Source organism: Sciurus carolinensis, chromosome 1, assembly GCF_902686445.1.
Source record: "Sciurus carolinensis chromosome 1, mSciCar1.2, whole genome shotgun sequence".
In the NCBI taxonomy this organism is placed as follows: Eukaryota; Metazoa; Chordata; class Mammalia; order Rodentia; family Sciuridae; genus Sciurus; species Sciurus carolinensis.
In genome coordinates this window covers 193,935,128-194,040,400 of record NC_062213.1, presented here as the reverse complement: position 1 = coordinate 194,040,400, position 105,273 = coordinate 193,935,128, and the positions used below count along the sequence as shown (strand labels likewise).

The window sequence follows — 105,273 nt, the reverse complement described above, 5'->3', positions numbered from 1 at the left end:
TTTTTTTTTTTTTTTTTCTTTTGGCACTGAGGATGGATCCCGGGCCACTTTACCACTGAGCAACCTCCCCAGCCCCGTTCAACTTTTTAATTTTGATACAGTTTGTCTCACTCAGTTGCTCAGGGCCTTGCTAAACTGCTGAGGCTGGTCTTGAACTTGCGATCCTTCAGCCTCAGCCTCGCTGGGATTACTGGTGTGCACCACTGTGCCCGGCTGTATTTTGCTTTTTAAGTTTTACCTCTCTGGGTGCCAAGACATTCTCCCATTATGCCAGCTCATAGAATCCCGTGCACGCCCTCCGCTGGTTTTCTGTCTACCGGCCGCATGTTTATTAGGCATGGCTTGTTTTCTACTCTGAGTACCAAGTTGTCAGGTCCCAGACTACTGCTCCTGGATCAGAATTCCAGGTGGCTTCAGGATGTCTCTTCTGTGACGTATGATTTATTGGCAGTTGTATTGATTTACTCTCATCACGCTGGACTGACTTGCCTGTGCCCCCACCTGCCGGCGTTTCCACGTGGCACGAGGCTCTGCTTCCTACTCGCTCGATCCCTATAGTGCCAGCGGGCACTCCCCACCGAAGCAGGCTCAGCAAGGGTGCCCCTGCGGCAGCCGCTGTCTCCAGGGTGTCGGGCGAGGCACTGCCTCTCCTCTCCTGCTTTTATTTTATTGATTTATTTATATGTACTGCTGAGGATGGAACCCAGTGCCTCACACATGCTAGGCAAGCGCTCTCCCACTGAGCTACAAGCCCAGCCCCATTATTTCATTCTTGATTTTTTTTTTTTTTTTTTTTTTTGTATTGAGAATTGAACCAGGGGCACGCTACCCCTGAACCACATCCCCAGCCCTTTTTATTTTATAGTTTGAGACAAGGCCTCACTAAATTGCCCAGCTTGGCCTTGAACTTATGATCCTCTGCCTCTGCCTCCCAAGTAGCTAGAATTATGGGTGTGGACCATTGTGCCCAGCCATTCTTGAATTTTGTGTTGGGGGCATTAACAACTTCTGCCAATAGGTGGGTAACAGAGGGGAAAGAACTGTCTCCCCACATATTGAGAAAACTTGCTTAATATCATGGAAAGAGCTTATATTTGGAAATCAGATGGATCCTGAGTTCAGATCCAGGCTCTGCTACTTCCACTGGGAACTGAACCCAAGCACCACGCCTGGCCTGTGTGTGACGTGTATGAGCCCGCTGAGGCCAGGAGGGGGCGCTTTCTCCCACGTCTGGTAAAAACTGTCAAAGGTGGGCTCTCCCAGCCTCCCAGCCCTGTGCCCACTCCTCGGGCCTGGAACACTGTCGACCTTCGCTCGCAGTGCTGGGTTCTCTCCAGACTTCAGATTTCAGCCCGACAGTTCCTCCGCTGGGACCAGACTGCGCCCACTTCCTAGTCATGACCATCTCTCTACTCCACAGCTTCGTGCCTCAGCTTCTTCCTCTGTAGCGTGAGACTGAGAGTACCTACCCCATGCACTGTTATGCAAACTCCCTGCCAAACAGAAAGCACTCAGTGACCTGATCTATCATCAACCATCGCTGGCTATTAGGTACTAATGTAATTATTTGTTTTGTTAACACGTGTTCAGTTGATTATTCCTTGACTTCTCTTTCCAGATGATGGGGAGGCCCCCCTCCCTGGTCCCATAGCCCTGGTTCTTACAGTGCCAAACCTACAGTTTCTTTTTTCTTCTTCTTCTTTCTGTTTTGCAGTACAGGGGATTGAACCCAGGGCTTCCTGCATGCAAGGCAAGTGCTCTACCACTGAGCCACGTCCATAGCTGTGTGCTTCACGGAAGAACTGGGCAGAGGACACGATATCCTCAATGCCCCAGCCATGCCCAAGACTTGCCGCCCTGTTTTACAGATACTAAGGGCGCGGGGTGAGCGAGGGCAGCTGTTCTCTACAGTGACCTGGGATGGCAGGGAGAGGCGGAACCTGGGCTGCGGAGCCTGGACGCCTGCAGGGTTCCCCACTCACCCCGCGATCTTCCACTGCCCCCTAGAGGGCATTTTTCTCTAGCACCAAGGATGCCAAAGTCCACAGAGAACGCCCACCTTCTCTCCTGGGCTCAGTCTCTGTTCTTCGCTTGGCTTTACACCCCCTCAATGTGCAGACCACCCCAAAACAGTATCCCCAGTCGACTCCTCCCTCCCCTGCAGCCCCAGACTCAGGACCCAATCCCGACTCGCCCCTCTTCGACACTCCATTCCTGCCCTTCCGTTCCTCACTGGACTGTCTCATAGGCACTCAGTCCCCAACTCACCCAAACCGAGTCCATCCTGCCTCAGCCCTGCTGTCCGCACCCCGTCCCAGTTATGCAACTCCATCCCCCGGCTGCCTGGCGGGACCGGCGTGGTATGCACCCCTGTAACCCCAGCTATGTGGGAGGATGAGGCAGGAGGATTACAAGTTTGAGGCCAGCCTGGGAAACTTAGCGAGACCTTGTCTGAAAATGAAAAATGAGTAGGGCTGGGATGTGGCTCAGAGGTAGAGCACCCTGGGTTCGACCACCACGGTGCCTGAAGCTGACCACTTGTCACTGCCCCGGTCCACACAGGACCACTTCCAGGCTTGTTCTCACGTGGCATCTGCCTTGCCTGGTTCACATTCGCTTTGCAGAAAAAGGCATGATTCTTACGGTGACCTCTGGGGCTCGGCGTAGGCTGCCTGGTTCAGCTCTTCCCGTCCCCGCCTGTGCTCCACACTGCTGCCCTCGTGCCAGGTGAGCTCCTCCGCAGGGCCTCTGCACCTAGCTGTTCCCTCTGCCTGGAACCTTCTTCCTCCACGTAACCGCGGGGCTGGCTCCCTGGCGCTGTCCAGGCACTTGCTCCCCCGTCCCCTCTCCGCGAGGCTTTCTTTGGACACCCCATCAGGACGTCCACACCCCTCTGACATGTCAAGTCTGCCTACCTCACTTTCTGTCTTTCTCTGTTTAGTATTTATCACTATTTAACATATAATACATTTTGCTTATTTATTCCTCACTGGAATGGTAAGTTTTATAAGGTTAGAGATTTTTGTTTATTTTATTCCCTCAAGTTACTCCAAGGCCTAAAACAGAGGTTAGCAATATTTGAAAAATGAACTTACATGTTTTTTAAAAAAATTCAATCTTCCCAACAACTCATTAAAATACTATAGTATTGTCCCCATTTTGTAGATGAGAAAACTGATGCACAGAGATGTTGAGTCATTGGCCCCAAGATCATCTAGCTACTTTACAAACCTAGTTCATTATTATCACCTGTACTCAGATTTTCTCTCTCTCTTTCCCCAGTACTAGAGATTGAACCCAAGGGTACTCTGTCACTAAGTCACATCCCCAACCCTTTTTATCTTTTATTTTGAGACTGGGTCTAGCCAAACTGCTGAGGCTGATCTTGATTTTGCAATCCTCCTGCCTCAGCCTCCAGAGTCACTGAGATTTCAGGCGTGCGCCACCAGCCCAGCAGATCTCTCATTATTTAAATGAGGCTCATAGGAGAACTGTTTTTGCAGGATCATTGTGATAATTATGTATGATAAAGCATGTTCCAAACTTGTAGCCAATGCCTGGCATATTGTAATTCAAGAAGTCAGTGAGACAAACATTATTACCCTATTTACATGTATGAAAATAATTTTAAAAAAAATTAGGACTGGGAATATAGCTCAGTTGGTAGAGAGCATGCCTTGCATGCACAACACCCTGGGTTCAGTCCCCAGCACCACAAAAACAAAATAAAACAACATTTATCACTGTCAAAAAAAAAGTTAATGAAAAAAATAAAATAAATAAAAGTTAAAAAAAAAAAAAAAAGTCATGGGCCAGATGCAGGGGTGCATACCTGTAATCCTAGAGGTTCCAGAGGCTGAGGCAGGAGGATCATAAGATGGAGACCAGCCTCAGCAACTTAGTGAGACCCTGTCTCAAAATAAACAGGACTGGGCTGGGGCTATAACTTAGTGGCAGAGCGCTTGCCTAGCATGTGAGAGGCACTGGGTTCGATCCTCAGCACCACATAAAGAATAAAGACATTCTGTTCATCTACAACTACAAAAATAAAAATAAAAAAATAAACAGGGCTGGTGTTATGGTTTAGATATAAGGTGTCCCCTGAAAACTCACGTGTAGACAATGCAAGAAAGTTTAGAGGTGAAATAACAGTAAGGAGAGCCTTAACCTGATCGGTACATTAATCCACTCAAACAGATCGACTGGGCGGCAGCTGTGGGCAGCTGTGGCTGGAGGAGGGGTCCCTGGGGGCCTGCCCTGGGGTTTGTATTCTGATCCTGGTGAGCAGAGCCTCTGCCTCCTGTGGAGGCCCGGGTGGCTCCTCTGCCACACCTTCCGCCATGATGCTTTGCTCCTCAGGCAGAGCAGGGGGCTGGTCCCCTGTGGACTGAGACCTCTGAAACCCTGAGGACCAAGTACACTCCTCCTCCTCCAAAATCGCTCCGTCGGGGCTTTTGGTCACAGTGGCAAAAAGACTGACTAAGACATGGGCTGTGGCCCGTGGTAGAGGCCCTGGCACTCAGAACAGTAAGGAGAACAGTGAGGATGACAATGGTTCCAGAGGACACCGAGCGCACTGCAGGAGGTGAGACGGAGTGACAGAGGGAGAACTGAACTGAGAAGTGGTCAGGGCAGGTGGTCTGAGGAGGTGACGGAGCCACCTGCAGACCAGCCGTGGACAGGGGAGGCCTGAGGCAGGAGCCCTGGTGAGCGACGGGGCGGCTTGGGCCAGGCTGTTCTGCACTTGCTGCTTCTCTGGACCTGAGAGGTGACGCAGGCTCATCTAGCAAGGCCACAGCCCTCTCAGCCTGGGGTCCCCTTTCCGGAAGCCCCATGACTAGGCCGGATCTGAGTTTCCTGGTTCCTGTCTGGCAAGGGACGAGGGACATCCTCCCAGCCTCCTCTCCCCGGTTCTAGCTCTGGCCCCCAATCCCCATGGCAACCCCTAGACACAATCCTGCCCCACAGGAGTGGGGTCTGAAGGGGAGCACAGAGATTGCAGGGGGACGTGCCTCCCTGTCCTGAGTCCTGCCAGCTTCCCACTAGCTGGCCAGGGCCACCCCTCATCTCCCCAAGGATCCCCGACAGAAGGGTCTTCGGGTCGTCCTCTGCTGGGCACAGATGGGGCCTTGTCGGCTGCAGCTGCCCCTAAGGCTGCTCCTGCTGGGGGCGGCCGCCCTGGCTGCGTCTGCTCTGGAGACAGGTGAGTGTAGGGCCCCGGCCAGGGCCCAGGAGACTGGTCACCACGGCCGGCACTCAGCCCAATGGACGGGCCCCCCGAGTGGAAGGGGCTGGGAAACCCTGTGCCTGGTCTTGCTTGGTATCCCCAAGTGCACCCCAAATGCTTGCAGAAGGCTGGAGCTCCAAGTCACCTGGGGCAGGAGGGACAGTCCCAGGTCTGGAGAAGGAAAATGTGGTGGGCTTGGGCATCCGAGGCCCTGTTGGCTCGCGCTTCCTGCCCGGCTCCACTTCTGCCTCGGCTGCTCACTCGAGGTCTCAGTGACGGGCCGGTTCCATACCCAGCCCCCAAACAAGGCGAGACAAAACAGCGACCGAGGCCCGCCTTGCCTCCTAAGGGACCGTCCTCGTGTGAGTGGGACGAGGCGGGACGAGGCAGGCCGTGCCAGCTCCTCCTGCCTGGTGCATTTAGTGGCCCAATCCACTCACTCCTCCCTCTCTCTCCCTTCCTGGTAGGAGCCCAGGGCCTCCCACGTGCTCGGTCAGCACCGCTCCACTGAGCCAGACCCCGGGCGCCTTTAACGTTTCCTTTCATTTTTATTTATATCTTCCGGTTCTGGGCACTGAACCCAGGGCTGCTCTGTCACTGAGCTGCTTCCCCAGCCCTTTTTATTCTATTTTGAGACAGGGTTTTGGTAAGCTGCCATCCTCCTGCCTCAGCCTCCCCAGTCGCTGGGTTTACAGGCTGTGCTGCCACCCTGGCTCCTGTTTCTTCACTCTTAAACTCCCCTCCTTCCCAGGCAGGCTCTGGCCTTAGTAGGTCTACGCACATACCGGAGTGCGCTTCCACGCCCTGAGCCCCAGTGAAAGATTTCTTCCATGAAGACCTACGTCCTGGCTGGTCCCGGAATGCCCACGGGGCTCCGGCCTTGCCCCGGGAACCCACCTCCTCCTCTATCTCTGCCTTTACAAAAACCATAGCTAGCTTGGGTGCTTACGCATGTCCTCATCTGACCTGCACAATTAGAGGAGGATGTTTGGGTCAGTAGATAACGTATACCAAACTAGACGGAGCTGAAGCTGGCTGCGGGTGCGCGCCTGTGGTCTTGGCAATTAGGGAGGCTCATGCAGGAGGATCAAAAGTTCAAGATCAGCCTCAGCCACTTAATGAGACTCTGTCTCAAAATAAAAAATAAAGAAGACTGGGGATGTAGCTTGGTGGTAAACCAACACTGGGTTCAATCCCCAGTATTAAAGAAAAAAGAAAAAAAAAAAGGAAAAGGAAAAGGCAGTAGGTGATTCCAGAGGTGACTAAGTTAGCAGGTCAACTGTGTCAGTGTTTCCCTGGATTCTCACCACCTCGCCCTGTAAGATGACTGCTGCAGCTCCAGACATCACATCCTCAATCAACAGCTTTCAGAAGCACGAGGAAAAAGGAACTCCTCATCACACAGCGCTCCCTCTTTTTTTTATGGGGAGGAAAACCTAGGCGACCTAGGATCTCCTAGCAGAGCTTCCTTCAGTCTTTGTTCAGAATCGGGCTACATGCCCATCCCCGAACCTGGCAAAAAAGATCAGGTGTACAAAACTTGGCTCCTTTAGCACCCTAATGCGTCCACCCCATCCTTGAATAAGATAGTAGGAACTGACACTGAACTAACTCTCATTAAGTGCAGGTACTGTCCTAAGCCCTGGCAAGTCCAGGTCCACAATCCTTTGGTTGCAATTCCAATATTCAAAAATGATCCCCGGCCTGGCCCGGCAGGAGGCTGCTTCCTGTCTTTTCTTGCCCCACGGGGGTGAATGTGCACACGGGCCAGAGATGGTGCTTGATCTTGGAGCGCTGCCACCTGCATTTGACTGCAACCTAGTAGAACGTACACTGCATTTTCTCTCTGTATGTGGACAATTCTGAAGCACCTCCTCGGGCTGTGGATTAAGGGAATGTGGGTCTGAACTCAGTTAAATGGTGCAATCCTCACTAAAATTCTGAGGCTGCTCAATCATCCCCATTTTCCTGATGAGGAAACAGGCTCAGAGAGCTGGGCGACTTGCCGGGTCACTGCGCGGGCCGCCTGACCCCGGCTTTGCGCTTTCCCGCAGCGGACCTGGTAGAGCTGTGCGGGCGGACCTGGCAGGGGGCCGCGCTGCGCCTGCGCTCCCACCCCGCCTCGCGCAGGGTCTACTTCGTGGCTCCCGACACCGACTGCGGGCTCTGGCTGCAGGCAGCAGCCCCGGGCGACAGGATCCGCTTCCAGTTCCACTTCTTCCTGGTCTACAGCCTGACCTCGGGGCGCCCGGGGCCCAGCGCCTCCGCCCCCACGCCCGCAGACCCCTGCACGCCCGGCTCCTACCTGCAGTTCTACGAGGGCCCACCGGAGGCGCCCCGGCCCCTGGGAGCCCCTCTCTGCGGCCTGATCATCCCCGCCCCGGTGGCATCCTCAGGACCCTCCCTAGGCCTGCGCCTGGTCACCAGAGGCCGCCAGCCCCGCGTGGACTTCGTGGGCGAAGTCACCTCTTTCCGGCTGGGTGGGTGCAACTGAAGACGGGAGAGGGTCCAGCACTCTGCTGCAGAGAGCAGGGCCACCGTGGGGACACAGGGGACACAGAAGGGGGAGGGCACTGGGCCTTGGCAGAGGGAGGGAGGCGGTGACCAGGTGACAGAGTGGGGGTGTCACAGGGAGGGACATTCCAGACCTCAAAGTCCCATAAATCTGGCTTCCCCAGGAGTGTGCCCTATCGGCTGCGCGCGCACACACACACACACACACACACACACACACACACACACACACGGTGCACACACACTGTGCACATCCTGCACACCTTGTGCCTGAGTCCCACGTGCACTGCTGAGCGTGGTCCTGGTTAGTCCCAGGTAAGCACACTCTGTCCACAGATGGCCAGCCGGGCGTGCTGGCCTGGCTGCTGGATCCTGCACGGAGTCATGCTGTTCTTGTGCACATGAGCGTTAGCTGAGCACCTGCTACATGCCCAGGGCTGCCCCTGCTCTGGCAGCTGACCTTCTGGTGGGGGACAGAGCACAACAAATCAGCCAGCGGGTCTGTGTTCTGCAGATGGGGCAAGTGCCACAGAGGACCCCAAATCAGAAGGCCGGGAGGAGTCCGGGTGAGGGGATGCAGGCTTTCCAAGGAGGCTGGGAAGGCTGGCGGAGAAGGTTACACTCAGGTGATGCCCAGGGGAGAGCATTCCAGCATGAGCAGATGGCGAGCACAAGGCCATGAGCAGCGTTTATTGGGTGTCCAGGTTCACCGGGATACTATACAGTGTGTGCACACGCAAGCGTGCACGGTGTTCATTTACGAGCACAGAACTTAAAGCCAGCTTGCCTCAGACTTACTTATAAGCTGTGTGACCTCGGTCAGGTGACTTAACCTCTCTGCGCTTCCGTCTTATCTCTACATGGGGTCAACAGCAGTATGACTCCATGGGGTTGTTGTGGGGACTAAGGAAGCTGGGATGTTTAGAACCGTGCTGGGCACAAAGTAGAAACGCAGTGCCAGCTGCCACCACCTTCGTCCTCATCCTCCTGACCTTCTGGCCCTTCCTCCCCTCTCCTGTCTGCGAGCGCCGGATGGCGGCCCTCTGCTCACACCTCCCGCTCGCTCTCCCCACCGGGTCACTCACCCTGTTGTGTCACGGGCCGCACCCAGGACTCATCCAAGCCTTCCCCTCTCTACCCCAGCACCCTGCGGAGACTACTTCCGCTGTCAGAATGGCAGGTGCGTCCCACCGGGCCTGGTGTGTGACCACTGGGGCATGGACAACTGTGGCGATGGCAGTGACCAGGGCTCCTGGCCACCAGCCAACTGCAGAGGTCAGTGAAGGGCGTGGCCGGGGGCAGGAGCTGGGGAGGCTGGAGGCAGGGGAGCATCGGGAGGGCTGAGGAAGGACGGCAGCAGCGGGGAGGAGTCTGGACGAAGAGCTGAAGGCCAGAGCAGGAGGCGCTGGAGAGGATGCAGCCCAGAGCTGCCAAGTGACGGCCGGCGGTGGAGCCGTCCTCAGGGGCCCTGGCGCCGGGCCCAGGACAGCAAAAGGAGAGATGCTGTGTGATTGGAACCAGAACCAGAGGGTCCTGAGTTGATCACTCTCAAGACACTTTCAGATCCCCAAGGCCATCTGACCCTCACATTTTGCAGGTGGAGAAACAGGTCCAGAAAGAAACTTGCTGAAGGTCACAAAGCCAGAGAAAACACAAGGAAGCCTTTTCTTGAGAGCTCCCAAGCTCATTTCTTGGTCTCCAGGCAGGTCTGGGCTTAACCCTTCTTTTTTTTTTGTACCAGGGATGGAACCCAGAAGCGCTTACATACTGAGCCAAGTCCCCAGCCTTTTTTTTTGTTGTTGTTTAATTTGGAGACAGGATCTCGCTAAATTTCTTAGGGCTTTGCTAAGTTGCTGATGCTGGCTTTGAATTCACGATCCTCTTGCCTTAGCCTCCCGAGCTGCTGGGATTATAGGCATGCACCCTGGGCCCAGCCTCTACTTAACCACGTTATTTCCTGACCCCTTTATGTCAGCAACGGCAATTTGTGAACCGCCTACAGATGAATGCGTAAGTGAAATACAGATCCAGACAGTGGAATATTAATCTCCCTACAGAGGAACACGATTCCGACCTGGGCTACAGCATGGATGAGCCTGATGCTAAGCGAGATAAGCCAGTTCCAAGAGGGCGAACATCATATGTTCCACTTCTACGAGGAATCTAGAGAACTCAGATTCACAGACAGAAAGTAGAAAGAACAATCCAGAAAGTGTGATCGTGTTGGCTGTATGCACCTGTGGTGGGCCAGAGGTGGCTGCCAGGGTGGGGAGTCAGTGTTTAATGGGTAGTGAGTTTCAGTTTGGGAAGATGCAGCCATTTCTGGGGTTGGAAGGGAGTGATAGTTGCAAAATGTGAAAGTCACTTAATGCCGCTGAATGGTGCACTTCAAATGGGCCAGGTGTGGTGAAGCACACCTGTAACTCAGCGGCTCAGGAGGCTGAGGCAGGAGGATTGCAAGTTCAAGGACAGCCTCAGCAACTAAGCAAGGCCCTAAGCAACATTAGTGAGGCCCTGTCTCCAAATTAAACAACAAAAAAGGCTGGGGATGTGGCTCAATGGTTAAGCACCCCTGGGTTCAATCTCTAGTACCAAAATAAAGAAATAAAGAAATAAAAATAAAAAGAGGTTAAAATGGGAAATGTCATGTACGCCTCCCCACAACAAAAAAACAGTCCCCTGCCCCCAGCCAAGACGCCCTGTGCCTCGCTGGGCATACTTTCTCCTCGTAGCGTTGACCCCATTGATAAATGCTGATTTTTTTTTTGTACCAGGATTTAACCTGGGGGCTTAACCACTGAGCCACATCCCCAGCCCTTTTTTTAATTTTGAGCCAGGGTCTCCCTAAGTTGCCGGGGCTGGCTGTGAACTTGTGATTCCCCTGCCTCAGCCTCTCCAGACGCTGGGGTCACGGGTTGTTGTCTGGTTTGTTCACTCTCTGTCCCCAGTCCCTGGAGCAACATCTGGGCTATGGTGGCTGCTTGGTACACCCTGTGCAAATGAGTGGAAGAATCAGACGCTCCCTGCCTCCGGGTGCTTCTCTGTGAAAGGGGGACGACAGACCCAGCCACTCAGAGTTGGCCTCAACTGGGGTGAAGCACCGTGGGAAAGGGCCCAGCTCAGAGCGTGGAGCTCAGCACCGGGGAGCTCAGTACCCCTGCGCACGCTCCCCTCCTGAGCAGCTCGGGAGGGAGCCCTGCTTCTGCCTGTGTGACCTCACCCTCCATATCTGTAAAATGCAAGCACTCAGAGTGACCTGGGAGAGGTGTCACGAGGATTGGGTGGAACTGAACCTGCCCAGAGGGCGGTCCCCATGCACTGGCTGTAATCCCCACTGCAGGTCCCTCTCCGGCACCCAGATGGACCAGGAACACAAATGACACCTCCGAGCCCCCGACGCGGTCCCCAGCTCTCAGGTCTGCAGAACCCCTCCCCATCACAGCCGAGAGGAGCCCCCCAGGAGGCGGGCACCCTGCCCAGCAGGATGCAGCTTTGGAAGGTAGAGGTGTTGGTGACCGGGCATTCCTACTCTCCACACCTGTTCCTGTCTGGGTGACGGGGACAGGGGCTGTGGGCTCAGACCGTGGCTAAGCGGACTCCCTTCTCCCCGGCAGGCCCCTGGTTCCAGGGGATGGCGCAGGCCTCCACATTGCTGCTGGCCTCTGCAGGCCTCCTCGTGGGCCTCCTCTGGTGCTGCTGCTCCCTGGGCTGGCTGACCTGGAAACCTGGTACCCACGGCCTCCGCCTGCGGTGCAGTGCACCCTGGAACATCTGCTACACCTGTCCTGGCCGGGTCGCCCCCGGGGGGCTGCGGCAGAGAGGGCTGGCCTTCCAGGATCAGGAGGCCATCCCTAGAGAGGCCGTGGGGATCCCTGGAGGAGAGTGGGCTCTGGGGTCAGACACACTCTGAGCTCAGTCCTGGCTGGCTGGCTGACCTGGGCAGGTCACTTGTCCCTCTGAGACTCAGTCTACCCTCTGGAAACAGTACAGGTCCTGCTGCCCAGGCCGTGCGGGTCACAGGAGGTAAAGCACACACAGGAACTGGTCCTGTGGCTGGGGGGGGGGCTGCGACGCGGCACCTACGTTGTGGGGTCACGGGAGGGTGCAACCTCCGTGCCCAGGGCCACCCCGCTTCACTCCAGGGCCTCTGTGGCCAGCTCTGTGTCCCCTGGCACGCCCTCAGGTGTGGCTGAGTTGGGCCCTAGTCAAAGACACAGGAGACCCCTGGCGGGGGTAGCACCGTTTATTAAGAAAAATCAAGACAAAGACCACGGCAGGGTCCCTTGCAGGACCCTGAGGCCAGGTGTCCAATACCACAGTCTAGGGCCCGCTTGCCCCGCTGGGTCCTCGGCTCCCAGGTGGGCAGGGTGGTCACCTCCCCTCCTCTCCCTCCCAGTCAGGAGTCTCGTTCTGCCGCCCAAGGCACTGGCTCTTCCTGGCCAAAGGCTCCCCACGTCCCCTGGGCCTTCACCTCCAGACGGGCGGGGGGAGGGCGGCCTGGTGCGGCAGGAGGCCTCTCAGTGTGGCCTCTGCCTTGGTGCTCCCGAGGGAGGCCCTGGGCTGTGTGCTGGGGAGGGAGTGCGGCCGGGCGCTTGGTGGGAGGAGGCTGCGGCAGGCGGCCCTGCTGGCCAGGCGAGGCGCAGGGGCTGGTGGGGTCGGGCCCAGCTGCCTGTCCACAGGGGCACGGTGGGGCTTCCCGCCTTCCTCTCTGAAGAGAGGGGTGGCCACGGCCACTTCGATGGCCCTCTTTAGGCGCCTGGTTCCAGGGTAACTGAGGTCTGCTCTCCGTAGAATGAGGAGTGGGCCGGGCGGCCCCGCCGCGGGAAGCCACACGCGGGCTGCAGAGTGCGGCAGTTCCACCCAGCCAGCGGGTCCCGGTGGCCCTGGGAGGCGACCTGGTCCTGCCCCATCTGCCCCCTCCAGCCCGCGGCCTTGTCCACGTGTGAGGGGGTGGCGTGCGCCCCTCCAGTCCAGCCCAGGGCGGTAGCAGCAAAGCGTGGCATTGCCTCGTTTCTTATAAAAAAATCCACCTTAATAATATTAATAATAATAGACTCGACATTGTCGGGCAGGGGGCGCTGCCGGAGTCCGTGTGGGGCCGCCGGAGCCTACGAGGGGCACGGGCGAGTGTTGGCCCCGGCCTGGGCGCGGTGCTGCAGGTCCAGGGGCTGCGGGGGCGGCGCGCCAGGCCCGGCTGAGTGCAGCACCAGATTCTTGATACAGCCTGTGATGCCCGAGGAGAACCTGCCCCCGGTCAGCGCCGCCACGTCAGGGGCTCCGCCTGTGGGGTGCGGAGAATGGGGACCTGTTGGCTCCAGAAGCCAGGAGCCGAGCAGGCCAGGGGACCCCCACACTGCAGGGGTGGGTCCTTCCCCTGCCCAGCACAGGACTCACCGACGTAGACGCTGCCCTTGGTGTTGACCGCCACGTTAGGGCCTGGGGACTGGCCGCTGACCAGCTCCTCGCCATCGACCTGGACGGAGCCCTCGCCGGCCCTCTCTGCAGTGGACCTGGGTCAGGCCCCTCACCCCGCATTCCCATCCTCCTGCCCCCCACAGAAACCCGGCCTCCGGCACAGACTCCACACAGACCAGCCCACGCTCTGCTGCAGTCCCTTCCTCCCGGCGGGAGATGCGGCCCACAAAGCCAGCTCCGAGCCGTTCCAGGTCCTCCCCGTCCCCAGGGACCCTCCCCAGGGGTCCCCTGCCACCTGGAGCTTGCCCTGCCCGGGGAGCGTCCCCGGCTCTGGCTCCACCTTCTGTCCCCGGAGGTCAGGAGCCATCATGGGCATCCTGTCCCCGGGCAGGACGAGGGCCCTATCTCTAGTGCCCGCTGCCCCATCCTCACCGCAGTGCCGACACTCGGTGCCACTCGCCGTCGTTGATGGGGTCCTCGGAGACCAGGCGGGCCTCCCCGCTGCCTAGCTGGTAGCTGTGGGGGCAGGCGGAGGAGGTGTGAGCTGGGGCGGGACTGGAGGTTGCGGCTCTGGGAGTGGCAGCTGCCCGTGGGAGGGGCGGGCAAGGGGAGGAAGGCAGGACCCACCCTGAAGACGAGGTGCCCGTTCTGCAGCCCGAGGCTGATGAAGTCCTTGCTCCGGCCGGCCTCTCCCGTGTCCTGCCAAGGAAGCACAGGTCTCTGGGTCCCCAGCCTCGAATGCCGAGGTCCCCTATGGCCGTGGCCTCCCGCTTTCTCTCTCCCCACTGCCCCGGCCACCAGGAGGCCAGCCTCTGCCCACTCACCACGCCCTGCCAGAGCAGGGGGCCACTGGCCGTGCTGGTCCGAACCTCCAGCTCCACAGTCTCCGGGGCTTCGGGCAGGCTGCGGGGGAGGAGAGGGTGAGGGGACAGAAATCTCTCTGTCCTCTCCCTGAGGCCTGACTCTCCCAACCCTTGCCTCTTACCTCCTGGAGAAGACTCGGCCCGGGAGGGAGAGGAAGCCGCCATCGTGGAAGTAGGCCCCGTACTGCCCAGGAGCATCTGCAGGGGTGGAGTGGGGGCGGGCGGTGAGGCCCCCCACTCCCATTGGTCCCCAGTGGCTCCCTGACCCCCAACTCCACCCAACTGCCAGGGCTCGGAACCTGCAGTCCCCAGACCCCAGACCCCCGGATAGGCAGAGGGCCCATCAACACAGTTCAGGGGTCTGAGAACTTGGATGGGAAACTGCATCTGTTCTCACGTGCTTCTCCCTGACACTCAGCACTTCTTCAACCAACGCAGCAGCAGGGGGGCCTGTGACTGTCACTAATATTTGCTTATCACCTTAGAGTAGCCATTTTTTTTTTTTTTTAGCTGCAAATGTTTTGAAATCTTGTTTCTGTTCATGACTGTTCTGAAAATGGTGGAAGCTCTTCAGACCACACGAGATCTTGTTATTGAATGTGCTAATAAAGAAGCGTGTGTGTCACAAATCTAAGAAACTGATAACTTTATTTCAGTCTAGCCAGTTTCTTCCGAAATCCTGGGTATCTTATTTTATGCAGTAGACAGGGTCCATGCCCTGTTTAACGGGGTCTGACTTCAGCCTTCAAAGTCCTATAACTCCTGAAACCCTCAGTCCTCAGCAAACTGTGACAGCTGATCGCCTCAGTCCCTGGCAACTGGTTGTTCAGAGTCCCTGTGACTCTTGTCTTACAGGTGGGACACCAGGTCCAGGGCAGGTAACATGCCGAGCAGTGGGAAGCCCACAACCTGGACCCTCTAGCTCCAGGGCCACAGCATCCACAACGCTACCAGGTCAGACCCACCCCGCAGGCCCACAGGCCACTATAGGCCTGGTAGCTGCAAGGACAGACACTCTGCGACTCTCCACCAAGCAATCAGGATAACTGCTGAACCTGTGAGCCTCCTGCCTCAGCCTCCAGAGCCACTGGGATCACAGGCATGTGCCACCACGCTGGCTTTGCGTCTGCTTTTAATTAGATGATCCTCGAGATGAGGGTCCTGCTTACTCATCTTCTACGTGTCGCTCCCAGGGCAATGGGGGCATACACCTGACGTTTGCTGGTTGCACGATTACAGAGGAGAAAACTTGAGCTCAGAGTGGTCCGAAGGCTTGCCTAAGGTCACCCTGCCAAAATGAGTGGGGCAGGACCCTGGTCTGTGTGGCTACTCTATTCTACCAGTCTGTGCCCAGTGAGCCCTGCAAGGGTCTGTTTGGCTTAGAGGTGGAATTGAGGATGTGGGAACTGGAAGACTGGGGTCGAAGGGACAACGGCTTCCCTGGATGGCCACAGCAAGGACATACCGTACCCCCGCTGCCTTCGAGATGCCACTCGGATCCTGCTGCGTCATGTCCAGAGCCTGTGGGCAAGGGTGGGGTCCAGCTGGTGGGCACAGACACCTGGCACTGAGTCCAGCCCCAGGGCCCCCGAGGGAGGTGGACAGAAGCCAGGCCTGGTACCTTGTTGGCAGCGTGGGCCAGAGAAGCCAGGGAGACAGAGGCAGCGGGTGCCCTGGCAGGTGCCCCCGTGCAGACAGGGCTCGCGGAGCTGGCAGGGGTGCTCCTCGAGCTCGCAGAGGTCCCCTGCGGGCCAGGGCGGAGGTGGGTGGGCGGGCGAGGGCCGGGGTGCCGCCTGTGCCCACGCCCCACGCCCCAGCCAGCTCCTCACCCTTGAAGCCGTCTGGACACAAGCACTGGAACTCGTACTCGCCGGCGGGCATGCACGTGGCGCCACTGCGGCAGGGCTGGCGCTCACACGGGAGCTTGTCGTAGCACTGCCCAACGCCCTGGCTGCCCAGGAAGCTGTAGGTGAGGTCCAGCCGCTTGCCATTCACTGACACCTGCGGGCACAGGGACGCTGAGGGACTAAAGGGATGCAGGAGGCCGGTGGACGGGCACAGCAGAGGGCACCGGGAGCAGGTCCAGGCAGCGGTCCTCAGCAGGTCCTTCCAAGTGGGCGCTACCACTCCCAACGCATGGGGGGAATGCAGGCCGGGAAGGGTGGCCCTGCTGGCCCCCCGCCCTCCCGCAGTCCTCGGGACGCTCACCTCGCCCACGCAGCCGCGGAAGTGGGCGCTCACATGGCGGCCGGAGAGAGTGGCACGGAGGGCTCCACGCCGCCCAGGTAGAGGGGCGTGTGCAGGTTGAGGCCCTGGCTCTTGCCCGGCGAGGAGCGCAGCACGGTGCGCCCTCCGTTCACCCGCAGGCTGCCGTCCTTGTTGAGGCGCTCCGCGGACACGCGGTGCCAGCGGCCCAGGGCCAGAGGCTCCGTGCTTCGCAGGACGGCCAGCCCTGGGGAGAGTGCCAGGTGGGGTCGGGCCGGGGGCCTGGTCCCCCCACAGACAGGGAACTTCTGGCCTCGGGCTTCCACTGAGGGACGAGGGGCTGCGGGACATCACACACGGGCAACATGCAGGAACGGCGGCATCGGGTGCTTTGGTGCCTGGATTTGCTCTTTAGCGCCTCCTCCGGCAGGAGAGCCAGAGGGCATAGGACGCGGCGCCCAGAGACTCCCCTGCATTTGGCACCAGGTACGTACCTGACCCCAGCTCGTAGCGGAACTCCAGGTGGCCACCGACCAATGCCAGGGACACAAAGTCCTCCACAGGCGCACTCTTCCCGCCACTGAACAGCAAGAGCCCTTCGGGTGCCAGCGGCTTGAACTCCACATCCAGGCGCAGCTCGTGGTGCGTGTTGGTGAGGGCGGGCAGCGCCAGGTAGGAGCCGGCGCCCGACAGGGACGGGGTGGTCACTGTCACCCCTGCAGCAGTCACGGGTCAAGCCCAGGGCAGTGGGGACAGCAGAGTCCCAGGTGAGACCCAGCCTTTGCCTGGGACCCCCGCTCCCCTCACACCCCAACCCAGAGGCTCAGGAACCTGTGGGCACCAGCTGTCGATGCCCAGCGCCCTGGCCCTGGGGCAGGAGGTCAGACTGCAGTGACCTCTAAGAAGACAGCTGTCCTCCCAGGGGGCCTCGGGTAAGGGACTCGGGCCCGAGCGTGAGGGAGCGTGGCCGAGTGATCGGAGATCTTCTGGGGAGTACCTCCATCACCTGCAGGGCTCCCCCTGGCCTGAGTCCCCTGCCCACTTCGTGGCCACCACTGAGACCTGAAGGGTGTCGCCTGATTCCACTCACCTTCCTCACACCTCACCCCTGAGCGACCCAGGTGGCAGCGGCAGGTGTAGCCTCGACCGTCCGGCCGGTTTCACACAGGTGGCGTCGGGCCCACAGGCCTCTGGGAGCACAGGGGCCAGTGAGGACACTGAGGTCTGAGCCCTGTCCTTTGCACCCTGCGGGACTCAGCTCCCGAGGGCCAGGTCAGCTGAGAGGGCTGCCCAGGAGTGAGGGAGCGGGGAAGGGCCAGAAGAGACTTTACAGCGGGGGACAGCCAGGGTGTGAAGAAGTGACTGTGTGTCTCTGGTGTGGACGGGGGACAGGCCAGGGTGTGAAGAAGTGACTGTGTGTCTCGGTGTGGACGGGGGACAGCCAGGGGTGAAGAAGTGACCGTGTGTCTCGGTGTGGACGGGGGACAGTCAGGGGTGAGAAGTGACCGTGTGTCTCGGTGTGGACTGTACTTGACCACTCCCCCAAATTAAAGACTGCATGGGTAACAGTGTAGGGTGACAGGCACCTGGTTAATAAGATGGGGAGGTGGCAGGGACCCAGGGAGCAGTGATAGGCTGGGGAGAACCTGGTGACCAGGAAGGGAGGAACCTGGTACTTGGTTCTTTTTTTTGGGTGCTGGGGATCGAACCCAGGGCCTTGTGCTTGTGAGGCAAACACTCTACCAACTGAGCTATCTCCCCAGCCCTGGTACTTGGGTAAGAATGATGGGAGGCAGAAGTGCCCCAGTAGCTGGGGAGCGGCTGGACATGGAAGCGGCAGCAGTGGCGGGGGCAAAACGCCCAGGGCGACGGTGGCCGCGGGGTCAGGACGCACCTGGGTGGCAGTGCAGGGCCTGTGAATGCTCACAGCGGCTCCCGGTGAAGCCGGCCAGGGCAGACTCACACGTAGCTGCTGCTCTCCGAGTCATGGCACTGACCCCGTTCTGAAAATCGGCCCCCAGGAGTCAGGCCGAGGACACCCCAGTCCTGTCCCCTTCCCCGCGTGACTCAGGGCAGCCAGAGGGGGGCGTGGGCGTGGGCCACCTGGCAGGGCCGGTCCCGGCACGTGGGGCAGTGAGAGATGCCGGGGCGCAGTGAGGTTGAGGTCGTGGAAGACGGTCTCCTCGCCCTGGATGCGCAGCTCCCGGACACAGCCTGGGAGAGCAGGGTGCGGGGTGAGCCAGTGGCAGAGGCGCCGGAAGCCACGCCCCGCCGCGCCCCCCCAGGTTCCCGGGGCTCTGCCTCACCTACGAAACCGCTGCTCAGCCCTGCCTTGGGGATGGCGCTGTAGTCGGGGTACCCACCCAGGTACAGCTCCTCGTTCAGGTCCAGACCCTGGAACTTGCCCTGGGAAGGTGGGAAGTCAGGACGGCAGATGGCTGGGCAGGGACGGCGGGCGGGCACGGGGCCAGTCGGGTCTCACCTGGGAGGGTCCCGTTGACAGGAGCCAGGTTGCCCACGATCAGTGAGCCCTGGGTGAGGCTGCGCAGCAGGGTCACTGTGTGGAACTGGCCCAGGGCCAGTGGGGTGGGGTGGCGGATGCTGGCCATGCCAGAGCCTGCGTCGAACCTGCTCAGGGGCCAGCGCCAGGGGAGGAGAGAGTAGGCACAGGGTTCGTAAGGAGGGCTGCTCTAGGTCCTGCCCTGTCCCTGGCACCTGCCCGGGCCAGGTCGTCCCTGATCCTTCCCCAGGTCTTCTCTCCCTCCACCCTCCCCTGGGAGCTGTTCCTGGGCAGCCCATGGGGCTCAGAGTGTTTCCTGGCTCCAGGACCTGCAGCCGGCACCTGGCTTCGCTGCTCTGGGTCTGTCTGAGATGGCCCTGCCTCTCTGCTGTGGCTTATGGGGATGTGCGTATGCCCGATCAGGTCCTGTCTGCACCTGGTAGAGGGGAGGTCAAGGACTCACCGGAACTCAGGTCTTCCGCCCACGAGGCCGAAGGAGATGAAGTCGGGCTGCCTGCTGGCTAGGTTGGTGGGGCTCCCCGGACCCGCTTCTGCCCATTGTACAGCAGCATCCCTGCGTGGCACAGCCTTGTGAGGACCTCCCTGCAGCCACGGGTCCCGCCCTCCGTCTTGAACGACCCAAGCTCCGGAGCCTTTCTACCGGGCTGTGGCCCCTCCCCTTGGCACGCCTCACGTGGCCAGGGACCTCTCACAGGTTGGGGGCCCTAAACTGAAGGCTGAGCCCTAGGCAGAAAGGACCTTGCTTAATGCACCCCATAGGCTGCACCTGAAGAGCGAGGGAGGCAGACTCACCCGAGTAGGGAGGATGGCCTGCCAGGGAGTCAGAGCCGTGAGAGGCGAGAGAGAGAGGAGGATGGGTGAGAGATGCAGAGAGAGGAAGAGCAGACAGGACGGAGGGTTGGACCCTGAGGCGCCAAGGGCAGAGGGACCCTGGGAGGCCGGGATACCACGGAGGAGAGTGGAGAGGAGAAGAGGCAGAAAAGAGAGCCCGAGTGGAGGCCTGCGGCCTGGGGGCTCCTGCACAGGGAGGGCTGAGGGCCCTGGGCAGGACTGGGGGCTGCCACGAGGTCCCCTCCCAGGCCAGCCCCCAGACCCGCTCCTGCCGCTCACCATCGGCGGAGTCTGGCCGGAAGGTGATCTTGATCTCAAACTTCCTGTAGGCGTCCTTGATGGTGGGCAGCGGCAGGAAGGAGTGGGGGGTCTGGGTGAAGTAGGGTACCACCCGCTCTGCCGGCAGAGAGTCCATTAGATGCCCACCGGGGATGGGGGGGGCACCGCCAACTCTGGGGGCGTGTCTAACCTGGGACCTGCAGGTGGGCAAAGGCTTTGACCTTGCCCTGCGGTTGGTGGCGGTGCAGACGTACGTGCCCGCGTCCTGGGGCCGGACGGAGGGCAGCATGAGCATGTTGTTCTCCAGCGGCTGTCGGGAGGCAGGTGGCCGTCCAGCTGCAAACATCAGCACTGAGGACCCCCGGCCTTGGCCCACGTCCGTCATGGGGCCGGCCTGCCACCCTCGCTTGCCAGGAATGTGCGGGGCCCCGGGGTGCCAAGGTGGCTCAGATCTGGTCCTGCCCAGTGACACAGGCCCAGCATTTACCTTGCTCCAGGTGATGTCCGGAGTTGGGTAGCCGGAGGCCATGCAGGGGGAAGACAGCCGCAGAGCCAGCAGGCACACGCACCTCTGGCGGTGTAGAGATCTGGGGCAAGGCTAGGGGCACGAGGCACAGGCCATCAGCAGGATGCCCGCCACCACGGGTGGTGCCCAGCCTGGGTCCTGCCCATCTAACCCTCATGCCATCCCTTGAGGGAGGCGCCATGTGCCTGCTCTACAGATGAGGGGGCTGTGGCTGCTGAGTCTTGGTTGCAGGGACAGGGCCACTTGGCTCCACAGCCGAGACCTTTTCAACAGGCCCGGGAAGAAAAACGGTGGGGCCCGGTGGGGACTCCAGAAGGGTCCTAGGGTGCTACCTAGGAGAGGGGCTCTGGGGGCAGGTCACAGGCACGGCTTTCAGGAAAAACAGCCGTGCCTGCGTCTGCTGTCCTCCCTTTACCTTCCACGACACTCGGGTGTGCGCGTGCCCGCAGTCAGGAGGGGCTGCAGCCCCACCTCGGAGCTGGTGCTCCGATGGAGGACTGCAGATCCTTTCTCCTCCTGAGGCCACGGCGCGGCTGCTTCTGGGGGCACCCACTTCACCCTCCTGCCAACATCTGCGATGCAACCTGCCCCTTCATATGCCCACCAGCAAATCCTCAGGACCGCTGGAAGGAGCACAGCAGGCCAGGAGAGACTGCGGCGCGAGGAAGCCCTGGCCCGCGCCCACCCCACGAGGAGACGGCGGCGTGAGGAGCCCTGGCCCGTGCCCGGCCCACGGGCCCGCTGTCCTCACCCTGCACAAGCAGCAGCACGTGGGACTGGGTGGTGCCGGCCGCGTTGGTGCGGCGCAGCGGTACTGTCCCGCGTCAGCCAGCTCCACGTGCGCGATCCTGAGACGTTTCCACTCTGCACGATGCCAGGCCGCAGGTGTCCTCCAACTTTGCTCCATGTCACCTGAGGCTTGGGTCACCCAGCGCCAGGCACTCAAACTCAACAGCATGGCCGACCACACGGTCTGCACCGAGGTGCGGATGTTGATGAGCACGGAGGGCAGGGCTGGGGAGGAGGCGGCGAGGTCAGCCGGCTGGGGAGGCCGCGCCAGCCCGGCCTGGCTGCCCTCCCTCTCAGCGTGTCCGTAACTCCACGAACGCTCCTGGTGGCCCTCTGCGTGTGCGCGTTACCGTCCCCCGGTCCACGCTTCGCAGCCCGAGCACCGCTCGCTGCGCCCGCCCCTCCGCCTCCCCCGCCCCGCAATCCGAACCACGCCCCCCTGCTCTGTGCTAGCCGCAGCAAGATTCCCACGATTGGCTTAGGTCCTTCCACATGCAGGGGACTTCCTACCTTGGACAACCAGCTGGGCACTGGCCTGGGCCTGTCCCCAAGGCCCATGGGCCTGGCAGACGTATGTCCCTTGGCAACTCTGGTCTAAGTTGTGGATTCTGTAAAAGAAAAAGGAACGAGGGAGTCAGACCCACCGGGGGTCTCTGGGATCAGAGTTCAGGGCTGACCTCGATCAGCAGCCAGGGTCAATGCCAGCCTCCCCCTGAGCATGGGAGGCGGCGGGTGGGGCACCACCCCGTTGTAGACAGAGACCTTGTGATTTCAGGTCAGTGTCCATATCTGGTCCTAGATTGTTGTCTGTCCTCCACTACATAACCCCACAGACACACAGGCCTCTGCCTACTGAAGGGCTCCCAAGCGCCAAGCGAGGCTGGGTGCTTTCAAGGGTGCGTTTCTGTCTTCTACGACTCACCGTTGTGGGAACACTGAGGCTCAGAAAGGTAAAGTGACTTGTGCAAGGAATTGCTTTGGGTCAAGGCCCAGCTGAGCCTGGGGCTGGGGTGTCCGAGCCCCGTCCTGCCACCTCCACTCACCGGAGCACCCGTCCTGCACCGCTGTGGCCAGGAGGCAGCTGGCCCCCTTCCTTGAACCAACGGAGCTGGGTGCCCCGGTCGCTGGGCACGGCACAGTGGAACTCAACACTGGCCCCGATGCCTCTTGGTCTCCAGCTGAGGGGTGACCTGCACGGTGGGCGTGGGTCCCGCCAGGACAGAGGTGGCAGGCTGAGAGCCTGAGGGCCCTGAAGAGACAGGTACAAGGCTCTGTGGGTCTTGCTCTGCTTGGGAAGCAGGTTCCTCTGTGCTGCCCAGGCTGGTCTCGAAGCCCAGGGCACAGGAGATCCTCTGGCCTCACCCTCCCCAGTGGCTGGGGCTGCAGGCCTGTGCTGCTGCAGCTGGCTCCCGAGGTTCTGCATGTACGTGCGTGTCCTGTCCCTGACACCCCCTTAGGGACCCAGAAAACCTTCAGCCCAACATTCAGTGTCCTCCTGGTAGCCTCTCGACCAGGGACCAGAGACCTTTCCATTGGCAGATTTGCTCATTGGCTCACGGTGCAGTGATTCAATCCACACTGTGCCGGGCTGGGCTCTGCTCCACGCGCCCAGACAGGAGCCAGAGGAGTCAGACATCTTTAGTTTTGGTAACCAGCGACTGAACACCCAGGAGCACTTAACCACTGAGTCACCTCCCCAGCCCTTTTTATTTGACACAGGGTCTGCTAAGTTGCTTAGGGCCTCACTAAATTGCTGAGGCTGGCTTTGAACTAAAATCTCCTGTCTCAGCCTCCAGAGCCACTGGGATTATAGGTGTGGGCCACAGTGCCCGGCTAGGAGTCAGACATCTTAAGAAAGGACGCAGAATGTTCTGGCTGCAGTTCAAAATAGGAGAACTGGGACTTGGCCGTGGTGAAAGAGCCCTGTGCATGCGACGGGCAGGTGTGGACGCATCGTCTCCATTTACTAGTTGCCCCAAGAGCCAGGGCTTTACGGCAAGGTGTCCTTCTACCTCCACATGTGGAGGCATTTCTTTCTACCTTACAGATGAGGAACTGAGGCTCAAGGGTTCAATGACCAGAGAGAGGGCCTCACAGTCCAGACTGTCGACTAGTGGCTACGTGCTTTGCTGCCTCCCGAATTTCAGGCCCAGGACCCCTTGCTTGGCTTTGTAGGAAGAGTGATGCCGGGTCCTTTAGGCGACAGTGAAGCCCTGGTAGGAGTGGGCCCATCACTCATCCCTTTGTCCCTGTCAAGCATTTTCCTCGGCCCTGTGGTGGCCAAACCCAGGGCAGTTTGGGATGAGTGGGTCTGGTCCTGCCCTGAGACCCCGCATCTGGCAGGCAAGGCTGCTGGGTATCACGGGGACACGGCAGCTTCCTCTGCCAGTGCAAGGTCAGGGGCCGGGAGAGGGAAGTTAGGAGGAGCGTCGGGGGGCCGAGAACCGTGAGCTGGGAACTTTCTGGGGCAGGCAACCTGCCTGGGCCCTGGGGGACGGGGATGGCAGGGTGGGCGAGACCGGTGGGGCAGTTGCTGGGGGGCCTCTGTACCCCAAGTGCCTGGAGGAAAGCTGCCCCCTTATGCCAACCCTGAGCCCGGCTGCTGCTTACCTTGGACAAGCACCTGGGCAAAGGCCTCTGCTGAGCCCACCTTGTTAGCGACTGCGCAGCGGTAGCGGCCAGAGTCCTCAGGGGCCAGTGGGCTCCAAGTGCAGCAGCTGGTTTTCCCGCGGCCGTGCTCCACAGGGAGGCTGCCGCCCACACGGCTCCACTGGAAGCGGAGCGGGGGTGTGCCGTGGGCCAGGCACTGCAGCCGCACCGGCTCCCCTGCCCGCACCGAGGCACGCTCGGGGACCAACCGTAGCGTACGGGGGGCCTGGGTGGGGACACAGAGGTCAGGGTGGCAACCGGGAACTGGATTCGTGGGGACCAACCACCAGGGAGGCAGAGGACAGGGATGGAGCGCCAGGGGCCAGAAGGGACGTGGATGGCAGCAAGGGTAGTCCCTGGGTCCTCGGGATGGGATGGGGTTCCCAGGGCTCGGTCCTCACACAACGCACAGGGAGCCCAGGGGAGGGGACAAGCGCCTTACTCTCCACGTGCAGCATGACGGTGGCCTCGGCGTGCCCAGCAGGGCTGGTGGCATTGCAGATGTACTGGCCCGAGTCCTGCTGGGCTACCCGGGGGATGATCAGCGTGTCGCCCTCCAGCCGGTGCTGCCAGGGCAGTTGGGAGCGCAGCTTGGACCAGTGGATGGTGGGCGTGGGGCTGCCTGCGGGGTGGAGCGGAAGATGGCGTCGGTTCTGGGCTGGTAGAGGTGACCTGCCCCTCCACGGGCCACTAAGTGGGCGCTTCCCGGCCACGACGTCGGGCTCAGATCCCACGTGTCCACCACCCGGGCCCAGGACACTGTGCTGGGCCGGCCCTGGAGGCACCTGTGGCTGAGCAGCGTAGTGTGGCCGTGTGCCCCGCTTCCAAGGTCAGCTCAGCCACTTCCCGCTTGGACCTGGGGGGCCCCCGGGCTGCAGTGCCTGAGTCCACGATCACCTCCACGCGCTTCTGTGCTGTGCCCAGCGCGTTCTGGGCGAGGCAGACGTAGGTGCCGGCGTCGGAGGGCTTCACCGATGCGATCTAGGGAGGCAAGGCGGCTGGCGACGGGGCCTGGACGCTGACCCCCTCCCTGCTCTCAGCTCCTCCGCCTGGCTGCTGAGGGCTCGCCCCTCCACGTTCCCTCAGTCCATCCGTCCACCCACTCGGCCATCAACCTCCCGTCCATCCACCCGCCCGCTCTTCATCCTCCCTTCTTCTCTCTCCCCGTCCACTCTCCTCCCTTCCGCCAGTGCCTCTCTGGCCTAGGTCCTGGACGGGACCTCAGACCGAGAAGGAGCAGCCCTGACCCACCTTCAGCACCGCGTGGCTGTCCAGCAGTCCGTGTGTCCGCGGCTCCAGCTTGGCAGGAGTGCTGACCCGGGTCCAGCGGGCAGAGGAGCGGGGCTCCCCGGTGCTGATGCACTCCAGGATGACGTCCCTCCCCACCTTCGCCCGCACGGGTCCCTCGGGAAGCACGGACACTGTGGGTGGTCCTGCCCGGAGGAACGACAGTCGCTGACCCACAAGCAGAACTGGGCTGGCCGCATGCATGTCGCAGCCCCTGGTGGGTCACATCTGGGTGGCCCCAGCCTCCCTCCCTTCTGATCTGGAAACCGGGCTCAGAGAGGGAGATGACCACAGGGAGGCAGAGCCCTGGGGCTGGCCCCTCACCGTGCACGCTGAGGTTCACCACGCTCTGGGCCACGCCGTAGGCGTTGGAGGCCATGCAGCGGTAGGCCCCGTGGTTGCTGGGCCGGGCGCCCACAATCGTGATGACAGAGCCGTTGGGGCTGATGTGGACATTGTCTGTGGGTTGTGTGGAGGGAGGACGGGTCACTGCCTGCTGGCGTCCCTCTGACCCATGCCCCCAAACTCTCAGGCCTGGGTATGTGACAGAGTCACAGATGGCAGAAGATGAAAGTCCTTGGAGATTCCTGGGTCCAGCCCCCTCACCGGATAGAGAGGTTCGTCCTCACTGAGGGCCACACACGGACATGGTGTGGTTTTCTGCCCCAATCCTCACGCCCAGGGCCCTGGTGCCTGCCTGCAGCCCACCTGCCCTGGCCGCTCACCCTCCAGCTCTTGGTTCCGGGCTTTCCACTCCAGGCTGATGGGGGCTGCGCCCTCGTGGATGAGGCACTTGAAGCTGGCGTCCTGGCCCTGCTGCACGGTGCTGCTGGGTGGGTCGATGGAGATGACAGGGCTCCTGAGACCTGAGGCCGAGGGAGCGAGGGTGGGGCTGCCGTGACGCGGAGCCGGGCTCCGGGGTCTCCTCCTCCCTTGGCCGCAGCGCCCCCCACACTCACGGTAGGAAGACCCCGCACTGGGAATGACAGTGACCATGAAGGAGGCTTCCTGCTCAGGACCTGAACCGCCAGCCACACGGCACACGTACTCGCCAGAGTCAACGGGGGAGGCGTGGTGGATGCGCAGCTGGGAGCCATGGGTCTGTGGGCAGGAGGGGATGCCATTAGGCCATAGTACCTGAGGCAGGGGTGTCCAGCACGGGTCTCCCGAAGGGCTTAAGAGCTCAGGGCTGCACGAAGCTTCATGCACAGAACTGCACGGTCCCAAGACGGGAAACTGAGCTTCAAGGGACGATCAGCAGCAGGGCTGGGAGAAAAGTCCAGGCCCCTCGAGAATTCTTCCCAGACAGGTATTTTGTCCCCCTGGTCCCCAAGCAGGGGGTTTGCATGAGCTCTAGGCGCAGAAGGAAAATGCAAAGTGGACCTTCCTCCCCAGCCTGGCCCCCATACCTGGTGCCGGGTGGGCAGGCTGCCCCCGCGCTTGTGCCACGTGACCTGGGCGTGGGCCTGCCCGGGCACCACGCAGTTCAGATCCAGGGTCTGCCCTTCAGCCACGTGTGAGGAGGCGGCCTCGATGTGGAGGGGCTGGGCCAGGCCTGGGGCTGGGGCACAGGAGGGGTGAGAGGCAGGCTCCCGTGGTAAAGGCCGGGCCTATGGTGGCGGCACAAGGCCAGCTGGTCCCCCTGGAGGGGCTGAGGCTTCCGGGTGAGTGGCAGAGCTGAGCGACGCTGACCTAAGTTCTCCCTTCCCCGGGGACTGAGGAGCAGAGCCAGGGCTGCTCCCACTGTCCCACTGGAGAAGGGGCGGGGCTGGAGGACGTCCAGGGCCCAGGACACAGAGCCGTCAGAGCTTCGCCATGGGCACATCTGGGAACACCTGGCTGGCTTCGTCTTCAGCCACAGAAACCCCATGCCCCAGGGTACAGAGGGAGCCCTGAGGGGACCGGGGGGTGTGGCTTGGTGTAGAGTGCTCACCCGGCCTGCGGGAGGCCCTGGGTCTGACCCCCAGCAGCAACCACCCAAAGGGAGGCTTGCAGTGAGTTTGGGGGAGCAAAACCAGGAAGGGCCCCGCGCCCGTGCCCAACCATCACCCACTGCTCCGAGTCACTCACCAGGGATAGGGCCTGGGCTGGAAGCCTCAATCGTGACCAGGACAGAAGCCTCCAGGGTCCCCGAGCTGCCGGTCACTTGGCAGGAGTACTCCCCAGAGTCGGCAGGGGACACGTGGTTCAGCCTCAGCAGGGATCCGTGGACCTGGTCACGGTGGGAGGAGATGCACGGGGAGCTGGAGGTGGTGGCCACCTGATGCCACGCCCTCTGGTCCCCGTGTCCAGGGGCTGCCACGCAGCTATACAGGCTGCAATCTATTGGAAGTGACTCCCTTTGACATTAATGTGGAACTGGGTTTCTGGGGACATTCTTTCTGGCAGGAGGAGGTATGTGTCAAGAGTAGGTAGTGTCCTTTCCTCACCTGCACCAAGGTGTAGGGGTGGGGTGGTGGCTGGGTCCCTCCCAGCCTCCTCCCACCCCCAACTTCAGCCATCTGTTACACTATCCCCCAAACCCCCATCGCTGGGCCACCTTTCCTTCAGGGTTGGATCTGGGAAGGACTGCTAGGGTGGCGAGGAGGGCGCATCCTGTTTTCCCAGGTTGCATACCTGGTGCCGGGCGGGCAGGCTGCCCCCACGCTTGTGCCACGTGACCTGGGCGTGGGCCTGTCCCGGCACAATGCAGTTCAGATCCAGGGTCTGCCCTTCAGCCACTCGGGAGGAGGAGGACTCGATGCGGATGGGTGGGGTGCGTCCTGGGACCGGGATACAGCAAGGGGTCAGTGAGCTGGGACTCCCACCCTGGGCCCTCAGACCCTCCCCTGGGTGCCCCGATGTGTAGACCAAAGGCCACCTACAGAGTGGACTTTCCACCTTTCCACTGTACTCAGGCCTGGAGTAGCTGGGCTAGCCTGGGGCTGGGCTAGCCTGGGGATAAAGGTACCTCTTCCTGGCCCCACCCCCAGCTCCCAGCACCACTGGGGTCGGGGCTCAGGGCCAGGAGACTCCCCATGGGTCACTAATATTTCCCAAACTCCAGCAGTGTGTAGTCAAGGACACAGACCTGGGGCCAGCCTGCCTGGGTCAAAGCCCAGTTCAGGGAGTTATGCGATCTTTAGAAAGCTGCTTCACCTGCCTCACTTTCCCCACATATAAATGGAGAAAACGATCACACCCAGCCCAGAGGGCTATGGGAGGAAGGAATAAGTCACTCCTGGTAAACACGCAGGTGCAGCAGAGGGCAGGTATTTTACTTCACAATGCAGGTCCTGCGACGAGTTCTACCACCGTGTGGGCCCTGGGCTACTAGTCACTGTACATTTTCCTTTCCATTGATTTGCTTTAAAACACCTTAATTTCTTAGCCCCATGATAGACACTCCCTTCCGTGAAGTCATGAGAGGTGTGACGTCTCCCGTTTTTTTCCTAATGTACCACTACCATAAAACTGTTCACAGGGTCACCCGTTGGAGTCACCCGGTGCTACCGCAAAGGCACAGGTCCAGGCTTTAGGGACCTCCCTGGATGATTTGTCACTAGATAGTAGAGGGCAAGAGCTCTACCACCCCCTTTACCACTGGGGACAGTGACATGCGAAAAGGCAAAGTCCCTTGTGTGACAGCTCCAAGGGGGGACAGAGAAGCAGGAACTCAGGCCTACTGATGCTAGGCTCCAAAATCTGTGCTCTCAGGTCTGTGACATGGACAGACCTCCCGCAGCCCCAGTCCTGGGACCGGGAGTGGGCGGGAGGCGGCAGCCTGGGAGCCACCGGCCTTGATTCCGCCCTTGGCTCCGCTGCCTGCTCTTCCCCTCCCCGACTCCCGCCCTCTTCCACCCTCCCAGCGCCCTCAGCACCCTCACCAGGGACATGGATGGAACTAGATTCAGAGGCCTTGATGGTGACCAGGGCCGAGGCCTCTTGGGTGCCAGAGCTGCCCAGGACACGGCACACATACTCGCCCGAGTCATCTGGGGACACCTGGTACAGCCGGAGCCTGGAGCCGTAGACCTGAGCAGGGGCAGGGCAGAGAGATGGGCCAACAATGTATGAGCCGAAGTGGATCTTTGAAGGCTGGCAGCCAGGGTCCGGCCTCCAGGTCCGGTGCACGTGGCATCCCCAGGGACCCCCAGCCAAGAGTCCTCCCACCATTTCCTGCCCAACCCATACCTGATGGTGAGTGGGCAAGCTGCCCCCACGCTTATGCCACGTGACCTGGGCATGGGCCTGCCCAGGGACCACGCAGTTCAGATCCAGGGTCTGCCCTTCGGTCACGTGTGAAGATGACGACTCAATCCTGATTGGCCCAGCGCCACTGGAGACTGGGGACACAGGAGCAGCAAGTTGGGGTTTGGCAGAGTCGGGTTTGGGAATGGGTGCTGGGGTCCTTGGCCTTAAAAGCCCGTGCCCTGGGAGGGTGGAGGTCTCATTGTGCCCTCCCTGTGCCTGGCCCTATCAGTACCAACTCATTTAACCCTCACGGAGTCACATGCTTCTGGGATGACAGAAACGTCTTTTTATCTATATTAAGAGCAGCACTCGTCATACGTGGCTACTAAACACTTTGGAAGGTTAGAAAAACTTTGCAGCTTTGGGGATTGAACCCAGAGCCTCAGGCACGCACGCAGGCACCCCACCACTGGGCTACATCCCCAGCCCTTTTCCAAATTTTATTCTGAGACAAGTTCTCGTGAAGTTGCCCAGACTGGCCTTGAATTTGCAGTCCTCCTGCCTCAGCCTCCCAAGTAGCTTGGATTACAGGTGTGCACCCCTGAGGCTGGAATGATCAATATTCCCATTTACCCGACCAGAGACTGAGGCAGAGAGGGAAGAGTGGCTCAGTTCAGGAGTAACTCGCCTGGTGATCTGAGCTCCGCCACCTTTGCGTGACCACCACCCAGGTCTGAGGACTCTAACTCACGGGGGATGCTGACGCCTGAGTCCCACTGTCTTTCCTGGGATGCGGGTTTTCATCAGACTCACCAGAAGGGTTGCTGGTGCCCGGGGTGACGGAGACCACGATGGAGGCCTCCCGGGCCTCGATGTTGTTGTTGGCTCGGCACACGTACTCGCCAGAGTCGGCCACGGTCATGTGGTGCAAGCGCAGGCGGGAGCCGTGGGCCTGGGGCGGGGCGGGGGAGGAAGAGCTGAGGGGCCTCGAGGTCCCAGCGGGCTCCAGCCTCCCTCGGCAGACTCGTGGAGGCTGCCTCCTGTGCCCCAGGCCCAGAACACTGGAGGTCTAGGGCCTGAGAGAGGGCGCCCCTGGGTGGTCCCATGGCGCCCACCGCAGGGGCCCTGGCTCCACCTCCCTGGCTCCCCTCTCTACCTGGTGTCTGGGGGGAAGGCTGCCCCCACGCCTGTACCACGTGATGGTAGCCTGGGTCTGCCCAGCGACCACGCAGTTCAGATCCAAGGTTTGCCCTTCCACCACGGTGGGGGACGAGGACTCAATCCTGATGGGTGGGGAGACACTGGGCACTGGGGACGGAGGGGCGTGGACAACGCAAAGTCAGGCAAGGGGACAGAGCCTGAGGGCTCCGCCTCCCCTGCGCCCACTTGCCTCCCCCTGCGCCGGAGCCCCCGCCCCCGCCCTCCGCGCTCTCACCGTGGGCGGGGCCGCTGCCCTGGATGGTGACGACGAGCGAGGTCTCCTGGGAGCCGGCCCCGTTACTGACGTGGCACACGTACTCCCCGGAGTCTGCCGGAGTCACCTGGGGGATCCGCAGCCGGGAGCCCAGGATCTGGAGGGGCAGGCGTGCGTGGGCGGGGGCGCCCTCCGGCTCGGCCCTGCTGCCACTCCCGAGCCCCTCCCCTCGCCTGGTGCGGCCACCCCCGGCCTTCCCGGGCTCCTGAAATGGCCCGTGGCCCGCCTCCGGGCCTGGGTGGACGGCGGCTCTAGTTTTTGTGCTGTTCCCACTCGTCACCTCTCCTGAAAGCCTGCTGAGCCCTGGCAGCGTGCCCGAGCTGTCACACCCTGTCGTCATTCAGCACGTCCGCCTCCCTTTATTTTATTTAAAATGTTTTTTTTTTTTCCTTTTGGTAACAGATTGAACCCAGGGTCCCTTAACCACTGAACCACACCCCCACCATTTTTATTTATTTTTTTAAATTCTGAGACAGGGTCTCACTGAGGCTGGCCTCTAACTTGCAATCCTCCTGCCTTAGCCTCCTGAGTTACTGGGATTACAGGCATTTGCCACTGTGCCTGGCCTGCCTGCCTTTAGACCACGAGCAGACAACTGTCTTCTTCCACTGGATCTGTGGTGCCGGGTACAGGGCTTGGCCTGCAGTAGTCTCTAGGGATGGGTAGTGGGTGAGTGGACCCAGCTGAGTCAGTAGGACCTCTGTGTCTCAGTGGACGACGCCGTCACAGAGCTCAGTGTTTGTTGAATGACTGGATGAGCACAGCTAGGTACTGAGAGCCCCCCGGCCCTCCCGCCGGGGCAGTGTCCTCCCTGCCTGCTGGCCTCTTACCTGGTGCCGGCTGGGCAAGCTGCCTCCACGTCTGTACCAGGTGATGGTGTGGGGAGCGTGGCTGGCCACCAGGCAGTTGAGATCCAGCACGTGCCCACTGGCCAGCGAGGTCGAGGAGGACTCGATGCGCACGGGGTACACCACGCCCTGGGCTGGGAGGACAGGGCCGAGGGCGGGGTGTGGGCGCTGCTGAGGAGGTGACAGGCCCCTAGCACGCCCCCGAGGTTTGCCATGATCTCCAGGACACTCACGGTGGGAGGGGCCGGGGCGCTGCTGGATGGTGACAAGGACCGAGGCTTCCTGGGTGCCCGAGCCACTGACCACACGGCATACGTACTCCCCCGAGTCGGCTGGGGTCACCTGGGGCAGCCGCAGCCGTGAGCCATGCACCTGAGAGGAGGGACAGGTCAGAGGTGGTGGGCTCGGGCCAGGCTCCTGCCTCCTTTCCTGGACTCCTCGGGGCCCGGACAGGGAGAAGCACCGTTGATAACCCTTCAAGTCCCCTGCCCCAGAGTTGGGACAGGGTCTAACCTGCCACCTCACCCAGGCCAGGGACTGCAGACACTTGGCACCAGGGCAAAAGGGGAACAGCATTTGCTAACATGCTACAGGGCAGGTGAAGAAGCAGCATGAGCTCATTTGGCACACGAGGACGTTGAAGATCAGAGGGGTCAAGAGACTGGCCTAAGTCACACAGCAGGCAAGCAGCAGAGCAGTTCTGAACTAGAATATGCCTGGATTAAAAAACTATGACCCTTTTCCTTTGCTGCAGTCCTGGGGATGGAACCCAGGGCCTCAAGAGTGCTAGGCAGGCGCTCTGCCCCTGAGCCACACCCCGAGCTGAGCCTCTGGTCTTTATTCTGCAGTTAGGAGGGTGCTCCAGAACCCTCCTTTGCTCCCCACCTCCTACCTGGTGCCGGGCGGGTAGGCTGCCCCCACGCTTGTGCCATGTGACCTGGGCGTGGGCCTGCCCTGTAACCAGGCAGTTCAGATCCAGGGTCTGCCCTTCAGCCACGTGGGAGGAGGAGGACTCGATGCGGATGGGCGGGGTGACCCCGAGTGCTGGCGACAGAGGACAGAGGGTCAGTCCCGGCAGGAGGTGGAGGGGATGGTGAGTGGGGCAGGGGCCACTGGTCTCATGGGAGGTGTGGACCGAGCTGGCCTGATCCTGCACAGCGAGCCCCTGGTGGGCCCCAGCCTCCCCTAGTGCACTCACCAGGCACAGAGCCCACAGGCTCGATGGTGACCAGGACGGAGGTCTCCAGGGGCACCGAGCCACCCACCACTCTGCACACATACTCGCCGGAGTCAGCAGGGGACACCTTGTGTAGCCTCAGCAGTGACCCGTGGGCCTGCCGGGAAGACAGGGTGAGGTCAGAGGGCGCCCTCGCTGCACCCTGCCATCCGCTGTGCCCAGTGGAGGGGACAGGGGTCCTGTCCCCATGGGTGGAGCGTGGGTGGAGCCCTGGAGGACGGGGGCAGGCGGACACCACGCTGTCCTGAGGCCCGCGCTGCCGGCTTCCAGGCCCAGGTGCGCCTGTGACGGCCACACTGCAAACCCTGAGTGGACGCCTCTTTCCCCGGAGAGGCGTCCTGTGGCAGGGAACCCTGAATGCTGGGACACGGCGTGACCACCAGTGGGTGCGTGCTGAAGCCATCGCTTGCGGCCCCTTCTACACTGGGCTGAGAGCTCGGTGATTTAAGCTGATCCTTACGGTGGGGGTCCTGGTCATTTTATAGACACTAAAACTATCGCACGGAGAACGGAGCACCTTGCCCGAGGTCACAGGCAGTAGGGGTGGAAGGGGACTCCGGTGGAGGTTGGCGGGGCCTCGACTCTGGGTTCCAGCCACCGCTGCAGGTAGCCGGGCAAGGGGTCCAGGCCTCCGCCCTGCCAGCACCCCGCGCTACCCTTGTCTTCTTGGCCCCTCCAGCCTCCTGCCACTTTACCTGGTGCCGGGCGGGCAGGCTGCCCCCGCGCTTGTGCCACGTGACCTGGGCGTGGGCCTGCCCGGGCACCACGCAGTTCAGATCCAGGGTCTGCCCTTCGGCCACTTGGGAGGAAGAGGGCTCGATGCGGATGGGCGGGGCGCTGCCGGGGGCTGCGGGAGATCACTGGTCACTGAGCCTCTCCCGCTGCCCGGGCCTCTCCCCGTTCTGCATCCCGCCCAGCCTGGCGGCCCCGCTCACGGTAGGCGAAGTTGGCCCCCGGGGTCCGGGTCACGGTGACCGCGATGGAGGCCTCCACGCCATCGCTGGCCCGGCACACATACTCCCCCGCATCTCCCGGGGAGGCGTGGAGGATGGAGAGGCGGGAGCCGCGGACCTGGGCAGCAGCGCGCAGGAGGTGAGAGGGGGGCCCGGCAGAGACCCCACCCCGGGCTAGGAACAGCCGGTCCCCAGGTCAGGGTCAGGCCCCCGCCACCCACCACCCAGGCCCCTGACGTTCCAGGGCTGCGTACCTGGTGCCGGGCGGGCAGGCTGCCCCCACGTTTGTACCACGTGACCTGGGCGTGGGCCTGCCCGGGCACCACGCAGTTGAGGTCCAGCGTCTGCCCCTCGGCCACTGTGGGGGATGAGGACTCGATCCTGACAGGCAGGAGGGGTCCCGGGGCTGTGGGGACAGGGGTGAGGGCAGCAGGCGCTCCCAGGAGAGAGGGCAGGACCCGTCCCACACGGACCTGCCTCTGCCTGTGGTCTGAGGCCAGGCCCAGGTCTTGGGGGGTTTGGTGACCTGGGGTGAAGGCAGCTCAGGGACAGAACAGCAGTCGCGGGCAGGGTTGAGCCTGGCGGAGGGGGTGGGGGCGGGGCACCGAGGGAGGGAGCCGAGCTGGGAGAGGGCGGGGCCCAGCAGAGACCGGGCAGGGGCCCAGGGAAGCAGGGGCCCTCCGACCAGGAGTCTTCGGGGCAGGGCCGCCCGCGCCAGCTGACAGCAGGCGTCACCTGGACCTCACACGACGGCTCTCGGCCTCCTCTGGCTTCCAATGTCCTCAGAGTCACTCACCAGGGATGGAGCCGGAGGGTTCAATGGAGACAAGGACCGAGGACTCCAGGTGCTCAGAGCCCAGGACCACGTGGCACACGTACTCGCCCGAGTCCAAGGGGGACACTTGGTGCAGCCGCAGAAGCGAGCCGTGGGTCTGCGTGCCAACGGGGCGGGTTGGGAGGGGCCCGTGCAGCCCGCCCACCTGCCCCTCCAGCAGGTGCGCCCGAGGCTGTGGTACCTGGTGCCGGGCAGGGAGGCTGCCCCCACGCTTGCGCCATGTCACCTGGGCATGCCTGGGCGCCATGCAGTTCAGATCCAGGGTCTGGCCTTCGGCCACTTGGGAGGAGGAGGACTCGATGCGGATGGGCGGGGTGCTGCCGGGGGCTGGACACAGGGGCTGGTCAGAGGCCTCAGCCTGCAGCCCTGGGCAGAGGGCCTCGGGAGAAGACCAGGCCTCGCTTGGGAGGGCTGAGGGGGGCTTCTCTGGGGAGCGGCCCATGCTCTTGGCTCCTTCCCTCCCTGTCTCCAACTCGGGGCTCCAGGCCCAACTGCCTAGCTGTGACCTCTTTATGACGAGACGGGAGGGAGTCAGAGATCTGCGCCACCCAGCTGCATGGAGATGCAGGCAACAGTCACGGGACACTTCTCCAGAGCGTTCGCCATGTGATCTAAGCACTTTCCGCTGACACCATCTCATCTAAACCACACCACAAACTAGCAGGTAATCTAGAAATGGAGTCAAACCCATTTCACAGATGAGGAAACTGAGGTCCCCAAAGGTAAAAAGAACCAGTTCAAGGCTGATAAAGAGAGGAGTCAGGATTTGAACCCAGGTCAGCCTAACTCCCAACTCAGTGTCCTGTCCTCATGCTCTGCTGTATGCTGACCTTCTGAAATGGTACCGTCCCTCGTGGTCCAGCCAAGCTGCCCCAGGCTTTTGGCCCCAACCCCTGCTCCCTGAGCAGGCAGCAGAGGGTCCAAGCCTGCCTGAAATGCCCTGTCATCCTCCCTGGAGTGGCGGGGAGCCCAGGGCTCACCCCTGCCTAGCCGTGCCCAGCTCCTCACCTGGGGCATGGTTGGGGCCCGAGTGTGTGCTGTGGAGGACGGAGACCATGATGGAAGCCTCTTTGGGGCCCATCTCGGTCTCTACTCTGCAGACATACTCTCCAGAATCTGCTGGCGACACCTGGGGGATCCTCAGCCGGGAGCCGTGCACCTGGGCCAGGCGGGGACAAGGCGAAGAGAGACAAGGAGGTGGTCGTGCTGGGCCTCGGGGGTTCGACCATCAAGCTCTCAGGGGCTCTGCTCCGAGCCACCCACCCGGGAGCGAGACAGGAGGGAGAGTCCAGCCGCAGCCGGAGCCCCTGCACCCCGGGAAGCCCCGAGCGTGGGGCCTCCTACCTGGGCGTGGGGAGGCAGGCTGCCCCCTCGCTGGTACCACGTGATCTGCGTGTGGGCCAGCCCCGCCACCACACAGTGGAGGTCCAGCGCCTGTCCTTCGGTCACAGAGGGTGAGGAGGACTCAATCCTGACTGGCGGGGAGCTGGCGCCTGAGGCTGGAACCAGAGGCGGTAAGCAGACCTCGAGGACTCACGCGGCCCCCCTCCCAGCCCCGGAGGCCGCGCACCTGAGAGGACGACCACCTGAATGCGGGCCTGGGCGCTGCCTGCCGGGCTGGTGGCCACGCAGAGGTAGAAGCCGGCGTCGGCGGGCGTGATGGCCGGGATGAGCAGCGTGGCGATGTCCGTGCGCTCGGACCTGGCCTGCCGCACAGCCAGGACTCAGCTACCCGAGGCCGCCTGGCCTGGGGAGCTGGGGGCGCGCAGAGGGCTCCCCGGCTCGGGGCAGGCCCGGGCCAGTACCGAGGCCCAGTCAGGCACAAGGACAATGGAACCAGCGAAAAGGGGGACGGCAGGGTGACTGCAGGGGCCCAGGGTCTGAGGAGGGGTGAAGGGAGCGGGGGAGGTGAGGGGCAGGCGCACAGAGGGAGGTGGGCAGCCCTGGGGCTCTGGCGGAGGCAGGAGGGCCAGAGCGCCTCACCTGCGGGGGGAGGCTGCCCCCTTCCTTCCTCCAGGTGATGGTGGCACTGGGCGCGCCTGCGGCCCTACAGTACAGCCTGACCGTCCGGCCTTCGTGCACCTGGGTCCTCTCTGGGCTCACCTGGACCCTGGGCCCGCTGCCCCCTGCAGATGGCGCCCTGTGAGAACAGTGCCCTGGGCTGCCCGCGGCTCCCCAGCCACCCTCGGCCTGGCCCGCTCACCGTGCACCTGCAGCATGGCCCTGGCCACGTGCTGCCCGGCGCTGCTGTGGGCTCGGCACAGGTACTGGGCCTGGTCCGCGGCCTCCACCGCCGGCAGGCGCAGGATGCCACCGTGGATCTGTGCCTTCTGAGGGAGCTGGCCGCCGGGGCCCCCTGAGGCAGAGGCGGGAGTCAGTGCTCCGGGACGGCATGGCTCGGCTGCCCGGGGCTGGTCCTGCCCCGCCCCAGGACAGCCAGGTCCTGACGCCACCGCTGTCACCGCCTTACCGAGCCACTCGAGGGTGGGCGTGGGGGTGCCCGTGGCACTGCAGCGGAACTCGGCCAGCTGCCCGGGCTGCACAGTGAGCTGCGGCGGGTGGATGGAGACCACAGGAGGGGACGAGGCGCCCGAGGCTGACCAGGGAGGAGAGAGACGACGCGGTCAGGGCAGCAGCGACGTCCAAGCCAGAGCAAGGGCCCTCCTGCCACTCTCTCCACTTCCGCACTGGCCCTGCATGGCCACTGGTCCACACAGTAGCCAGAGGGAGTTTTTAAAACACCAATGGGAGCCTGTACGCCTGTGATCCCAGTGACTCAGGAGGCTGGAGCAGGAGGATCGCAAGTTCAAGGCCAGCCTGAGAAAGTTAGTGGGACCCTGTCTCAAAATAAAAAAAAGGACTGGGGGTGTAACTCAGTGGTGAAGAGCCCTTGGGTTCAATCCCCAGTACACACACACACACACACACACACACACACACACATCTGTATGCATGTATCTATCTCAAGGGGACCTTGTTACTTGCTACTGGAGACCAGCTCATGGGTTCCCTATTGCTTTAAAATAAAATCCAATCTTCCTCTGCTCCTCTACATACTGCACACTCTCACCTGCCTGACCTGCCCTCCCTCCCGCAGCCCCAGCCAGGTAGGCCTCACTGTCCCTCAGGTCCACAAGCTCCTGCCTCAGGGCCTTTGCACATGCTGCCCCCCCACACTGCTCTCTAACCGGCCCCACACCTTTCCCTTCGGGCCTCAGCTGAGGTGTGACTCCTAGCGCAGCCCAGCTGCAGCAGCCCCAGCCCCCTCCCTGCTCTCTCTTCCCTGGCTCCCTCCTCCTAGGCACTTATCCCAACTGTCCATTTGCTCCCTTGCTACACATGCGCTCTCAGCTTGGACACTTTCAGAAGGGTTGAGGTCCTTGCTTGTCCTTCGTCCTGTTTCTTTAGCAAGCCCTAGGCACTCAGAAATGACCCATCGCCTGAGACGAGGCACAGTGCTGTGGGCAGGGGTTGCTGGGGAGGCGCTGGGCGCGGGGACGGGGCTACCCTGCACGTGCAGCGTGGCGGTGCCCTGGTCCATGGCGAACATGTTGGAGCCCGTGCACACGTAGGTGCCCGCGTCGCTCAGCTGCACGTTGCGGATGGTCAGGATGCCGTTGAAATCCATGGCGCGGGAGGGCAGCTTCCCGTTGTGCAGGCGCGTCCACACCAGGGTGTAGGCGGGAGACTTGGGGGCGGGGCGGATGCGGGTCACGGGAAGGTCCAGAGACCCGGAAGGCAGACCCCACCCCTCTCCCTGCCCAGCCCACCTTGCTCCTGGCTGTGCAGATGAAGGTGACGTCCGCCCCGGGGCGCACACTCTGGCTGCGCTGCTCCTCCACCGTCACCACGATGGGCTTGCTGGGAGCCTCTGTGGGGACGGGAAGCCCTTGCTGAGCCGGGGTCTGGCCCGGTCCTCGTCCTGTGACCACTGTCCCCTGCTCTGGGAGTCACCTCCTTCCTGGTCCCGCTCAGACGCCGCTCAGCGCCCTGGTGCCTGCTCCCCCCGCCCCGGCTGAACGGAGCGCGAGCCTCCCTGCTGGTTCTGAGGGCCTCGCCCCGAGCCAGCCGAGCTCGGAGCCCAGGCCACAAACGAGCTCTTAACACTTGACACTTCACTGCAGCTGAGCGTCTCCATCTGGTTCCACTTCATCCTCCCAAACAGCTACCGCACGCCCTCGTCCAGTCCTCCCCACCCACCCTCCGCCTCCCAGCTCAGGGCTTCTTACCCATGCTGCTGACAAAACAAAAGGCCACCTTCCCAAGTCCCCCAATCTACCCTCCCTCCTTCCCGGCCCCTGAGGGGCGGAACCCTTCTGCCCACCCCACCCTGTGCCTCTAAGAGGCAGACCCCCCAAAGCCTTCCTGCCTCTCCTCTCCAGACCAGCATGTTCTGGAATTTTCCAGTTCTGGAAAGGCCTCCTTGACCCCGTGTCCCCTGCAGAGCTGCTGCCCGGCTCCCAGCCTCCCTGCAGAGCCTCCTGCCCCTGCTGCCTCCCCACCGTCCTCCGCCTCGCTCGCTCTGGCGTCCACCCTCTTCCACTGACAACCCGTCTTGTCAGAGGCCCAGCTCTAGGGTTGTCTCGCTGCCCTCTCACTTCCCGTGGCAGCTGGCCGGTGACCTGCCCTCCTGGAAGCCCTTTCCCCCACCTCCCGGGCTTCCTCCGACCCTCCGGCTGCCCCCGCAGCCTTTCCCGTCCTTCCCCTGGGAGCTCCCTGGGGCTCTGTCCCCGCGGTCTTGCGGTCACCCTCCCTGGGCGACTTGATTTTGCACCGTGGCTTTTTACACCATCCTGCTGCCCAAAGCCCCCAGACTCACCCCTGGCGAGGGCCTCTTTCCTCACTTCAGACTCACAGGTAAAAACGCCTGGCTGACCACCCACTTAAAGGTCTCCCCAACGCCCCGCACTTGGTAAGTCCAAGAGCAACCCGGGTTCCCCCGACCTGCTGCTGGCACGGGCCGCTGTGTCCCCGCCACTCCAGGGCCTCCGGCCTCCCTCTGCCAGCGGCTGGAGCCCAGGGTGCACGCTCACGCAGCAGGACAGAAGCACAGGCCAGCGAGGCTCCGGGAGCATCCTCCTCACAGTCCCACCCCCGCCTGCACTCCTGCCTGCGCTGCTGTGTCGGACGGACTGGGGCCCTCATCTCAGCAAAGGGCCGGGCGTCCACGCAGTTCTGGACCCCAGGCCTCGGGACTGGACTCCGGACCTCGGGACTGGACTCCGGGCCTCGGGAGCGTCCTCCCGCGCCTCCCAGTCACAGTCAGGTTGAGACTCCGTCTCTTAAGCAGATCTTGGGTCCAGCACCCCTTCCTGTCTCCACAGTCACTGTCCTTGTTTGGGTGGCCACCATCCCTCCCTGGTAGATAAAAGCACCCTCTGCCCGGCCCAGGACAGGCCACGTGGGTCAGGGAAGAAGGGACGCACCGGTGACCAGTAGCTCTGCCCGGCTGGAATTGGCGTGGTGGAGGTTCCGACACGTGCAGATGTAGACGCCGGCGTCGGAGGGCTGCACGCTGGGGAAGTGAAGCTCAGAGCCTGCAGGGAGGTCAGGGTCCCGGTCAGGGTCAGGGTCAGGGTCATGGTCAGGGTTATGGTCAGGGTTAGAGTGAGGGTGAGGGTTAGGGTTGGAGGTTTAGGGTTTGTGTTAGGGTTAGGGTTAGGGTCAGGGTCAGGGTTAGGGTTAGAGTTAGGGTCAGGGTTAGGGCTAGGGTTGGAGGTTTAGGGTTAGGGTTGGAGGTTTAGGGTTTGTGTTAGGGTTAGGGTTAGGGTCAGGGTCAGGGTTAGGGTTAGAGTTAGGGTCAGGGTTAGGGCTAGGGTTGGAGGTTTAGGGTTAGGGTTGGAGGGTTAGGGTTTGTGTTAGGGTTAGGGTCAGGGTCAGGGTCAGGGTTAGAGTTAGGGTCAGGGTTAAGGCTAGGGTTTGAGATTTAGGGTTAGGGTTGGAGGTTTAGGGTTTGCGTTAGGGTTAGGGTTAGGGTCAGGGTTAGGGTTAGAGTTAGGGTCAGGGTTAGGGCTAGGGTTGGAGATTTAGGGTTAGGGTTGGAGGTTTACGGTTTGTGTTAGGGTTAGGGTGAGGGTGAGGCTTAGGGTTGGAGGGTTAGGGTTTGTGTTAGGGTTAAGGTCAGGGTCAGGGTTAGGGTTAGAATTAGGGTCGGGGTTAGGGCTAGGGTTGGAGGTTTAGGGTTAGGGTTGGAGGTTTAGGGTTTGTGTTAGGGTTAGGGTTAGGGTCGGAGGGCTGCCCGCTGGGTAAGTGAAGCTCAGAGCCTGTCCGGAGGGCAGCTGGTGAGTGCGACGTCCCTCCCGACCCGCCTTGCACGCAGGGCAGGACCTGAGTGGACAGGGGCAGGCCCACCCTCCCCTCTCACTGGGGTGACTCGGGGGCTCAGATCCAGGGCCACATACCTTGATGTCGCTGCTGGGTGCTGCTGGGCACAGGCCGCCCATCCTCGCGGGACCAGTAGAAGTAGTGGGGTGGGCTCCCGCTGACCTGGCACCGCAGGGAGTGAGGGCCACCCTGGGCCACTATGCTCCGAGCAGGGTGGACCTGGACCACCAGCGGGGCTTGATCTGCTGGGGTGGGCAGAGGAAGGAGGGCCGTTCGGGCAGGACACCCGGCACGCAGCATTCCCAGGCTTCTCTCTCCCGCCCTCAGCCGGTGTCCCCCAGACTCCCTAGGTTCCCCGCCTTGCCTGCTGTCACCACCTGGGCTGTGGGCCCACTTACCCTGTGGCAGGCACCGGCCCCCTCGCACGTTGGGGTTCCCTGTGTAACCTGGGGCACACCTGTCAGGAGGAACAAGGACCCACTGTCAAACCATAAGGGACCCCGGGCCTCGTGGTGAACTTGGGCAGCTGGAAACTCAGCCGGCTGCTTAGTGGGGGTGAGGAGGCTCAGGGCTTTGGAGGGAACTAAGGACCCAATAGTCCCTGGTCCAGGGCTTGAGATGAGAAAGGGGAGGGTAAGGGAGCATAACGGGGAGGGAAACACCCATTCAGCAAATGTTTATTAAGCAACTACTACGTGCCAGGCCCTAGGTGAACAGTGAACGTGATGAAGCCCTCCCTCGATTTTGCAGAACGAGGTAACTGCAAACGCCACATAGACGGTTGGCCTGAGGGTACAGAGCAGGAGGCTCCCCAGCGATGGGACTCTGAGCTGGATCTCCTCAGAGCAGGCTGCACTCTTCCTTCAGGGAACTGATCACAGTTTGCACATCGTACGTTTGTACTGACTCGCTTCCTCTTCCAGGTGGCAGACTCCGTGAGGGCCGAGATGGAATCTCTTTTGCTCCCACTCTATCAACACCTCTGTATATTGCATGGCCCACAGGAGATGCTTAATACAAATTTGTCGAATGAGGGACTGAAGCTGAGTCTTGGAGGCTAAGAAGAGGTTAGCCAGGAAAGGGAGGTTCGGGGGAAAACCGTTGCGTGCAGAAGGAAGGCGTGTGCAAGAGCTGAACAGCAGGAGTTCAAACAGTCTGTCCAGCCAGCGTGCGGAGCTGGGTGTCAGCAGTGGGGTAAGACTAAAGCGTGGTGGGTCCTAAGAGGTATGGGCTTGTCCTGGGGGCAATGCAAGTCTCAGAAGGGTCTGGGGCAGGGAAGGGACAGGGCTCTGGTGGACTTCAGGGCCACACCGCCTGGGCTCTCACCTAGGAATTTGCCCTCTGCCCCCTTCCCTGTAACTCGTGCGGACTTACTGCTCGCAGTACTGTCCCGTGTAGCCGGGTTCGCAGGCCGTGCAGCGGTACCCGCCGGCCCCCAGACTCTCACAGGTGCGGGAGAACCTGGGGACGAGAGGCAGCGGTCAGGCCACTGGAAGCCTAGTCCCCATCCTGCATCCTGGGAGCCAAGGCAGCACCCTCCACCCGCGGAGGGCGCTGGTCCTGGGGCTGGGAGGGGCACCCACGTGTTCTCCGGGTTGGTCAACGGGCAGGCGCAGGGCTGGCAGTCCTCGGGCGTCCCGGCCGTGGCATCTCCGTAGTAGCCAGGGGCACACAGCTCGCAGAACTCCCCGGCAGCGTTGTGCTGGCATTGCTGCGGGGCACGGCGTGTCAGGCACAGCCCCCAGGCGGGACTGCCCTGCGGCTCGCCTCTGCCATCCCTCCACCCAGAGATTCCAAGTCTGCGAACTTTCTTACGCAGATGATCAGGCAAGGACACAGATTTCGTTAGAAGGATGGTCACTCAGCTTAGAGTGGTTACGACCCCCCGGAAGCAGGCAAGCGTGGGACCTGGATCCATTACAGAGTGTACCCCCAAACAGCTATCAAAAAGGGCACCGTAGATTTCATTTCATATATTTTTCTACCTAAAAGCCTATAACCTCAAAGAAAGCACAAGTGTCCTCCTGGGTACTTGGGGCTAGGACTTTGAAAATACAATCTCCGTCACAGAAACACGTGGGCTATACGCTCCTCCGGAGAGAGCCGTGTTTGGTGGATGTTCCTTGATCCGTGTGTTTAGCTTGTGGCTCTTTATCAACCCGCTGCCCCTGATCAGGTGCCCAGGAGGACCACATACCCACAACGTCCTGAAAAGCCGGGTATTTAAAAAATCCTGCATTATGAAAAGATATTCAGGAACTAGTAAATGAAAAAATTTGATTGCTAAACACGATCCTGTGTTTGTTTGCAAAGTGAAAAGTTGGATTAAAAACCATGAATAACAGATCCCTGGGTTCGATCCCTAGCACCGCAAAAAAAAAAAAAAAGCATGAATAGTTTATGATCCCAGAAGCTCTGGAGGCTGAGGTAGGAGGATGGCAAGTTCAAAGCCAGCCTCATCAACTTAAGAGAGGCCCTGAGCAACTCAGTGAGACCCCACCTCAAAATAAAAAAACATAAAGGGCTGGGGCTGAGGCTCAGTGGCTAAGCACCCCTGGGGTCAATCCCTGGTCCCAAAAAAAGAAAAGAGTGTAACCATTCAGGGCTGGGGAAGCAGCTCGGCGGTAGACACTTGCCTGGGATGTGTGAGGTGCTGGCTTCAATCCCAGTACCACGCACACTACAAAGTGTCCACATTTGCCCAGAAGGAGGAGCCAGTGAGCCCCTCCAGTGCTGACCCCGCTCCCCCAACTGGTGGCACGCAGGGGATTTTAACTCTCTGGTTTTTCTCTGTGGGCTGGGCTGGGGGAGGCGCAGCGGTGGAGCCCTTGCCCAGCAGATGCGAGGCCCTGACTCCATCTCCAGCACCGCCAAAAAGACCCAAAACAAAAAAACCCTGCGCTAAAAAAAACCAACAAACTCTAGACTGACATCTACGGAGCCCCCGCGTCACTGACGAGAGGAAACAGAAACGGTGAGACCCGAACCCTCTTTACAAAGGGGCGTGTTCTGCCACAGCTCGGGCACCCCAGCGACCTTGCCTGCCGAACCTGTGACCTTGTCCCTGGATCCAGGTCCACCTTACCAAATCCCACATGCCGCCCGGGGATGGCCCAGGCCCAGCCAGCAGACCCCGCGCTGGCCTTGCTTGCGTCTCACCGAGCAGGCCCCAGTCTCCGGGTGGCACAGGTCCGAGTGGCCGTTGCACTCGCAGAGCTCACAGTGGCCGAGGTAGAGCCCGCTCCCAGTGCGCGTGTAGCCGGGGGCGCAGTCCTGGGGACGGAGGAAGGTGGGTCGCCATTACCAACAGGATCCCACCAGACCCAGACCTCCCTCCTGCCCCCTCCAGGGTCTAGACCCCCTGGCTCTTGGAGGGGACCCCTGGGCCCAGCGTCCACCCCCACGTCCCCTCTCAACAGCCCTCTGCCCCCATCTTCACTCTCTTGCCACTCAAAGCAGGGACAGTGTCTGCCCCGCCCTGCCTGGATCCCTGCCCATCGCAGCACAGTGCACCAGTAGTTTATCCCTAATGGACGCCTTCCCCACCCTGGGGACGCTGTTCTGAATTTTCATCTGGTGGGAAAGGTCTTTATTGAAGAACTTCACCCCAAAATGGAAAAAGTGGGTTCAAGAGCCCTAGATGGGGAACAGGCCGGGATGATCCCTGTGACGACGTTCATACGCATTACAACGAGAGACGCCACGCACGCAGCGCCAGGGATGTTGGTATACAGTGGAGTCGAGTAAGCGCAGGTGAGGAAAGAGCGCTCTTCCCTGTCCCTTTCATGACGTCCCGGGCCTCCCTCCCTGCCACTCCAGAGGAATGCTTCTGAGCAGCCTCTCCCGCTTGGGAGCAGGTGTGCCAGGAACTGTCTTCCCAGGCTCCTCCTGCAAAATGTGCTACACTCGACAACCTGCCGTCCACGGGTTCCAGATTCAGATTTCAAACGTGAATTTCTTTTTTGTTTGTTTTTTTTTTTGGGGGGGGGGGGTACTGGGGATTGAACTCAGGGGCACTCGATTACTGAGCCACATCCCCAGCCTGTTTTGCATTTTATTTAGAGACCAGGTCTCACTGAGTTGCTTAGGACCTCGCTAAGTTGCTGAGGCTGGGTTTGAACTCAGTTTGACCCTCCTGCCTCAGCCTCCAGAGCCGCTGGGATCACAGGCATGTGCTACTGCGTCCAGCCTGAAACAGGAATTTCTGTATTCAGATTCTGGTGGCCCTGGAAGAGGCGCACAGAAGTAGACCTGTGGAGAGTGGACTCCCCGCTGCAGAGGCCCAAGGGGGCTTGCTGTGCCCGTGCCTAGCTTCCCTGATGCGCCTGGCACCGCAGCCCGCCCTCCCGGGTGGCTCCTGCTTCCTACAGCTCGACACCATCAGGCATTAGCTAGGTCACCTCCTGCCCCCTACCGCCCACTGCTCCAGGCAAACCCTGCGGAGGCTCTCTGCAGCACCGCCCAGGTGCCAACCCTGTCCCCCATGGACTCCTTCCACTAGGACTCGCCACCTCCATCCCTTCCAGCCCAGCAGGGGGACATCCCTGGGCCCAGCTCCCTCCCTCCCCCAGGAAGCTCTCTTTCAGACTTTGGAAGGGGGACCCTCGCTGGCCTTTAGGGGTGATCAGCTGCAGTGCAGGTGACCCCCACGTGCCCCTCGCTCTGGGCCTCTCTGCATATTTTCCTTCCTGCCCGCAGTGCCACCGGCTTTGTGTCCCAGTGGTTAGGACAGGCCAGTCTCTGGAGTCATAGACCTGGGTTCAGATCAGTCTGCCACACGTGGACCCTGTGTCCTTGGGGAATCACAGATCCCAGTGACGTCCTACCTGTGAAAGTGGACGCAGGGCTGTCACCTGAGGGGATGCGCGTGCGGGGGCACCGGGACTAGGCAGCAGTCACAGGCCGCCGCAAGGTCGCTGCCCCAGACGCAGAGGTGGCTGGACGGCCACACTCACCTGGCAGGACAAGCCAACGTAGCCCGGGGGACAGCGGCACTCCTCCACCTCCAGGGCCCGGGGTCCGCTGGGGGGCCCGGGCTGGGCGACCTCCAGGCTGACGGCGCTGATGCTGGCTGCCAGCGGCACCGAGGAGAACGTGGCCCGGACCAGGAGCTCGTCTAGGTCAGCCAGGGCCATCAGGAGGTGCTCACGGGTGGCCGGCTGCCCGTCGGGCCGGCGCCAAAACTCCTGGGAGGGGCGGCAAGAGCGTGAGGCGCCGGGCCCTGCACAGCCCGCGTCCAGGGCCGCGTGGGGAGCGGGCGGCGTGGGGAGGGGGGAGGCCCGACTGCGCCGCACCTCTCGGAAGACGACCTCGTAGCTCTTCCTCCCGGGGCCCTGCAGAGCCGGCTGGGAGGCCACCAGCATGATGTTGTTGCCCTGGAGAGACGAGGGTTGGTCAGGAGGGGGCCGCTCCGCTCCCAGGCGCCCGCCAGGCCCCACGGTGCCGTCCGACCAGGCAGTGGGGGACCTGGGCCTGACCCCCAGCCCGTGTCAGGCCAGCTGTGCGTCGGACTGAAGGACAGATGCCGGGAGGGTGCGTGGCTCCCACCCACCCACCGTGGGGGTCCAGCGCTCACCGTGATCTGGACGTCGGGGTCGGAGAGTGGGCTGCCCTGCGGGCCGGCCCTGTAGGAGAGGGTGTACCGCAGCTTCCCGCCGTAGGCCGCCACCTGGGGGAGGCAAGTCCACGTCCACAGGCTGGCTCCGCCCTCCCCAGAGTGTGCGTGGACCACACAGGCGAGGGCTGGCCTCCGGGGCCTGTCCACGGTGCTGTACTCGCCTCCCCAGAGGCCAGTGCACAGCCTGTGCGTGCTGGGGAACAGGCCATCTGTCTGTCCCTCCCAGACTCACACCTGCAAAGACCCAGGGCAGCTTCCTGTCTGTTTTTGGAGCCCTCCATTCCCCACGGCCTGCAGGTCCGGTCACAAGCTTGAAGTCCCTTTTCATTTACAGGCATTCCCATAGAGGGGACAAGGCAATGGCAGTGACCACCATGGGACACTTCGAAGCCCAAGAGTCCTCAGTCACGGGTGGGCTGGGGGCGGCCCTCCGAGGTCTCGCCTCCTGCACAGGTGAATTTCGTCTGCCAAGAATCCACTTTCCTCTTTCTGCAAACTACACCCCGGCTCCCTTCAAGGAATGGTGCTTCCTCTACATGCAGGGACCTGGCCCAACTCCCCCAGAGTGGAAGACGAGCCAGGCTTGGCCAGTCTCACAGCCTGCCACTCCCCACGCCCATCCTGGGTGGACAAGGGAACCTGGCACTGCTCCTTCTGGACAGAGAGACTCCCTTCCCTAGTCAGACAAGAAGCGGGGAAACGGCACCACCTGAGACAAGGCTTGGTGAGCCCCTGGATCCAGCCATGCCTGATGCTAGACGTCCTTGCCTCTGCAGTTTCCCGAGTCAATAGTCTTTGTTGTAGACAAGCCCCTGAACTTGGCTTTCTACGGCAGGATGGGAAGAGGGGCTTGCAGAGGGCAGCCAAGGCTCCAGCTCTGCCCCACTGGACGTCCTTTCTCTACTCAGCCACCAGGTGGGACTGTCAGCTCAATGCCACCCCAGGATGCCCACCCTACTGGTTCACCTGTGTGCTCATTCAGTTGGTGAGCACTAACCAACCAGCACTGACTACCTGCTAGGCCTGGGCCACCCAGGCCCTGGCTGCTCCCCACCAGCTCAGGGTGTGCTTAGGGATGCAGGACACAGCCAAACAGCCACAGAAGCTCCTGGTCTCCTATTGACTTTGGATGCCAGCAAGATCACAGCCATGTACAGGACCAACTTTCTGGCAAGTTGTGGGCGCATGTGGCGCAGTGACTAAGGGTGAGGCGTCTGCAGCCTAAAAGACCCGGGCTCAAACTGCAGCTCTGCTGGCTGTACATCCCTGGGCAGGTCACTTGACCCCTCTGAGCCCCACTTTCCGCATATGGAAACAGGAGTAAAAGCAATACTTAGAGGCATTGTGAGGATTAAGTAATTCAGGACTCGGGAAAGGACGCACACCCCCGACAGCTCCCCTCGCCTCCCGCCACGCCCTGGCTTCTGCAGACCCCTACGCCTGTGCCCCTTCCCTGGCGGGCTCGTGGGCATCTCTGAACGCTGACTTATCCCATCTTATGCAGACGGTGAAGAGGCCCCTACATGGTCTGGAACGAGGCAGAGGCAATGGTAATGCCAACATTCAGGTGAAACCAAGGCCAAGGATGACAGTGACCATGGGGACGATGGGAATGACAGGCCGGCCCACGACACAGCTCGCAGTACCAGGGTCACATCCCCGGCCCTTTTAATTTTTATCTAGAGACAGTCTCACTGAGTGGCTTGGGGCCTCGCTAAGTAGCCGAGGCTGGCTTTGAACTTGCGATCCTCCTGCCTCAGCCTCTGGAGAGCTGCTGGGATGACAGGGGTGCCTGCCTGGCTGCAGCAAGTACTTAGTGCTTCTGGAATGTACCAAGAAGCAGGCCAGAGCCTGAGCCGCAGTGCCAGGGGAGCCTTAGCTGGGGCTGGGGGAAGCCCCCAGGTGGGACAGCCCGAGGGGCCTCGCTGCAGGCCTGTCTCCCCATCTGTACCGCAAAGGGCTTTAATCAAGGGTCAGATCAAGGGGCAGATTAGGACCCGCTGCCACGCTCCCGATTCCTCGTTACCTTGTCCCCCAGGAAGGCTCGGGGCAGCTGCCAATACCAGAGACTTCCGGGAAACAGAGAGAAGCCTTCGTAGGAGAGAGAGAACTAGGACAGAAGGGCAGGCGGTGAGAGCAGGGGCAGGGAGCAGAGTCCTGCGGGTGGCCCAGCCGCAGGGCAGGGGACAGAGCCCAGCCCAACCCACAGCTGGGTTCCAGCCCCTTCCTCTGGGAACCACTTCCCGCTCTGGACCCAGGCACCCGGCTGCTCTCTCTGAGTGCGGCCTGGGTCAGCATCTCCCCAACTCTGATGTGTCCCTCTTGTGACCCCAAGATTTAAGTGCCACATAGGTAAACATTTAAAAATGTACTGGCTCTCCGCACATGTATTTAAAATGTCCAGCCAGCATCATCAAGGCGGTGCGTGATCAACTTAGAGGGAAATCTGAAGCAAAGGCCGGGCCGGGCAGTGGAGAGGTTATGAGGCCAGCTCCAAAATGGCTGGAGCCGGCGGCGGGGGATGTCCCCTGGTGGGTGCCTTGCACATACCTGAGAGCTTGCTGGGGAAGACAGGGAAGCAGAGGAGGAGGAGGAGGAGGAAGAGGAGGAGGAGGGGGAGGAGGAGGGGGAGGAGGAGGAGCGAGGAGGGTTGGGTCGGGACGAGGAGGCTCGGGACCCCGGAGCTGCTGGCAGAGCCGCTGCAGGCTGGGGGCGAAGGGGGAGCTCCCCAGGAGGTGGGTAGGGGTGGGCGGCAAAGCTGGCAAGGAGCTGCCATATCTCAGCATCCATCCGCCTCTGGGCCTCATCCACCTGGGGCACCGGGCGAGAGGGGACGGAGGAAAGGAGCAGAGGGACAGAAGGGACGCCTGAGGCTCTGCCCAGGCTGCACCACCCCCCACTTGCGTGCGCAAGGGCCAGTGCCTGTGCTCGGACGGTACCCTCTGCCTCCTGCTCCTCAGGAGCCAGGCGGGGTGTCCTGGGATGGGCCAGCCGACGACAGGCGGCCACTGTTGGGGATAAGGCTGCCAAAGGGTGCCCGGGAAGAGAGGGGCGGACAGCTCTGTCCAGCCAAGGCCGGAAGTGCCGGAGGCAGTCTCGGCGGCCTCTGGGGTAGGGAAGCTGTTCGCTGGGGCTGCCTCTCCACAGGGGCCCAGGGCCCCAGCCACAGTATTCACGTGGCTCTGGAGTATTTCTGGAACCCAGGAATGGGGGACATCGGGCTGGGCCTGGATGGCATGGGGCAAATGGCCAGGGTCTCAGGCGAAGGCTCATTCCCGGGGCCCAGCCCCAGCCTGCCCCAGCCAGCCCTGGTTACCTGCGGTGCCTGCTGGGCCTGAACCCTGCCCTCTGGGGGTCCCAAGATCCTCCCAGATGTCACGGCTGCCCGCCACTGCTCCTCTGAGAGGGACGTGCGGTTCTGATGGGGTGGAGGTCACAGGCCAGCTCAGCCCCCTCAGGGTCCCAGAGCTGGAGCCAAGGGCAGGGTCCTCTCCCAGGGACATGGTGGCCAGAAGGGCCACACTGGCAGGGGAGAGAGGTGCATGCTCCCCTGCTGGGGTGACACACGGGTTACTCCAGGTGCTACGGGCCATGTGCACCTGGCGGTGGTGTTAATGTTGCCTGGGGACAGTGCTGGGGAGCACTGGGGGTCAGATATGGTCACAAGGATTAGCATCAAGTTAGTTTCCCTGCCACCTCGGTCACTGTCCCAACCTAGAGAGCTGGCACCAGGGCCAGAGCACACATCCAGGGAGGTGGGGCAGAGGCACATGCTCCCAGCGGCAGCGGGGGGCACAGGCGTAGCAGTGTCCTGACCCAGGGGCCATCCGACGGCCCGAGCACATGCAGACCCACACTGCCTCAGGCACGTCCACACGCAGGGCGAGGGCACCCGGGACACGCCATGCCCGTCACGCCAGCCTCACACCCTCACAGCAAGGCCTACCTGGTGAGCCCGGCGCATGCGCGCCAAGTCTGCCTCCCTCTGTGGGGCACCAGGAACCGCCAGGAGGGGAGACAGAGAAAGTCAGAGCTGCCGTCAGGAGGCAGGGAGGCTGGGAGAGCGGGAATGGAGGACAGAGAGGGACCGGAGGTGGCCAGCTGTGCAGAAGGGCTGGGGGACCTGGCTCTGCTCATGGAACAGGGATAGGGTAGCCACAGAGCGTCCCCTCCTAAGGAAGGCTTCCCAGGAGTCCATCCTAGAGCCCTGCCCCCACACCATCCCGCACCACCACTTCCCGGACCCCCTTCAGAGGGGTAAAGACACTCATCTCAGTTAAGCTAGTTTTTGTGTCTACCACTGGGGATTGAGCCTGGGGGTGCTCTACCTCTGAGCTACATCCGCTATCCTTCTATATATATGTGTATATGTATTTTTTTTTTCTTTTTTTCTTTCTTGAGACTAGGTTGTTTAGGGCCTTGCTTAGTTGCTGAGGCTGACCTCAGACTTGTGACCCTTCCACCTCAGCCTCCCGAACTGCTGGGATTACAGGTGCACACCCCCACACTGGCTAGCATAGTACTTTAAGGGCAACCTCTGACCTGGGTGTAAATCCTGCCCTTGCCACCTAGTAGCTGTGGAACTTTAGGAACATTCCCTAGCGTCTCTCGATTTCATTTCCTCGATCATGAAATGCGGCAGTGGTCCTAACTGGCCCACACAGTTGTGATCTACAAAACATGAAGCTGCTTAGAACGATGCCTAGCACACAGTAAGCCCTGGGTAGATACACCCTGTAACACAATCACCATGCCAACACCAAGCACGGAGCCTGCAGTGTAGACAAGTGAATTCAGAGAAAGTGACCCAACACCAAGCACGGAGCCTGCAGTGTAGACTGTGAATTCAGAGAAAGTGACCCAACACCAAGCACGGAGCCTGCAGTGTAGACTGAATTCAGAGGGAGCAAATGAATGAACAGAAACCGTGTCCCATTTGTCCTTGTGTGTCACGGGCCTGGCCCAGAGCCTGTTTGCTGAGAACTGCATGAAAGCTCATCATCACAACAGCTGAGCACATTATGCGCCAGGCACAGCCGCCAATCCCCCAGCCACCTGGACTTAAGGGTCATTAGGAGGTGTCCTGCCAGTAGACAGCTGAGCTGAGGTCAGACTGACGTCTACCGCACCCCAAGGCCACACACTGAGCCACGGTGTGGTGCCCGTGGCAGACGCCGGCCCACCCACCAAGACTCCTCCAGGGAGTGTCTGAGTCCCTCGGACTCAGGCGCTCGGGAGGATCTGCAGCCCCCTTGTGTCCCACCTTGTCTCCCTGGTAGGCCTCTGGCAGCTGCCAGTAGAAGGACTCGTGGCCAAGGTGGGCGAAGTTGCCAAAGGAGAGCTGGGCGCCCTCGGGCACGGGTTCCACCGTGAAGCCTCCTGTCAGGCGGCTGTTCCGCTGGGGGTTCACCAGGGCAAAGCCTTGGAAGTCACCAGGGGCAAAGCGGGTGTAGATCTGGCGGCAGAGGGAGGATCAGGGGTCAGTCAAGTGCAGGGCGGGGATGCGGGGACAGGGGACAGGGCCGGAGGGCCCAGGACAGGAAATGGGCCTGCCGAGATCAGGCTGGGAGAAGTGGTGGGGAAGGGAGGGGCAGGGCTCAGCGCTGGCAGGGGCGGTGACGGGGGCACCGGGAGGGCCTTAGGATGGGGGTCTGCGTCACTGGGCTTGGTGCTGAGATGGGCACTGACGGGGGTCAGGGACAGCTGTCCTCAGGGGCAGCTGGGACTTGGCTGCCCGGGAGCGGTTGGGAGGGGCGGCAGCAGACCCCGCCCAGGGCTGGGGGCTCTCACCTGGTGGCGGGTGTAGGCGGAGCTGGCGCACTGCTGGGTGACACCCATGCAGAAGCAGGGCAGGCAGCCCTCGGGGTTGCTGGCGCTCAGGTGGAAGTGCTGCGGCCGGCAGCGGCTGCAGGTGGGGCCCTCCACCTGTGCCTGGGAGGGTGGTGGACGCGGGACGTGCGCTGGGAACTCGGGGTCTCCTGCACCCCACCCGCCCAGGCCCGACCCTCGGGGGCCGCGGAGCGCAGGGCTCTGCACTGACCTTGCACTGGCACCGGCCGGCAGCGTCACACTGGCTGCTGACGCTGCCCTGTGGGTCACAGTCACAGCCTATCACCTCTGGTGCCTGGCCGTCTCCTGAGGTGGAGGGAAGCCGCAGCTGGAGCCCCCGTTCCTCTCTGAGGCGGACGCTCAGCACGGCTCAGAAAGGTAAAGCCACCGACCAGGTCACCAGGGAACAAAGGACCTGCCCTAGCTCCCCCCGGGAGAACGGGCAGCCAACCCTGCAGCCCTACTCACTCTGGCAAGGCTGGCCCTGGCTGGGGTTGCCATAGTAACCTGGGGCGCACCTGCAAGAGACAGAGAGCCGAATGCTCAGGGGCCCAGGGTGTGGCGGGCGCCCGCAATCCGACTCCATGACCCCTCGTGCAGGAAGACACCATTTAGCCTAACCCACCCATTTTACAGAAGGGGAAACAGGCAAGAAAGGAGCAGGGATGTGCTCTAGGCCAGTGAGCTAGCTAGACGAGACCCGGACCCTGGGACCTGCGGCAACAGGGTCTCCTGGGAGGACTGGCCTGGGCGGGGCAGGGGTGCGGGGCTGAGGGTGAGCTGCCGGCCAGCACAGCTGAGGGCTTGGAGGCTCTGCACACGCGGCTGGAGGTGGAGGCCGGGGAGGCAGCTGACTGCCTCAGGGGCCCGTGCAAGGAAGAGCGGGAGGCCCTGGCGCCCCTGGACAGGAGGGCAGGGCCCACCTGAGGACTCCCACACACCTCCACCCTTCCCGGCCAGCCTCACCTCTCACAGTGGCGCCCACTGTGGCCGGGTGAGCACGCGTCACAGGTAGGGTGGCCGTCTGTGTCCAGAAAGCAGGTGTGGGTGGCCCTAGGGTATGGGGAAGGGGCAGTGAGGAAGGGTCCTCTCCCCAGGACCCTCCCACAGGCCCAGGGAGAAGGGGCAGGCAGGGCGCGCCCGGCGTCGCAGGAGCACTGTTCTGCTCAGCCCTCCATGGGGCTGACGGGGGGCTGTCCCCGCTTCGCAGACCAGGGCGTAGAGGCCCTGCAGCCAAGGTCCCCTCCTCGAGCCACAGGTGGAGGAGGCTGAGCAGGCTTGACCTCTGCCCCAGCAGAGCCTGGAGCGGGAAGCGTGGCAGGGGTGGTGGGGGAAGGGCAGGGGCTGCACGCACTGGCCGGCAGCAGGGGCTCCGTGGCAGGGGCACGGCTGGCAGTCCTGGGGGGTGCCCCGCTGGGCATCCCCATAGTATCCTGGCTGGCACTGCTCGCACCGGGGCCCCACTGTGTGGTGCTGGCAGCCCTGGAGGGACAGAGCTCGGGTTGAGGCTGGGTCCCTGGAGGTCACAGATCCCCAGGGTGGGCAGGAAGGTGGGCGGACTCACCTGGCAGGCACCTGTCTCAGGCTCACAGACCTCCGAGTGGCCGTGGCAGCTGCAGCGTTCACAGGTGCCCAGGTAGAGGCCACTGGGCATGCGTGTGTAGCCTGTGTCACAGTCCTGGGGACAGGAAGACGGAGGGGGTAGGAGGGTGGGGAGGCCAGGGCGGGGTGGGGGGCACAGAGCTCATGGGTGGAGCTGCTGGACAGGTGCTGGGCCCAGAGCTCACCTGGCAGGACGGGCCCCGGTACCCGGGCGGGCAGGAACAGTGCTCCACCTCCAGCGCAGGGTCCTGGCCGGTGTCCTCGGGCACGGCCACATCCATGCTGATGCCAGAGACCCTGAGCACCACAGGACCACCCGAGTGAGCACTGGCTCTGTGCCGGGAGGCACGCTGGCCTCGTTGGTCCTCCCAAGGGCCGTCATGGTGCTGCGTGGCCCCATCCGGCAGCTGGCTGGCGCCTCCATCCCCAGCAGCTGCCGGGCTGTGGCTAAAGGCTGGCACCTGCAACTTTCTCAAGGGACGACCCTTCCTTGCCCGGAGGGGTGATGCCCCAGCTCTCTGGGTGACCAAAGCCAGGCGGATGCAGAGGACCAAGCGAGAGGCCTCCAAGCGAGAGGCCTCCGTGGGGCAACTGACTTGCCAGAGCGCAGGGGGCGGGCAGACTCGACCCAGGTCACGTCCCCGCCCGGTCCCTCCCCCCTTGCGGGCTCCCCTTGGGAGTCACAGGAACCCTGGCCCCAGTCCCAGGTGCTGCTCAGGGAGCCTGACCAAAGCCATGCCGCAGGGAGGCAGTTGCCCTGCGCCATTTCACAGGGAAAGACGCGGCACCAACAGGCTCGCGCAGGGCGTGGCTTAGGGGACAGCCCCACCCCAGCCCCTGCCCCCGCCCCCGCCGGCCCCAGGCACCTGCTCTCAGCGGGCTGCTGGGTGTAGGACGCTTGGATCAGGAGGGCGTCGATGCCCGCCAACGCCATCAGCAGGTGCTCCCGCGTGGCTGGCTGTCCGTCAGGCCGCTGCCAGGCTTGCTGTCGGGAGAGATGTCACGTCACTGCTGACGTCCGGGTGCCGACCCTAGAGAGGCGGGGCGCCCACCCGCCGCCCAGGAGGGGCTCCTGCAGGTGGAGGCTCACCTCCCGGAAGGGCACGGCGAAGGTGGTGGGCTGGCCGGGCGCGGGCGCCCGCGCGGGCCGGTGCTCCAACACGATGCCGTTGCCCTGCAGCACCACCAGTGGCTGCCCGGGCAGGGGCGCCGAGCCCAGCCGAGGCTGCTGGGTCACCACGAAGCGCAGCTCTCCCCCGTAGGAGGTCACCTGCGACACGGGTCAGTGGGATCGAGCGTCAGCACGCGGGCCCTCGCTCTTCTCCCAGGACACCACAACCTCTGGGCTCCACACCCTGACTGCTGCCTCCGGTGTTCCTTCCCCGCCCACCTTGTCCCCACGGAAGCGCGAGGGGAGGCTCCAGAAGTAAGGCCCAGGCGGGAGGCTGTGGAAGGAGGAGAAGGCCAGTTCCCCGGGCGTGGGGGACGAGATGCCCTGGCTGGTGGTGTGGGTGCCCGCGGCGTCGGTCAGGCTGAAGTCGCTGGGCTGCTCCGAGGCTCCCAGCACCTGGGAGGGGAGAAGGGGCCGCGGTGGGACCGAGGCCTGGGACCAGCCTCCGATGGGCGCCCTGGGCCATGCTGCCCACCCACCTCCTGCAGCTACCTGGGCGCGCCTCCAGGAGGAGCTGGCGCACTGGCGGCTGACGCCCATGCAGAAGCACTTGAGGCAGCCGTCGGGGTTCCGGGCGCTCAGGTGGAAGGAGCCGTCCGCACACTCGTTGCACAGGCGCCCCACCACGTTGTTCTGCAGGCACAGAGCTGGGAGCTGCAGGACAGCCCACGGAAGGGGCCGCCTGGAGCTTCCGGGTGAATCGGCCCACTCTAGATGAGACCGAAGCCCAGGGGAGCCACTGAAGGACGACACACAGAGGTGTCACCACTGCCTCAACAGCACCTCCCGAGCAAGCAGGAGCTTTGCGACCGTTTCCCCTTTTCTCTTTGCCTGCCAGGGGGCTCCCAAATAAGACTCGATTTGAAATAAAGCAATCGGATTTAAAACCATTGCTGTTACAATGTACGGAGTGTTTCAGGCACCGGGCTGATTTCTCTTCCTAACCCCCGAATGCCTCCAGAGGTAGGTACAGCCATCTCCAGCCCTCCCGTGAGGAAACTGAGGGGATGGGAAAGGACTTGCTCAAGGTCACTCGGCTTGTCATCCACTCTGCCATTAAGCATCTGGGGTGCCTGACTCCAAGATCCCCTCCACTGACACTTGATTCTCCCACCTTAATGCAGTGACTCCCTTTCTCCAAGCCTCCCTCTCCTGGTTCCAAGGTAGGAACGGCCGTACCTGCACACCGGGTCAGCGTGAGGGCTGACTGGTGGCGAGGCCAGGTCTCAGTGCGCCAAGGCTGGCGGCACCTGGGCTCCAGTTCCGACCCCCAGGGGTGCTCCTGCTGAGGCCGGGCGCCCAGGCCCATCCGCCCCCAGCTGGACCTCCGCGGGTCAAGCGCAGGGGAGGGTGGAGCAGTCGCCCAGAGCTGGCGGGCGGCGGGCCTACCTTGCAGCGGCAGGCTTCTCCGGGGGTCCCCACACTGCCCCGCTCGTCACAGCGCACGATCTCCTGGTCTGGGGACACGAGGCGGGTTGGCAGGGCAGGTGGGGCTGGGGCAGGGTCAGGGCAGGCGGACCCCAGGGAGGCCGCGGGCTGGGCGGGCGGAGGGGGTCCCCTACTCACTGGTGGGCCTGCACTTCCCGCCGGGCTGGATGGGGTTGCCCTCGTAGCCGGGGGCACACCTGGCGGGGAGAGGGCGTGAGCGGCCTGCTCCCGTCTGCGGCCCGTCCCCCACCCGGGCTGTGGCTCCCTCACCTCTCACAGCGGCGGCCGGTGTAGCCGGGGGCACACGCGTCGCACGTGGCTTGGCCATCCGTGTCCAGAAAGCAAGTGTCAGAGAACCTGCAGGGGTCAGGTGGGCAGCGCGTGGGGCAGGCTGGGGGCCCCACACCTCCCAGGGACACTGCAGGGCAGGCCGCCTCCCGCCCACTGGGCCTGGCCTGCAGCAACCGCAGGCAGCCAGGGGCCCGTTGCTCAGAAGGGAGCGTGGGAACAGCGAGGCCCAGGGTCTGACCTGCGGGAGGCGTCGATGTACGGGCAGGGGCAGGGCCGGCAGGCAGTGGCCGTGGCCTTGGTGGCGTCCCCAAAGAAGCCAGGCTTGCACTTGTCGCACTGGGGTCCTTCCGTGTTGTGCTGGCAATTCTAGGAGGAGGGCGGGGCAGCAGCTCAGGGTCTGCAGCAGAACTGGCGGGACTGGGGTGGCCTCTGAGGCCGGACAGGAGCCCGTCACCTCACACGGCAGCCAGTCTCACAGAGGTCCCGACGCCTACTTTGCAAGGACGAACCCACCACCCACTTGCACTCTGCACCCGCAGCCCAGGTCTGCCCCTGGGCCCCTGGTCCTTTGCCCTGACAGGTGCTCAAGGATTTGAAGATAGGAGTTCTGCCCAGCTCGAGCCTTGTCTTCTGTCAGCAATGACCATCTCAGTTCCTCCACTATTCTTAAGAAATAAAGTATGACATCTAGATCCCTTTTCCTTGGGGATGCCCTTGTAAGGACCATATTTCAAGGAACATTCTCTGGGATTAGTCTGACCAGGGTGGAAGAGAGTAAGAGCTTCACCTCCCATGTCTGGACACCATATCTTTGTTAACGCATCCAAGGGTCCTGACAGTTTGTCTTGCAGTGATACAGGCACAAGGGAGCCTCATACCCTGCCCTTGCCCCGCCCCCCTTCCCTATCCAGTGCCAGTTGCACTACTCACCAGGCAGTGGCCGTACACGGGATCACAGGAGCTGGCATGGCCATTGCAGTTGCAGCCAGAGCAGGTGCCCAGGTAGGGCCCACCAGGCACCCGGGTGAAGTGGGCATCACAGCTCTCGCAAGACAAGCCGGAATAGCCGATGGGGCATCTGTGGGCAGGTCAGAAGGGGCTGCAGAAGCTCCGAGGCCTGCGGCTCTCCCTCCCGTCAGGGTCCGCAGCCCCGCCGCGCCCGATCAGCACCTGCACTCCTCCACGCTGTGGGCGCGGCCGTGGCTGGTGGCCTGGGTGACGGTGGTGTCCATGGAGACGTCGCTCAGCCCCACGCTGGCCATCCTGGCGTTGTACACCGTCTGCACCAGCACGGCCTCCAGGCTCTGCAGCACCTGCAGCATCTCCGCCCGCTGCACCGGCCGGCCCGACTCGTGCACCCAGTGTTCCTGGTGAGCGCAGCGGGGTCACAGGCCGTCGCCGCTGGGCACCCCACCCCGGCCCTCAGCACGGGCGCCACCCACCTCGGAGAGCTGGACTTGGCGCTGGTTCAGGGCCCCGGGCTGGGTGGGCGTGTGGCCTCGGGACAGCAGGCGATACCCGGCGCCCACCAGGACCACGTCTGGCCGCTGCGCCGGCTCCAACGGGCCCCGCGCCAGCTCATAGCGCACCTTGTAGCGCAGGGAGCCGCCGTAGGAGTCCACCTGGCAGAGGTGGGCAGATCGGTGGGGTGATGTGAGCGCCCAGCCCCGCTGCCCCCCAGCAGCCTCCCCGACGCTCCCCGAGGGCTGGGCGCGGAGCAGGGAGCCCGAGACGCAAGATGCCAGCTCCGCCGCTGGGGTGCTCGGTCGTGTGCCCAGGCAGTGAGGTGGGCACACTCACGCAGCCTGGGTACCGCGTGGTCAGGGGAGGCTCCCTGGAGGAGGGATGCCAGCCCTCCCCTGAGGCCGAGTAAGAGCGGCGGGCGGAGATCCTGCCCTGCGGGACCAGCTCTGCCCGGGGCTGTGCCAGGGCACGTGCCCCCTTCCCCCAGCGCTGTGTCCGCCCCTGCCCGCCAGCCTCAGAGCGAGCAGAGCGCAGCGGGCTCCGAGGACAGGAGGGGCGCTCGGCCTCCGGGGGGAGGGCGCTCGGCCTCCGGGGGGGAGGGCCGGCCCCTCACCTTGTTGCCCAGAAACTGCCCTGGCAGAGACCAGAAGGAGTCGTGGACGAGGAAGCGGCGCGACAGGTCCACCAGCTGGAACTCCTGCAGGGCGGCATCGATCTGCAGCTGCGTGGAGGACAGGGGCGGCCAGCCGGGCTGGGCGGGCATCGTCACGTTCACGCCTGCAGGGCGAGGGCGGTGAGGGGACCCGGCCGCCAGGGGCAGGACGTGGAGGGGGGCGGGCAGGCTCGGGAAACCTGTCCTCCTGAAGATTCGGAGCTGGGCTTTGCTCCGTCCGGGAGGGCCGGCGCCGCGGGGAGCCATTTTGGGAACTGCGGGATCAGTGAAAGGTCGGGGGATTCTTTGCTGCGGGACCTCTCAGAGCCTTTCGCTTGGTAAGAGATCCATGGACTGTCAGGCTTGGAGCAGCCCAGTGGGGACAGCAGAGAGCCATGCAGGACCGAAGCCCGGCAGCCCAAGTCCTGGCTCCACTCCCTCCAAATGCATGAGTCTGGGCAGCGGCCTCAGTTTCCCTATCTGTAAGATGGCGCCAACAGCAGCCCATCCCTTAGCATTATTATGAAGATAAAAGGAGCAAACTGATTTGAAATGCTTAAAAACAGGGTGCACCACAGAGGTGCTCAAAAAATGGCAAGCCTAATGATGCATGGTGCCACACACCGGTCATCGCAGCTCCTCAGGAGGCTGAGGCGGGAGGATAGCAAATTTGAGTCCAGCCTCAGCAACTTAGCAAGATTTTATTTCAAAATAAAAAATAAAAGGGCTGGGGATGTTCCCCACTGGATGGTGCAGCTCTAGCTGTTGGGAGCTCATTATTCCCCAGGGCCATCCCTCCCGGCCCTGGACAGTTTTGACTCTTAGAAAGTTCTTCCTTACACTGAATCCACGCTGTCGGTGGAAAGCATCAACCCTAGTCCTTGCAACCACGGAGGAGTCCGGTCCCTCGAGCAGAATGACACAGGGTCCAGGCCCCATCAGCCAGGTCTTCCTCCTCCCACTGGGGATGCTTCAGGGCCCTCGACCTGCTCAACATCCCCACAGGCACCTGCTGGGCCTGGAATCCTCGCCTGCCCTGACCATCCACATTCCAATCAGATGACCCCGGTTTCCTGCTCTGCCTGTAAACAGTGTGACCCAGGAAGCCCAAAGCCTCCTAGCCCCCAGCCTCCCAGCCTCCCAGCCTCCAGGAGCCTGCCGTATAAACAGCCCTGACCATGCAAATGTGACTGGCGCTCACTGGTGGCCTGGGTCAAGCCGCGGGGCCACAGGAATGCTCAGCAAGTGGGGCCGTTGGTGTCCTAGACCTACTAGAGGCCACCAGGGCAGCTCCACACGACCCTCTGAGGTCCCCAACTTAAGGAGTGTGCCAGGCAAGATTGGTTAGGGTCTCACAGTACCAGGAGCGAACCCCTAGACCCACGTGCAATTCTCCAAGCTGCAGGAAGGGAATGAAGCTCCGGCGGGGGGCTATGTTACGTCAGGGGGCAAGTGACACCACTGGGACCCGACCAGGTCAGTGTGATGTCTGGGTGTCCTCTTAGCTGCCTGGCCATCCTGCCCCTCCACTTCTGGCCTTTATACACGGGGGAAAAAGGCCCTGGAGCAGCCGACGGTCACACAGGCAGTGAGCAAGGCGACCCAGGGCTGGGAAGTCGCCAAAGTCTGGGTCTCTTACTCTGGGGACCCCCGGCCCCTCCCAGTCTCAGAACAAGGATGTCGAGAATGGAGATGACAGAATTGCCATCTACTGCCACTCACCACGGTCCAAGCACTGTCCTGAGGGACCTTCGTCACCCTCAGGTCCTTAGGAAAACCTGGGAGGCGTGACTAAAGCACCTTATTTTATTTATGCCTTGATTATGTATCTACTTAGGTCTCAACGAGTTGCCCAGGCTGGTCTCCAACTTGCAATCCTCCTGCCTCCGTCTCCTGAGTAGCTGGGATTACCATGCTCACACTCCCATTTTGTAGAGGGACAAACTGAGACACCAGCGAGCCAGGAGACCAAGGGCGCACGGGCAGCTCTATGAGCAGCAGGAGCCCGGCCCCAGCACGGCTCCTCATGACTGGAAGCGGGCAAGCGTCAGGGGACGTGGCTTCTCCTCAGTGTCTGCTTTTCCCGAAGCACTTTCCTTACAGGGCTCAGCATGTGGTCAGCGGCCCCGTGTCCGCACCTGCCCGCTGGTCCTGGTCTGACGCGCCCTGTCCTCCCACGTGTCCTCCCCGTGTCCGCCTCCCACGTCCCACAGCACCCACCCACACACGCACCCTTGAAGTCGTTGGGCTGGTCGAAACGCAACTGGATCTGGTCCCAGAACCGGCGGCTGCTCTGGCACACGCTGGTGACCCCGAAGCAGAAGCACGGCAGGCAGGAGGCGCTGGGCTCCAGGTAGAAGTGTCCGTCGGGGCAAGGGCCTGCGGGCGGCAGGGGCGGGATGAGGGGGCCGGGTGGGTGGCAGACAGGACCCCACTCACGCCTGGGCGCAGCCGCACCTCGCTGGGGGAGGAGCTCCAGGACCCCGTCGGGGATGCCGAACACCATGCCCCGCGCGTTCATGGCCTCGCAGGTGTAGGCGCCCTGGTCTGCCTCCTTCACGTCACGGATGGTCAGCGTGCCACGGCCACCCTCGGTGGTCATGGTCACCCTGAGGGCCCAAGACAGAGGAAGGTCAGGCCCAGGCACTGGCGGGACCTCTCCTGTACCCCCGCCGCCCCGCCCTGGGCCCAGGTGGCACCTGGGATGAGCCGGGATGTGGCCCCAGTTGAGTCTCCAGTTGATGATGGGGGTGGGGACACCGGTGGCCACGCAGGTGAAGGTCACCGTCTGGCCCCGGGAAGCCTGGATCGACTCCTGGGGAGGGGTCACCACCTGGGGAGGCACTGGAGAGACGGGGCAGGAGTGAGGGGTCTGAGGGGCGAGCCGGGCAGGGAGGGTCCCCAGGAGCCTGGCGGGGGAGGGGCCTGCTCACTGCAGCCAAACTCGTCGCTGCGGTCGGGGCAGTCGCTCTCCTGGTCGCAGTGGAAGCTGGCGGGGATGCACGTGCTGGTGGAGACGCAGCGGAACTCTGTGGGCCCGCACACCTCCTCTGGATGCTTGGCAGCTGGGGACAAAGCAGGGCTGTGGGCCCCGGGGCGCTGCCCAGAAGGGGCACCCCATCCCACTACCTGAACGCCCTCCTGGCCACCTTCCCCAGCAGTCCCCAGGGTCACCCTCCTCTCTCACCCTGGTGAGCTGCCCTCACCAGGCCCGGCCTCTGCTGCCACCACAAGGCCCAGTGTCCGTCCCGTCCAGCAGGACACATTCAGTCTGCCCCCTGCTTTCCCAAAACAGACCTCCGCCCTGCAGGCCAGAGCCCGGCGCTGTCCTCAGGCTGCTGTGGCCTGGGAGCCTGGTCCCAGCGGGGTGATGTGGTGGTGTGGGACCTTTAAGAGGCGGGGCCTTGTGGGGTGCCCCTAGGGGGAACTGCAGGAGCCCTGTCTCTCCTGTCTCCTGTTCCTCCCACACACACTCCTACCACTGCCACCTGCTAGGAGGTGATACAGGGGGCGGGTGGGGGAGGTCCTCCCCAGAGCCTGTATGATGCTGTTTGGACTCTCAGCCTTCCAGACTGTGAGTGAAATAAACCTCTTTTCTTTATCAAGTTATCCTGCCTCAGGTATTTCACAATAGTAATGAAATACAGACTAACACCCAGACCTCATCTATTCAGCCACTCTCAGAGTGACAGAAGTGCCATCTTGAATGGACAAGACCCCCAAAGGGGCTGATACCTGCAAACACAGGTAATCCATACTGCTCCCTCTACTGAACCATTGCTGCAAGGAACCTGCCACAGCTGGGCCCTCTTGCAGGCTGTCTGTACCCCCACTGATTGGCCCCTGACCCAAGGCAGACACCTATCAACTGGTCAGAGGCCTGGGGTTGGCCTGGTCCCAGGCCTGGGCCCCTGTAGAGGAGACCAAGGCTCTTCCAGGGGGGCAGAGCCTAAGGCAGGGAGGGAGAAGGGGGCGGAGCCTGAAGCAGGGAGGGAGACAGGAGCTGTTCTTCACAGAGGAGGAGTAGGAGCCGCCGACACCTGAGGGGCTTCTGCCCCAGCACACTGAAGAACCCGAGGCCCTTCGGTCCACACCCTCTCTGTTCTGGGCCTTATCAGCACTGGTCCTGTCCTGGCCGCTCCCAAGAGGCCTGGAGGAGGGCTTCTCAACCAGGGCCACCGCTCTCTCGGGGGGCTGGTGCAAGCGGAGGGGGCACCCCAGGACCAGTGTCACCAGCCTGCACATGCCACCCCTCCCCAGGGACTGCTCTGGACAAGGGACAGTGATGGAAGGCAAGGAGAGGCTGGACCAGCCGAGAGCAGAAACGTCAACGTGCACCCAGAAGATGATCCTCCAGGTCAGAGAGGCCACACTCCATGGGACATGACACAAGGTCACCTGATGTGGCGTCTGACTCTCCAGCCTCCCCACCCGTTTAACTGCCATGATATCAACAGCGTCCAAAGCACTGGCAAGATGAATAGGTGACGGATAGGTGGCTGGAGAAGAGACGTGTGGTAGAGAAGAAGGGATGATGGACAGATGGACAGAGAGCTGGGGAGATGGATACAGGATGGACAGACAGACGGAGGGAGGGATGGGAGGGTGCTGGGAAGACGGGTAAGTAGCTGGGGGAAGCCCTGGGTGGACAGATAACAGGCTGGACGACTGGACGAGCGGGTGGGAAGAGGGTTGGACGGACGACCAGGTGGCCAGAGAGCTGGATGAGGGAGGCACAAATAGAACCAGCTTCAGAAGAACACCCTCCAGGCCCATCCTGTGGTCTGACTGTCCACATTCATGTGTGAGAAACTTCATCACAAACCCACAGCGTTGGAGGCGGGACCCTGAGGGGTGACTAGGTCCCAAGGGCCCTGCACTCATGCCTGGGTGACGGCCACCACTGCAGGAGGGAGCTGCACTTCAGAAGGATGGCCGGGCCTCTCTCCTTCTTACTGGCCAGATGCTTCCTGCACGTCAGGCAGCAGCAGGAAGGCCCTCACCAGCTTGGTCCCTCAGTCCTGGATTTCCCAGCCGAGTCCCATAAACTGCTATTGGTTATAACACGCCCAGTCTCAGGTGATCTGTTATAGCCACAGAGAGGACAAAGCCGGCCCAGAGGGAAAGGCTTCAACGCACACGTCCGTCAAGGTCCCTGTCATCAAGGGGACCTGGCCTGTCAGCTCTCCGTCTCTCATCTGACCCCCAGGCAGACACAGCAGCAAAGAGACTCAAGGTCACAAAGGCTCAAGGGCTCGGCAGGAGTCCTCGCGGCCCGACGCCCGCCCTGGGCCTTGCCACGCCATCAGGCGGGTAGCACACGGCCCCAGCAGGGCGCGGCAGGAGCCGTGGGGGCGGACACTCACGGCAGTCGGCCTCGTCGGTGTGGTCCTCACAGTCGAAGTCCCCATCGCAGCGCCACAGCTTGAGGGCGCAGTGCCCGTTCCCGCAGGCGAACTCGTTGGGCTCGCAGGGCGGGGGGGTTCCTGCGTGCAGCGGCGGGTGCAGCGGCGGGTTCAGCGGCGGCCCCGCACCCCGCGCCCCTGCCGGCCCCGCCCCGCCCGTGCTCACCGCAGTCCAGCTCGTCGCTGCCGTCCGGGCAGTCCTCCTGCCCGTCACAGAGGTGGTCTTGGGGGATGCAGTGCCCGCTGTGGCACGTGGCCTCTTGGGCCCACAGGGCCCAGGCCTGCCCGGGCTGGGCAGCAGAGGCTGGGGAGTATAGGCATCGGGTGGCCGCCGCGTGGTGGCTGCCTCTGGCCGGGGCGGCAGAGGTGTCGTCTCCACCACCGAGGGAGGCAGGGAGCCCAGCTCTGGGACGGGCTCCTCTGTGGACAGGGCAGAGGGTGGTTCCTCCCGCTGCCCCACATTCCTCAGACCCTCCCGGCACCCCTCGTGTCCACTCCCTGCCACACCTGGCTCCGGCCGTCACCCACCCAGACAGCCACTCACCGCAATCGAGCTCATCAGACATGTCCCTGCAGTCGGGCCGCTGGTCACAACGGTACTCCAGGGCCACACACTCGTTGTGGCTGCGGCAGGCGAACTCTGCCTCGGTGCAGACCCTGGGGAGCTGGGGCACTGTGGGGGGGAGGGGGTCAGGGCGCAGGCAGGAGCTGCGGGCCACCAGGCGGCACGGGCACCAGAGCCGGGAGTGGCCCTGGGCGCCCTGCATCGGGCCACTGTGGCAGACGCGGCGGGCACAAGGAGCGCCCGGTGGGCACACCCACAGCACACGCAGGCACGGGACATGTGGCGGTGGCCTTGCCCACCCTCGCAGACCCGCACACACCGACGTGCTACATGCAGGCAGCCACTGCACCACACGCGAGCAGGCCGCAGCCTGGCCAGCGGGGCAGCCCGCAGGCTCTGCCCAGCCATCTGGCCTTCGTCCTTCTCTCCCTCCATCCATTGCATTCTCTAGGTGTCCCCTTGGACCTCAGCCAGCTCACACTCTCACCTGGTGTCACTGCAACCCCCACAGCGGCCAGCAGGGGTGGGGGGGTCTGTGCTGGAAAGGAAGGTGCGGTCAGCAGCCATCCCACCTGGGCCTGGTGCCGAGGGCCCAGCCAGCCCATCCCTCCACCTCTGGCCAGGAGGACATTGAAAGGTGAGTGACGAGGGTGGGTCCAGCCACCTTTAGGCCTGGGACGGAGCGGCCAACAAAGCAAGCTTGGTCTTGGGGTGCGCTAACCGAGGTTTTATGTGGGTGACAGTTCACTATTCCCCCGGCTGGGCTAAACCATGGAGGGATGGGGTTGTTCTGTCCTGGGTTCCACTGAGTCAGAGGGAGGTGGCCTATCAGTGCCCTTCTGGAGAGGGATGGAGACAGGCCGAGAATCACAGCCTGAGAGGAACCAAGCAGAACTCGCATAGGAAGAAAAGACTGGGGTCAAAACGGGAGACGGAGTGCATGGCAGCAGCCTGGGCCCACCCTGAGCACGAGGCCGGGCTCCAGCCTCCAACACGTGAGACTTGACCAGTTTCCTGCTGTCTCCCAGCCTTGGGTCTCTTCCTATTCCCCGGTCACAGGTTAGGGACACAATTTGGTTTCTGTTCTCGCCTCTCCACCGTCTGCCTGTGTGAATGTGGACAAGCTGCTTCCTTCCTGGGCCTCAGCTTCCTCGTCCCCAAAAACTGAGGATACTATTTCACGGGAATTGCAAAGCAGCCTGGACACAAGGGCAGTGCACGCCCTCGGTGCTCGGAAACACCTGTGGCTTCTTGCCGAGCGCAGCCTGTCCTGCGCGCGGTTTCGGTGGTGTGGCCAGTGGACAGGGGTCTACGTGGAGAGCAGCTATCGGCCTGATGCGTGCGTGTTGAGGACGCAGCGTTCTGCCCCAGCCAACACTGCACAGGACCCACGGGGCAGGCTCAGGAGGTAGTGAACGCTGTCCCTAGTGGGGCACAAGCCCAACCCAGGAAAGCCCACAGCGGAGACACCAGAAGGAGACTCACTCAAGTCTAAGAAACCAGAGTAGGTGACCCCAAGTCCCGGAGCAGGCTCACCTGTGCCCAGGCGTCGGAACTGGAATCCCTGGGGGGAGGTGACATAGGAGTCGATGGAGCCCCTGGAGATGACCCTGTGCAGCACTTCCTGAATCTGAGCCCCGTCCACATTGCCCTCTGAGCCCACATCCAGCTCCACGAAGACCCAGCCGTCCAGCTCCCTGGGGGTGGAGGGGAGACGCCTGTGTCCTAGGCTTCTCTGCTCAGGCCCCGCCAGGCCCAAGCCCCACCCAGCACAGCCCAAAGCAGGGCCATTTAGAGTCCAAATGACCCTCCCTCAATTCCCGGCTCTTCACCCATAGCAGTTCTCCCATCGTGCCAGGCTCCTCGGCCGCCTTCCTGGCCACAGGTGCCCCAGGCCCTCACCAGCCCCGGGACCCTTCTCACTTGATGAACACCACGCTGACCACCTGGTCCCCTGGGATCTTCAAGTACTCCGACTCCAGCTGGGGAGGACACAGCACCATCAGCCCCGAGGTGCCTTCCCCGCGCCTGTCCTGCCCCGCCTCCCCCAGGGCCCTCCGACCCTCCATCTTGCCTTGTCCACCACAGCCTCGGACACCTCCCGGAACTCCCTGGAGCCTGCGTCCTCCAGCCGAGGGCTGTACTCGATGGAGTGCGTGAAGTTTACCAGGGCCCGGAAATAAACTGGAGAGGGGAGAGGTGCCAAGGTGAGGGCCTGGCCTGGCACGTGGTGGCCCAGGAGGCCCCCAGGGGCTGACGGAGGCCTGCGTGTGGCCCCGCTCTCCCCTGGAACACAGGTGCGGCGGCCCAGGGCCTGCCCAAGGCTCATGGCAGAGGCCCCGACCTGACGTGGGGGCTTCAACTAACAGGGAATCAGGCTCATCCGGAAACCAAGTGATGACGCAGAAGGAACCCCAGGGGCTCAGGAAGGCTGGACAAGGCGGGTGGCTTGCAGGAGGCCTGCCCGACACGAGTCCGGTGTGTGACGGGGACGTGTGTCCCCAGCCTGGCGGGTTCTGCTCGTCTCTTGGAAGTGGCTCAGCCATGGCCTCCTCCAGGGAGTCTGCTGAGCTGCCCGGGCTGGGCCGGAGACCTCTGCCTCCCCAGCACAGCACCTTCCATGCATTGCACAGACCCTGCTGGGTTACACATGGACAGTACCAATGGTGGCACTTGTGCTTTGTTTTGTTTTTTTTGAGACAAAGTCTCTGCTTTGTTGCCCAGGCTGGCCTTGAACTCCAGCTCCTCCTGCCGGGGCTTCCTGAACAGCCAGGGTTTCAGGCACCATCCACTGTGCCTGGCCACACTGTCGCTCTGAGTCAGCCACCTCTCAGGCACTGACCCATCTCTGGTTTCTGTTCCAGTGAAGTAGGGACGTCCGCTACATCTGCCACTCTGGGTGCTGCACACCCAATGCCCCTGTGTTCACACGCAGCCTCTGCCACAGAGCAGTTGCCTGGGATCCAGAAACCGAGGCCGCGTTCTCTCTACCACTGACGCTCCATGAGGGAACCCCGGCTCTACACGGCCCTGAGCTCCGGCACCTGCAGAGTGCGAGGACTCCGCAGGTGCTTCTAAGAGGCGGCTGAAAAGTCACCTCATCCTGGTGCGAACACCGTGCGCACCATTGTTTCTTCAACACTAACTACACATTAGACACTTTGTAGTCATTATATTTCATTATGTTCTTGAGTTCAGATGTGTTACAAATACAAAATAAATTCAGTGGCAAATGGGTCACACAGACTAGGACACAGTAAATGCTGGCTAACTAATAGCTGACTCAATTCACACCCTCAGCCCGTGGTATACACAGACTGGTGTACGTGTACACACACACACGCACAGACTGATGTATGTGTACACACACACACGCGCACACAATCATTTCTTGAGCACCTACTATGTACAAATGTTTGTATGCATTAAATCTCATAGTGCTTGTCAGTTAAGGCATACATTGTAAAAGCCAAGTAGCTATGAGTCACAAAAGACCCTTCAATCTGCACAAAAGGCTCAGAACCAGCCTGGCACGGAGCGGGTGCATCACATGGAGGCCGTGCAGCTCAGGGGAGCTCCTGGAGCACAGCGGCCCTGACAGCCCTGTGACCTCCGGCAAGGGGTCCACCCTCTGAGCTCTCAGTCCCCACCTGGCCCGTGAGGGTAGAAGCAGAGGTCGGAGGCCACCTGAGGTCAGCGGGAGATGAACACCATGCTGGTGCCGCATTAAGCTGTCTTTAGGACAAACCCAAGATGTGGATCCAAGAGAGACATCCACTCCCCAAAGGAGTCTGCGTTAGGCCTACTGTGCGCTGGGCGGTGCTGGGGCAGGAGAAGGCAGCAGTGAGCTCCAGAGGGAAGCTCTGCCTGTGGAGAACTCGTTCCAGCAGGGAGAGCACAGGAGCAGGGGTAGGCGGACTGCGGGAGCAGACGGGAGGCAGGGAGGCCCCTGGGTGCCTCAGGCCCAGAGGTGCGAGGCCTCAGAGCCAGGACGCTCTCCCTCTGCTGCTCAGGCTGAGGGCCCCAGGCTGGGTCAGCTGCGCAGGTACAGGAGGGGACTTCCGCTCGGAGTCAGGATGCTCACGAAGGCCCACTCAGAGCCACAGGGACCAGCAGGGCTGGGCTCTTGGGTGCTGGGGTGGGTGGGGCTCTGTGGGCCAGACTGTGGGGGCCGTGAGCTCAGCCACAGAGGCCTGTTGTGAGCCAGCACAGAGGCCCATTGAGAGTCCCCCACCCAGCCCCTGGCCTCAGCCCACAGCCCAGCGCGGGTGAGGAGGCCGGGCCTCTGCCCAGGAATGTGCTGCTCCCAGGGGAGGGGGCCAGAGCTCCACAAAGCCCCTTTCTCCGAGGGCCTGGGAAGGGCACGACCTCCAGCCTGACCCCATCCCTCCCTTCTCCCAGACCAGGGGCAGGTCAGGGCAGGACCTGGGTCTCCCAGCCCGACTGCCGCCCTGCTACTGGGGTCTGAGCATTAGGGCAGAAGGTGAGGCCTGCTGGGTTCAGGAAGCAGGTGCTGGAGCTAGAGGCTGGAGGCCGCCTGGGGGCCAGGACGCTCTGGGTGCGGCCCTGGCCAGCCCTCCCCTTCCCGGCCTCCTTCCCACCCCACCTGAGGCAGGGGTGCAAGGGGAGGAGAGCGGCTCTGCACTGCGGTGCAGTAGGACACCCCACCACCCACCCAGCCTGAGTAGGCCACCCGCCCAATTCCCAGCAGAGCTCTCCGGGCACCCTGGCTGTGTCTCCAGCCTTGGCTCTCCCTGGTCCCTTGGGAGCCCAGGATCGGCCAGTCCTGAGGTAGACACAAGCTCCGAGCAACCTCATGGGAGAAGGAGAGCAGAGGAGGACCGGGAGGGAGGACAGGAAGGGGGACAGGGAGGGAGGCAGAGGGACAGTGGTTTCCCACCAGCCCAGGCCTGGCCACTGGTGGAGACGAGACCCCTTATCAGGCTCCAAGACCATCACACCAGCACAAGCGGTGGCCCTGAGCCTGCAGAGGGGTGACAGAGAGGGAGGTGAGAGGAGGGACAGATGGGAGATGGAGAGACCTGGAGAGAGAGGGACCGGCGTGCAGAGGCAATGCAGAGGAGGAAAAGAGCCCAAGGCAGGAGGAAGAGACCAGGACACAGGCCAGAGTAGGACAGACGGAGTGGGACAGACAGAAGAGGTCAGCAGACGGGAAGAAACGGGGAGGCAGGTGGGAGGGGTCCCGGGGAGCTGGGGCGGCGGGAAGGGCCATCCCAGCGCCGCATCCCAAGGTCAGGGTTGGGCCAGGGCCCATCAGGGCCAGGACAGCTCTCCCTGAAGAGCAGGGACCAGCCTGCAGTGGCCACGCTGAGACCCTGGGCATCTGGGAGACACGCCTGCTGCCCCCGGAGTTCACCCTGGAGGGTGACAGCCCCGCCTCTTGCCGCAGGTCAGTCCATTCACAAGGAAAGCTCAGGTCCCATTCTTGCCCCCAACCCTGGCCAGCTACTGTTCCCTGTTCCCCAACTCTGGCCTCTTCTGTCCTCACAGCTGCTTCTAGGAAAGAGGTGGACTGGCAAGGGCCACTCAGAGAGGGCAGAGCTGCCCCCGTGGGCAGCCTACAGGAGGGGCTGCGGCATCTGTGAACGGCGGGGCGCATCAGAGGGGGCCTCGGCTGGCTTGGCAGGAGGCAGGGATGCCTCGGTATCCACCACCCATGGCCCGTTACTGGGGCTCGCCTGACACTCCCCTTCCCAGGTGGCACCAGGCTCCTGGGTCCTGTACAGACCTACACTTGAGGTGGAGGCCAGCCCAGGTGCGGGATGTCACGGTCAGGGCAGGCCAGCTGGGACCAGCCCTCCTGCATGAGCCTGTGAGCCAGCTGGGAAGTGACCTACTCCCGGGAAAGCCCAGGCCGCTTCAGAGGCCTTGTGGCTGGTTGTGGTCTCAGCCTCCGTCAAAACCTGGTGTTGGTGCTGCTGCTCCCCGTGCCGAACACAGCCTGCTATCCCTGAACTCGTAGGGACTGCAGGTCAGCGTGCGCCCAGGGAGGCCTCAGGGCCCTCAGCCCAGCAGGGCGGTCCTCTGCTCAGGAGACCTGCTCTGGAGCTTCAGGGAGGGGCAGACTGGGGAGCTACAGGATGCCCCCAGCCACTTACCCATCTGGAAGTCCCCGCTGCCCAGATCCCCACTGCCCAGGCCATCTACGAACGAAAGAGAGACATACTCAGCAACGAGGACGTCTGCAGTCACCCAGCACTGCAGCCGTCAGGCACGGCTGAGGGCCTGGTACGCGGCAGCCAAGGGCCATGGGAATGGCAGGGCTGCCCTCCTCCACAGGCCCGGGAGAGCTGGCCCGTAGCAGTCAGCTTAGAGGACTCTGTCAGAGGGTGTGGACCAAGGGCCCAAACTCCAGGGACTCAGGGATCTGTCTGACGGCTGGGGCGGAGGGGTCGGTTCAGACTGGTCTCCAGGGAGGACAGGAGGCGGCGGGGCAGAGGCCGTGCGATCGCCCGCACCGTGTGCTCCCAGGCTGCAGAGGGGAGTCGTGACCGGCCCAGGGTCACAGAGGTTGTGAGTGGAGGATGCCGGGGTCCAGGGCTCAGGATGCGCCTGACCCACCTCTTGAGGCCCTGCCTGGGTGGACTTCACAGGGACTCCAGAAGGGCCAGGGGAAGAATCAGGACCCCACCCGGCCGTCCCCTTCCCAGCCAGTGCCCCTGGTACCTCCAGGACACGTCGTCAGCCAGCAGGTCCTCGTCGTCAGACAGGTATGAGTAGCTCCAGCCAGCCCGGCCCACGGTGACAGACTCCGTGTCCTCAGGCAGAGAGAGGCCATCATAGGCCCTGAGCCCGTGGGTCACCTGGAGAGAGGACAGAGCCCACTGAGTCATACCTTCCAGCTGCTGCCAAGTCCTGGGGCCTTCCCCTCACCTCAGGGAGGACCCAGAGGCCACCCCGTACCCGCCCAGCGGTAAAATGGGACTTCGTGTGGCTAAGGGGGCCAGGCTGGGCGAGCCGCTGCTTCTGACTCGGCTTCCCCAAACCCCATTGGCCTCTGGAGGCCTCAGGACCCAACCCTACAGATTTTGCAAGACAATAAAAAGATCACTTGGGTAGTGATGGCTCCGTTTTCTGTGGAGAAGGCAAGGGACCACCGGGATATGACTGAGTGGAGGGAGGACACCAGCAGTTACGGGGTGACTTAGTCCAGCAAGGACAGGGGCCACAGGCAAGCAGAAGCGAAGCTGGTCAGCAGAGAGGGGACAGCAGAAGTCAAGGGTGAGTGGGCCCAGGCTGCTCCTCCAACAGCAGCTCCTCCCAGACCCTGTGGGCACCTCCCTCTGCCGCCTCCACTGGTCCAGACCTCCAGGCAGCAGGGAGTGGCCGCTGCCCTGAAGAGTGAGCTCCAGCACCTTCAGCCACAGACAGGCTCCTCCACGCCGGGCGGGGGTCAGCAGTGGTGTCAACTCCCCGTGACTTCAGGGTAACGCTGAGCCCAGCACAAGCTCTGCCGGGCCCCTGTCCTGTGGGGGAGCGTGAGGCCCTGCCCCGCCGCAGGAGCAGAGGCCCTGGCAATCCCACGTCCTCCCGGGCGTGGGCAATGAAGGCCGCTTTCCCCTTAGATGCTTCCAGGGTTTTCCCGGTAACTTAGAGGAAGAAAAACCCAGGGGAGCCCAAGGTCACAGGAGACCACAAGCAAAAACAGGCCCGGAGTCTCCGTGGCCCCTTCACCCACGTCCAGATATCCTGGTGTGAGGGCCTCAGCCCTGCCCTGGACTGGCTGGCTGAGCATTTGTGAAAACCAAACCCACCGGCCAGACAAGGGGTGAAGCCCGCAGGAGGACGCTGGAGCCAGTCCAGCCCACCCGCCCGTCCCCATGTCCACGCGGCCCACGTCCCCACCGGCTGCCTTCAGCCTGCTGGAACGTCCTTCCTCCCCTTGTCTACGGCCCGCCCCACTCAGTTTCCACAGCCCCTCCTCAGGGCTGGGCAGTCACAGGCAGGAGCACCAGCCCATGTACAGGAGCCTCTGGGGACGTCTCGTGCGGAGATGGGGGTCAGCAGTTGCCTGGGCCCAGGGCAAGGCCGGGGTGGCAGGGAGGGGCATGAGGAAGCCTTTGGGTGCCGGTCCCCACCTGTGCCCACCTCGTCCTCACTACGACCTGTGACAGTAAAGCAGGTGTGCCTCGGTGGGTCACTGCTGCCCACTGGGGAGGAGGCAGGGACTGTCCTGACTCATCCTTGTCCCCTCCCCTGTCTGCATCCCACCGGGAGGGAAGCCCCTGGAAGGCAGGGGCTGTGACGGGTCCATCTCCACCTTCTCAGCACCAAGCACAAGACTCGGATGCAAAAAATGAAATTAAATCAATAGATTTGACCGAAGCTGGGCGCGGTGGCACACGCCTGTAATCCCAGCTACCTGGGAGGCCGAAGCAGGAGGACAGCAAGTTCCAGGCCAGCCTAGGACCCTGTCTCAAAACAAAACCTAAAAGGCTGGGGCTGCGGCTCAGAGGCAGAGCACCTGCAGGGCCCAGAACCTCAGAGGATGAACGGACCTCAGCACCTGCCAGTTCCAGCCTCTTCGCAAGGTTTGCTCTGAAGGAGCTGCCACCCCAGGGGGTCCATCTGCAGCCCCTTCCTAGGCCCAGAGCCCCCTGGGCGCAGGGCCGGGTACCACTTAGTGGCTTGGTGCTCAGAGGCTGGGTGTAGTCCTGCCACACCCTACTGTCCTCATAGCCTGCCACCCCTTGCCCATGGTCCACGGGTACCAGCACCTCCTGTTCCTCCTCTTCTCCCCACCACACAGGTGCCTGTCCCTCGGGGTGGTGGCCCAAGGCCCCCTGCACCACGTCCATGTGTCTTTAGAGCCTCCGGAGCTGGTGGAAACAACTGATCCTGGGCCCTGTCTCAAGTTCTCCTTCCAGGTCGGACGCAGAGTCTAGGGGATTCTGGCTGCCACAGGGTAAGACGAGGCCGAGGTTCAGTTCCTTTCCTGGCTAGGAGTTGAGGGCAATGTTTCCCCTGGCTGGGTCTTAAACAGGCCCAGATTGACCAGAGGGGAGTGTGAGGCTAGGACTGGTACAGCGGCACTGACTTTGGGCATAGGAGGTTTGAGCACGCAGGCTCGGGGTCTTCCCTCCCGAAGACTCTTTGTGTTCCTGCAGAAACCAAGCATGGGGCATAGCGATTCACAGCACCGCCTAGACACTGCTGTCTGGAAAGGAAAACCTCAATAGTGAGCAAGGTCCGGCGTTTTTTCCCAGGGAGAGAGCAGCCGGTGGCGGGGGGTTGCGTGGGGGGGAGGCAGTGTGCTTGGAACCAGACAGGAAATAGCAAAGTGAGATTCAACATGGAAAAAATGCCAGGAACATACATCTGCAGCAGGAGAGGAAAGAGGACCCAGAGCGTGCCAGAACCTGGACGGGAGTCTCCCCCAGTCCCGAGGACCAGGCTGTGGACCCTTCCAGATGCCAGTTGACCTCGCTGCAGACCCCTCCCAGGTCAGAGGATCCAGGTCAGCTCAGGGCCCACAGCAAGGGACAAGTCCGCCGGAGCAAAGACATCACTGTTAAGAGCTGAAGATCAAAGGTCCCCAGCAGCTGCATTTCGCATCTGGAAGGAGATGGAGCCAGATGGGAAAGAGGCTGCTGGAAGAGCGCAGAGAGGAGCCTGAGACTTGACCATAGAAGGGACTTGGCTCCAGACCTGGGAAGAGGGCCCACGTGGGGAAAAGCGAGAGCTAGCACTCACTGAGCGCCCTCGACGCACGAGGCGCTCAGCCTGGACTGCAGGCGGCGGGAGGAGCAAGCAGGGCCCCCTGCTGGAGGCCGCGAGGGCAAGAGCTGGGTTTGAACTCAGGGTCTGGCTCTGGTCAGCCTTGCACTGGGCTCGCAGGAAGTCCTCTCCCGAGCCCCTGGGCTCACTGCACCGCAGTGCACAGACCATCTCCTCAGCCTGAGTCGTCCGAAATGACGAGGACCCTCTGAGGTGGCCAGCCAGCAGCCACGAATGGTCAGTCCCCGCTCACTGAGGGAACTGAGGCCCAGGCAGAAGCACCCTGACCAGATCCCAGGGGGACCAGCTCCCCACCCCCAGGTCCTCCACTCCCAGGGAGGGAGGTGGGCTGGGCCGCCCTGGGGCCGAGCCAAGGGCACAGCCAGGAAGCCAGAGTAGGCCAGGTCCTGCCCAGCCTGACCAGCTCCAGGGATGCTGGACTGGCAGCAGCCTGGGCCTGGGCAGCACGTGCCTCAGGTCCCAAGAAGGGCCATCAGTGGCTCCAAGGTCAGAGGCAGAAATAGAACCCAGGCTTCCTGCCCTCCAGCCCGCCTCCGGCCATGAGGGAGCCCAGCTTCCTCCCAGAGGAACCCGGTACTTCAGGCGGGCGTTGGAGCCGGATGGCGGGCCGAGAGGAGGGGTCTGGAGGGAGACCTGGGCCAGAGGGGAAGGAACCAAGCTAAGGGGATTTTCCAGTCCCTGCAGTTCCTGGGGGGAGGGGGTGGCTGACTCAAGCCGGCCAAGGCCAGAAGTCTGTTGTAACCTACTGGGAACAATTGCTTGGGGCAGGGAGAGCCACAGGGCGGCCCCCGCGGCAGGCGTCCTCCCACCCAGGGGCTTCTGGGGGCTGCTCTCACGTTGACTGTCCAGGCCCTCCTGGTCAGGATGAGGTGCACATGGAGGGATCTCAGCTTCAAGTCCTGCAGAGGCTCAAGAGGACTAGAGAGAGGCTGGACTCTGCTCCGGCCTGGGGGGCAGGCCGAGGGAGCCCCGCTGGCGAGGACGGCTCCTGGCACGGCGGTCGGGGGCAGAGGCGGCGCAGTGTGGGGCAGGGAGGCCCAGGCCTGGGGCTCCCAAGGGGGTTTCTAACGTGGACTTCTCAAAGATGAGTTTTCAGGTTCCGCTAGAATCGAAGTTGGTGGCAGATGGCGGCAGAGGGAGGAGGTGACAGCAGCAGGGTTTCCTCCGAGCCAGGCCTGTCTCACACACAGGTCCCGTGGGCCATCTCGATTCACCCTCACGGCACACCCGGGCAGGGCTGGCACTACAGGGACACTGTCCCCCGTCCGCAAGGAGCAAATCCCAACAGCTCTGAAACCAGAAGCACTGTTGGCTTTTGATTTTGTGGGGCTGGGAGGGAACCTCGGGCCTCGGGCACGCTGGGCAGGTGCCCCACTGCTGAGCTGCACCCCAGGCCACGTTGCTGTCCTGTTTTCTAATGTTTCTAGAAAGCTCTTTGGACACAGAGTTCTGACCAGAACGGCATGAGGCGCTGACAGCATGGAGCGGGAGGGGCTGTTTCCCGGCAGCCATATCTGTGTTTGGTCATGGGGTCTCCACAGGCTCCACTGGGGACGTCACATGTCAGCTGGCACGGGCCCTGGCATCTCTCCATGAACGTCCTGGATTCCAGAACGTGGCTGCACCCAGGGTTTCAGGTAAGAGGACTGTGCTGCTCACTTCCACTTTAGGATGAGGAAACCGGGACTCAGAGAGGGTCAACTGTGGCGTGGGACCGCGTGTGAGGCCCGTGCACCTCCTATACAGTAAGTGCTCAGTAAATGCTCGAATTAGCACCAAGCGGGGTGCGGGGCGGGGATGAGGGGAGGTGCACGTGGGCTCAGGCCTGGGCGCACCTGGTACAGGATGAAGTGGGGGCGGGGCCTCGGGCTGGCTGGGGGGCCACGGAGCTGGGCTCCAGGGCTCCAGGGCTCCAGTTGTCTGCCTGCTCCGGGGCTGGCTCGGGGCACCCCCAGGGGTGGGGGTTTGGCCTTCTTCAGAAACATTCCTCACATGCCTCGGGCAGGCTGCCCGCAGCCGCCTCCTCCTGGCCTCGGTCTGAGCCCCCACCGCCCCCACAGCTGGGCAGGGAGGTATGAGCACCCACAGTCCCCGGGGTGCTGCAGCTGCCCAGGGCAAGGCTCCAGGCATCTGGGCTGCAGTGAGCTCACCTCATGGCCATCCAGAGCCGGTGGGGGTGGGGACAAACCCGGCCTGCCCGCCCACCTGCCTCCTTCCCCCTGTGGTCAGGACCCAAGGCCCCTAAGTGTCCAGGGAGGGACACAGACCAGACACCCCACACCAGGATGCAGGTCTCCAGGTGGCCCTCAGACAAGGGCTTCCTCCCCTGCTCCACCCGGACGCAAGGTCAAGGTGCTCGGCCCCACCCCCAGGCTGCCAGGTCCTGTCCACTGCAGGCAGCAGACGGCGGAGGGTAAGGAATCTGTCAGGGCAGCACTTTGCTGTGCGAACTGCCAGCAGCGGGCGGGCCCGACACAAAGGCCCCAAGGCCTTTAATCCCCTGGCAGTCTGAGGGGGCGCCGGGCCGGAAAGGGGGTGGCCACGGCCTCCTCGGGCAAGCCTGTGCACCCGTGCCACTCGGGGGGCCGGCCAGCTTCTCACACTTGGGCCCCCAAGGCAGCAGGACCGTTGCCAGCCAACCAGGAAGAATACTGGTTCCCAGAATAAGGGCCGACGCTCCAGGGCCACTGCTGGCCGTGCTGAGCTCAGTCTTGAAAAGGCTCATGTCACTCAAATCCACAAAAGTTATCTTACAGATGAGGCTTCCACCTTATCTAGGCTCAGAGAGGTAAGACCACCAGCCCGAGGCCACACAGCTAAAGCAGCGAGGTGAGACCAGGACTCGGGCTCATACCCCTGCACTCTGCCAGCTCAGGGGCACAGCTGCCAGCAGGCCCTCGCTTCTGCCCTCTGCTCTCGGAAAGCCTGTACAAGGCCTGGGGCCTAAAGGCTGCATTCCAGACGGGACCCTAAAGGAGCACCAAGCTGCTGAGGAGGGTCCGGGCCTTGCTGAGACCCAGGGAGCAGGAAGGAGGGCCGGAGGTTTCTCGCTCTGCCCTGAACGCCCCTGTGGCTCTGCACAGGTCCCTGATCCCCTTCGTTTTTAGCAAAGGTTACCGTGAGCCCGGGGAGGCGTCCACACCAGCCCCCTCTGTGGAAGCGCCCAGAGCCAGCCAGGCTGAAGCACTCTGCACCCAGTACAGAGGCGCACAGTGGGTCCTCGGATCTGCGACTCACTGATGGACCCATGAATGAACTTGTCCCACGACCCTGAGGCAGGAATGAGCCCACTGGACAGAAGAAAGACGAGCTCAGAAAGAGGAAGCGGGGACGCATCCCGAGCACACAGCCAGGCAGGGCGGGACGTCTCCAGGCCTGGGCTCTCCATTGACAAAACCGCTGCCATGGCCTGACCGTGCCTGAGTCAGGCCTCATGTGACAAGGGAGGAGGAGCTGGCACAGGGTCCCTGAATCCACCCGACACCCTCGTCTTAATACCTCCATCCTTGCTCAGCCTTAGTGGGCGAAGCTCCCCGCAGGACACGTGGCTCTTTCCAGAGGCAAGGAGGACGAGGGCGACTTCCTTGAGAAGCATGGCCAGTGAACCCTGGGGCTGCCCGGCCTTCCGCAGGTGGCCTTGCGGGCCCTTTCGGCATAGGGGCAGTGGGCATCCCAACAGGTCTGCTACTGACCGAGCACAGGCCCAGCAAGAACCCCGGATCCCTGGGACTCGGGCACTGGGGCAGTGAGGCAGGGAGGGCCAGCCCCACGCCCAGTCGGACGCCTGGATTCCAGGCCACCCGGCCACTTTCTAACTGGGCAGCTTCCGCTTCCCCACCCGCTAAGAGAGATCGTCAGTCAGACCCGCCATTGAATCATAAGGTTCCATTCAAGTCATTTTGACCTCTATTTACTGAGCACCTACTATGTGCTGGGTCCTGGGGATAAAATGATGAAGCAGGCAAACAGGCATTCCTGTTAGCGGCGGGTCACATGCCACTAACTCACACGGTGACAACACTGAGAGAGGGTTCTGAAGAGGGAGGATGGGGGCTGGGAGAGGGCCCGGGAGCACCCACTCGGGGAGGGAGGCTGAGTAAGGCCTCCTCCCGGAACAGGTGACGACGCTGAGGCCCAAAGGCAGTTTTGCTTGAGCGAGGTGCAGAAGGCAGTGGGGTGCGAGCCAGGCGAGGGGCGGGCACACACAGGGGCCCATGGGAGGGCAGGAGGAGCACCCAGTGGGGCACCGCGAGCTGAGGAGAATCCAGGCAGCAGCCCGCGTGGGCTTTTCCACTGACGAGCGCCGTGCCCGGCTGTGCAGTTGACCTCTTGCCAGGTGCGATGGCCAAGCCTCCCAGTCCTCCAAGTCCCTGCCTCTCCGTGGCCTCCCAGACACCCCAAGAACAAGCCTCCCTGGCATCTGAACGAGCTGCCCGTCAGCTTCCAGGGAATGTGCAGAAGGTCACCAGGAAGTGCCCTGCCTGGTTCCCAGAATCAGGGCCGACACTCCAGGGCCACCGCTGGCCATGCTGAGCTCAGTCTTGAAAAGGCTCATGTCACTCAAATCCACAAGCTTCAGGAGGCAGACAGTGGACGCCCGGCTCAGAGAGGTAACACCACCAGCCCGCGGCCACACAGCTAAAGCTAAAGCTAAAGCACAGCAGGGCCAGGGTGGCCGAGGCACCAGGGGTGGAGCGGTCTCCAGGCTGGGCTGCCAACGAGAGGTCCCTGGGGGCCCCACAGCAGCCGCCAAGCACCGCGGGTGCCACCGCGTCACGGCACTCACTGGTCACCTCCTCTCTGTACGAGCTCGGTTCTCAAGTTCTCTGGCTCCCTGTGGCCCCGCTGCCATGGGGCCAGCATGTCCATGGGCTTCAAGGACACTCCAGCCTGGCTGGGGCCTTCCTGTGCACACAGCCTCCTGAATGAAGCCTCCACGGGGACTGGGGTTTGATTTGTGAATCAAAAAATGATTCACAAATTTTTGTTGAAATGAGACACCACGAGCAACAAGGCCCACTTCCTGAGCCTGTTGGGTTAGGCCTTCCTGCCCCTCAGCTCTCCAGTGCGTGAGAAGCAAAGTCCTTACTGTGACCAACCAGGTTTTACGTGATCTCTCCTTGACACACACACACACACGCATGCACACGCATGCACACCAACCTTTTTTGCTTATCCTCCCTATTCCCTCGCTTCTGGCCACACTTATCCCAATAGTACTCAAGGGGCTGGGGAAACAGCTCAGTTGGTAGAGTGCTTGCCTTACAAGGTCCTGGGTTCGATCCCCAGCACTGCAAAAAAAAGTACTCAGGCTCAGCAGGCCCCTTCCTACCTCAGGGCCTTTGCACTTGCTGGGCCTCTGCCTAGGTCACTGCCCCCAGCCGCTCCTGCTCTTCCTCCAGTTTCTGCTCACCTTTCAGAAACCCAGCAAGACCACACAGAGGCCCGGAACCTCCGAGAGTTCACTCCTCTCCCCTCACCGCCTGCTCTGCTCTGTCTGTCCCACCTGCGAGGTTCTCTGTGTCCATGTTCCGCTGTTTACTGTCTCCCCCAGTAGGAAGTAACTTCCGAAGGCAGGGGCTTTGTCCATTTTGCTTACTGCTATCTCCCTCCTCTATGTAAGAGATGCTCTGTAATATCTGCTAAATTAATGAGCGAACGGGGTTTATAATAAACGAGGACACGGAGGCTCAGAGAGCTGACTGCCGGCAGTCAGTGGCGAGACCCCAATTCCAGACTCTGTACTCCCAGGTTCCTCCTCCTACCATCTTTTTGGCCACTGATGCCTGGAAGTCCATCTCTGACAAGAGGTCATGTGGTCTCTAGAGGGTCTCCTGGGCCAAGGGAGGGCCCTGGGGCAAGCAGGGCCACCTTTGGCTCCAGGGCCTTGCGCAAGACAGCCAGGCAGCGGCTCCAGCCGCCGGCTCAGCACTCGCTCCCATGGGCCTTGGCAACAGGAAAAAACAGGCTGGAAGGGCTGTGGCGAGGACCCAGCACCCCTGCCGGGCTTCCCTCACCTGCTTCCTGGAGGAGGAGGCAGGGCAGGCAGGGCTGAGGACGCACACAGGGCGTCCGGGTGGCGACTTGGGACATGAGGGACTGGGAAGGGGCTCCTGGCTCAGCCCACTCCCTTGGGCTTGTCCCTTCCCTTCCCTGAGCCTCAGACCTAGACCACAGATGTCCTGTCTGTCCTAGCAGCCGGGTCACTCTGGAGAGGATGAGAGGAAAGAGCAGAGACAGGTAGGGTTTGAGCCCCCTCCCCCAAATACTCATTTCCGTCCAGACCAATCCACCCTTCCCTGTTTTATTTTCTGACCTTCTACATGGTAGATCTGCTCAGTCCCCGGGGAGCCGTGAGCCATGAGCAAGCCACCTCACCTTCTGTGCCTGTTTCCTCACCTGTAAAATGGGCACCATGGCTCAGAACACAGCATCCTCCACAGTGGCTCCTGCATCTGGGGCTTCGACCAACCAGACGGAAAATACTCAGAAAAAACTGCACCTGCACTGGACAGGAGCCCCTCCTTCCTTGATCTTCCCCACGCGACACGCAGCCCAACCACAGTTCACATGGCGTCCACTGGGGATCAGGCCTTAAAGCACCCAGAGATGGTTCAGTTTACAGGAGGGTGTGCCTGGGATAAGCCATTCCTCCTAAGGGACTCACACGGCCTCAGGGGGTGGTATCTACAGGGAGGGGTTCCTAGAACCAATCCCCCAGTGACACCGAGGGACAACTGTAAAAAATATCCACCTCACAGGGTTGTTGTGAAGATCAAACTAAAATGTGGGCTGACACGCCGGTGCACAGGAAATGCTCTGGGTTGGCTAGGATTTTTTTTTGGTTTTTTTTTTTGGTGGTCCTGGGGATGCAACCCAGGGCCTCGTGGGTGCTAGGCAAGTGCTCTGCCACCAAGTCACGCCAGCCCTTGCTTATTATTATCATTTTCATTGGAATAAAGCTTCTCTGCTTAGTCAATCTGAAAGCTATGGTGCCTTAAAAGTTCCTCTGGTTGACGTCTGAGCATCCCAAAACCTTGAAATGTCAAGGTTCTAAAATTCCAGGCTGTGACTCCCACCAGCCAAAGGACCCCGGCTAGAGTTGGGGACGTGCTGGGTGGCAGAGCGCTTGCCTGGCATGCACACGGCCCTGGTCTTGAGCCCCAGCACTGCCAAGGGGTAAAAAAAGAGGCTGGCTGGAGGAGGAAGTGACCAAGTCAGAATGACAGGGAGCCAGAGGAGCCAGACTGCAGGACAGCGCCAGCAAGGTTCTTATCACCGTCATTACTCAGCTTCACCCTCCTCCGCCTGTTCCAGAAAGATTCCAGGCAGCTCACAGGATGCGCGCACAGGAGCAGAGATGAACTAAATGCAGGCAAGAGTCCCTTGGGGAGCCAACTGGGAGGAGAGCAGGTGTTCATGAAGCCCGGGGACCTGGGAGAGGGACAGTTCCATAGGCTGGGAGCTTTCCAGCGGCCAGTGGGAAGAAGGAAACCTAACCTGTCCTCAGATGCCACGTCCCTTTGCTTAGAAGCACACAGCTGCTCGGGGAAACGGGGCCTGGCCCGGGGCGAGGCTGGCCTGGCCCTCCTCTGCCGGGCTAGTGAGGCTGAGGCCAGGGGCAGAGTGCTCAAGGCTCCGACCACGGGAGGCTGGAGTCCAGGGAGAGCCTGCCGCCTCACCCCAGCATCCTCGGCCTGGGCGGGATCACCCACATCTTCCCAAGCCGAAACACAACCAGCGCCCAAAATAGCCAGAGCAGGGGCCGGTGCCAGGAGGCCCCAGGCAGGGTGGGCAAGGCCCGTCCACGGGAGGGCCCAGTGGCCAATGCACACACACCCAGCGCACAGAGGGGCACCGTCGCGGGCACTCGGCCCTCCCTGGAGTCCCCACCCCCAGCTCCACTGGGCGCACGTTGCTCACGCAGGGCAGATCCCGCTGCCCCTCTGCCTTCATGGCAGGCAGGCCTCCTGCAGGAGCCAGAGGAAAAGGCTTCGCAGAACCTCCCCACAGGGGAAGGGCCGAGACACGCGCTCCCCACTAGGCCACCCTCCCGCAGGGCCTGCTGTGGCTCCCTCAGCCCCAGGCCAGGACAATAGGGGCTATTCTGGGCGCATGGGTATTTAAAGCTCTGGCTGGGCCTGGTCCCTGGGGAACAAGAGGCCTTGCCCTCTGCGAGACCTTCCTGAAATTGTGGCCCCGCAGACTGTGGCGGCTGCATCCCCGGCTGCTCCCAGCCTCTCTGGCAGGCCCTGCAGGATTCAGCACAGCGGCCCCTCCTCCAGGAAGCCCGCAGGCCCCCTCCGGGTCCAGCAGCATCCGCAGACCCTCGGGAGAGCCGGCTCCTGGTCCCCACGCCGGCACCGGTCTCGCCTGGGTCCCAGGGTCCTCATCCGCAGCAGCGCGTGTGGACCATCCAGGGTGCCAGGCGCGTCCGAGGCGTCCGCGGTGGAGAGGAGGCTGCCCCTCGCGCTGCGTGGCCACGAGACGCATTCTGTCTTTTGTCACTTCTCTTTTTTCCAGCACCTGGCACACAGTTGGTGCCAAATAAATATTTACTGACCGATTTAAGCGCTTGTGGAATGTGTCTGGAACCCCCGTGGAAACGCCCGGAGCTCCGGGCACTCAGTGGCTGACTCTCTGATGATAATGCTGCCCACTGTCCCTATGAGCACCGGGGACACGTAAAACGTGTGTCGATCACCTCACTGAACCCTCCCAACATGCCCAACAGGCAGGTACCGTTATTATCTCACGAGCCAGAAAATGGAAGTTCCATTCCACATGAGGAGCTTACCGGAGGGTCCTAAACTACCCGAAGCTCAAGGCGGGAGTCAGACTAAGGAACCCAGAAGCTTCCATCATCCTGATTCAAACATTGAAGAAAACCAGGGCTAACACTGAGCTGGGAGCCAGGAGCCTGAGTTTAGCTGGGCGACTCTAAGCAAGTCACTTGACCTCTCTGAATCGGTTTTCTCTTTTGTAAAAACATGGCATTCATTCCGGGTCCTTCAGATCTTTAACAGGATCAAAGGAGCTAAAGGATGTGACCACATCCCCCCCATGATCCCCAATTCCTCGTCAAGGGCAGAGGCCGGGAAGGATGGTGGGAAGAAGCGCGGGGAGGAGGAGGGTACTCAGAGCCAGCTCTGGAATGAAGCTCCACAGCTGCTGACAAAGCTGGTGACAGATCTGGGCCTGGCCCAAGCAGGGGGAGAGGGGCGGCTGCAAGTCCCTCTGGCCCTTCTCAGGCACCCTGCCCTGCAGACGGCTGCTGGGGCCTCGGGGCCAAGGGCCCCCAGCAGGCAGGGGCAGGGGTGCGGGGTGCTGGCTGGGTCCTCTCCGCCCTCCTGCTGCCACCACCCACGCACTCAAGCCCCAGGACGCAGCCTCGCGCCTACGCCACAGCCCTTCACCCAGTTCCCTGCGAGCCTGGGCGGGGCGGAGGACTGGTGCAGAGGTCTCGCTAGAGTGAGATCTCGGGGACAGCAGCAGGAGGGGAGGGACGGCAGGACTGAGGTCCCAGGAGAGCCTGTGGCTGTGACCCTGCCGGCCCGGCCACTCTCAGCTCCCAGGGCTCAGGCAGCGGGCTCCCTCCTCGGAACTCTCTGACACCCATCATTAGGCTGACCGTGTGTTCCGAAGCAGAACTCCGGGGTCTGCTGAGCCCAGGGGCTCTGGGCTGTTCCTGCCGTCAGGCAGCCTGGGAGATGTAGTTTGGATGTCGAGGTTCTCACATTTCTGGCGCTTGTTCCTTCTTTTGGGGGGAAGACTACTATTTATTAGTGAATCGAAGTCATCCTGGGAAGCTTGTGTTGGCCATATGCCAGTCCAACGGCGTGAAGCTGGGCAGCTTCTAGCTGTGTAGACTTGGGCAAATCACTGGACCTCGCTGAGCCTCCATTTTCCTCAATGGGGATAAAATGAGCAAGGCTGCTATGGAGATTGAACAGAAGACCTAAGGGCGTGCTGTCTGGTACTTAGTAGGGCCAAGTGTCACCTCTTCCCCCTCCTTCCTCTCCCCGGCTCATCACCAAGACAGTGAGCTCGCTGGAACCCCCCAGGGAAAACGATTCCTGCTCTGCCCCAACCCTGGCTCGGTAAGGTGCCCGTGGAAGGGCCCATCGCACTCCTAGATCCTGGCTCCCGGGCTGGAAGAGGCAACCTGCACCAGCAGCCTACCCCATCGGAAGGGGAAAGAGGCCCAGAGAGGGGATTAAGGGTGCCAAGGGAGACCAGCCAGAGGTGGAGGGCCTGGGTTCAAATCCTGTCTCTGGCTGGCATGTAGCTCAGCAGTAAGGTGCTCGCCGGGCGTGCAGGAGGCCCTGGGTTGGAAAGGAAAGTCCTGCCTCTGACACTGCTGTCTGCCGGCGGCTTTCCGCTTGAGCTCCATCCCTGCCTCCACTCCCACGGCAACAGGATGAGGCATCCTGTGTGCTGCGTGTTCAGAACGCCGTGAGGACGTGGAGAACACCGTGAGGATGTGGCGGCTGCCCTGAGAAGACAGGAAGCGGAGACCTCGGCAAGTCAACGGAGAAGGCAGGTCACCTCCTTCCCTCCTTGGGACAGGCACTCTCCAGGCCGGGAGGAGAGGGCTCCGGGAGGGCGGCCGGAGTCCAGGCCTTTGCCGGGGCTACTCAGGGCCTGAGACCCCATCTCAGGCTCTGGGATGGACGGGTGGCCCTCCAGCCTGTCCTCCAACCCCAGACAGACAGGTGCGGCCTGGCAGGGGGCAGCAAGGGCTGGCGAGTGGCAGGTGCCCGTCCTTGGCAGGGAGAACACCACATCCCAGGGACTCGGGTTACCGGAAATGGTAAATCTCCCTGCTGCCCGTCACCTCGGACCAGGAATGTCTGCTGCTCCAGGGAACATCCTGTTCACCTGCCCCAGACGGCCCGGGACAGCCAGGGACCTGGGACTACCCTCTGCTGCCCACCCTGCCCTGGGGGGGCCTGGGTCTCCCAGGTCCAGGGCCCCTGCGATTCTGGGGCAGCAAGGGACCAACCACAGAAGAGGAGAAGGCTGGGGGCAGGAGGCTGAGGGCCACAAGGCTGAGGGCCACCTTGAAATCTGACCCTGGGCCCTGCCACGTGCACACCAGCTTGGTGGAGGCTCTGCCCTCGTAAGCCCACCGTGGGAGGCAGCACGGGACCAGCCAGGGGCAGCCTGGCTCTGTCACGGCCCACGCGTGGCGCTGGGGCCCCTGCAGCTCCTACCAGCCCCCATCTCTGCACAGAGGTAACAACAGGCCCTGACGGGACACCGTGTCACTAAGCACAGGGCCTGGCAGCCTCCAGCAAGGAGAAGGGGGACAGCAGGGGTCCTCACATTCGTGTCTGAGCCAGGTGACCCTCAATCAAGCACCAAGATGCACGTGTCACTGGTGAACGTAGAAAAGGAAATGCCCAGTTGGAGAGGGGCGCTGCCCGGGTGGGTGGGCGAGGGATGGCGGCGTCTAGAGGCACGAAGGAAGGGGGACAGGTCAGGTGTGTGTGGAGGAGGCCACTCCAGCACTCAGGCAGGGGGACGGCAGCTGTGAAGGGCATCCCCACTGCCCCGAGAGCTGGGTGTCAGCAGCCTGGTCCCTGGTGAGACAGGCTTGCCCGAGGCCACGACCAGGCCTGTGCAGGGCCAAGACCCAACACTGCTCCACTGCCGAGTGTCCAGGGACCACTGTCCTCGGAGCTCCCCGGGGAGGGCTGAAGGGGAGAGAAGCACACAGGTTCAAGACCAGTTCTCATTCCTCCACGGCTGGCCGGTGACCATCCTTGCTGGGCCTGGATGTGCTCACCCCTCCTGGACCAGAGTCCTGTTCCATCTGCCAGGCAGGGGTGAGGCCAAAAGGAGGGGAGAGAAGACTTGGTGCTGGACGGGACCCGGGCTCCTCTGGCATCTTGGTTGAGAAGCTCCTCCTCAGCCAGGCGGGAACGCCGGGTGCAGATCCTACCCACCAAACGCCCAGGGCGGCCCGCCCTCCTCCCCGAGTCTGCACCTGCCTGTGTCTTCCTGGGCCTTGTCCCCACTCAGTCCCCACGGCTCGGCAAAGCCAGGGCAGCCGGGTCACACTTGGGGTTCAGCTGGCAGATGTGCCCCTCCACCCCAGGACTGCGCGCAGGCAGAGGCCCACGAGCAGCCTCCGTTACCAGGATGCCAGAGCGGGCCAGCCCTCGCGGGCACCCAGCCAGCCCCTGAGGCCCAGCCAAGTGCAAACAGCACGCTTGGCGCCCAGATACAGGCGCGTTGGAGCGGGCAGGCTGCCGCTGCCCCGTCACAACAAACCGTCATCTCTGCCCTGCCCGGGGGCCCGGCAGCCGGCACCCCTGCTGGAGCTGGGAGCTGGGGACGCCGGGGAGGCCTCTCTCCCTCCCGACCAGGAACGGGCAGTGGGACTCTTGGAGGCTGGACAGGGACAGTGCACGTGCCGCAGTGGGGCAGGGAGACACGCAGGGAAGGGGTGGGAGAGGAAGGGGGACTGGAGGGAGCCAGGCCGTGCATATGTTGACATTTGTGGGTGACATCAGGCAGGGGAGACTGAGAGAACTCCCAGGCAGCCATGCAGAAGGCCGGGGAGTGGCAGGTGGGCAGTGCTGTCTGCCTCCATTGAGGCCCAGGAGACTCCCGCTGGACGGGGACCAGCAAGAAGGCCACAGCAGGGCCTGCTGGGGGGCACTTGGCCCTTGACACAGGACAGCACTGCCCAACAGAACTTTCTGCCGAGACAGAAACGTTCGTCTCTGCGCTGCATAAAAAAAAGCCATTAGCCACATGTGACCACTGAGGACTTACGACGTGAGGAGCGAATTTTAATTTAAAAATATTTTATTTCATCTTATTTCATTACCTCCATATTTAAACAGTCCCATGTGACCAGCAGCTGCTATTCTGGACCATGTCGGTTATGCCATCCCTGATCCTCAGGCCTGGCCTGCAGGTGTGGCTGTCTCCAGCGACACAGGAGGAGGCCACAGGCTGGTCAGCCAGAGAGGCCGCTGGCACCGGGCTGGCCCCTGCACTGCACTCCCCACCCGGGTCATTGTCAACACTGGAAAAGACTAACGGAAACGGTACGTGTGTGGCGATAAGGCCGCCCCGTTAATCAAGACATCAAGCCTCTTTGCTTTTGGCTGAAGTCCGTTCGCTACCGCAGTTATCACACGCTGACCAGAGGCCCTGACGGCCATTCATAAAGGTCTTGGATTTCTTTTCTGTCACAAACAACGGGCAGAATGATGACGGAATCTTCCCAGCTGGCTGGGAAAAGCCAAGTTGTTGCCAACCCCGGCAATCTTCAGGGGCAAGGACGCCCGGCCGGGCCCTCCCCACCCTGTCACCCGGACCCCATCAGGCCTGAGACTCGGACAACACCTGCGCAGGGGGCGCGGGGCTCATCGGCCGCCTCTGGGCCTTCACGCACGCCGTTCCCTCCTCTGGACACTGTTCCTCCTCTCCTGCTCAGTCTACCCTCTCCCGCACGGCCACCTCCTGAGACCCCCCACCAAGACACCTTCCACAGGCTGGAGCCTTAATTCCCACCGCAGAGCACTAGAGAGTCAGTCCCAAACACAGTCACGCAGGTCGATGTCTCTCCTCTCCCGCAGGAACCAAAGCTCCTTGGGGACCATCTCCAGGTGGCTTCTAGTCACCTTTTTAATATCTACATCTCACCTTGAGATACTTCCCAACGCCCAGCAGCTCATGGATCATAAGCAAGTAAATTAAACTGAATCATAATCCTGGCTTACGAGTTTGGGGACTCAGTTTCTAATGGCTCCACTCAAGTCCCCCAGGATCCCAGTAGGCAGGTGCCTCCCTGCCGTGGATCTCCGTTTGTACCTCTGTAGAAGAGGGACAATGATAGCCCCTGCCCTCTAGGGACATTATTGGTTCTTACTGTACTTATTTAACAGACACGTGACAAATCCTAAGTGACCTAACAGCCCACGAAACAGGCAGCACTGCGGCCACATCACCATCCGCGTTGACGGAGGATGTCACAACTAACCAGGTAAGAGAGAGGCTGTGAGTCAACAGCTCAGGACGGTGTGCGGGCTCCTGCGAGGTACTGGATCAATTGTAGCGGGTGGTGGTTTCCCTGTGTCATCAAGGGCTGCAGACCGGGGGTAAAGTCAGGGCACTTCCCGGGCGGGACACATAGTAGCTACTTCTCGGATATTTGCTGCTACATCAACTCAGTTCCAGGTTCACCAGCCACCTGAGCCAGGCCAGGGACACTGCTCCTCCTCCTACCCCCAGGCCCCCACAGCAGAGGACCCCTCTCCTCGCCCGTCACCCTCGGGCAGGGAAGTAGGATGACTCTGAGCGGGGTGACTGTCCAGCTCTGCTGGGCGTGAGAATGGAGGAGGGGGTCGATGGAGCCGCTAGTGCAGCCAGTACCTGCCAGGGCCTGCGACACCCCATAGCTGGGAACCCCTGCCCGACGGGAGGAGGGGGAGGGGAAGCGTGTGACCACCTTCACAGGGTTGGGAGGATGAGCGGGATGCCTCGGCCCAGGGGTGACTTCCAGGACGAAATGAGACGGCAGAACCCGCTGGCACTCGGCTTGGGAGCCCCCAGGTGAGGCTCGGGCTGCTGGTCCTTGGGCCACCTGGAGTTCTGGCTGCACCAGCCACGCTGTGGCTTCTGTGGCTTCGCCGTAAGGATCCCCTCAAGGGAACAGGAACAGCCTTTCACGGCCACTGCAGTAGGTCCGGGGGCCTGTCCCAAGCCCAGAAGGCCAGCAAGGGTCAGAAGCCAAGGCTGCTGTCCACTCATCCCATGCCTCACGCCACCCCCAAGTGCCCCCCACCGGAGCAGCAGCCACCGAGAACTGGGGACACACACCAGCCCTGCCTGGGCCAGGAGCCCCACCAAGACAGCCGAGCAGCGGCTGGGCCCCCCCACTGCCCAGCAGCGGGTCCAGAGCCTTCTCTCCGTCACCTTATAAAGCGCGAGCTGCTCTCCTCCAAGTTGCAGCTCACTCTAGGGGACCGAAGGGCCGGCCTCTCCTGCCGCCCGCCCGCCCGCCCGCCCGGCCTTCACACATTCCTCTGGAGCGACATTACCTAATTTAACCATTGCCCGCTCTCCGGGGCTCTGGAAATAGCAGCTGCCAGGGGAGAAATGCCCTAATGCTGCCGAAATAAACAGTCCTCCCCGCCCTGGCCCGGCCAGCCTCAGACCCGACCCGGGAGGAACCAGCCCCGAGGACCGAGGGACAGCGGTGGGGCTGCGGCGAGACCCTTCCAGCAGCTCCCATGTCCTCCTCACGCACATCCCTGGGCTCTGCCCCCAAATCCTCCAGCTCAGGCCCCTGGGCCACTGTAGCCCTGGTTACCCAAGACTAGATTCAGCTTTCGTTGCCTCCTAGGAGCTAACAGTAATGTAATGACTGCCGTCACTCTCCAGGTATTAATTATGGGCTAAATACTTCCTCGGCGAGCTGGCACCCGCCAGGTGGGGATTAGCCTCTCCTGCTCTCTGATAAGGAAACAGGTGCTCAGGAGGGCAGAGTGACTTGCCCAAGGTCACACAGCCCAGAAGGGCAGAGTTGGGGTGGGAAGCTAAGCCCCACAGCCCCAAAGCTTTAACCATGACACGACCTTCCCCTGGGGCTCGCAGAGGGAACCAGCCTGGAGAGGTGACAGTCAGGGGGACCTGGGGCTGGAGGGGGCCTGCCACCCGGTGTGCTGGTCTAGAGACAGTTCACAGGCTGAGGCCAACCACAGGGCCCTGTTCTTACCTCACCTTGACCCTGGGGCCCTGTGTCAGTCCCCAGGGTCCCAGGAGAAGTTGCCTGTCAATCTGTGACCCCAGCCCTGCTGCCCCAGCCCATGTGCCGGGACGCCACTAAAGTCAGGGAACACCCAGGCTGCTTCCCCAGGCTGCAGTCACACCTGGGTGCAACCAGTGGTTAGGAGCCAGCCGGAGCCGGAGGGCGGGCTCTCCCACTGCCCAGGGTAATCATCAGCCAGGGCGGAGCCGGGCAGACAGCAGCCCGGGGCCAGCTGCTCCCCACCCAGTGCAGCCTGGGGCCACTCTGCGGCCACACAGCTGGGCTGGGGAGCTAGAGAGGGAGGACTGTGGCCCAGGAGGGCCAGCTGCCCTAGCAGGAACCTGGAGGGCATTAGTGTGTGGCCCTCCTCTCCAACCTTCCCGGCTGCAATGAAGATCTGGTGGAGAAGGGCGCTGCGTGGGGGCACGGACCCGGCTTGAGGCCTTCCGGAGCAGGGGCAAGGCAAACAAAACTGAGGTCCCTAAGCTGCCAAGGATAGGTACCAGGGGCAGTCTCGAAGAAAGAACGAGAAAATCACAAAGTAATAGTTCCTGTTATTTGTAAAATGCCTCTTCTGGCTATAGTGTATTTATGTGATCTCGACCGACTCTTCGCCAAAAGTCATTCCTACTTGATAGATGAAGCTCCGAGAGGTTAACCCACTAGACTAAGGTCACACAGCACTAAGTGATAGAGCTATAACAGAACTCAGCACTGTGCTTCCTTGCCATGACACTGCAAAGCACAACCTGTAGAATAAACGGATGCGGGTTAAAGTCACAAAAAGGAGCCTCTAGACTGTATGAAGCCCTTCCGTTCCCTAACCAGAATCCTGGTTTTTCTTCAACCAAAAATGTCCTGGGCTCAGAAACCCTGGTGGGGAGAGGACTGGGCAGGGACCTGAGGGTGTGTGTTAGAGAGGGTGTCCCCCACAGTCTTTGGTGCCATTACAAGGTGGCTCCTGGGGCTGCTAGCACCTGTCAGGGCCGAAGTGGGCCTGAGCTTCTGGAGGAAGGCGGGGCCTGGGGCTCCCTCCCCAGGGGGCGGCCCCCCAGGTCCTCCACCCACCCAGAGAATTCCCCTCACTGCTCAGGTGAAACCCAGGTGAGGCCCAGGCAGGCTGAGCCTTTGATCTTATCACACATTCCTGCCCCAGCCAGCAGTCCCTGTCCCCTCTCCCCTGCCCCCACCAGCCAGGTGGGAACCAGGCCACTTAACCCTTTCCTTTCCTGTCCTCAAGGCAAATCCAGGCTGCAGGTGACCTGCCCTCGCAGCCCTCACTGTGTCCCTCCCTTCCTCTCCTACCCCGGGCGTCTTATCCTCTGCCCTAGCAGCCCCCAGCCCCTCTCTTCCCACCAGCTCACTCCCAGGAAAAGAGGGAATTGGACTGTGCAGGGACTAGAATAATGAACTGGAGCTCCAGCCTCTGCTCCATCCCTGCCCCCACCTCCCACCACACCTGAGCTCCCTCAGCCCTGGTTGGTGTGTGGAGCCCACCCCCGAGCCGGGCAGGGCGCTGGCGCTCCGTGACTGTTTGCTGAGTGAGTGAGTGAGTGAGTGAGTGAAGGGTCCCATTTCCCATCTGGGGAAGACTGAGGCCAGGGAAGACCACGCATTGCTCTGGATCATCCGAGTCTGAGAACCTGTGGCTCATGGTGTGGAGCTCACTGGGTAAAGGGACACTGGCGAAGCCCCTGGCTGCTCACTCAGCACCGCGGGGCAGAGAGGGGGACCCCACACGGGCAGATCACTGAAGGAGACACGTGCGAGGTCAGGGCAGGCTTGGAAGAGGTCTATGGGCTCAGGCAATGGTCCCTCTCATCTGTCCCAGGTCTTGGCACTGGTGGGCCAGTGGCATCTGTAGGGTGTGTGGCCTGGGGACACAGTGTGGCCTCAAGGGGGCTGTGCCAGGCCCCACAGAACCGACCACCACCAACTCCGGGGAACTTGAAGCTCCTTTCCTCTGATGAGGCCAAAAGAGCAAGAAACGGCCCGTTTTTTGAGTAGGAAAATCAAGGCCCAGGAAAGAGGGCTGGTAGCTGACTGGTGTCTGTCCGAGCGGAGGCCCAGGCCTTGACCTCTTGCCTCCTGGGCTGCCAGGTCCAGGGTGGGGGAGCTGGATGGATGTCACCTCAGCTATCTTGGGGACTTCCTCTCATTCTTTCCCCAGCTTAACGACTCCAGCAGCAGGCGAGAGCCTTCCCCTCCTGTACAGCCATGGCTCCTGGGGGGGACTTCCTCCCTGGCCAGCAAGTCCTCCTGGGCCGTAGGCCTGCTTCCTCCAGAAAGCTCTCCAGACACCTCACGCCCAGCGGATGAGGGGCTCTCCGCCGTCCCTGCCGGTCTGACTGCCTGGACTGAGTCACGCTGGGCACCTCTCCCGCCTGACCCAGGGCTTCTGCAGCGCAGGGACCCGCCTCACTCCTCAGCCTCTGGGATCTGGGGCAAGTCGCTGCTCTCTGAGCCATTTCTCACCTGGAACTGGTGTGTGGTCCCAGCCACCAAGGTGACTGATAAACAAATAAAGCAGCCGCCACCACAGTCAGCACAGAGAGGTCCTCGGCGAACAAGCAAATAAATGAAGGGACAGAGAGAGAGATGGACACCTCGCCCACCTCTCACCACCCAGGCTGTTCAAGGGACAGCTTGGGACTTGTGCATGGATTCTTCAGATCCCGGCTGGGCGTGTGCCTGAGCCTTGTATGTCGCCCAAGGCCCCAGGACTGAGTGGGGCCCAGGCTGGCTCCGAGCAGGCCCCAGGCAGCAAAACCCCCCTTAGCTCACGACAAGACACAACCCAAGGGCCTCGAGGACTTGGGACTGACCCAGACGGACCAGCTCCTGGGGGTCTCAGTCCCAGGAGAGCCCAGCCCATCTCCCTGAGTTCAGACCGAAGCCGGGGCGCAAAAGGCACCCCAGTCTGAGAGGCATGAGCTGGCAAAGCCTGGGTGGCGGGTGGGGGTTTGCTGGGACCCTTTGCCAAGGGCGGCCCAAGTTCACCTCCTCCGACAGCCTGTCCTCCTAGACGCCCCCTCTAGAACAACAGCCAGACCCCTGGAGTTGGACAGTGGGCTCCCCTCCCGGGAGGGCCACAGCCCCGATGGATGACAGGCCAGCCACTGTCCCTCTCGGTGCCTCAGTATCCCTCTCGGTGCCTCAGTATCCCTCTCCGCAAAACGGGGTGATAACATGAACCTCGGAACACCGCTGTGAAGACCATGAGATGACACTCAGGGGGAGGAGCCCCGAGCCAGGCTGGCCCGAGAGAGGTGGCAGCTTCAATGAAGAGAAGGCACCAGCGCTCACCGATCATGGCCCATGACCCAGGTGACTGAGGTCACCGGGGGGGGAGACCTTGCGTGTCCCAGGGCAGAGAGGGGCTGTCCTGTCCTCAGGAAACTCCCAGGTCCCTGTTCCTCCCCCACACCCCCCCAAGGGTCACCGGAAGGCAAAAGGCAAGACAGGGAGAAGAGCTGCCCAAGTGACAGAGGCCACCGAGGCCGGGATTTATGAGGCCGGGATTTGGATCCATCCAGCCGTGAGCCATCCAAGAAGAGGCATGATCCCAGTTCCCAACTATGTGAAAACTGGAGACACCAAACAAGGAGAGGGTGAGTCAGCTGGGCCGGGGGAGGGAGCGCAGGGGAGGGGGCAGGGGCCCGAGGTGGGCTGGGAAGGGGCCAGAGGCAGCTGGGAATTCCCAGCCCCACCCCAGGAGAAGCATCTGTGGGGTCACCCGAGGCCACCCTGAAGTCCTCCCCTTGCCCAGCCCAGCTGCCTCCCCTTCCCACCGACTGGGGCTGGAGGAAGATGGAGAACCATTGCCAAGGGTTAAAGACGAGGCACCTGGACGTGCCGTGATGGCCGGAGCCCCAGGCACAGAGCGGTGGCAAGGCTGCCTGGTCCTCGGTGGCCTCGCCCCCGGGGCCTGCAGTTTCTCTGAGAGCCACCCAGCCCACCAACCCTGGCAAAGGAGGACCGGCTTCCAGCTTGCCCAGAGGTCCTGCTGCCTCCAGCGAGGCTGAGGGAGGGCAGGGCTGGGCGGTCCCGGGACGCCCCCTCCGCTGCACCCCTCGAGTTGCAGGAACATCCTTTCCGCACCCAGGGGAGCCACTGGGCCACGCCCCCGCTGCTCAGGGCCCAGCAACTGCACACATCTGGAGGGGACAGTGCGCCTGCAGGCTCCGGCCTTTCCCAGGCCACACCCTGGGGTGTGCCCCCCTCCGTCCCCCTCCAGGAAGGAGCCATCAGGGTGGAGGGGTGGACTCTGTCCTGCAGCTGTGGCCTCAGTGGGGGAAGGGGGCAGTGACAGAGAGAGGCAGTTGTATCCGGGACTCTGAGCCTGTGAAAGGGAGGCAGGAGGAGGTGCAGTCTCTTCACATGGCCATTCATTCACAAGGCCGGGGCAGGGCTGGGTCCACGGGGAAGGAAGGTGTGCCTGCCGGCTCTGGAAACCCTGAGTCAAGCAGCAGGCTGCCCTGCCCTCCGCAGGAGCAAGACCAGCACAGCAGCCACCCGACGGCGCGCCTACCACATTCCAGGTGTTAGGTACCGTGACACCTATTTCACAACTGCTCGGAGGCTCAGAAAGGTAAAGCGACTTGCTCAAAGTCACACAGCCAGCCAGGACAGAGCCGGGGACTGAAGACGCCCCTTTCCCTCCACTGCCAAGCTCGGGGGAAGTGCCTCCAAGTCCAGCGAGGACACAGAAGAGTGAAAGAGGGCAGAGGGGGCATCTGAGCTCGCCCACATCCCAGGGCCAGAAGGCAGCAGCGGCTGGGAAGGCGCTTCCCTGAGCCCAGGGCAGAGGAACCCCCTCCCCACTCTCCGCCAGGAGCAGCTGAACTCCTGGAGGTCACTGACCTCCTCACTGGACAATCGGTCACCTGCTTAGCACTGGGCAAATGACAATTCACAGAACCACCCTGCCTCAGGGAGCTTCCCCCTAAACGTGGGAATATGTAAGCCAGGGCCACCCACCCGGCTTGACCTGCCTTCAAAACACACTCAGGGGTCCCCACCCCACCCCCACCTCCAGGGCTCGGGCGCGAGCCCCAGACATCTCTGGCCTGGCTCAGGGCCTCCTTGCCTTTGCCCCTGACCCTCCATACAGCAACCAGAGCGAATGAACACCAGAGGCCTCAACAACGTCTCATCTCCCTGGGAGGCAAATCCCAGGTCCTTCCCCAGGCCTGGCTGTGCCAATCTCCCCTGCGGACATTGCGTGCTCCCCCCTCTCATACCGTCCACGCCAAAGAGGCCTCCCTGCTTCTCCACAAAAGCCAAGCACCCTCCCACCTCAGGGCCTTTGCACTGGCTGTTCACTTTGTCTGGAATGCCCTTTCCTAAATACCCCGGGCTCCCACCCTCACCTCCTTCAGATCTCTACTGGGGCTTTTCCTGACCCACCCACTCCATCCCACCTCCTTCCAAGCACTTATGGCCACCTGGCTACTGTCCGTCTTCTTGCCCTAGCCACAGTGCAAGTCACACAGGAGACGGGGACTCTGACTCTGGTTCCCTGCCATAAACTCAACGTCTAGAACAGGGTCAGATGCATAGAAGATTCTCCACAAATGCTCGTTAAGTGAAGTCTAAGCCTAACACACTCCTACAGGGGACCGTGCTTACAGAACATCTGATCACATACGTCGTCAGTGCCTGCATTCAGCCCGCACGGCAAGTGGGGTGCCACACACCACCCAAAACCAGAGACCAGGCGCCTTCCTCCGCGCCCCTGAGAAATGCTCTGGTAGGGAGCTGAGAGCCGGTCCCAAGGACACCTGGGAAGGCCACGGACGCCCAGGGATGCCCTGAGGTCCCCGCGGCCCTGGCACAGGAGCGCCGTGCTGGGGGGAGTGGAATTCTGGTGTGGCTGTGGCTTGAAGGCCCCGCTGTCCCAGGCCTCAAAGGGCCACCTTGTTCTCGGGGCTTTCATGACGGTGCCCCCTGCACAGCCACCTCCGGCAGCCCGAGCCACGCCCCTCTCAAGGCGGCTATTGACATGGCCCCCGACGCCAACCGGCCGGGCAGCGGGGCTGGCGGCTCCCCGCGAAGCGAGTTCCACACATACTTCTGGGTTTCCGTCAGCCTGCTCTGGGCACGGGGCAGCCAGCCCCAGCCAGGCCCTGGGAGGAGGAGGGGGCGGCAGGGCCAAAGGGACCAAGGCTGGGCCCGGGCAGCCTTCCAGTAGGGCCAGGACCCTCGGGAAGCTGCTGGGGAGCTGGGACACTGCCCGCTCTCCTACCAGCAGGACGCCCCAGGGCTGGCACTGAACTGGGGAGGGGGCCACAGGCCGTGGCCCCACAGGTCGAGCCTCGCCACCGCTCCACATCCTGGGCGGCCCCTCCTGCTCTCCCTCCTGAGACTCACCCAAAGCCAGGCAGTCCTGAAGCCTCAAGTCCACCCAGACCCTCCCGCACCCAGGAAGCAGCTGGGGCACCAGCCAGGGCTCCCAGCCGAGTCCCCCGAGGGTGGCCTCCTGCCCGCAGCAGGCAGGGGCAAAGGCCCCCGCATCCCGCATGACCAGCCCGCTGAGGCCTGAAAGCCCCGGGACTGACTCGACGTTCCTCCGTATCTGGTGAGGAAATTAACCAGAGACCTACAGTGACCACCCAGAGTCCCGCTCGCAGCTCCCGCCACCACAGACATCCCCAGGAGGCCCATGGACACGGGGGCACAGCCCTCCCAAGCCACCGTCTCGGCCATTCCTTTTCTGAACTAGCCCTTGTGCTACCTGGGGCCAGAGTTCTTGGTTGTATCAATATCAGGGACCGGTTTTAGCCCCATCTCCTGACTGTGGCTACCGGCCGACGGGGACAGCAGGCAGGGGCCAGAGAACTTCACCTGCCGCCCGAACTTGACTCCTGCCAGCTACGGAGGCACATGCACGCAATTCCAGCTATGCGGGGAGGCTGAGGCAGGAGAACTGCAAGTTCAAGGCCAGCCTTGGCAACTTAGCAAGACCCCATCTCAAAATAGAAAGGGCTGGAGCTCAGTGGTAGGATTCACCCCGGGGCGAACTCCCAGTACTGCAAAAAGAAAAAAATACTTCCCGGCGTGTGTGGTGCACAAGTCACAGGCACCTTCTCTAACCTCGGTGCCTCCCCTTCCTCTGCAGAGAGACTGGGGACCACACTAGTATCTGTGGTTTCCGACGCTGGACAAGTATGTTTACTGAGCACCTACTACCTGTCAGGTGCTAAAGATGCGACGGCAAATGAAAACAGGTAAGGCCCTGTGGACAGAGGAGACGAAGAAGTGAACAAGTGTGTGTCGATACAGAAGACACAGAGGAGTAGGGCAGGGAGGTAGCTCAGTGGCAAAGCACACAATTAGCATGTGGGTTTGCTCCCTGGTACCAAAAAAAAAGAAAAAGTGTTGAATAGAGTAGCCGGAACGTGAAGGAAGCGGGCAGGTCATGAGGACTCAGCTGTTCCAGGCAGAGGAACGGCAGATGCAAAGGCACTGAGGTAGGAGTGTGCTTAGCATGTTCAAGAAACAAAGACTGGCGCAGCTGGCCAGAGCAAGAGGGGGACGCTGGCCAGTGTGGGATCCAAGACAGAGTAGGGAGGCCAGACCTCTCTCCCAGGCCTTGTGGGCTGGATGAAGTCAGGGGCTTGGATCTGATTCTCGGCAACGAGAAGGTGGGAAGCAGGGGGTGACAGAGGTAATAGGATTCGCCCACAAAATCAGCGTCCGATAGACAGAAGTGAGAACTGTCCACAGTTCTCGTCCTCATCTGGCCTGGGGCCCCAAGACCCCCGCCCTGTCTCTGTGTTCACAAGTCTTCCAAGCCTGAACCCAGTCACCTCCTGCCACCTTCCTTCACCATCTCGCAGGCAGGGCCCCAGGCCCACGGATCTCAACTTGCCTGAGCTCAGCCTGAGAACAGGCCTGGGCCCAGCCAGGCGGGGCCAGGGCTCCTCAGACAGAGGGCGCTCAGCCGGAGAGCTGAGGGTGGGGGTCATCTCTGCGGTGGACCTGCAGCCCTCCCTCCGGAATCCCCTGGGGCCCTTTCCTATCCAGTCCTTATGCAAGTCTGGAGCAAGGGTCGGGCGTGGGGGGACAGGCCAGCCAGCTGTGTGGAGGTCCTGCCAGGAAGGGGAGGCTCCCCCACCCCCACCCGCTTCAGCCAGCAGCCTCCCTGCAAGGAAATCCAGCTGAGGCAGGAAGCAGGTATCTCAGTTAACTTCCCTCCTCAGCCCTGGAAAACACCCCATCACCACCGAGCCCCCAAGTCTCCTGTCTCCTGCAGGGCTGGCCCCAAGAAAGGAAGGCCAAGGCCCTCGAAGGAAGAAGAGGGTCGGGAGGCAGGGCAGGTCCTGAGCCGCCCAGGCCCAGCCCCCACCCCAGCCCCCTCTCCACTCCTCAGAACCGAAATTACTCCCACACGTAATCACAGACCACCTCTCCTGCGGTCCTGGCTCCCCGCAGCCCAGCTTGCCCTGCTGTGTCCTGCCCTCCCCGCTTGCTCCTGCCTTGTGACTGCAAACCCAAGGGCAGACGAGATCTAGGACAGCGGGTGAGAAGGAGCCCAAGGCTTGCTGGGACACCTGGCGAGGAACCTGCTCTCACTGAAGACTCCCAGCAGACTTCTCACTCCCATTTTACAGATGTGAAAACTAAGGCTCAGAGAGCGAGGATCTCGCTGCAGATCACGCAGCTAGCCAACAACAGGGCTGGGATCCAAACCTGGGCCTGAGACCCCTGAGGCCAACCTCTTTCCAGCCCCACCATCTGCCTGGGTGGGACAGTGAAGACCTCCACGTGGCTGCTGTGGAGGCCTCACAACACCAGGCCCCACAACTCCTGCCTGTTTCCAGGTCCCAATTATGGCCCACAGACAGGGAGGCACAGACAGGGCCCATCCTGGCTCACTCACCCAGCCCCCTACCACGTGCCTGTGCAAGGACACAGTAGGTGCCTGGCGAATATCTGCCCTGTGAATGAACCCCTGTGCTCCCAGTGACTGTCATGGCACGTTGCTCAATGAAGATCTGTTGAATGAACAAGTGAATGAGACGATGGGCCGCCCGGGATTTCTGTGGAATTCCTCAGGCGCACAGCAAACAGCTCCACCCACCATTCCTGCCATTACAACCCATGCACGGAGGAGCCCCTCGCAGGGGCAGAGCTGGGGGAAGGTCGGGAAGGGCTGTGGGCTGGGACGCCCCCGCGGGTCTAGACGGGTGCCCTGCAAGGTAAAGGCGGTGCTGGGAGCTGCAAGTCCAGGTCAACCAGGCAGCACCTGCTGGATGGGGAAAGCCAGAGGAGAGGTGCTGGGCAGGTGGGCAGAAGCCGTGCAGGGTCAGGTCTGGGAAAGGGGTTAACAAGTGACTCAGGAGGGCAGAGGTGAGGGAGCCCGCACGGCAAGGACAGGGAATCAGTCACTGGGCAAACACTGGCCAGGTTGGAAAAGTCACTCTCTTGGCTCTGAGAACAAGGGGCAGGGATAGGGACTGTCTAGGAGCACCTCAGAGAGGGTGGGGGTGGCTTTGTGGCTCACCACAGCAGGCCCAGATGCGCCCCCACCCACATCTGCCACCAGCTCCCTGCCACTGACCCCGCCCAGCCCTCCTTGAGTTCACTCAGGTCCTCGGGCCTCTCCTGGCCAAGTGCCTTCTAGGCCTCAGGATTCCTGACTGAACCTGAGGATTCTCTCTTCCTCCATGGGGGCCCATCCTAGCCTACAGCAGGGGCTGGGCTGTCCGGGCAGGCCGCCCTGGACCTTGGGTACCTGGGAAGGGACAAGGGAGGAAACTCAGATGCAGTGGGGGCCTGCCCCTAACAGGCCCTGCTCCAGGCAGCCAACGCCATTCCACCCCTGCGGACAACCACCCTGCGGTTACACATTTTGAGGCCAGGCATTTTGCTTTCTTTACCCAAGCAGGGCTGGCCTCAGAGAGGTTAACAGCTCACTTGAGGTCACACAGTTACTCAGTGAAGGGCAGGGATTGAGCCAGCTCCTTATGGAGTCAGCCTTAGGACTCCAGGGTCCCGGGTTCCACACAAGCCTTAGATTTGTTCCAAAAGTTCTTTACTTGTGCCTGCCTGGTTACAAGCTTCCCACAGGGACAGGCAGCGTGGTAAAGTTTCAGCAAGGACTGACAGGGTCCCCATCACCGAGCGTCCCTCTGCCAAGTTGGCGCAGAAAGGGGCACCCTCATCCTGCCAAGTTCCCACCCCGCTGGAAGTTTCTTCTCCTGGTCCCCAGGAATGGCAGGCCGGGCCATGCCCAGCGTGACTCTGAACCTCGGCAACGTGGCCGCGCAACCCAGGACTTCCACGCGGGCCGACCCCGCCCCCGGCCCCACGCGGGGTCCCCGGGCGTCCCCCGGGGCAGCCCCACGCCGCGGGAAGGCGCCGATCCCTGGCGGCCCGGGGTCCTCGGCGGGCGCCGCGGTCCCGGGCCGGGGTCCCGGCCGCGCAGCCCCAAGCGCCCCGCCAAGTTGGCCCCCGCCCCGCACACTCACCGCGAGCAGCCGCCCGTGCAGCAGCAGCGCCAGCAGCAGCGCGCCCGCCGCCCGCCGCCCCATGGCCCGGCCTCGCTCGCTGGCTCGCTCGGCGCCGCCCGCAGCCGCCGCTCACTGTCCTGCGAGTGCTCGGGACAGCGCGCCCGCTCCCGCCGTCCCGCCCCGCCCTCCGCCCCGCCCCCGGTCGGTCGCCCCGCCCCCGAGGCGCCAGGCCCCGCCCCCTAAAGGCCCCGCCCCCGGCCGCGGGCTGGGCTCGCCCGAGCGGGCCGCGCCGCCGGTTGGGCCTTTGTCTGCGCCCCCAGCCGCCAGCGGCCCCGCCGGCTCCGGGCCAAACGCGGCCTGGAGTGTGGGATGGGACCGCGCCGGGGCCTCCGCCGACCGCCCGGCTCCCAGGCCGCTCCCCGCGGCCGCACGCGGGCGGCGCTCCAGGACCCCGGCGTCGGCTTCCCACGCTCACAGCACGCCGCTTTCACACCCGCGCCGCACGCTCACGCCCACTCGGACTCACGACACTCGCTCGGCATTCCCGCACCTACACGCTCGTGCGCGCTCCGCGTGCGAGCACGTCGACGCTGCTGCGTCCAGCGGTCACACACCAACGACCCTCCCGGTGGCCCTGCAGGCTTTCCCCGCACCGCTGCCGGTGCTGCTGCACACACGACCTTCACACAAACGCTTGCACTCACGTTCTGGCTTTCACGCGGACTCACGTGCACCCCTACATGCCACGAAGCACGTGGACGTGTTTGCACACACAGATTCCTCTCCACTCACATTTCACACTCAGGCCCATGTCACTTGTCGCATGCTTACCAGCCTGTATTTTTTCCACTTTCTCACACTCTAAACACTGCAGTGACTCGCAGTGGGCACTTAATACTGAACTGAATCGCCCTCCTGTCCTCGCACCACTTTTTCCCCCGGAATCACTCATAGACCGAGTTTGATTCACATAAATCACAGCCCAGTGCCAGAGACACACAGGCTCACACCCTAGGGCCCAGACACAGACGACCCTGCCAAAGCCCCAATCACAGATGCTCAGGTTGTAAATCACCACCGGTGGGTGATCCACCTCTGACGCAGCCCCACAGACAGCCACACCGCCAGCCAGGGGGCCTCTCCACTGCCTGATTCAGGCCCCCTCTGTCTGAAAATTTCCAGGCAGCTCCAGAGTGATGCCTAAAGAGAAAACTGGTGTGGGGGTTGGGGTGGGTGTGGCTTTCAGGAAAACCTTTTGAGTAATGATAGAGGGAGGAGAATAAAAACTGAAGTTTCCATTGTTTCCTATGAGTTGCTAGGTTCCACAGACTCCTGGCAGGGTTTGCAGCCAGGACTGTGGACAGAAGGAAATGCCCAGCTAGGTGGGTGGCACCAGGCTGGCTCCGGAAGGCGTGTTCCCTCTGATAGGGACTTACAGGTTCCCAGGGCATTCTGGGGACGTCTGTCAAGACACTTGGGGGGTGGATAAAATGGTGGCGTCCTGACGCCCATCCCAAATAGATGCCCCATCTTTCAAAAAAGGGGGCTCTTCTCTGCCCTGTGGGCACATTTCTGGGAGATCAACTTAGAGCTGTAAGGAGCAGAAACCACATCCAGAGTGTTTGGTCAATTCCCTGGCCCTGGCCCAGACTCAGAAGAGTACCGAATAAGGTCTGCCTCTGCTCCAGACCAGAAGATGAGACAGGCAGAAAAGGAATGCCTGGCCTTGGAATGCCTAGTTGGACGGAGAGGGCGGAGTGGGACACAGCCCCCCGGCCTCCTGGCCTCCTGTCATCCTCAGCCTGATGGAGCCTCCTGCCCCACCATCCACCTACACAATCCTGAGCTCATCACTCCGCCTCCAAGTCAGTTTCCTGGTGCAGAAAGTGAGAATAAGATCGAGTTCTTGTGGGGCGTGGTAGTTCACCCCTATAATCCCAGTGACTTGGGAGGCTGAGACAGGAGAATCGTGAGTTCAAAGTCAGCCTCAGCAAAAGTGAGTCGCTAAGCAACTCAGTGAGACCCTGTCTCTTAATGAAATACAAAATAGGGCTGGGGATGTGGCTCAGTGGCCAAGTGCCCCTGAGTTTGGTACAGGGGTACCAAAAAAAAAAAAAAAAAAAAAAAAAAAGATCAACTTCTTATTAGTCAGTCTTAGAATACGTGTGTTATAAGGCTTCAGATGAAAAAAAAATAAGTCTTCAGATGAATTCACTTTTCATTTTAAAAGTTCTAGGCACGTGGCAAGCACTCAGTAGGCAGTATCCATACTTACTCCCTCTCTAGGTGTCGGCCCAATCTGGTGAGGGGCAGTGCTGCCCTCGGGGGCTCCAGGCAGGTGGCAGTAGAGCAGCCTGGTGGTGAGGTGCAGCCCCCGCCAAGGATCTCCAGTCGGATGGGGGCGACAGCCCTGGCTCCTTGGGAACTCCCCGGCCTAGGCGGAAGGCTTCAAAACACTGCTGACTTCAGAGTTGGCAGGTGGCCAACCTGGTGGCAGGATTTTTCCAAGGCTTTGCCTGTGCGAGGAGGGTCAGCATCCGTAACAAATCCCATTTCATGAGCTGCCTCCGTGTCTGTTCCCTACCTCGGGCCCTTTAAGTCCCAGAGATTTGGCTTCTTGCATGACTCGCTCATGAGCAAAGGGAAGGGGGGAACAAGCAACCCTTTGTAGACCTTTGGGCAAGCCCAGCCCAGAGCTGAAAGTCATACTTCCTACGAGTGTGGGGAAAGAGGTGGGGAAAGAGGTGGCGAAGCTGACCAGGGCCTGGAAGGAGCTGGGCTGACACCGGGCGCAGAGTACATGGCCCGTCTGGCCTGTCGGTCGTCCAAGAAGCCCCGCCCACCAGAGGATCCCTCTTCCACCTATTTGTCCTGCATCCTCTCTTTCCCACTAAGGGATCTGACGGGCTCTTTTATTTTGCAGTCTTCGGCATCTTTAGTAAAAGGTCTCGGGCCTGACAGTCTCCGTGTATGGCTTAGAAGGCAGCCGGAAAGAGCCTCCATAGCACATTTATAACCACGACTGCTTGCGCTTAAAGCTCAGGGTGTTTGTCACACTCTTGGGGACAGAAGCAATAAGTCCCACACAAGGTTCCTTCGGCAAGGAGGGACCACGAGAGTTTGGATAGGCAGGAAGAGCCAAACCACATGTCTTAGGAACTGGGGCCTTTTGGAACCAGCAGCCAGAGTTTGTGGCTCACCTGTCTGCCACTCCAAAATTCACAGGACCCAGCTTCTCCTTGCTTTCATTCCTACTCCAAATCTTTTCTCTGCCTCAGGGCTGCTCACTCATCTTACTCACATTCCTTTGTTTATTCATTCAAGGCTTCAGGGGACAGTTGGGCAGGTTGTTCAGGGAACAAAGGTCTACATCCAAATGGGTAAATAGGAGAGGTGCTATGCCTGCCATGAGGTTCTTCTTCCCAGAGAGGGTGCCCTTTTGATATGAGCAAAGGCACTGTGTGGGCTACCTTGGCCCTACACTCTTTAGATAATGAAAGTAAACAGCTCCGGCCAGGCCCTGTGGTGCACACCTGTAATCACAGCAACTCAGACCAACCTGAGCAACTTAGTGAGGCCCTAAACAACCTAGCAAATCCCTGTCTCAAAATAAGAAATGAAAAGGGCTGGAGATGTCGCTCAGTGGTAAAGCACCCCAGGGTTCAATCCCCAATACCCCAAACAAAGTAGGCAACCCCCATGCAAAAGGGTTTCCGGGTCTGTGTGCAGAAAACAGAGGCTGGCACGGTAAGGCTGTGCCTTCAGGTTTGTCAGGGAACCAGAGATTGACGTGAAAAAGAGAGTTGGAATGGGGGAAAGGAAACAAGAAGATGGTGCTGGAGGAGAGGAGGAAGGGGTGAGGGAGGCAGTGAATGCCCCCCGTGGGAGGGATTGACCAGGCCTGGCCCCGCCCATCTCTCCAGCTCCTCCCTTCCCCAGCTTGGACTTCCCACCTGTGGTCCCTTCTCTTAAAGGGCTTTTCCCACTGACACCTTCCTCCCTTTTCTATCCTCCTGTAGGATTCAGTTCAGTTGCTGAGGCTGGCCTTAAACTTTTGATCCTCCTGCCTTAGCCTCCCTAGTCGCCGGGATCACAGGCTTGTGCCACCATGCCAACCTCTTTCTCAATGTTGACAATCTTGACAACCTGCAAGACGATTACTGCTGCAAGGCCTACGCAAGGCAGAGGGCATGCCTGTCTCATGCCCGATTGTATCCCCTGGGAAGAGCACGGTGCCAGGCACAGAGGTGGCACTTGGGTAATTTTTACAAGTTGGTTCAAGCCTGGCATGTGACTTCCCCCTTCCGTTTT

General features: G+C 62.0%; 2 protein-coding genes across 2 annotated transcripts; one reads left to right on the top strand and one right to left on the bottom strand.

Annotated features, from left to right (window-relative positions):
- Window positions 1–5,121: 5,121 nt before the first annotated feature.
- Window positions 5,122–11,651, top strand: Ldlrad2 (low density lipoprotein receptor class A domain containing 2). Its single transcript, XM_047527484.1, has 5 exons — window positions 5,122–5,203; window positions 7,282–7,707; window positions 8,885–9,016; window positions 11,082–11,240; window positions 11,356–11,651. Exons 1-5 carry the CDS (start codon window positions 5,122–5,124, stop codon window positions 11,649–11,651), a joined length of 1,095 nt encoding a protein of 364 aa, XP_047383440.1.
- A 317-nt stretch (window positions 11,652–11,968) lies between these two features.
- Window positions 11,969–101,112, bottom strand: Hspg2 (heparan sulfate proteoglycan 2). Its single transcript, XM_047545783.1, is given in 113 exon segments — window positions 11,969–13,022; window positions 13,136–13,236; window positions 13,589–13,672; window positions 13,785–13,855; window positions 13,981–14,059; window positions 14,142–14,217; window position 15,332; window positions 15,485–15,540; window positions 15,641–15,763; window positions 15,849–16,020; window positions 16,228–16,265; window positions 16,268–16,471; window positions 16,719–16,940; window positions 17,315–17,384; window positions 17,386–17,414; window positions 18,119–18,173; window positions 18,175–18,224; window positions 18,324–18,372; window positions 18,374–18,438; window positions 18,531–18,636; window positions 18,714–18,852; window positions 19,188–19,269; window positions 19,272–19,298; window positions 19,856–19,972; window positions 20,046–20,087; window positions 20,090–20,161; window positions 20,164–20,191; window positions 20,343–20,390; window positions 20,392–20,453; window positions 21,133–21,183; window positions 21,186–21,233; window positions 21,236–21,301; window positions 21,304–21,351; window positions 21,354–21,395; window positions 21,681–21,778; window positions 22,214–22,335; window positions 22,337–22,419; window positions 23,781–24,024; window positions 24,026–24,045; window positions 24,262–24,441; window positions 24,605–24,800; window positions 25,071–25,252; window positions 25,431–25,565; window positions 25,832–25,972; window positions 26,066–26,207; window positions 26,516–26,667; window positions 27,177–27,318; window positions 27,723–27,868; window positions 28,973–29,120; window positions 29,280–29,431; window positions 30,093–30,231; window positions 30,436–30,587; window positions 30,715–30,850; window positions 31,584–31,735; window positions 31,835–31,973; window positions 32,494–32,645; window positions 32,800–32,935; window positions 33,534–33,685; window positions 33,774–33,909; window positions 34,046–34,197; window positions 34,588–34,723; window positions 34,808–34,953; window positions 35,635–35,785; window positions 35,971–36,125; window positions 36,197–36,332; window positions 36,610–36,752; window positions 36,830–36,982; window positions 37,097–37,222; window positions 38,134–38,314; window positions 38,397–38,497; window positions 40,053–40,163; window positions 41,028–41,195; window positions 41,349–41,407; window positions 42,325–42,411; window positions 42,534–42,661; window positions 44,110–44,223; window positions 45,906–46,136; window positions 46,245–46,325; window positions 46,526–46,618; window positions 51,831–52,022; window positions 52,358–52,498; window positions 52,608–52,702; window positions 52,865–52,914; window positions 53,363–53,449; window positions 53,751–53,878; window positions 53,961–54,074; window positions 54,184–54,295; window positions 54,865–54,983; window positions 55,089–55,268; window positions 55,389–55,565; window positions 55,662–55,802; window positions 56,559–56,626; window positions 56,736–56,794; window positions 56,868–56,954; window positions 57,127–57,254; window positions 57,819–57,966; window positions 58,059–58,255; window positions 58,331–58,510; window positions 58,966–59,129; window positions 61,237–61,383; window positions 61,462–61,613; window positions 61,704–61,848; window positions 61,938–62,069; window positions 64,371–64,490; window positions 64,576–64,671; window positions 64,674–64,829; window positions 64,954–65,082; window positions 66,511–66,671; window positions 66,898–66,956; window positions 67,049–67,158; window positions 71,094–71,139; window positions 71,664–71,798; window positions 100,981–101,112. Coding segments are annotated over 113 exon segments (13,143 nt in total). The 5' UTR covers window positions 101,044–101,112; the 3' UTR covers window positions 11,969–12,849.
- Window positions 101,113–105,273: the final 4,161 nt, after the last annotated feature.

Excerpts from the sequence above, each read along its gene's own strand:
- Ldlrad2 (XM_047527484.1), top strand. The coding sequence starts at position 5,122 with ATGGGGCCTTGTCGGCTGCAGCTGCCCCTAAGGCTGCTCCTGCTGGGG. Across the intron at positions 7,708-8,884 it reads AGTCACCTCTTTCCGGCTGG|CACCCTGCGGAGACTACTTC; the intron begins GTGGGTGCAACT and ends TCTCTACCCCAG. Across the intron at positions 11,241-11,355 it reads GCAGGATGCAGCTTTGGAAG|GCCCCTGGTTCCAGGGGATG; the intron begins GTAGAGGTGTTG and ends TCTCCCCGGCAG.